The 139,740-nt window shown below is 42.4% G+C and overlaps 1 protein-coding gene and 1 long non-coding RNA gene across 3 annotated transcripts; one reads left to right on the top strand and one right to left on the bottom strand.

The window, feature by feature from the left end:
- Nucleotides 1-38,343: 38,343 nt before the first annotated feature.
- On the bottom strand, nucleotides 38,344-47,813 carry LOC141981777 (uncharacterized). Its single transcript, XR_012637912.1, has 3 exons — nucleotides 47,752-47,813; nucleotides 41,519-41,671; nucleotides 38,344-39,758 (listed from the first exon to the last, which is right to left on the bottom strand). It is a non-coding gene; the product is annotated as an uncharacterized LOC141981777 (long non-coding RNA).
- A 361-nt stretch (nucleotides 47,814-48,174) lies between these two features.
- ITGB1 (integrin subunit beta 1) lies at nucleotides 48,175-122,709 on the top strand. Of its 2 annotated transcripts, XM_074946192.1 has the most exons (17): nucleotides 48,175-48,381; nucleotides 78,780-78,849; nucleotides 79,165-79,250; nucleotides 81,177-81,399; nucleotides 84,683-84,853; nucleotides 85,156-85,394; nucleotides 87,488-87,643; nucleotides 91,134-91,229; nucleotides 92,519-92,608; nucleotides 93,365-93,505; nucleotides 93,660-93,862; nucleotides 97,426-97,664; nucleotides 98,869-99,091; nucleotides 105,171-105,403; nucleotides 108,129-108,295; nucleotides 110,305-110,385; nucleotides 122,016-122,709. In XM_074946192.1, the coding sequence occupies exons 1-16, from the start codon at nucleotides 48,373-48,375 to the stop codon at nucleotides 110,377-110,379; spliced, it is 2,421 nt and encodes an 806-aa protein (XP_074802293.1). In that variant the 5' UTR covers nucleotides 48,175-48,372; the 3' UTR covers nucleotides 110,380-110,385; nucleotides 122,016-122,709. The 2 variants fall into 2 exon arrangements, with proteins under 2 accessions (XP_074802293.1, XP_074802294.1); XM_074946193.1 differs by lacking the exon at nucleotides 110,305-110,385 and having other exon boundaries at nucleotides 48,176-48,381.
- Nucleotides 122,710-139,740: the final 17,031 nt, after the last annotated feature.

Raw genomic sequence — 139,740 nt, 5'->3', positions numbered from 1 at the left:
TCATTTTCTTCAGGGAATTCAAAAGTAAAAATCATATTAAATAGATCTAAATATTTCAGATCAGTTCTCAAGGCTGAATCTTGGCTCTATAGTAGTCAATGGTAACTATGTAACATATCACTTAAACCAGCTTCTGTACCAGATGGCTGGAGGGTGGCTAATGTGATGCCAATCTTTTTAAATGGCCCCAGAGGCAATCCTGGGAACTACAGGCTGGTAAACCTAACTTCATTACCAGGCAAATTGGTTGAAACGATAGTAAGAAACAGAATTATCAGACACAAATGAACACAATATGTCGGGGAACAGTCTACACTGCTTTCAGAAAGGAAAATCATGTATTAGAATCACCAGCCTATTAGTATTCTTTGAAGGTGTCAACAAACATGAGGACAAGAGTGATCCAGTGGATCTGGTGTACTTAGATTTTCAGAAAGCCTTTGACAAAGTCCCTCACCAAAGGCTCTTTTAAGCAAAGTAAACTGTCCTGGGATAAGAGGGAAGGTCCTCTTATGGATCAGCAACTGGTTAAAAGATAGGAAACAAAGGGTAGGATTAAATGGTCAGTTTTCAGAATGGAGAAGTAAATAGTGGTGTCCCTCAGGGGTCTGTACTGGGACTAGTACTGTTAACATGTTCATAAATGGTCTGGCAAAGGGGGTAAACAGTGAGGTGGCAACATTTGCAGATGATACAAAACTACGCAAGATAGTTAAGTCCAAAGCAGACTGCGATGAGTTACAAATGGAGCTCATAAAACAGGGTGACTGGGCAACAAAATGGCAGATGAAATTCAATGTTGATAAATGTAAAGTATTGCACATTGAAAAACATGATCCCAACTATACATATAAAATGGTGGGGTCTAAATTAGCTGTTACCTCTCAAGAAAGAGATCTTGGCATCATTGTGGATAGTTCTCTGAAAACATCCACTCAATGTGCACCAGCAGTCAAAAAAGCGAACAGAAGGTTGGGGATCATTCGGAAAGGGATAGATGGTAAGACAGAAAATAGCATATTGCCTCTATATCAATCCATGGTACACCCACATATTGAGTACTGTGTGCAGATGTGGTCACCCCATCTCAAAAAAGAGATGCTGGAATTGGAAAAGGTACAGAAAAGGGCAACAAAAATGATCTGGGGCATGGAACAGCTTTCGTATGAGGAGAGATGAAAGAGATTGGGAGCTTTCAGCTTGAAAAAGGGACAACTAAGAGGAGATATGATAGAAGTCTATAAAATCATGAATGGTGTGGAGAAAGTGAATAAGGAAGTGTTATTTACTCCTTCTCATAACACAAGAACCAGGGGTTCAATGAAATAAACAGGCAGTAAGTTTAAAACAAAAGAAAACACTTCACACAACGCACAGTCAGCCTGTGGAACTCGTTGCTAGGGGATGTTGTGAAGGCCAAAAGCATAACTGGGATCAAAAAAAGAATTAGCTGAGTTCATGGAGGATAGGTCCACCAATGGCTATTAGCCAAGAGGGTCAGGGATGCAATCCTATGCTCTGTAGTGTCCCTAGCCTCTGACTGCCAGAAGCTGGGAGTGGAGGACAGGGAATGGATCATTCTATAACTGCTCTGATCTGTTCATTCCCTCTGAAGCACCTAGCACTGGCCAGTGTCAGAGAACAGTATACTGGGCTAGATGGACCATTATTCTGACCCACTATGGCCATTCTTATATTCTTAGTTTTGTAACTTAAGTCCCTTGGCCCACAGTTATAAAGCTATTCATATTATAATGCAAGGCCCCTGCTAGCAGTCCTGTATCCTGGACAAACAAAGAGTTTAGCAGTCACCAACCCAGAGTACCTGGTGCCCAAAGGGTAGATATAAGGGCTGAGCTACACACCAGTTCTTTGTCCTGGTGTAACTAAATAAATGTAGATAAGCCTTTAGTATCTCTTTACTCATAATATCCCTATGCCTTTTGAGGGGTGTTTCTTAGGGAAACAAGAGGAAAGAAGATGGAGGATCTAATCTTTATAATTTGTTGACATCAAAATAAGACAAAATTCTCAGAAGTGAATTATGCATGGCATATACCTGCCTGCCTGCTGACTATACCCCCATTTTAAGGTATTCATTCATTAGAATTTATTAGCCATGAATATCTTTAGCTGCAGACACATTACAAAATATATAGAAAGTATTGAATATGATATCAAAAGTGTGTCCAGAGAAGGTCTACCATACACCTACATATTAGCTACTATGTTACCTACCATACACACATGTCACCACGTTAGTCACCATCTCTCCTGCCATATACCCATATTTCACACTACGTAGATATCCATGTTAGTATGTCTTGGCAATATGAACTGCAAGGAGTGCTGCAAAGCATAGTTGATGTTAGGGATGGAAGACAAGTGCAAGCTATTATCATGCAGTTAAGGTTAGAAAACATGGTTTTATTGCCCATTTTAATCTCTCTCTCTCTCTTTGTAATTTAAGGGCTAAACCTTTTAATTAATATTTTTCACATTAGGAAAAATATCCATGATTTTGAAGTGACTTTCCTTCTGGTTGCCTTAGCACAGGGGTGGGCAAACTACGGCCTGGGGGCTGGATCCGGCCTGCCAGCCATTTTAATCTGGCCCTCAAACTTCCGCTGGGGAGCAGGGTCTGGGGCTTGTCCCGCTCCAGCGCTACAGCCGGGGATCAGGGTCGGGGGCCGCTCCACATGACTCCCAGAAGTAGCGGCATGGCCCTACTCCAGCTCCTACGCGTAGGGGCAGCCAGGAGGCTCTACTCTCCACTCTGCACGCTGTCCCCTCCCCAAGTGCCGCCCCCGCAGCCCCACCCCAGAGCCCACACCCCCAGCCAGAGCCTGCATACCTTCCTGCCCCCCAAACCCCTGCCCCAGCCCTGATCCCATTCTTGCCCTCCAAACCCCGTGGTCCCCACCCAGAGCACCCTCCTACACCCCAAACGCCTCATCCCCAGCCCCACCCCAGAGCCTGCACCCCCAGCCAGAGCCCTTACCCCGCCCCACGCACCCCACTCCCCGCCCCAGCCTGGAGCCCCCTCCCGCACCCTGAACTCCTCATTTCTGGCACCGCCCAAGAGCCCACACCCCTAACCAGAGCCCTCACCCCCTCCCGCACCTCAACCCCAATTTTGTGAGCATTTATGGCCCACCATACAATTTCTATTCCCAGATGTGGCCCTTGGGCCAAAAAGTTTGCTCACCCCTGCCTTATCAGGTTTCTTGTCAGAAAATTTAAACCTGGACAGGTCTGCAGGTGGCCAGAAACACATTAGAGTAGTGGCTGTCTACTACAAGTGAAACTAATATATAAGAAAACAGAAAATCTCACAGGAATTTTGCCAGGCATTAACAGTTGACTGGATAGCAAGTGGTTGTAAGTATAAATTTCACTGAAACATATTTATTAGTGCTCCCTGCCCCTGTCTTTCTGGAATTATGAAGTGTTCTTGACATTAAACAACCCCTTCCAAGACTATATTTGAAAGAGGCAGAAAAAAAGAGCCCATATATATTACCCCTTTTTGACCTGAGCAGTTGGCCAATATTTGGGGTCCTATGGGTTATTTTTGTTAGGAGTAGAAATTGATGCTAGAATCAACATTTTTGAAGTAACTCTGTTTATTTACAAAGAATGTACAAAGTCCTGTTTCTCCAAACGCAATAGAAATAAAAACAACAGGAAATTGCTATTTGCTCACAGTTCCAAGCCTCTTTTCAGCTAGCATTGTACCTAAAAAGCTTTCTACATGGGCTTCTTCTCAGGACTATGCACTCAGTATTTCTTTTGTCTGTCTCCTTGGCTTTCTCTTCCTTCTCTGTGTCTGTTTCTGTGGTTTTTCACTACAGGTAGAGACACACACAGTTCCACCAATCAATGCCCTGTCCCCTAAGTTTGCTATAGTGGTCCTTATGGAAATCCCTTGGGCCACATGGTTCAACTTCTACTCAAGCCTTACCATGTGTCTGTTTTTGGTGGTACTCTTATTATTTCAGCTATCTGGTTCCATAAAAGGAGCACGATTGCTTTTTATACTTACCCTGAATGAAAGGCACCACCAGCTTCAAGGTTCAACCTAACCCATAACAATATAATAAAAGGAAAGAGCATTTACTAACTACTCATTTCCTTCTCTTCCCATTATAACACCTTATTGTTTAAGGAGCACAAGAGAGTTAGGGCTGATCTACACTAGAATGTTAGGTCAGCTTAACTACCTCTTTCAGGGCTGTGAAAAATGTCAAGCCCTGTGTGATGTAATTAAACTTACCTAAGCCCAGGTGTAGACGCCATTAGGTTAACAGAAGAATTCTTCCGTCAACCTATCTACCACCTCTCGGAGAGATGGATTTACTACAGCGATGGCAGAATCCCATCTGTTGCTGTAATGTTAGCACTACAATTGCACAGCTGCATCTTTCATGTGCTGCTGAAGCATTTCTAGTGTGGACATACCCTTAAGCACCCAACGTCTATGAATTTTAATGGGAATTGGGACATTCAAATCCCTTAGGAACCTTTGAAAATCTCAGTTGTAATTAATTCACTCTTAAAACTAATACAGTACCTACTCCTAGTACAGCAGTTTGTCAACCGGAGCTTATAGCATGCTCTTGAAACATACACATATACCTGACACTATTCAGTTTTCAAACTTAAAATATTTTTAAAAGAACAACGTTTGCAAATTTACCAAATATTTCTTCCCTACTCCGCAAACTACACACACTTTTTACTGGAATTTACAGTCTCCAAGTGAGTGTTAGATCCAGAAAGTTTACAAAGCTACTGTAAGTGGTTTTCAGAATGGATGTGTGTGTCTGATGTTTGCTTTTAAGAACTTTCATTAATAAATAAACATATCCATAAATGTGCTGAATAAAACAAAGGCAAGAGAGACATACATTTCAGCCATTCACTACCAGGAAAAACACGAAAGGATTTCTTTACACAGACTTTTCCTGTAAGTTACATGACAGAACTTCATAAATCTTCTCTTTGACCTAGTTTAGCCATATGCTGCATTTTCCTGTTAAAATATTCACGCACAATTAAATATCCACAGGCAGTCACAGAGGAACAGAGATCATGTAGAGCCAGGAGGAATCTGCTACAGGGAACGAGCAGTTTTTCTCTCATGATGTAAGTTACAGAGCACCCCTTAAATGGCCAATGCAAATTAAACCTGCTGAAAATCAGCTTTACCTTACTCTTTCCTCCCACCCTTTCTCCACCAATCATTCCTCCTCCTCCCCATAAATACCAAGAACAAATTGTTGGAGTCATGCAATCACAAACTCCATTGGAATACAACTTCAGATTTATGTTTTAGATTCTTTTTCATAATAGACTCTTGTACTGGATGAAGATGAGAGGAAAATAATTTAATTTAAATAAGAGACCGTCTTCAACAAACATCTATAACATTTAACTATCACAGTTGGAGGGGAGAGGGAAAGACCATTATAAACAAAACAGAAGAATCTCTATGAAATATTTTTATATGCCGCATATGGAAAAAAGCACTTCCATCTTTAATGTCATCTGTTCTGAATTATAGATATAATGCATGTTAAAATCTAGATCAAATGATATGTTCATCCTCTGGATGATAATATATTTATTAAAACTTTTAAGCATTTTTTGTTGACAGATTTATGTAGCCTTTATTTGTAAACCATATTCTGCTAGCCCTATATTCAGTGTGTTCAGCCAATCTTATGGCATACTAAAACGTCCTACCACATGGTAGAACAATCATAAATCTAAATTAGAATCTGGTTCTATACTTTCTTGGGTTTTTTTTCTTTAAAATCTTCTTGGCAGAGTTGTCCTAAAATATGAATTCCACTCACAGGTTAGAAAAGAGTTGCTGAGATGTTTAGATCCAGAAATATGTATTTTATTAATATGAAACATCTCATCTTGCCAACTGTTTCTGATTCTAAATCCAGGAGAAAAAGGAGACCCAGTATCTCTCCTATTCAGACTCTTTCTTGGCTTTTGCTTCCTCAAGGATTCTCTCTGACCAAATGGTTTGTTATGAGAATTCTAGTGTTGTCATGATTATTTCCCTTTTTCAAGAGATCAGAAAACTGTTCTGCACAGAGTGAATCATTATCCAAATCCTATATGGTGGGGATTATCGCATTTGCAAACCCGTTAAGATCTAGGTCTTCTGTGATGTTTGCCATAACTTTATTTTTCCGGGAACTTCACTTTTTGTTCTCCAATTTTTTTTATCTGCATATATTGACTTAAAGGTTTGACTTCTGCCCAGTCAATTTCCTGCACTTCAGTTTCACTGCTATGTATGCAGTCATCTTGATTGTTTTTACTCCCATTTACTGTCCGGATAAGTCAGTGTATTTTGAATGCCATCAGTTCCTTCATGTAAAGCCCCAAGTAATCCTCGGAGGGGAATATCCATTGAAATCAAGAGTTACACCAATTTATGCCAGCTAAGGCTCTGGCCCATGGTTTTTACTCCAGATTGTATTTGCTCCCAATCATTCAAAGCAAATAACTGTTAAGTATTAGTAATAATATGTTAATACACAGGAGCTCCTGAAGAAACTAAAACTACAGTTCAGCTCTACTCTCTTCATTCTCAAACTATTTTAATGCAATCCAGAGCAAGTCACTTAACCTCCCTGACTGTGAAATCCTGACTACATTGAAGTCAGTAACAAAACTTCCATTGACTTCAATGGGACCAGGATATCACCCTGGGTCTCGGTTTCCTTATCTGTAAAAGAGAGATAATTAACAGACAAAAATGCCATTACCTTTAAGTTAATACTGAGTTAACATTAAAGCTGAATCATGTGCCTCAAAGGGCATTCCAGTTTAAAAGACAATTGAAAGAAAAGGTAGATAAATATTCAAATATCCTTACAGTTGTGACTTTTGCAACCCACCTGATATGCACTTAGGTGATGAGACCAATATTCTAAGGAATAAGCTACCAGGAAGCAAGTCATCTCCTTTTATGTGTTCCAAAAATCTGCAAAGCAGTGAGTCATAACAGCTCTAGGCTCTGAGCTGGGCAGGGGGGCCAGGCACTCTTCAATGCTAGAAGGAAGGAGGCTGACATGAGTCAGACAGATTGAAACAGGTAACCCTTTGAACTTTGCCTCTCTTAGAAAAAGGTTTGTCAGTGTTTTACTGGTGTGCATTAAAAAATTTCTACAGCAAGTATTTTGTGTTCTCATTTTCTCTGTATTTTTATTCACTGCACCCGACTCAGGAGCTGTGCTTCAAGAGAACTATTTCCCTGCTCTACAGGGGCTTCCAAGTCTCACCCTCATGAGTGGAGGAAACTTTACACTATGAACATGACTTTCCTTCATGCTTTTTCCCTTCCTGTGTTTTTTTTCCCAGAAAGCAGAACATGTGATGCTTAGTCCCTAAGCAAGTATGACTGGTAATCAGGGAAGTAATGTAGCACTGTTTTGTAATTAACGCTGATTGTTATATCCGAGATATTTTCAAGATACCCTTTGAAAAGTTCTCCATTCTAAAATGTCATATCCTGCACTGTGGTATCATGCTCAGAATTCAATAAGGACACAAGTGACAGCTCATATAAGTGCAGCACAGACACTGATTCTAATTTCAGCATTATGGTCAGGTGGGTTGCTTGAGGTCAGGAAGGGAGAATTTGGAATGCCAGGCAAGTGGAGGGCAAGGAGCAATGGGTATCTCCTCCCTCAGTGACATTTGTCCTAAAGCTTTCCCTCCCGCCCACCCGGTAATTCCAAATCCCTAGCGTACCATGCCTCCAGCTAGAAAAACCTTCTACTCAACAAAGTTTATTTTTTCCCCTTCCTCCCCTGCTAATATTCTTAAGAAAATCTACCAGGTTTTTATTGAAAAATCTAGTCACCCTAGTTAAAAATCTTTGCTCAGACTGAAAAACAGAAGTCACTAATTTAACTTCCCTAGACTAAGGGCATGGTTACACTTGCAAATGTAGAGCGCTTTGAGTTAAACCAGCCTTCAGAGAGCGCAGCAGGGAAAGCGCTGCCGTCTGTCCACACTGACAGCTGCAAGCGCACTGGCCTGTCCACATTTGCAGCACTTGCAGCGGCATTGGGAGCAGTACATTGTGGGCAGCTATCCCACAGAACACCTCTTCCCATTCTGGTGCTGTGGCTTGTGGGAAGCGTGCGGGAGGTGCGGGACATTCTGGGTCCTGTCCCAATGCCCCGTGATGCATCGGTTTGCATCCCAGCAATCCCTCTGCTTCCATCCACAATTGGTGCCATCTTTCAATGTTTTTTGTACTGCACGCTCTGTCTTCCCTTTTGGTCTGCGGGAATGGAGCCCGAACTGCTGAGGAATATGCTGACGAGTCTCTCCAGCACATCACGTTTGGCAGTTGAGTTACTCCTTAAGGTCCAAAGTGACAGTGAGGACTCCAACGATATCGACGCGAGTAACACATGCGACATGAGATTGCTTGTGGCATTCACAAACATGCTCACCACCATGGAACGCCGCTTTTGGGCTCGGGAAACAAGCACTGAGTGGTGGGATCACTTCGTCATGCAAGTCTGGGATGATGAGCAGTGGCTGCAGAACTTTCAGATGAGAAAAGCCACTTTCATGGGACTGTGTGAGGAGCTCGCCCCCACCCTGCGGCACAAGGACGCGAGATTGAGAGCTGCCCTGACCATGGAGAAGCGGGTGGCTATTGCAATCTGGAAGCTGGCAACTCCAGACAGCTACCGATTGGTTGCTAACCAGTTTGGAGCGGGAAAGTCGACCGTTGGAATCGTATTGATGCAAGTTTGCAGGGCCATTAATCGCATCCTCCTCAGAAGAACTGTGACTCCGGGTAACGTGTATGACATTGTGGCTGGCTTTGCACAAATGGGTTTCCCTAACTGCAGAGGCGCAATAGATGGGACGCATATTCCAATTCTGGCATCAGCCCACCTAGCCTCCAAGTACGTTAATCGGAAGGGCTATTTCTCTGTGGTTCTCCAGGCGCTTGTGGATCTCCGTGGGCGTTTCATTGATATTAATGCAGGCTGGCCCGGAAAGGTACATGATGCACGCATCTTTTGGAACACTGGCCTGTTCAGGAAACTGCAAGCCAGGACTTTTTTCCCAGACCAGAAGATCACCGTAGGGGAAGTCAAAATGCCCATTGTGATCCTTGGAGACCCTGCTTACCTTTTAATGCCATGGCTCATGAAACCCTACACAGGGAGCCTTGACAGCAGCAAGGAGCAGTTCAACAACAGGCTGAGCCGGTGCAGAATGACTGTGGAGTGTGCTTTTGGCCTTTTAAAAGGCCGCTGGTGCTCTCTGTATGGGAAGCTGGACGTGGCCAATAACAGTATCCCCACGGTTATATCCGCGTGCTGTACCCTTCATAACATTTGTGACGGGAAGGGTAAAAGATTCACTCAGGCATGGAACTTGGAAGTTCAACACCTGGAGGCTGAATTTGAACAGCCAGAGAGCAGGGCTATTAGAGGGCCCAGCACGGGGCTGCAAGGATCAGGGATGCCTTGAGGGAGCAATCTGAGGCTGAAAGCCACCAGTAATGTCTGGTGCCCTGCATGGGAGTGAAGTGCAGTGGTTCCAATGTTAGTAGGAATCTGTGTTTGCTACATATGATACACTGACTTGCGGTGCGTGTTGCTTTCCTGGGCTAAGGTATCTTTTACGTTATGCAATAATAAAGGATGTTTCAAAGCAAAAAAATCCATTTAATGAAAAGAAAATGCATTTATGAAAAGAAATACAACTGCTTAGGAAACACAAAGGGCAAGGGGGTGGGGTGGGGTGGGGAACGGTACAATCACAGGTTTGCGTATGTCCTGTTATACTCAGCCTTGCTGTCTGGAGTGCTGTGCAATGAGTGCTGCACTTCAGGATGGCTATACTGCATGGTGATGGGGGTTGAGTGCAGAGGGTAAGGGTCATAGTTTTCAGGGCTGGGTGGTGAAGCTACAGGTGTTGGAGGCAGCTGATGGCAGTAAGAACCCGGATGTTGGGGAAAGTGAGTTGGAGGTGACATGGGGGCACAAGGGAAAGAGTTTTGGGACAAGGGCTGCGGGGGGTGGGGGTGGTTGGACACAGTAGTGTTCCACCTGCAAGGCTACGAGCACCTGGATCGAGTCTGCTTGGTGCTCCCATGATGCTTATGAGCCGCTCTGTGCTTTGGTGTGGGCAAGCCGCATTCTGCTGGTGGACCCTCCTTTCACACTCCTGCACTTTTTGATTTTCATTAAGGGAGTGCTGCATGACTTCATGCAGCATGTCCTCTTTGCTTCTACATGACCTCTTCCTGATCCTTTGCAGCCTCTCGGCCAGTGATAAAACAGACGGCTGAGATCTCAAGGTTGCATCTGTAAAGGCAAAATGCAGCACTTAACAGAGGAAGCATTGTTCACACCAGACAGAGCAATGATTCCCCCGTACTTAAGGAGGGCAAGCACAGTCTACACAATCGCATAATTTGCCTGTCCCAAAGTGAGCGCACATACCCCCGGGAACCCCAAAATGGTGAGTAAGCACAGGGTCAAAGGGGACTGATTCTTTCATGGCTGTACTGTCCTCTGGGTTTCTGTGCCTTGGGGAGAGCCAACAGCTGCAGAGGGCCCCTATACTGAACACTGTCCCCACATTTTCCACAGGAGTTTGTCCTGGAAGATATCTCGCTGCTGAGGGTGACCTGGGAAGCAAGGGAGGGTCTTCTACTACAATGCGGCTTCCACCCTGGCCCATATGCAGTTTGCCTGCATGCCGCTATGGTCCCCCCGCCCCCCATGGCACAGTGGCATGGACATGTTAGCCTGACTGGGACAAGGACCACAGTGGCTCTCCCATGAAACCTGCACAAGCGCATTGCCCAAGTTCTGGATGTGACCTTTGAAGAGATCACTGAGGCTGATTACCATGATGTGAGAGAGCACATCACACCCCATTCCGCATCTAGGCATGCATGCAGCCCTAACCCTCCTTACCCCAAGAGTCCGCACCAAATAACTTCCTTCCCAAAATAAAAGCCACTTACTGGGAGCCTCCTCTGGTGTTTGTCCTTCCCCAAGTACTGGCCGCTGCGACTGGCTACCTTCCTTCTGGCTTGAGAACAGCTCCTGGCTGCATGCATCTCGGGATTCTGGGGTGTCTTCCTCGACCTCAGCACCCTCACTCCCGCTTTGCTCCTCCTACTCTTCCTCCTGCCTTGTTGAACTGGGCTCTGAAGTGTCCATGGTGGTACTCGGAGTGGAGGTGGGGTCGCCCCAAAGTATCACGTCCAGCTCTTTATAAAAAAGGCAGGTAGCGGGAGCAGCACCGGAGCAGCGGTTTGCCTGGCACATTTGGCAGTAGGCATTCCGCAGCTCCTTCACTTTAATCCTGCACTGCAGAGCGTTCCGGTCATGGCCCCTTTCCATCATGTCCCTTGATATCTGCCTGAAGGTATCATAATTCCTACAGCTGGAACGCAGCTGGGACTGGACAGCTTCCTCCCCCCAAACACTGATGAGGTCCAGCACCTCACCATTGCTCCATATTGGGGATTGCCTGGCGCGTGGAGGCATGGTCACCTGGAAAGATTCGCTGACAGTACTCCATGCCTGGCTGAGTAAACAGGAAGGGGATTTTCAAAATTCCCAGAGAATTTAAAGGGCGGGTCTGATGGTTGGTCACCTGAGGGCAGGGCAGTAGAGTTCAAAGTGATGACCAGAGTGGCTAGAACAGACATTGTGGGACATGTCTGGAGGCCGATCAGGGCGCATTAACAGACCAGGGTGTCCACACTGGCACTGCGGCGCTCCAGCGGGGGCGCATCAAACATTATTCTACTCGCCGAGGTGAAGTACCAGGAGCACTCTAGCCGGGGAGTCAGAGTGCTCTACGTGCCTTGCCAGTGTGGATGCATTGTGAGTTAGAGCGCACTGGGCTGCTTTAATGCGCCCTAACTCACAAGTGTAGCCATGCCCTAAGGATATGTCTTCACTAGCAATGTTAAAGTGCTGCCATGGCTCTCCCAGCGCTGTAAAAAACCATCCCCACGAGGGGAGTAGCTACCAGCACTGGGAGTGCGGCTGCCAGCGCTGGTGCACTGCCTACACTGGCACTTTACAGCGCTGAAACTTGCAGTGCTCGGGGGTGTGTTTTTTCACACCCCTGAGAGAGAAAGTTGCAGCGCTGTAAAGTGGCAGTGTAGATAAAGCCTAATTATCTCCCTGCATTTGCAGCCTGTCACTTAGGATTAACATTCTAAACTATGTTTGATGAGAACAATGATTTATTTGCTGAGCAAGAGAGGTGTGCTTTCCCATCTTTCACTGAGGCAACTGACTGCTTTATCATTACAGGTTGCCATTTGCCATGTATATTTGTTCCCCTTTATTAGGTTGGGGAAAGGTGTGCTCAGTCTCATTTGCTGACTGAATTATACAGGACCACAAAATTAAAGCTAAGTTATATATACAATGCTGCACAATGCCTACTTTGCTTCAAAAAAATAACCTGTGACTGGACGACTAGTGAAGTTACCATAGACAAAAAAGGGGAAGGGATGCAGATCGGGATAAGTAAAGAACACGTTAGAGATCTTCTGACTAATTTGAATGAATTCAAGTCAGCGGGGCCTGATGCTATTCCCCCAGAGTACGGTAGCCCGTAGGGCTAGCTTGCCTTTATTATATTCACTGCCTTGCCTTCGTTGTAGTCTGCCTTTATTATATTTAGCAGTAATGCAAGGAACCTACATGTCTGTATCCTGTAAGACATTAGCTTTATCAGCTAGCATAGTTAGCATGAGGCTTGAGGACTATGAACTTTAAACAGATAAGCGGCCTAACGGAAAACCCCAAGTATTGGGGAGCTGCAAATAGAGTGTTTAAGAGAACTTTCTGACCACAGGAACAGAAGTTCAACCTTAAGAGTGTCATGGCAATGAACTGACATACATAACAGGTACATGGTTACATCTGCAGATACCTAACCACAAGAGGGCCAGAGCAACAAATTGATGTATATAATACAGTAAAAGCTGTTTTATCTGGCACTTCACCAACCAGAAAGCTCTATCAACTGGCATTTCTGATCTTCATTGAAAGTCCAGTTTATAGGCCGATTGGCATGGAGCTAGCAGGGGGCTGGGGCAGGGGGGTGCGGGCTCTGGGAGGGGGCACGGGGTGTGGGAGGAGGTGCAGCGTGCCTGATCCAGAAGGCGCTCACCTTGGGCGGCTCCCCGCAAGCAGCAACCTGTCCTGGCTGCTCCTAGGCAGAGGTGCGGCAGGCAGCTCTGCACGCTGCCCCCGCCTTGCCCGCAGGTGTCACGCACGCAACTCCCATTGGCTGCGGTTCTCGGCCAATGGGAGCTGCAGAGCTAGCACACAGGATGGGTGCAGCGCGCAGAGCTGCCTGCCACACCTCCGCCTAGGAGCAGCTGGGACAGGTCGCCGGGGATAGGGGGAATGCAGTGGACATAATATACCTGGAATTTAGCAAGGTTTTTGACACAGTCCCACATGACATTCTGATAAGTAAACTGAAGAAATGTGGGCTTGGCCGAACCACCATTAAGTGGATACATAATGCTTAAACAACTGCAAACAAAAAGTAGCTATTAATGGAATGATGTTAGATTGGATAGAGGTCTCAAGTGGGGTTCCACAGGGATCTGTTTTGGGTCCAGTATTATTTAACATCTTTATTAATGACCTGGATATAGGAGTAGAGAGCACACTGATCACATGTGCAGATGAGACAAAGCTGGAGAGGGCTGCAAAGACTTTTGGGGATAGAACTAAAATTCAAAGGGATCTTGATATATTGAAGAACTGGGCTATAGACAACAAAATGAAATTCAACAAAGACAAATGTAAGGTGCTACACTTAGGGAAGAAAAACCAAATTAAAACAGAATGGGGGATAACTGGCTTAGCAACTGCTGAGAAGCATCTGGGAGTTGTGGTGGATCACAACCTAAACATGACTCAATCATGCAATGCTGTTGCAAAACAGCATTTCTAGGTTGCGTTAACAGAGACATAGCATGCAAGTCACCAGCATATGAGTACCACTCTACTCGGCGCTGGTTAGCCCTCAGCTGGAGTACTGTGTCCAGTTTTGATCACCAATGAACAGAAAAGATGTAGAGAAACTAGAAAGGATACAGAGGCAAGCAACAAAGATGATGTAAGGGATGGAATGCAAGCCATATGAGTTAAGGGGGGATGTGATAGCAGTCTTCAAATACTTGAAAGGCCGACGTAAACAAGATGGAGACAAGTTGTTCTCTCTTGCCATAGAGGGCAGCACATGAGGCAATGGGTTCAAACTACAGCATAGCAGATTTATATTAAATCTCAGGAAAAACTTCTTAACTGTAAAAACAGTAGGATAATGGAACGGACTGCCTAGGGAGACTGTGGAAACTCCTTCACTGAAGGTTTTCAAAAGCAGTCTGGATAGGCATCTGTCTTGGATGGTTTAGACCAGGGGTGGGCAAACTTTTTGGCCCGAGGGCCACATCTGGGTATGGAAATTGTATGGCGGGCCATTAATTCTCATGAAATTGGGGGTTGGGGTGTGGGCTCCAGCAAGGGGTGCAGGCTCTGGGGTGTGGCCAGAAATGAGGAGTTCAGGGTGAAGGAGGGGGCTCTGGCTGGAGGTGCGGGCTCTGGGGTGAGGCTGGGGATGAAGGGTTGGGGGTGCAGGAGGGTTCTCCGGGCTGGGACCAAGGGGTTCGAAGGGTGGGAGGGGAATCAGGGCTGGGGCAGGGGCGTGGGAGGGAGGCAGGGGGGGCAGGCTCTGGGTGGCGCTTTCCTCAAGCAGCTCCCAGAAGCAGCGGCATGACCCCGCTCCGGCTCCTACGTGGAGACGTGGCCAGGCAGCTCTGCGCGCTGCCCTGTCCGCTGGCGCCGCCCCTTCAGCTCCCATTGGCCATGCTTCCCAGCCAATGGGAGCTGCGGGGGCAGCACTTGGGGTGGGGACAGCTTGTGGATCCCCCTGGCTGCGCCTACATGTAGAAGCTAAAGGGGGGACATGCTGCTGCTTCCAGGAGCCGCACGGAGTGGGGGAAGTCCCTGACCCCTCTCCCCAGCTAGAGTGCTGGAGCAGGGCAAGCCCTGGACCCCGCTCCCCAGTGGGAGCTTGAGGGCCAGATTAAAACATCTGGAGGGCTGGATGTGACCCCCGGGCCGTAGTTTGCCCACCCCTGGTTTAGACCCAACAAACCCTGCATCTTGGCAGGGGATAAGACTAGATGACCTTTGCGGTCCCTTCTAACCCTAAGGTTCTATGATTCTACATGGCAAGAAACCCTACCGCAATAGATCCACACATGGAGAGGACTATCTACTCAGGGATTTCCTTCTTACCACACTGGAGAAGGGCTTACACTGACTGAACCTCCTCTTGGTTCTGGGGAGGGAGTTCCGCTGGTCTAGAGATCTGCTTGGGGAAAGATGGCCAGAGGAGTGGGTGACCAGGGCAGGGTCCCAGAAAATGTACATCATACCCCCCATTGGTTTACTTGCCATTACAAGGAAAACACAATTACAGCCTGGGGCTGAAGTATCTTTCCCATTGCCTTTTCCCTTCCCTTCAGTCCATGATGGGACATACTCTAAGGACCTAAGGGGAATTCCTGATAACATGGCTTCATTGGGATACTTGCTTCCAGAGAGCTGGGGCACTGGAGGTGAAGAAACACAGGGCTTTTGTGTGGATGGCTCTAGCCCTCTTGCTGATCACCGTGTATCCACTGGGCTCAGGGATGGCTCCTGCAGCTCATTCAGTGTGGAGATAAACCTCATCCACCCCACTAGAATGATCAGGGAGCAGCTCCATGAGAGGTTCTGTGTGAAATTTCCTATCTGAGACCACATCCATGGGCTTTACTGCAGGAAGCACATTCCAGCCCACCAGAATAATGGATCAGGGATTGTTCCTGCTGTGTGATTGGGTTCCATAAGGCTCTATCATCACAATTTCCTGTCCATTGTGGCTGTATATCAAGTACAATGGATTTGGCTGCATCAACACAGTAAACTGTCATAGGACTCCAGAGAATTTTTTAAGGATGGAAATAAAATTATGACTATGTTATTGTTATTATTAATATATTATTTGTATTACTTTAGTGCCTAGAAGCCTTAGTCATGAATCAGGACCCATATGCTAGGTGCCATACAAACACAGAACACAAACATGGCCTGTGCCCCAAGGAACTTACAATTGAAGTATAATACAAGAGACAATGGAGGGATGGACAAGGGAGTACAAGAAAGCAATGAGACATCAGCCAGTTAAAGTTAGTTATAGTAATCCAGTCAAGTGCTGCACTTCGAATGACATTTTGTTTTTTAGAAAGAAGCATGTTTCCCCTGTGAATGCAATTCACTGTGAACAAGGAGTATTGACAAAAACATTTGATTTGATTTACCTTTTATTTCTATATTATATTTGTCCTTGCTTACTCTGACCTTTGTTTAGAAATACAGTCTATAAAAATAATTGATGTTTTGATAAATCAAAAGTAAAAAAAGACTAATGTATGTTCAATCTGCCAAAATCCAACTTTAACTTACACTTTGCTGTGTGATCTGCCTTTTGGGCTGTTTCTTCCCTTTTTCCCACTAATACTTCTTTCTCCTTCTCTAACACCAATGCTACCTCAATGATTGTTTTTATTTAATTTTCCTTTTCTCAACTCTTTAGTTCTGCACAACTACATAATACTATGTATACTTGATAACAAATGGTTATGAAGGCAGCTGTTTTGCCTATAGCCATCCCAGTAAAATCAGTATCAGACAGAGAAGTTCATCTGGTGATTAGGGTGTTAGCCTAGGACCCAGGAGACTCGGATTCTATTCTGTACTCTACCACACACTACCGGTGTGACCTTGGGCAAGTTCAATTCAGGAGGGTGGTATTATATCCATAGGCCCCTCATTTCCCAAACCTCTATTTAATATTTTTCAATTCCTGTCATCTATACCCAGCCAGTCAATAACTGAGTAACAGTCACCCAGCTCAGGATATTGGGTTTTTTAGTTAATTAAACAGAAAGTTAAACAGAAAGGTTAACTGCAGGTCATTTTCCTACATTAACTGTAAATAAGAAGGTTTATAAGATAAGAAAACAGCACAGTTGACGCAGGTAAATTATGGCTTACAGTAAATATATCTAGAGTCCATCTCTTCCTGCTGGGATGGCAGCAGCTCCTGCAGGGCCCCTGGACTTGTAGGTCCCCAAGCACTGCTTGGGTATGATTTACCCTCCTAGCTTCAGATCCTGAGCTGAAGTCAAGAAGTATTCAGTGCCGTTGATTTGAACCTCCTAATGTGCTCTCCTAATCCAGGGGCCTGACCTAGTGCCCATCACAATGCAGAGCTGCCTGCAGGTGTTTTAAATTGTGCCATCTGTCTATGGCCCCCACAAGACTGTTTTGGTGGCCAGTGCATAGGCACTAGGACTGGCCCTAGACCAAATACGCCCCAGCTGAGGACTGTCTTTGGCACCCTCCCTTCCATTTGTTAAACTTTTGAATACCTTATTTTAGTGCATTTGTACCTCATTTCACAACTTTGATGCACAATTTGCATGCATGATTTATCTCTGTCATATAAAACGATAAATTTGCACACTCAGATCTATAAATCTGTATTTATTCCTGCCATATATAAGCAAATAAAAAATTTGTTTCCTCTAAGCTTATAGAAACTTTTTAATTTAAGAATAACTGAAATGTACTAACATCAATACCTGAAACATTATACTTCAAACATTCTATATTCTGTTTTGTTGTCGCTAATAACAAAAACAGTATCCTGACCCTGGCACCCCCTAAACCCAACATCCCAGGTGGTTGCTGAGGTTGCCTGCCCTACATCTAGCCCTGATAGACACACCCTGGCTATATCCCTTGCACTGGCAAAGGAGTAATGCCACACCATGTAAAATATTCCTCTGCACAGGGGAAACAGAGGAAAGCTGGTTTTGTACATGGCAGGAGCTGAGACAGTAATCCCAGTGATAACGAAAACGAGCAGGCTTTAGACAATTTTTTTTTGCAAACTATATTTCCTAGGAAGAACAGTAGATGGCACACAATAACCACTGTATTGCTTTTTTACTTGGCTTAGAAACCAAGGATCAAAGCACCATCCAGAAACTGATAAAGTACAGGGCATAGAGTGACAGGTACAAGAAATGCTATAGAAACTCAGTGAAAATAATGTTTTCTTTAAAACCTAAGTCTCCCCTATCACTATTAAAATTTACTATTTATTTCAAATTTTGCTCAGTGGGACAACCTCATAAAGTAAATGCATATTTTATTTTTGGGATGGTCACAGGGGACAGCAATGTCAATACAATAAAAATCATAATGCAGGACACAATGTAAGGCCCAATCTATGTGACAACACCTGGAGTACAATGGCACACCTTGGTGGTGTAAGTGTCTGTCACCTGGATTCCCTTGCAGGAGCAGGGATTTGATCACTCACTTCAGTTCATTTTCCATTGACTATGTTTTCCTAAAATAAGAGCTCCAAAGACGGAGGGGGACAGATACAGTAGCTATTCCAGCCTCTCGAGGTAATTTTAGCTCTGGAAACTCTGGCCTAAACAGACTCCTTTAAGCAAAGGGCCTCTTTGCAATCTATAGCTCATTAAAAAGCTTAAAAGTCCAAAGTTCAAAAATAGCTTGTAATAATCAATAAAAAGTGTAAAGTGTTTGCTTTGAAATGGACTCTTTAAGTATATTTTCAAAAGACTGGGCCAAACCTTTTCCTGGTGCCGCTTCTTCACTGCAGTCATTGATGGAACATCAAGGATAAGTTTTGCCCACTATGTTGAAGATGAACACACAGTCACACTGAAGGTCACACACAAACTACATTTTTAAAATGTTTCTTCTGATGCCCTCTTGTCACACCACACTGAGTTAGCTTACAACTTAACACCATGTTCTAGGGTCGGGGCTACACAAACATTTAACACTAAAACTATTTTGGTTTTTAATTGCTTACAGTGAATCTTTCGTACTCAGAGTCTCAAAAACTAAACATGGAGCTGATCTTTTAGAAAAGATAAAAGAGCAATTGTGTCAAACAACCATCTGTGAAATCCAGCCCTGGCAAAATAATGGAACAGCTAATAAGAGCAAATAGATGTTAGCAGCCCAAGGATAAAAAAACCATAGCAAGAACCAGTATTGGTTTATAAAGAAACAACATCTGACAAACCAAACCACTTTATTTACTGATTCACAAAATTAGAGGATGAAAGGAACACACTAGATGCAATTTATAATAGGCCACAATTTAATCCAGGATTTACATAAATGAGACATAGGGACCTTTTAGTTCATGCCCACAGCGGTCACAGAGGGGAGTTACAGTGCAGCACACCACCATAGTCTCAAGGCAGGGCAGCGTAGACCTGCCACAAAATCCAGTGTGAGCTTGCAGTGTCATTGGGCTGTGCATGGTGGGGAGGCGGGGGGGGGGGGGAGCCAAACTGCCTTGAGGTTACAAAGGCAGCATATCAGAGCAATGAGGAGATAATCTCTTTTTATAGGACTCTATCAAGACTGCACCTAGACTGCACTTACTCTGTACAGTTCTAGGAGGTATTCAAAGAACAGCAACCAAAAGGATTAGGGAGCTGGGGCGGGGAGGGGAGATTAAAAGAACTTAATATGTATAGGTTGGCTAAAAAATTAAGGGGAGATTTGTTACCAAGTATCTGAAGAGTGCAGACATCAAGGAGGGAAAAGAATTCTTTAGGATGATCATCAAAGAATTCTTTAGGATGATCAAGGGAATATACTATAACTAGGTGTAACAGTAAACAGTATAAAATAAAGCAAAGGTATATTTTGGCCAAGTATCAGTGAAAAGTGTCCTAGGTTTACTAGACTATAACATATTCAAGAGATGTGATAAAACCTCATTATTTGCGTCATTTACAACCCTCTAGAGTGTTTTGTATGGAACAATTTTTCATGGGCAGAGGGATGGAAGAGATGAGCTAATATTTATGATTCATACAGCTTTGGAAAAAAAATTAATTATTATTGCTGTTTTCTATTTATATAATCCATAACTGTGCGTGACACTTTACAGACCAAAAAAGAAAGGCACTAATCCTGCCCCAAAGGGATTACAGTCCCAGGCTCTGATCCTGCAATCACACTCATGTGGATGATGCCTTGTGACTCTGCAGAACTCCACTGAAATCAGTGGAGCAAAGGGTCTGCCTACACAGATCACATTTCAGGATTAAGGCCTATGTTAAGACAGTTTTAAGACAGACCATTTGAATACATGCAGTTAGTGTGTAAAGAAGCACAGCAAATGATTACACAGAGCCTTCAAGTTCTTTTACTGAGACAGAGAATGTTGGTCTGGACATTAAGGGTGAAATCCTAGCCTCACTGAAGTCAAAGGCAAAATCCCATGGACTTCAATGATCCTAGGAGTTCATCCCATGATTATACCTGCTGCTTCTTTTTTTTAAAGTAGCAGAGATCTCATCTCTTAGGAGTACAGGTAACAGGGATCTTAGTTCATTGTCTCTAACAACGCTTATCAGTGCCAAATTCTGTACACAGATTATTAGTGCATGTTCAAACATTCTTATTTATTACTAGAATGGACTTGTTGGCCTGACTAACCTGATCTGTCAAGTGTGTCATTAACCTGAATAGAGGAGAAATGCCCTTCCCTTTTTCTGAGAGAAAGGTGATTGGAAAGCACTGACTTTTGAAGATATGGCTGTCTTGGCCCAATATTGCATTTGTGAAGAGTGGCCAGAATTAATTAAACCTGATCTCAGGATGATGAAAAGACAAAAACAACTTTGTCATGTTTCAGGCTTTAACTGAAAAAGAAAAAAAGAGTCCTATCATATAGTAAGTGTGATTGTACGTAGTGCAACTGAGAAGAAAGCTACTTTGGGGGGAATACAATTTTAATTTTGGATCTTTACTTTTATTTTATTTTTTACATTAAGAAATTGCTTCAGATTTCATGCACCTGAATAACACATATTCTGCTAGTGCCCAAGCAGTATTGCAGTTAAGATCTCTTCTAAATTTTCCGTTCAGACAAATTAACAGGATCATCCCAAATCAATATCTAATTTAGAGAATATATTCAAAAGTTACATAGGCTTGAAGTCTGGTACTAAGTTGAGGGAGTGAGGCCAAATCTCTATCCCGTATTCTATAACAGGGGTTCTCAAACTTCATTGCACCATGACCCCATTCTGACAACAAAAATTACTACAGGACCCCAGGAGTAGGACCGAAGCCTGAGCCCATCCAAGCCCCACCACCCCAGATGGGGGGGACCCAAAGCCAAAACCCGAGCCCCTGGCAGGAGCGGGGCAAAGCCAAAGCCCAAAGGCTTCAGCCTCAGGCAGGGGGCCTGTAACCTAAGCCCTGCTGCCCAGAGCTTGAGCTTCAGTCCCAGGCGGTGGGGCTCGGGTTTTGGCTTTAGCCCCAAACTCCAGCAAGTCTAAGCCAGCCCTGGCGACCCCATTAAAACAGGGTTGCGACCCACTTTGGGGTCCCAATCCACAGTTTGAGAACCCCTGTTCTATAACAACTTTACCTGGGTTACTAGTGTAGGGAGAAGCAGGAAGCTGATGCACAAGAATGGGCCAATATTTGAATACAAGTGTTTCTTATATTAAAGAGAATGGGGAAAATGTTAACAAGCTTTATTTAAATATTTTCCCTAAACATAACCCTAATTAACTCTATATAACAATAAAAATATACAAAGCATTATATGGCACTTTCCATCAGTAAGTAGATCTCAAAGCACTTTACAAAAGGGGCTGGTGTCATTACTCCCATTTTACAGATGGGGAAATTAAGGTATAGGGAGGTGAAATGATTCACCTAAGGCCACCTAGTAGGCCAGTGGTTGACCCAGGAATAGACCCTGGGCCCCCTGCACCCCAGTCCAGTGTTCTATCCACTAGGCATACTGCCTCCCCTACTATCTGTATTTTAGTATATTTAAATTCATAGTAGGATGACTAAGCTGTCTCTTCATTTCAATATTAATGTGTTGGTATATCCTTCAACTATAGGACTCAGTTGAATGAGGCAATAAACTGAGCTGATTGGGGTTTCTGAGCACACAGACTTCATAGGATCAAGCCCACATTTTGGATTTCTGTGAAGGCTCTTATGTGGGAAGACTATAGCAGGAGCATCTCTTGCCTTACTTTCATGGGAAAGAAAGAAACAGGTCAGAGGAGAAAGTGCTGCCACCAGAGGCACTCCTCCATTCTCTAGGAGGGGATTAAATGGGCTGTACACTGATCCCAGTCCTCTGTGGCTCTCTTCACACAGCTTCTAGCTTCTTTGCTATTATTAACTTATGTGCAAAGCCTTATGACTCATTTTGATTTAACCTAATTTTAAAAAAAAACTTTTTGGCAACATTTAATGAAACAAAACAAAAATCATAGCCTAACGACTCATATAACTGTGATAATGAGACAATCCCACATTCAGCAATGCTGCCCTGCCTGCTAGAAGTATTACACAGAGGAAAGGCAAACCACACCTATCATATAATTTATATTTTGAAAGCTTGTGCCAATACTTTCAGGCTGCTGTTTTCTTTTACTGTCAATCCAAGTGAGCTTTGCAAAACTCTATTTTCTTGTTTCTTTAAGTCATTAAAAAGAAAAGAGAAAAGAGAATGCATAAGAATCCCTCCAAAAACCTTAAAACACACAACAGCTATTAGAATCAATAGCAATTTTGTCTTTTGAAATATAGTTTTATAATTGCTGTATATTCTGAGCATTTTTGTTTTCAGTTCTTAAATTGAAAACAAACCCAAACTGGAACAATTTATCCAACCCCTTCCCAGTTGAACTTCGAGGAGAGGAGGAAATCTTAATAAAATGGGCTCCAGTTTTTGGCTTTTTTCAAACATTACTGATGATATTTTGCACACACAAAAACCAAACAAATTTCCCTTGGCTTTGACCAACTCAGTATTCATCATCGGTATTAGCAACTCTTGGAAAAGTCTCAAAGTCCTCATTGATAGAGTCTAATTAAGGTTCCATGTTTGTCACAGAGGTCACGGATTCCATGACTTTCCATGGCCTGTGCAGCTGGCCTGGGAGCCACCTGAGCAGCTCGGGCAGCCCCTGGGCCAGTCGCACCGGCTGCTGCTGGGGCAGTCTCAGGCCCCCCAGCAGCAGGAGTTTGGGTGTGGCAGGGCTCAGGACAGGGGACTGGCATGCGGAGTGGTACTTACCTGTGGGGGGCTCCCTGGAAGGGCGACAGGCACTCTCCTCCCAGCTCCATGTGCTGCCACTACCCGCAGGCACCGCCCCCACAGCTCCCATTGGCCATGGTTCCCAGACAATGGGAGCTGCAGAACAGGGGTTTGGGACAGAACAGAGGTAGCACATGGAGCTAAGAACTGGAAGTCATCGCTTCCCAGGAGCTGGGTAGGGAGCCTTCCCCAGCCCAGCCAACCCTCGCCTCCGCCAGCACCTGCGCAACCCTCAGGGTCACCCCCACCCCGCAAGTTTTAGTCAGGGGTATATAGTAAAAGTCATGGCTAGGTCACCGGCCGTGAATTTTTGTTTACTGCCTGTGACCTGTCCATGACTTTTACTAAAAATACCTGTGATTAAAACATAGCCTTATTTATAATGCCAGAAGGGATCACTAGGATCATCTACTCTGCCTTGCATAATACAGACCATAGAATTTCATTCAGTGATTTCTGCATCAAGCCCATAACTTCTGAAAGTTGTTGATAATGGGTGAAAATCATACACGTGTAAAGGGCCTAAGCAAGACCCTCTGTACTGCAGAACTGCAGAGGAAGGATTTGAAAGTGGGTCGGGGAGGAAAGCCACTGGAGTTACATTTGTATGGATCGCATGGCCCAAATCCCTATAGGGCAGTGGCAGCAGAAGGCATTCTAGCCCACTAACTGAAATCAGAGCTGATTTCCCCAATGCCTGTGGAGTTCCCCACACAAGCCCTATTATTCTGCTTTTTTCTGGGAAGAGGCCTGGTTAATTTCACCCTGTGGGCATATTTCTTTTTAAATCAGTTAGATGAAATTGTATGTTAAAGAGCAGAACAATTCTATATAGACTAAAAGTGGATGTTTTTAAAACATATCACTTTATGTTCAAATGTGTTGACAGAAATAGCATAGGGTTGGTTGAATAATTGTAAAAGAATCTCTTTCATGCATTGTGAGAAAAGGTCCTTGTGTTTCTCAAGTGATCCAAACCCCAACTAAATCCATTTTACTCTGTATAGAGCTTATACAGGGTAAACTCATAAATTGTCCATACTCTATAACACTGATAGAGATATATACAGCTGTTTGGGCCCCCAGGTATTAATCACTTACTCTGGGTTTATTAATAAACAAAAGTGGTTTTTATTAAGTATAAAAAGTAGCATTTAAGTGGTTTCAAGTAATAACAGCCAGAACAACGTAAGTCACAAAGCAAAATAAAACAAAACACGCAAGTCTAAGCCTAATACATTAAGAAACTGATTACAGGTAATATCTCAACCTCAAAGATGTTCCAATAAGTTTCTTTCACAGACTAGACTCGTTCCTAGTCCAGGCCCAAACCTTTCCCCTGGTAAAGTCCTTGGTAGTTCCAGCAGACATCTCAGGTGGTAAGCAGGGGTTTTCTCATGACTGGCAGCCCCCTTTGTCCTGCTCCACTCCCTTGTATAGCTTTGGCACAAGGCGGGAATCTTTTGTTTGTCTTGTCCCCACCCCCGCCTCATCAATGGAAAAGTACAAGGATTAAGATGGATTCCAACATCATGTGACATGGTCACATGTCACTGTGAGACCCGTAGTGTCCATTCTTCCTGGGTTGGCCCACATGTACACAGGAAGGTTTGTAAGTAAATAACCCATTTATAACCAATTGTCTGGGTCAATGGGAGCCATCAAGATTCCAAACCACCATTAATGGCCCACACTTTGCATAATTACAATAGGACCTCATAGTTATACTTCATATTTCTAGCTTCAGATTCAAGAATGATACATGCATACAAATAGGAGGAATATATTCAGTGGCTTATGACCTTTGTTATGATACTTTACAAGAGACCTTTTGCATAAAGCATATTCCAGTTACATCATATTCACACTCAAAAGCATATTTCCATAAAACATATGGAGTGCAACGTCACTCTATCCTCTTCTAATAAATAAATAAATAAATCCATAGCCACTTTGCTTTGCGTGAGACTCCTGTGCTTGGGTTTGGCAGAGCCAGTGTTATGGAGAAAGTGAAAATGCTTAACTTCTACAAAAAGATATGAGGTACCAGGCTGAAAACTGATAAATTTGGAACTTTCACAGTGACTCAGAACTGGGGGAAAGTTTAACGGATTGAGCATTCGAGTGGTAGTGAGAAGAATTGGATTCTTTTCATAGAATCATAGAATCGTAGGACTGGAAGGGATCTTGAGAAGTCATCTAGTCCAGTCCCTTGCACTCACTGAAGGACTAAGTATTATCTAGACCATCCCTGACAGGTGTTTGTGTAACCTGATCTTAAAAATCTCCAATGACGGAGATTCCACAACCTCCCTAGGAAATTCATTTCAGTGCTTAACCATCCTGACGGGAAGTTTTTCCTAATGTCCAACCTAAACCGCCCTTGCCGCAATTAAAGCCCATTGCTTCTTATCCTATCCTCAGAGGTTAAGGAGAACAATTATTCTCCCTCCTCCTTGTAACAACCTTTTATGTACTTGAAAACTATTATCATGTCCCCCTCAGTCTTCTCTTCTCCAGACTAAACAAACCCAGTTTTTTCAATCTTCCCCCATGGGTCATGTTTTCTAGGCCTTTAATCATGTTCTTTGCTCTTCTCTGGCCTTTCTCCAATTTGTCCACATCTTTTCTGATACGTGGCACCCAGAACTGTACACAATACTCCAGTTGAGTAACTTTTCCTAACTGTAATAGTTTTGCTGTGTGATTCTGGGCAAGTCGCTCTGCTTCTGCATCATTAACCTAATGTAAAAATGTTAATTTGTATCCACCTTTGTAAAAGGCTTTGAGATCCAGTTGAAAAGGGCTGCAAATTATTTTCTGAAGTATGTATGCATCTTCGGGTATCTCAGTGAATGATTGTTCCCTGAGGTTTTTGTTCAGTCTAGTTTTAAATGCCCCACTTTATTGAGCTTCAATCACTTCACTTGGGAAATGATCCCGCAGCTGAATACACCTCAATGTCTGGAAGCTTTTCCCGATGTTCAGAATAAGTCTTCTTATTCACAGTTTCATCCCTTTTCTCTTAGTTTTACTCCTCTTTACTACACTAAATAATTCCTGTATTACCTTTAGTATGATCACTCTTCAGATATTTGTAAACAGTTGTTATGTCTCCCTTCCTTCTATGTCCTGGCTGAGTAAAAGCTATGTGGTACATACTTAGTTCTTAAATCTTTCCTAATAAGTCAGTGTTTCTAGCACCATGATCAGACTTGTTGTTCTTCTCAACTCTGTAGCTGTCAATATCTTTTTGGTAACATGATATCTAGAATTGACATTTTCAGGTATAGTTGCACCAGAAACCCCATTAAGTGAGCTGTTAAATGTTTGCTCTGTGAGAGTTTGGTTTGTAATAAGAAGTCCAAAACATTGCAAAACTGGTACATAAACAGGAACAGTTCCTCACATTAGATAGATGGGTCTCTATCCTATTTATCATTACTCATGTGATACGTTAGCCAGCTTTTAATTTACACAGACATTCTTATCCACATGGCAGCAGGAGAAAATTACGCTTGAATCAGTCTGGCAGAAAGTGGAAAGTCTACAGGAGTGTAGTCTGGTCTTGGCACTGATAGTTTCTTGCACTAGACCCTTCAGATGAAAGGAACTGAGGGACCATTGGAAAGATGGGTTATTTATATCCTTTTTCTATAGAATATTGCACAACTACTTAACTTGATGGGTTCAGTCACAGAGACCCCCTTGGGACTGTCACTTGATGTGCTGAAATTACCTGTGAGCCCATTTTCCCTGCCATCTTGGGACTTCCAGAACCCTGTCTTGTTGAGCCAGACACACTAGCCTACTGCAACACAGACCCAGGGTCTGGTCCATGCCCCCAAAGCTGCAGACGTAGGTGACCTGCTGAGCTATTTTCAGTTATCTCCAGCAGCCAGACACCCAGTTCCCAATGAGATCTAAACCCCAAATAAATACATTTTACTCTGCATAGAGCTTATACAGGGTAAACTCATAAATTGTCCACCCTCTATAACACTGATAGAGAGATATGCACAGCTGTTTGCTCCCCCAGGTATTAATCACTTAGTCTTGGTTTATTAATAAACAAAAGTGATTTTATTAAGTATAAAAAGTAGACTATATGTGGTTTCAAGTAATAACAGCCAGAACAACATAAGTCACAAAGCAAAATAAAACGAAACACGCAAGTCTAAGCCTAATACATTAAGAAACTGATTACAGGTAATATCTCACCCTCAAAGATGTTCCAATAAGTTTCTTTCACAGAGTAGACTCCTTCCTAGTCCGGGCCCAATCCTTGTCCCTGGTAAAGTCCTTGTTAGTTCCAGCGGACATCTCAGGTGGTAAGTAGGGGTTTTCTCATGACTGGCAGCCCCCTTTGTCCTGCTCCACCCCCTTGTATAGCTTTGCCACAAGGCGGGAATCTTTTGTTTGTGCTTGTCCCCACCCCCGCCTCATCCATGGAAAAGTACAAGGATTAAGATGGATTCCAGCATCATGTGACATGGTCACATGTCACTGTGAGACCCGTAGTGTCCATTCTTCCTGGGTTGGCCCACACATACACAGGAGGGTTTGTAAGTAAATAACCAATTTATAACCAATTGTCTGGGTCAATGGGTGCCATCAAGATTCTAAATCACCATTAATGGCCCACACTTTGCATAATTACAATAGGACCTCATAGTTATACTTCATATTTCTAGCTTCAGATTCAAGAATGATACATGCATACAAATAGGAGGAATATATTCAGTGGCTTATAACCTTTGTTATGATACCTTACAAGAGACCTTTTGCATAAAGCATATTTCAGTTACATCATATTCACACTCATAAGCATATTTCCATAAAACACATAGAGTGCAACATCACACCCCGGAGGGAATGAATAGAAGAGGTAATCATCAAGTGATTCATCCCCTGTCACCCTTCCCAGCTTCTGGCAAACAGGCTAGGGACACCATCCCTGCTCATCCTGGCGAATAGCCATTGATGGACCTATCCTCCATGAATTTATGTACCTCTTTTTTTAACCCTTTTATAGAAATTATTAGGCCTACAGATAAATATCTGAAATCCTTTTTATCCCTAAAAAATAATGGGATTCTTACAGAGGTATGGAACTGGAAAGGAAAAATATAATTCACTTACATAATTCTTAGCAAATAAAATGCTGACATACCTGAAGGACCTTTAGCTTTTATTCAGGCTACTGAGGTCAACAACATGGTTGCCTGTATAACTCCTGAATTCGGCCCATAAAGTTTGAAGATATCAGGAAATATCTACCTCATTTAAAAGAGGTATTTAATGCCCTGAGCATTAGAAATTACAGATTGTTACCACTGTGATTTAACTAAAGATGATACACTTCTGGTACACAGGAAAAAGAGGGCCACTTCCAAACTGGTCACTTCCAGTGGAAAGAGAATGGCAGATATTTAGAAACTTATTTTGAAAAAAATATCATTTTATATATATAATTTGATCAAAACTCTGAATTGCAGCATTCTACAGGTGCTATAATTACATCATTTTTCATTCTTACTGTAAAGGTTCCTTTGAGAAATAGAAGAACAGAGTATTTTATATTTGTTTATCTATTTAATAATGTTGGAAAGAACATGAGGTTCGCCAGGTACCATAGAGGAAATTTAAACGGGACTAGTGCTAAAATTCATGCTCTGAACACAGGTAGGCACTGGAATGTACGTGTGGTGGTGGTTTTATTTTCTAACAGGAAGAGGGTTCATGCCATATTTATAACATTCCCTATCGTTTGTACATTGAGAGAGGAGTGGAGAAGTATGCCTTACATATCATGGATCACAAAAAGCCAATCAACAAGTGCAAAGGATTCTTGTAGGAAGTTAGATAGTTGTGCAGTCTCTGCTGTGATAAGGTTAAGCCTCCTTTTCACATAGTGTATAATTTTTAAAAGTGTCTTAGAACTTCCAAAGATAAGTGGGAAAAGTCAGACCAACTTACATCACTTTACACAGCACCTCTGAATTTGGTTCACCATGTCCAATTAAACTGAAATCTGTCCAAAAAATTCTTGTCTTACACATGAGAAATTTCAAATGATTTTGGTGAGCTATAGTAAAATACGAGGGGATTCAAATTTAGGTTTATAATAGAAAACGAGTTACAGTATTGACTATGGAGAGACTATCCTCTCTCAGTGATAAATCATCACAAGAGGTTTATGTGCATTAATTCAAAGCAAAACTGCTCTGCAAGAGCATCAAGTGAAAAGATGTGCACATTACAATCAAGATTTCACAGTATCTTTGGGCTGGATTCACAACAGGAATTAAGAACAGGAGTACTTGTGGCACCTTAGAGACTAACAAATTTATTTGAGCATAAGCTTTCGTGGGCTAAAACCCACTTCATCGGATGCATGCAGTGGAAAATACAGTAGGAAGATATATATATACACAGAGAACATGAAACAATTGGTGTTATCATACACACTATAATGAGAGTGATCAGTTAAGGTGAGCTATTACCAGCAGGAGAGAAAAAAAAACACCTTTTGTAGTGATAATCAAGATGGGCCATTTCCAGCAGTTGACAAGAACGTGTGAGGAACAGTAGGGGGGAAAAATAAACATGGGAAAATAGTTTTACTTTGTGTAATGACACATCCACTCCCATCTTTATTCAAGCCTAATTTAATGGTGTCCAGTTTGCAAATTAATTCCAATTCAGCAGTCTCTTGCTGGAGTCTGTTTTTGAAGTTTTTTTGGTGTAATATTGCGACTTTTAGGTCTGTAATCAAGTGACCAGGGAGATTGAAGTGTTCTCCGACTGCTTTTTGAATGTTATAATTCTTGACGTGATTTGTGTCCATTTATTCTTTTACGTAGAGACGTCCGGTTTGGCCAATATACATGGCAGAGGGGCACTGCTGGCACATGATGGCATATATCACATTGGTAGATGTGCAGGTGAACGAGCCTCTGACAGTGTGGCTGATGTGATTAGGTCCTATGATGGTGTCCCCTGAATAAATATGTGGACACAGTTGGCAAGGGGATTTGTTGCAAGGATAGGTTCCTGGGTTAGTGTTTTTGTTGTGTGGTGTGTGGTTGCTGGTATTTGCTAGAATCAGGCCCGATGGGGATTCACAAAACCCCACTCAACTATCCCAAAGTCCTGCAGGCATCTAAAATCACTTGGCACCTAAATATTTGCAGTAGAAGATCCCTAGGAGCCTATGTTTCTGCCTCTGTGCATGCAGGTTGCATTCCCATGCCAGGTGTCCGCACACCTAAGCCCCAGAGCAATGCATTAACTGGAAAATATAGGCATTCCTTCACCTATGTTGCCATGGGACCTGCTCCAATACGTTTGCTCAGATTAGGCCTGTACAGACAAGCTTACACAAAATGGCTTGGGAGTGAAAGGGGAGGAGGACCTTCCTCATAACTTTTACACCTGTGGTTAGCGTTCTCACTTCGGATGTGTGAGACCTCACATTTCTTTGGTCCAATGTTGAAGCTATTCCACAAGAAAGGTGGAAGACCAGGTTCCAGTCCCCCTGCTTCAATTGTTTTTTAATTATTTATCCACAGTGGAACAGCTTCAACAGGAGAGACTGATAGAGCCCCACAACAGAATATCCTATACCTCAGTGATGATAGCACTCACCTGAGATGTGGCAGATCCCTGTTCAAAACCATTCTCACCATGGGTGTCCCACATCCTAGTGAGTACCACGACAACTAGGCTAAATGTTATGAGGGAGGTGGTCCTCCTCCTTTCCGATCTCTCCCTTGCTTCTTGCTAAAACAACATAGGTGATGAATGCCAACAGAGCAGCTCAGAATCCCAAGCAGAGGAAGGCACTTCCCTGCATCCCAGACTTGATGCCTATCTCCATAAGAGGAGGGGGGCTTAGCACACATCTCTTGACTTGGCACCTCTCATAGGCTATTTTAGGTGAGGAGCTTCCTACCATATTGACTTCTGTGAATCCCATTCTAAGGCAGCTATCTCACCTCATTCATTGTCCAGGAAGACTTGGTACTGAATTTAGGCTTTGTGAATCTCAGCGATGTTCTAGGAGCCTAAAAGCTTGGTGTGGTGAGAAGGAGCATCACCACATTTACATTTCTTTTCTCTTTGTGAATCTTGCCTTTTGCTGCTTAAAGTGAGTAAATCATTCATTCTTTCAATACTCAAAAGTTTAAAACAAATCCCAGAGCATAGTACATGAGTCCACTTACAGTGAATGATAACTAATTTTCCATGTGCCAAAACAAAACACATACAATATTTTTAAATAAATCATAATAAAAGAAGTCTGTGAAAAGCATAACTTCTAATATACTAAAAATAAAATGCCCCAAAAATGACCTCCTGAAAGAAAGTCTCTTAAATTAATGCATTTACTGTGTTCCAATCCAGAGTATATTTCAATATTCCTTTTAAAGGAATAGATTTGTTACAAAAAGAGAGATGGTGCAATAGGTTTATGATGTATTTATCAGTACTGTATCATTTGTTCTTCTTCCAATAACCACAAAAGAGCAAAGGACAAACTGTTATTAACCATTCAAAGCTCTCATAATAGTGAGTCCTAATCTCCTTCCTCAGGTGAATTAATGTCCTCTTTCTGCTTTGATATCAAAGCCATTCCCAACAATAAGAAGATTGTCATTATTATTACTAATCTTCACTTCAGACTTTATCTGACCGTATAACTGGGTATCCCACAGCCTGTTCTTCTCAACTCACAGTATAAAAGAAGACAGCATACATATGGATAATACAGTATTTTATTTCCCAAAGGAAATTATATCTATAACAATTTTAATTAAAATTCGATTAAAAAAAAGAAGAGGTAAAATGGATGCAATGACTTGGTTAAAATGAAACATTTAAGTAAAGGAAGATGAACACGTCATTTTAAAGCCTCGGAATCTTCTTGCACAAACAACTTATGAGTCTATCCAGATCCAGCTGAACTGTAAGCATTATCTGCCCTATATATGAATCAGCCTGAGTCACTGCAGTGTACTTTTATGGTACAGTACTGGTATAGATTAGAGCAATGCAGTGCTGCTCAATGCACAGGAAATCCTATGAATGTATGTTTTGGGGACACTCTCCATTAAACATTTGCAATTAAATTAATAGAACAGGTAAAATCCCAGCATTTTTATCAATTCCATGTTTTGTATTATTTACATTATAGTATTTGTAGCCCAAATTGTGAATAATAGCTGAATGGAGTCCAGAAATAAGACTGTCTCCAAATCACCTGCTGTTGAGACAAATCAGTTTGAAAACTGTTAGTGAACTCTTCATTCCATTAAATTACAAGGCCGTTTTTAAAACGATGAAAAGTAAACTAGAAGTCATATAGTAATAAAGTTGCAATGAATATGGAATGCTTCCAACTATTCCCTTCCCCCCTCCCACAATATATATAACATCCTGGCTGATATAAGTTATATTTGTATTGAAGCATGATTAGACTGATTTACATTGCAGGAAGGTTTCTGATTAACCATCCCTGCTGACTGGCCAGAACACTAAGTGCAAACACTTCACTGAGAGTGTGGCTTAATAAGGACTGAATAAGAACTTAGTCAAGGCTTCAGGACTTGGCCAATAGTCTCTAATCTATTTAACAAATATTATATAGAGCATCCTGTTACACCTTAAATCAGACCTGGACTCATTTCTTGTTACTCAGAAACCTGTTGAATAATGTTTTATACAAGTTTAAACATTGACAATTGCTAGTATAAATGGGGCACAGACTGTGTGCTCAACATTTGACAAAGCATACAGGAAACACTAATGGGGCAGATCCCCACCGGCTGTTAACTGTCATTGCTCCATTGGCTATTGACTCCAGTGAAGCAATGACAATTTACAACAGCTCAAGACTTGCCCCTGGGTCCTTGGCAAAGACTTTACAGTCTGTTATCCTCAATACTGCCCATGAAGAATTCTTGCAGAGCAACAGTGTTTATATTTTATACAGCATCAAAAGTCGTAATCTTTGACAAAAAGTTGCATTTGTTGTGTAATCAGTTTAGTTATGTAGACTTTTATTTAACAAGTAGTGAAAACAGTGAGATATAAATTTAAAGTAAAATATTAAAGTTTTAGCTACTCTTTAATAAAATTAAGAACAAATTAAAGGGACACCATTAAGACAAATAATAATAACAAGCTTTTAAAAAATACTTGTGTTACCAATAATAGCTTAAATTATCAAAATAGAAAGAATGTTTTAAAATTCTAATTTAGATTTTATGATTTATAGAGGGTGTTTTTAACGTGCATTTTACTAAGCTCGAACAGTGAAACTACGCTAGTCAGTTCCACTTTTTGCTTCTCATGAATTAGTACAATAGTGAGGCACTTATGTTTCCCCCAGTGCAGGGAAATAAGTATATTAAATATTTTTTCTATTATTTTAAAATTATGCCATTATTTCTGTTAATTATTGGTCATGGGGGAGGGGGTTAAGTAGTAAAAGAATTTGGAGTCTAAACTACCTAGCAATCTCCATTTAAATCTTCCAAAACAGTACTATAGGTGGAACTGGATAGTATTGCCTGTAGTTAATGTTGCCTAATGCTTCTAATTATAAACCCTGGTCTACACTACATAGTTAGGTCTATATAAGGCAGCATATGTCGACCTAATTATGTCAATGTCTACACTATAGCCTTCCTCCAGCCAGTGTAAGTGCCCTACTACACAGACATAAAAACTCCACCTCCATGAGAGGCATAAGGCTCATGTTGGTATAGTTAGGGTGACACAGAGTCTGTGTAGACACTGCCTCCCTTACATCTGCTGTCTTGTCAATTTCATGGCAGCAACCATGAAATTGACAAGAAAGCCAGGGAACTAAAGCCCAGCTGCTCTCCCCCATCCCCTGGAGAGCTGGGCGGCTGCACCCTGTTCCCAGCTGGGATCCAGGCAGCGAGAAGCCGGGGTGGCTTCAGACCCCACTCCCAGCTGAGACTCAGGGTGAGAAGCCCAAGTGCTCCCCCTACCCTTCCAGAATGGGGAGACAAGGGGGGGCAGCCCTCCGGGAGCCTGTGGGGCAGCCAAGCCATTGGGAGGAAGTTGCCAGTGGAGCTGAGAGACTGGGGTCTCAGCTTCCCCCACTGCCCCTTTTAGGTCGTGGAAGCACTGCTGGTGAGAGTAGTGTGGACATGCACCATAAGTCGAACTAATATAGGTTTTGTAATGTAGACATACCCCTTGTTTTCATTTGTTTATATCTTTGCTAAACCTTAATCATTCGGGCTGAAATTTTCCAAGACGTGTCCGTCTGAGACTGACTTATTATTGAAAGTTTCAGCAAATATCATTTTGACATTTCCTAGAACAGGGGTCAGCAACCTATGGCACGCCTGCCAAACACGGCACACGAGCCAATTTTTAATGGCACGCTGCTGTCTGCTGGACTCGGGCAGACAAAGCAGCGTTCCACTAAAAATCCTCCTGGCCCAGCCCGCTCTTTTCCGATCCCACTCTCTCCTTGCAGGACAGGCAAGCTTGCCCCTCCCCCGACCTCTTCCCCCAGCATGCTGGGTTCCTGCCCCTCCTCCTCTCCCTCCCTGCAGCCGATCAGCTGACGGCCCTTGCTATGGAGGGGGAAGAGTTAAAAGCAGAGCCACAGCCGCTCTCTGTTCCAGGGACCTTGGGGAACGGGGTGGAATCAGGGCATATCCCCTCCAGCCCCCTGCCGTGAGCTGCCCAGGGCAGGGGGCTGGGAGCACCCCCACGACCCCAGCCCTCTGCCCTGACCCTTACATCCCTACACCCAAGCCCCCTGTCCTGACCCCTGCATCCCCATCACACACCCCCAGCCCTCTGCCCTGATCTCTGCACCCCCCAGCCCTCTGCCCTGACCCCTGAACCCTCCTCACACACACCCAGCTCTCTCCCTTACCCTAGCACCCCCTCACAGACCCCCAGCCCTCTGCCCTGACCCCTGCACCTCCCTCACACACACTCAGCCCTCTGCCCTCACCCCTGAACCCTCCTCACACACACCCAGCTCTCTGCCCTCACCCCTGCACCCCCCACACACCCCAGCCCTGTGCCCTGACCCCTGAACCCCCCCCCCACAACCCCAGCCCTGACTCAGGCACCCCCCACACATACCCAGCCCCCTGCCCTGACTCCTGCACCCCCCACACATACCCAGCCCCCCCCCACCCCATGCCCTGACTCTTGCACCCCCCACATGCCCCCTGAGCACCAAACAGGAGCTCCTGGACACACACACACACACATTCCCATCTGCACCCCTCGCACCAAATGGGAGCTGCCCAGGTCAGCGCTCCACACCCAAACCTTCTGCCCCAACCCTGAGCCCCCTCCCTCATTCTAGTTCCTGGCCAGACCCTGCACTCCAACCCCCAGCCTGCTCCTTCACCCCCAGCCATGTTCTCAGCACACTCCCACCCTCATCTCAGTGCAGAGAGAAGAAGAGAATGGCTAGAATCAGGGAGAAGGTAGGTACCTACTCTATGTGGACAGAGCCGGGACTCCAGACCGGCAGCGGGCTGAGTGGGGCCAGCAGCCGGGACCCTGGCTTGCAGGAACCGGCAGACAGAACCCCAGACTGACAAAAGCTGAGCGGCAGCAGGCTGAGCCGCTCAGCCCACTGCCGGTCTGGGGTCCCGGCCGACGGTCCCTTGCCAGCCGGGGTCCCAGCCGCAGGCCCTGCTCAGCCTGCTGCCGGCCGAGGTGAACGGAACCCCAGGCTGGCAACGGGCTGAGTGGGCTGGCGGCATAAGATCAGCATTTTAATTTAATTTTAAATGAAGCTTCTTAAACATTTTGAAAACCTTGTTTACAGACAATAGTTTATTTATATAATATATAGACTTATAGAGAGAGACCTTCTAAAAAATGTTAAAATGTATTATTGGCATGCGAAACCTTAAATTAAAGTGAATAAATGAAGACTCGGCACACCACTTCTGAAAGGTTGCCGACCCCTGTCCTAGAACAAGATTAGGGAAAAATACTGTGTTTTGCCCTTTTAAAAAATTCTTACAACTGTTTCACTGAGAAGCTCTAGGAGCACCATGCTTTGGGGCAGGGGCTCAAAATTTAGTAGGAGGGCTGCCTTTTTGACAGGGGCGTGATTTTTGCTATTCCCATTAAAATATGCCCAAATTCGGCCAAGTGCTAAGACTTCAAAAAAATCTCAGTTCAAATATGTTCAGTAGAGACCTGTTAGAATTTGGCAGCTAAATTTTCCAAAGATTCCATCTGCACTGAGCTTGCTCCAGCTCTACGTTGCAGGGGCTGAACAGGATTTTTCCCTTTATCTCCTGTTCCCATTTACTGAGGCCTGCTGTGGAACCAGTCACAGGAACTGAGGCCTGGTCCATATTTAATTTAGCACGACACAGCTGGCAGTCAAGAGTGTGAAAAACCACATCCTCAGCCTAGCTATGCTGACCTATCCCCCGGTGTGCATAGCTATGTTGATGGAAGAATGCTTCTATCAACTTAGCTACCATTGTCTGACGTTCCTGCACCAATGGCAAAGTCCCTTCCATTGGTGTAGGCTACAGCTACACTATGGGGTTATACAGCATAGCTATATCACCATACCTATGCCAGTACAGTCTCCATAGTGTAAACATACCCTGAGAAATAGATACCAGGTTTGTAACCGTTTTGATGCAGCCCAAGGGGCATGGCGCAGAACCCCCAGAGGGGTGTAATGGATTGAGTCCCCTATACTTTGGAGTATGGAGAATGACCAAGGCAGGAGAAAAATACCTGGCATACCTCCATCATACCTGGCACCTAGGGTCACACCATCACTCAAATTTGGGGAGATTGGGCAGGTAACTTGGGCCCCCTCTTCTGGTTGCACCACAGCTCAAACATCAGTCTCGGTCACATGTCCAGTCTACTGGTGGAGCCCAGGCCTCATGGGCCCATATAACCTAGCACCTATGACCCTGATATTAAGGAGACTGCCTCTCTTGTGCTCTCAATGCTTCCCCTGCTGGAACTCAAGCAGCATGAAGAAGGAGGAACAGCTCAGCCCGGAGGGCAGGAGGACCACAAGGAGTAGATTAGATCAAGGATCCATAGTGGGGAGCCAGGAATTGGGAGCCAGGGTAAGGGGAATACTTGGATTAGTTGGGTAAGAAGGCTGGGAGCTAGGGGAGGAAACTAGGACTGGGGAAGGTCTGGGACTAAGAGGAACTGGAGGTGAAAGAGCTTGTGTGGCAGAGAAATTGGGACTGGCTGGGCAAGGAGACACCAAACTCTCATTTACTTCAGCACGTACTTGTCTGAGGACAGACTATGGTCTACTTGGGTAATTTTAGTTTTAGCTAAACTTCAGCTACTGCATGAAAGCTGAAGTGTGTGGTTACACAAAACAGCCACAGACCTTGAGTATGTTTTGAGGCATAAGGCTGTCGGCCAAATGCTTTCCACCTGCTCAGAAATGCAGACATTTAATGTGGTTGTCCTATTTAAAGTAAGCTTTTGCTTTTAGAACAAGTATTTGCATTACATTTTTCTAACAAATGACTATACCGGATACCTTCACAGTTGGAATCTTTGAACTAACCAGCCTCCTGCTTTCATAGTTATTGGAGGAATTTGTGACAGGTTGGGTCACAGAAACCCCCTCGGGACTGCCAGCTGATGTGCTGAGACTACCTCTGAGCCTGTTTTCCCTGACAGCTTGGCTCTTCAGTACCCTGCTTGTTGAGCCAGACACACTAGCCTGCTGCAACACAGACCCAGGTCTGAACCACATCCCCCAAACTTAACTGAAAACAGCTTAAGAAGTGCTCCTGTCTCCAGCACCCAGATACCCAGTTCCCAATGGGGTCCAAACCCCAAATAAATCCGTTTTACTATGTATAAAGCTTATACAGAGTAAACTCATAAATTGTTCACCCTCTATAACACTGATTGAGAGATATGCACAGCTGTTTGCTCCCCCAGGTATTAGTCACTAACTCTGGTTTCAATAATAAGCAAAAGTGATTTTATTAAATATAAAAAGTAGGATTTAAGTGGTCCCAAGTAATAACAGACAGAACAACGTAAGTTACCAAGCAAAATAAAACAAAAACACGCAAGTCTAAACCTAATACATTAAGAAACTGATTATAGATGAAATCTCACCCCCAGAGATGTTCCAATAAGCTTCTTTCACAGACTGGACTCCTACCTAGTCTGGGTCCAACAATCACTCACATCCCTGTAGTTACTGTCCTTTGTTCAAGTTTCTTTCAGGCATCTCTTTGGGGTGAAGAGGCCATCTTTTAAGCCAGCTGAAGACCAAATGGTGAGGCTTCCAGGGTCTTTTATATTTTCCTCTCTTGTGGGCGGAAACCCCTTTGTTCTTTTGTGCAAAGTCACAGCAACAAGATGGAGTTTGTAGCCACCTGGGCAAGTCACATGTCTATGAATGATTCAGCTTTTTGCAGGCCGACGCCACTGTTTACACGTTGGTTTGAACATTCCTAGGAAAGCTCAGGTGTGGACTGGCGTCTCCCAAAGTCCATTGTCAGTTAAATGTTTCTTGATTGGGCACTTACTGAGAAAAGTCCTTTCTCAAAAAGCTGACCAAAGACTTCACCGAGGCTACTTAGAATCAAACACATTGAGATACAAGTACATAGCCAATATTCATAACTGCAAATACAAGAAATATACACACATACAGACAGCATAATCATAACCAGCAAACTACAAACTTTCCATAGACACCTTACTTGGCCTCCTATGTACAAGACCTGGTGCAACCATAGGACCCTGGTTGCAACAATGATTTATATGGTCACAGTTCATGTCAATAACGTCACAGAATTATTCCTGAACATTCTAATTATTATTAGTTCACTGACAACAATTCTTTTTGTCCTGGTCTGTTCATTCAACCTATCTGGCGTCAGAATGGAGTTTTGGATTTGGATTTTTATAAATGATAATATAATTTGGCAATAAAAGTTGTGATTGTGTGTTCAAAAGGTAAACTCATTAGATTTTTAAAAGATATTGAATATTTGTTTTGAGTGGTTCTGTGGGATATGCAAGTACTGCTACAAACTAAAGAGATGCCAGCTATAAAATGATAAGCGCTGCTGGCATGGAGAGGAAAAGAAACACCTGGTGTAAAACACAGAATGCAGCCAGAATAACCGTACAGGAAGTTGCTATGGAAGAGCCTCTTATGGAAATGAGATGAAAAGATAATGGAACAAATCTGTAGTCAGGCAAAACCACCATTAACTTCAGCCTTTAGATCCTAGTGAACAAAAAAACCCCTATGAGAACTATGTTGTTAGGTGGAAATTCCGTAATAGATCTTTGAAAGTAGGAGAGCAGTTGGCTGTGAATTGTTGGAATCCTAGTACAATCATCTCCTTCAGTATGAGCTGCTCTGCCAAAAGTTTTTGTGTAACAGTCTAGAAAAAAAGAGAGAGACAAAGAGAGAGGAAGAAACCGTTTTAAGGTGTTGGAGTGTGGAGAGCGACATTAGGTGTGTAAAAAAGGGGAGGCACTGCGTAACGGTGGGTAGAGCTATTTCAGAAATACACCTCTACCCCGATATAACGTGACCCGATATAACACAAATTCGGATATAACGCGGTAAAGCAGCGCTCCGGGGGGGCGGGGCTGCACGCTCCGGTGGATCAAAGCAAGTTCGATATAACGCAGTTTCACCAATAACTTGGTAAGATTTTTTGGCTCCCGAGGACAGCATTATATCGGGGTAGAGGTGTATGTCAAAGCAGGACAGTATCTCACCAATGACAAAGGAAGAGTCACTATTTTAAAAGTAATGGGACCTGCCCAATATTTAATGTGTGTAGTCATTTTCATACTTAGGTCAGGAGGATCTCCTAATTCCAAATGACTGAGTGGGTTTTCTGGAGGCAGGGCTTCTTGTCTGTCACTGACAGAAAGTGCTACTTCTTTCCTTTAGACTCTCCCCTTCTTGTTTCCTGACTTCTCTTCTTGCCTGTGATCACCTCATCTGTATATACCTCCTCTTCCTCTCACAGTGTGCAAAAGGACTGATTAGCATAAAATTGTCCTCTCCCCAGATTATCTCAGACCAATCAGAGACCAATTTCCTATTTCCTCCATATTCTTCAGCAGGTCAAAAGAAACCCCTTCCCCCACCCATCTCCCCCTCAAAAAAGCTTAACCTTTTTTTTTTTTTACACAAAAATAAATAATATTAAAGTTTAAGAGCTGGAGCACCCTCTCTATGGCAAAATCCAGAAGAAAAGAATCCGGGGGGGGGGGGGGAAAACTCTATGGGATGGTAATATTTACCTCTTCTTCAAATGAGCTTTGGGTCATGTTCCCAAGCTCTGTGGATTCCCTAGGGTCAAGGGCAATCTATACAAGGGCCTCAGTGAGTGTTTTGTGACCCTCAGAGCCTACCCCTCCTATACAAAAGTCAATGTAGCTCATAGTAAATGGATTAAAAACTGACTAATTGATGGATCTCAAACATTGCAAATGCAGACTCATCATCCATTGGGGATATTTCTTGTGAGACCCTACAGGGTTCTGTTCTTGGCTCAATATAATTCAATATTGTTAACAATAATCTGGAAGAAAATATAAAATAATTGCTAGTAAAGTTTGCAGAGGGCATAACAATTGGTGGAATGATACGCAAGTATAAGTTAGTTCTACAGAGCAATCTGGATCACTTGGAAAGCTGGGTTTGTTTGAACAGTATGTGTTTTAATATAACCAAATGCAATGTCACACATCTAGGTAAAAAAAAAATATAGGTCACACTTACAGGTTTGACTAGAAAACAGTTACTCTAGAAAGGACTTGGAATAACCAACTAAACACAAGATGCCAGTGTGATACTGTAGCTAAGAGACCCAGTGTAAGCCAATGTATATGTCGGGGACTATTGAGTAGAAGTGGGGAGATATTACCTCTTTCTACAGCATTAGTGAGGCCATTACTGTGTTCAGTTCTGGGTTCCACACTTTCAAAAGGATTTTGGTAAACTGGAAAGGGTTTAGAAAAGAATGATATGAGGGAGAAAACTTCTGATAGTAGAGGGCTCTTTAATTTAGCAGGCAAAGGCATAACAAAATCTAATGGCTAGAATCTGAAGCTAGATAGGTTCAGACTAGAAATAGGCACACCTTTTTAACAGTGAGGATAAGAAACCATTGGATCATCTTACTTGTTGATGTCATGGATCTCTGTCACTTGAAGTCTCCAAATCATAGAACTGGAAAATAAGAAGTGCTGATACCATAGGGGCAGTGTGGTCCAGTGATTTGCATTGGACTGACTCTCAAGAGACCTGGGCTCTATTTCTGGCTCTGTCACTGACCTGTTGAGTATTATTGGGAAAGTTACTTGGCTTCTCTCCTTCCTCTCATGCTCTTTGTCTTATCTATTTAGACTGTAAACCCTTCAGGGCAGGAACTGTCTCTTACTTTTGTACAGTACCTAGCACAATGGGATCTGGATCTCTATTAGGACCACTAGTCACTATTGTAATATAAATAATTATTAATAATACTTTATAGAACTTTACATCTTCAAAACAGTTTGCAAATATTAACTAATTATTCCTCAGTACAACCTAGTGAGGCAGGCAAGTATAATTATCTCATTTTACAGATGAAACCGAGACACAAAGAGTGTGTCTCCGCAGCAAAGGAAAAACCATGGCAGGGCTGTTCCATTGCTGTGTAGACTTCCTGGCTCAGGCTAGAGCCTGGGCTCTAGGACCCTGTGACATGGAGGGTCCCAGAGCGCCCAGAAGTCTACACAGCCATGAAGCAGCCTTGTAGCCCGAGCCCTGTGAGCCAAGTCGGCTGGCAAGGGCCAGTAGAGGGTTTGTCTTTGCTGTGTAGACTTACCCAAAGAGATTAGATCAGAGGTTTTCAAACTGTGGTCCACAGAGTATTGGTGATCCATGGGGTACTTGCTGGGGGTCCACAGTGCTGGCTCCTCCTTTTTATTGCCAGATGTTAAACTGCATTTAAGAATACCTTTAAAGAACTGAACACTTTCCTAAAATTACTCTTCATGTAAGCAATTACTGTAATTGCCACGTGAGTGTTATATAGTGACACACAGGAAGAAATGGTCTGCTCAGTCATCAGTGGGAAAATGGGTGGTCCATGAAACACTCTCTGTATTAAAATGTAGTCCATGAATGAAAAATTTTCAGAACCCCTGGGTTAGGTTCGAATCAGTGGCTAGGTCAGTCGTTAGCTGGAGTAATCTATTTCCAATGGCTAACTAAACTAGTTGTGCCTACTAAGCAATGCCATATTCAAAAGATACCATAAATATTTTAAAGAGAGTATCTAAGATGCTAACCTACACTCAGATCTGTTCTTGTTCTCACCATTAGCATCTGTTCACGGGATCTCTGAATTTCTACCTTAATTTGGTTATTGGATAAAAGGGGGCTCTATGGCATCTAATCCAAAAAAATTAAATATTATTAAATGAACAGATTACAAATATATACTGGAACACGTACTGCTTTGCCAATATTTCCAGTTGACCTGGTACATTCTACAGCTTGAGAATATATTCCTTAAACTGTTTATGCACACTTAATATATATTACAAAGAACTGACACAAAATGCAAGGCATCATTACCAATTCCTCCAATTAAAAATACCAATGAAAAGAGGGGGCAGGAGGACTATTTTAATTGAATTCAATAGTACTTTATTGGACCCATTACAATTCTTGTGAAATTTTGTTAGAAGCTGGGAATGAGTACCAGGGGTTGGATCACTTGACGATTACCTGTTCTGCTCACTCCCTCTGAAGCACCTGGCGTTGGCCACTGTCAGAAGACAGCTAAATGGGCTAAATGGACCTTTGGTCTGACCTAGTATGGCCATTCTTATGTTCTTATGTGTATAATGCTATAAGTAAACTTTGATCATGCTATTTACCTTATAACATGGTATCAAACTGTTTATTTTAAATAACCCTTTATTAAGATTTCTAACAACAAATAGCGCAAAATTCCTATAAAAACATATTAGCCTGACTAAAAATTAGTAGTCCAATGAAAGGCATCAGTTCTAACACGCACACATACCCCAGTCTATTCAGTTCTCAGCCTCTTCTCCCCAACCCAACCCATTTCTAGCTATCCCACTCACAATTCACCATTGGCATGCAGTCCAGTGGGTTTTCTTGCCTTCCTCACAGCCTCCTGGAAGCACAGGTGGGTTAGAAATACTAGGAATTGAGGTTCATATAATGCTGTTACAGTTACTGACTCATCAGTGCAGGTAAAGGCTAAAAAGGCCAGCTCCCAGAGGTAAATGAGACTCCTGCACAGGTGGACCTTGTGCTTATGTGGGAGGAGAAGCTTGAAGTTTTTGCAGAGTGAAGTTTCCCCCACTCAGCCTTCTGGCCTCTGCCAGGGGAAAAGTTGCACAACTGAACAGAGTCTGTAGTTTCATACATGGCCAAAGCCCTGTAACCTGCACTGGAACTAATTAAATGTCTGGTACATGACAGCTGGGAATGGACAATGTAGTGCCAGTCCCCAAAGTATATTTAATAAAGTTGCAGCCTGCTGCTTAAATCTATCCCATGTCAATCATTCACCTACTTGTACTAGTGAAAAGTAGAGCTGTGCAGAACCTGGACAGTTAATTTACAAATCCTCCACAAAACTCTGTCTTCCACATTTTGTGGACAGGACATGCTCAAAATTACTTCAACCTTCTCAGGATCTATTTTTAAACCCTCTACCATTAGAAGGTGTCCAATATACAGCAAAGCTGATAGGTGCAGCGTCTTTTTTCTTACTCAGTTTTAGATTCACTTAGCATGCTGTGTTGAGCAGCATAATCAGGCTATGATTGAGATTAGCATTAGCCTCTTTGAGGGAGTCTACACAACCAAACTAAGGCTACATCTTCATTACCCGCCGGATCAGCGGATAGTGATCGATTGATCCCCGAATCGACGCCTGTACTCCACCTCGGCAGGAGGAGTAAGAGGAGTTGACGGGGGAGCCGCCACGGTTGACTCGCTGCCGTGAGGACAGCCAGGTAAGTCGAACTAAGATACTTCGACTTCAGCTACGCGAATCTTAGTTCGAAACCGCCCCCCCCCCCCCGTGCAGCCCAGGCCAAAGGGTATATCTACACAGCTGACATTAAAGCGCTGCCGTGGCTGTGTAGTAGAGAGCTCTCCCAGTGCTGCAATAAAACCACCTCTGTAAGGGGAATAGCTCCCAGCGCTGTAGCACTATCTACACTGCCACTTTACAGTGCTGAAATTTGCGTTGCTCGGGAGGGGGGGTGTTTTTTCACACCCCCGAGCGAAGAAAGTTGCAGTGCTGAAAGTGGCAGTGTAGACAAGGCCTTAGACTAAGGGCCAGTCTACACTACTGCGCTACTTCAGCTCAGCTGCACCGATGCAGCTGGACCACTGTAGCGCGTATGGTGAAGATGCTGTAGGCCAACAGGAGAGCACTCTTCCATCAGCATAATTACTCCACCTCAACTAGAGGTGGAAGCTATGTCAATAGGAGAGCGTTTCCCGCCAGCATACATTGCTCAGGGGGTGGCTTTTTCACACCCGTTAGCAACATAACTTACATTGACTTAAGCGGTAGTGTAAACAAGCACTAAAATGTTATCTGCAATTGCCTCAGCCTCCTCAAACCTCTCAACCAAATTCCTATTTGGCATTTCTTTCACAGCTACCTATATCTGCTAGGAGTCCAGAAGGTAGCCAATTAAGAGCTTTCTGCATCAAGTTTTAGCTGCAAGGAGCCATCTATAACACCTAAACCAGAAAAGACCTTTGCCTTTTATTAAGTTATTGCAGGATCTGTTCAATTGTTGGTGAAGGATAACAGCATTATAGAGCTTTATTGAGATGTAAGGAATCAATACATATCTGGAGTTTGCCTGCTTGGTTTTTTTAAGCTATGTTGCTGATTCAGTCTGTCAGTTCCTTCAGAATCCCATCTTAGTCCTCATCCTCAAAAGAAACCTGCACAACACCTTGAAATGACAAACCCAGGAACTTACATTCATAACTTTGCTAGATACTAAAAATCGTGCACGGAATACAGACACTGGATTTATGGCTTATTGCAACAAGCTATATTCCACTTAAACCCCTCCCCCCCAGCTTTTTTCCCTTCCCCCTCCTCCCATGAATGGAGAGGTGTTAATGGGACACTTCACCTGGAATGGTCCCTTGAAATGTGTAGTAACTACTTATGCTAAACAATCTGTTCCACCTTGCATTTAGCTTGGCACTCTGAGGGCTAGTCTACGCTGGCAATGCTAAAGCGCTGTAAAAACCCACCTCCATGAGGGGCGTAGCTCCCATCACTGGTGCACTGTCTACACTGGCGCTTTACAGTGCTGAAACTTGTTGCGCTCAGGGGGGTGGTTTTTCACACCCCTGTGTGAAATTGCCAGTGTAGATAAGCTGCAAGTCTGAGTACATTTCTCAGACCTGAAGAAAGAGCTATATATAATCTTGAAAGTTTGTCTCTCACCAACAGCTGATGATGATCCAGTAAAAGATATTAACTCATCACCTTGTCTCTTCAAAATAAAGTTCACTTTTGGAAAATCTTTAAGGCAATCTTTATAAATCATAAAGGATCAGTCTAAGGTAAGGGCACAAATACATTTTCTTTTTCACCTTTGCTGTTCACCTTTAAAGCAGGATTACTGGGCCTAGAAATGGTGATGAGTCAGAAACCAGCAGCATCCAATTTATCAGCTGCTGCTTCAGGAACTTGGGAAAATGTGTCCCAGGATTTGGGGTACTCCCCGTGTCATATTGCCTAAAGAGGGGAGACTCACCAAATATATAATCAGTGACTTTAAATTAGAGGTGGAAAATGGAAGACACAAAGCACAGTCCAAATTCTGACTAGTGACTGAAATTAACATTACAAGGGAGAGCCTGAGATAAACATTTTCTACTGAAATTATAAGGAAGTGTAGAAAGACGGTTCCTCAAATTATCTGATATACTAAGATGCAATGTAGAAAAACTGCCCAACTTTAGGAGAAAGGAAAGAAACTTCAGAGAGAAGTGTCTTGTCAAACACAGTTTTACAACTTTGGGAGAGAGTTGAGAGAGTACAGAGAGAGCACCCACACCGGATCAGGGATAAACAATGATGACAAATAGCTGGAGGATAAAACTCCAAAGACAATGTGAAGCCTAGGCAGATTGTACTAACAGCAATAATGCCAACTGCAGGTATTCAAAAAATCATGTGTCAGGCCTTAAAAATCATGAGATTAATACATTTTGTGTTCTTTGCATTTATTTTCTGGGTTTTGAGCCTTTGGTGTGCAGCCAGGTCACATTTTCAAACTTCTCTCATAGGGTTGCAAACTTTCTAATTGCAGAAAACCAAACACCCTTTCCCCGCCCCCTGCTCACTCCATCCCCCCTCCTTCCATTGCTCACTCTCCCCCACCCTTGCTCACTTGCTCATTTTCACCACAAGGCCCAAGCAGGCATAGGTACCGACTCCATGGGTGCTCCAGCCCTGGAGCACCCATGGGGAAAAAATGGTGTGTGCTGAGCATCCACTAGCAGCTCCCCATTAGCTCCCCGCCACCTCCTAGTGCCTCCCGCCTGCTGGCAGGCCCAACGGATCAGCACCTCCCACCGCAATCAGCTGTTTCGCAGCGTGCAGGAGGCTGGGGGAGGAGCAAGGATGCAATGTGCTCAGAGGAGAGGGTGGAACTGGGTGGGAAGAGGCAGGGCAGAGGTGAGGCCTTGGGGGAAGGGGCGGAGTGTGGGGCAGAGCTGAGGGTTGAGCACTCCCCGGCACTTTGGAAAGTTGGCACCTGGGCAGAGGAGATGGAATGTGTGATTCAAATACCCTTCACCTCACCAGGGAGAGATTTTAAACACTATTGTAAAATGTCTACACAGTAATGTTACAGCCCCAGTCTGCTAAGCCAGGGCAGCAGGGCATTTAATTGCAGTGTAGACATATCCTAGAGAGCTCAGAGGGGCTGAAGTGGAGGCTCCTAGGTAGGGACTATGGGGGAAGAGAGCTGCAAATTCAGAGCATCTCCACCTGACCCCTCCTCCCCAAGCAGCCACCCGCTGCTTGTGGAGAGCAAAGCCACTGAGTTGAGGTGGCTGCTAGCTAGGAAGAGCGGGAGGGTGCTTGGGGATGTGGGGTTTTGGAGGGGGTTAGGGATGCGGGAGGGGGTATGGGCTCTGGGGTGGGGCCAGAAATGAGCAGTTCAGGGTGTGGGAGGAGGAGCCTGCCTTAGCCCTGCTGTGGCCAACTGGACTTTTAGTGGCCTTGTCAGCTGTGGCCAACCAGAGCTGCCAAGGCCCCTTTTCGACCGGCTGTTCCAGTCAAAAACCGGACACCTGGCAACCCTACTCCATAGCCCGGAAGGCTAGACACTTACTTTTTCTTTTAGCTGGAAGCTGAGAGCCTCATACAATCACTTGAAACCAGGTGGTGGGGCCTATAAATAAATAAACAAACAAATAAAACCCCACCACCAAAGACCGCCAGGCTTGTAATTAAAAGCAACACACACACTGCTGCAGCTTTGAGGGGGAGCAAGAGGCTCTTACACTTGGGCAGCGCCCGTGTAACTTGCCCTGGCGATACAGTGTTGGCGGCGGCGGGGGGGTCCCCTACACTGGGGACTGGGGGTGCCCCTAGGGGTAGGTGAGTCAGTCGGGCCGGGGCCCTATTCCCAGTTTCCGGGCCCCCGAGGAACCCCCGCCAAGCTGCTCCCCCGCCCAGGGGCCGGCCTGACGGCCGCGGGAAGGAATGCGCTTCCGGAGGCGAAGGAGGAGCGGCCGCTGGGCCCGGACCCAATTCCCACCCCCTGCGGCCCGCACACGGGGCTCCCAGCGAGCGAGGGAGCGAGCGGCGCCGGGCACAGAGACACCCAGGGAACAGCGCCAGGGGCTCCCGCTGCGCCGCGCCCAGAGTCGCTCCGGGGCCCCCGGGGGGACAGACCTGAGCCAGCCGGGCCCCGAGCGCGCCTCTGCCGCCGCCGCCGCCTTCTCGCGCCATGGCCAAGGTACGGGGCTGGGGGGCCGCGCTCGCTGCCGCTGCAGGTTTCCGCCCGTTCGGTCCGCGGCCCAACCCGGGCCCGTTGCGCGGGCAGCCCGCGCGGCAAGGACTGCGTGACCCGCTGCCCGGGACGGGGCTGGCCACCCCCGTGCCCAGCGGGATGGGGCAGGGCACCGGCCGCTGCTTCCCCGGGGGCTGAAGTGTGGGGCGCTGCCCGGCGGTGCTGGGTCTGCCCCCCGCACCCGCGGGGGCCGCGGGCGGCGTGCAGGGTAGGGAGCCAGCCCCGGCCGCCTCAGGGCAGTGCCAGCCCTGGCTCCCCGGCCCCCTGCAGGGCGGGGCTGCCCCCCACGGGCCCCGGTCAGTGTCAGCGTGGCCAGGGCTCCCGGCCCTAAAGCCAGACCGTGAAATGCCCGGGCCCTTTGTCCGCCTGCCGCCCAGCCCTTCAACGCCTTGGGGGCTCGGCCCAAGGGCCTGGCCGTGCAGAGCGGCCGCGAAATACCCCGTGGCACTTTCCATAAGGGTAGCGGCTTTATCCCCGTGCCTCCCTAAAGGATGGGAGCGCCCCTCATCTCCTCGGCTCCCTGCTTTGTGGAGGGTGCTGTACGCACCCCAAAGGTGCTGCTTTTCTGTGGCATTTGTGAAATGGGGTGGGAGTCTAGAGGCTGAACGGAGGCGCTTTGTGAATGTGCAGTATGAATCCTTGTTCAGCCCGGCACTACTAGCTAACTTCTTAACTCACTTGGGTACTAGCAACCGTGTTCTTAAAGTGCATTACAGAAACCAGTAAAAAGGCAAGGCCCTTACCCCCACCCCGAAAAGGTTTTAGACAGGAAGGCGACAGACAACAGGGAGGGAGGAAGGACAGAGCTACAGTAATAAGATCATATGTGACTCAGTTTAGGAGTTTGCAGATCTAGGAGGTTCCCTATTGCTTTTTAAAAAATTGTAACATGATTTCCTTGCATGTATTGAATAGATCAGTGAAAGCAAGCTTGTTTAACATTTAAATCTGATTTAATACATTGTGACTTTGCATGATGATGTGACATTCTGACTGCTTGATAGTTACGGATTTGTTGTTGTTTCTCTCATAAGTGATTGTTTTTCAGGGTTTTATAACTGCCATATAAACTTGTTGCAGTCTGAAAGAGAACAGGGAATGAATGCTAGGTCTCAGCATGTAATCTGTTGAATACATGGTTTTTGGAAAAATACTCTAGCTGCAGCAGTATGAAAGCAATGTAGTCTTTAAAGTATTAATTCTTTCCTCAGTATAGCCTGGTCCTTGGGATAAACAAGGGGGAGGGGAAACTTTTCCTCAGTCACTGTAGAGCTACTATATATTATGTCAATTTTTTGACTAATTCGGTGGGAAATGTCTAACAAAAAATCCACCCCGTGGTCGTTAAACATTTTTTAAAAATAAAATCTGAATGGTTCGTTTCATCTACTGTATCTGCCCTTAGTATGCCAGTAAGGCCCTGCTCATGCCAGTACTTAAGTGCATGAGTAATTCATTATGTGAGCTGGACTAGTTGCAGTGGGGGAGGTTTAGGTTGGATATTAGGAAAAACTTTTTCACTAGGAGGGTGGTGAAGCACTGGAACGGGTTACCTAGGGAGGTGGTGGAATCTCCTTCCTTAGAGGTTTTTAAGGCCCAGCTTGACAAAACCCTGGCTGGGATGATTTAGTTGGGATTAGTCCTGCTTTGAGCAGGGGGTTGGAGTAGATGACCTCCTGAGGTCCCTTCCAACCCTGATATTCTGACTGCTCATGTGCTTAAAATTAAGTAGCAGCTTACGTATTGGTGTGATTAGGGCTTTACTGGAATACAAATAGGTCCAGGCCATCTCTGGTGTTGATGCATTAGAAATTCAAGAGGAAATGCGATCACATGGGGGAGGAAATTATTCTGTGTTTTAAAAAAAAACAGAGAAAACTTGAGAGGGATTGAGGTTTTGGATTTTGTAATTTTCCTTAAGTACTTTGATTCATGCCACTACCAAGTAAATTCAGAAATATCTAAATTTAAATAAGCCTTTGAAACTCGTGAAGGCATGGTAGCAAAGACACAGTCTATACATCCGCCCTACTCATGACAAAACTGATGATTCACTCTCCTGTCACACACACAAATTACTTACCTCAGGCAAATGGTTAAGTAGCATTGTGCAAGGCTGCCTAAAGCCATAAGTAAAGCCTGTGAAAACAGTGAGCAACTAGCAATAGATAGCCAAGACCAAGTGAGTTAAGGATGACACATTGTTAACTTTAGGCTATGTCTACACTTGCAGAGTTTGTGCGCTGTCAGTTTCACTGGTGATAGTGAACCGGTGAAAGAAAAGCACTGGTTTGCGTACTCACTTCCACGGGTGTCAGAGTGTGTTTCCATTTGCAGCACTTCCATTGCGGCCGATGAGAGCAGTGCACTGAGGGCAGCTATCCCACAGTGCAGCTCTCAACATTTTGATGATAGGTCTTGTGGGTGCGGGGGGGGTCCCTGCACAGCCTCCTTTTCCCAAACGCTGATCAGCTCCAGTAGCTCAGCATTGCTCTAAACAGGGGATCCTTTGCTCTGTGGAGCAGGCATTGTCACCTGGCCAGATGATAAGTGAGCGTTTGCCAAGAAAACAGGAAGGGGAGTTTCAAAGTTCCTGGGGCTTTACGGGGGAAGGGCTGGATGTCTGTTTACCTGGCATCAGAGCAGCAGAGCTGCTGGCCAGAGTGATCACCTAGGTACTGTGGGATATCCTGTGGAGGCTAAAAGCTCTGTAAACAGGAAGAACGTGTCTTCACTTGCACATCACTACAACAGCATCACCGGTAAGAGCTGTATGCAAAAAGTCATTGACGCTCCCACGGTTTTTGCGCAAAAAAGGGACTTTTTTCCCCTTTAAATGGCAAGTGTAAACATGCCCATAGTCCTTTGAAATGTTTGCAATTAAATATATTGAGAAGTGCAAGATTGACAGCCATGGAGACTGGAATCCTGTCTTAATAAAATCTAGAGCTAGAAAACATCTTTAAGGTTTGTCAGCACTTCAGTACTGGAGCTCTGGTCTAGTGGATTGAGCATTTGAGTGGTAGTTAGAATTATAGAATCATAGGACTGGAAGGGATCTTGAGAAGTCAACTAGTCCAGTCCCTTCCACTCACTGCAGGACTAAGTATTATATAGAGCTAGACCACCCCTGACAGGTGTTTGTGTAACCTGCTCTTAAAAATCTGAGATTCCACAACGTCCCTAAGCAATTCATTTCAGTGCTTAACCATCCTGATGGGAAGTTTTTCCTAATGTCCAACCTAAACCGCCCTTGCCGCAATTAAAGCCCATTGCTTCTTATCCTATCCTCAGAGGTTAAGGAGAACAGTTATTCTCCCTCCTCCTTGTAACAACCTTTTTATGTACTTGAAAACTGTTATCATGTCCCCCTCAGTCTTCTCTTCTCCAGACTAAACAAACCCAGTTTTTTCAATCTTCCCCCATGGGTCATATTTTCTAGGCCTTTAATCATGTTCTTTGCTCTTCTCTGGCCTTTCTCCAATTTATCCACATCTTTTCTGAAATGTGGCACCCAGAACTGTACGCAATACTCCAGATGAGTAACTTTTCCTGACTGTAATGATTCTGGGCAAGTCGCTCTGCCTTTGCATCATTAACCTAATGTAAAAATGTTAATTTGTATCCAGCTTTGTAAAAGGCTTTGAGATCCAGTTGAAAAGGGCTGCAAGTTATTTTGTGAAATATGTATGCATCTTCAGGTATCCCAGTGAGTGATTGTTCCCTGAGGTTTTTGTTCAGTCTAGTTTTAAATGCCCCACTTTATTGAGCTTCAATCACTTCACTTGGGAAATGATCCCGCAGCTGAATACACCTCAATGTCTGGAAGCTTTTCCCGATGTTCAGAATAAGTCGTCTTATTCACAGTTTCATCCCTTTTCTCTTAGTTTTACTCCTCTTTACTACACTAAATAATTCCTGTATTACCTTTAGTAAGAACACTCTTCAGATATTTGTAAACAGTTATGTCACCCTTCCTTCTATGTCCTGGCTGAGTAAAAGCTATGTGGTACATACTTAGTTCTTAAATCTTTCCTAATAATTCAGTCTTTCTAGCACCATGATCAGACTTGTTGTTCTTCTCAACTCTGTAGCTGTCAATATCTTTCTGATAACATGATATCTAGAACTGACATTTTCAGGTGCAGTTGCACCAGAAACCCCATTAAGTGAGCTATTAAATGTTTGCTCTGTGAGATTTTGGTTTGTATAAGAAGTCCAAAACATTGCAAAACTGGTACATAAACAGGAACAGTTCATCACGTTAGATAGATGGGTCTCCATCCTATTTATCAGTACTCATGTGATAGGTTAGCCAGCTTTCAATTTACACACACATTCTTATCCACATGGCAGCAGGAGAAAATCACTCTTGAACCAGTCTGGCAGAAAGTGGAAAGTCTACAGGAGTGTAGTCTGGTCTTGACACTGATAGTTTCTTGCACTAGACCCTTCAATGAAAGGAACTGAGGGACCATTAGAGAGATGGGTTATTTATATCCTTTTTCTATAGAATATTGCACAACTACTTAGCTAGCTGTGACGGGTTCGGTCACAGAGACCCCCTTGGAACTGTCACCTGATGTGCTGAAATTACCTGTGAGCCCATTTTCCCTGCCATCTTGGGACTTGCAGAACCCTGTCTTGTTGAGCCAGACACACTAGCCTACTGCAACACAGACCCAGGGTCTGGTCCATGTCCCCAAAGCTGTAGACTTAGGTGACCTGCTGAGCTATTTTCAGTTATCTCCAGCACCCAGTTCCCAATGAGATCCAAACCCCAAATAAATACATTTTACTCTGTATAGAACTTATGTAGGGTAAACTCATAAATTGTCCGCCCTCTATAACACTGATAGAGAGAGATGCACAGCTGTTTGCTCCCCCCAGGTATTAATCACTTACTCTGGGTTTATTAATCAACAAAAGTGGTTTTATTAAGTATAAAAAGTAGTTTCAAGTAATAACAGCCAGAACAAAGTAAGTCACAAAGCAAAATAAAACAAAACACGCAAGTCTAAGCCTAATACATTAAGAAACTGATTACAGGTAATATCTCTCCCTCAAAGATGTTCCAATAAGTTTCTTTGCAGACTAGACTTCTTCCTAGTCTGGGCCTAATCCTTTCCCCGGTACAGTCTTTGTTAGATCCAGCAGACATCTCAGGTGGTAAGCAGGGGTTTTCTCATGACTGGCAGCCCCCTTTGTCCTGCTCCACTCCCTTGTATAGCTTTGGCACAAGGCGGGAATCTTTTGTTTGTGCTTGTCCCCACCCCCGCCTCATCAATGGAAAAGTACAAGGATTAAGATGGATTCCAGCATCATGTGACATGGTCACATGTCACTTTAAGACGCCTAGTCTCCATTCTTCCTGAGTTGGCCCACAGGTACACAGGAAGGCGTGCAGGTCAATAACCCATTTATAACCAATTGTCTGGGTCAATGGGAGCCATCAAGATTCCAAGCCACCATTAATGGCCCACACTTTGCATAATTACAGTAGGACCTCATAGTTATGCTTCATATTTCTAGCTTCAGATACAAGAACGTTACATGCATACAACTAGAAGGAATATATTCAGTAGCTTATAACCTTTGTTATGATACCTTACAAGAGACCTTTTGCATAAAGTATATTCCAGTTACATCATATTCACACTCATAAGCATATTTCCATAAAACATATGGAGCGCAACGTCACACTATCCTCTTCTTAAAAATAAAAATAAAAACATCCATAGCCACTTTGCTTTGCGCGAGACTCCTGTACCTGGGTTTGGAGGAGCCAGTGTTATGGAGAAAGTGAAAATGCTTAACTTCTACAAAAAGATATGAGGTACCAGGCTGAAAACTGATAAATTTGGAACTTTCACAGTGACTCAGAGCTGGGGGAGAGTTTAATCCTTTTTACAGAAACCTCCTAAATATTTACGGTTGTCAGTTACTCACAACTTTTCCCTAGTCTCCTGCATGCTGTGAAGAGGAATAGGGTATATTTGTTTCGATATGAGCAGTTTCATTCTCTTGACTGGATGGTGCTTGTTTTCTGAGCAGCAGTGAGATATAGTATTCTTCTAATGGGGTTCTGACTAGAAAAAGTGAAATTGACCAACATCTTAATTTTGTTCTGATGGTGCCAGGGAAAACTGACAGAAGTGCAAGCACAGAACTGAAAACCCAAGACAGTGACAACATGTAGAAATTGATGTCTTAATCATCTCATTCCCTCTTAAAAGAGAGCCTCCTGCTTGCCACTGATCAGCAAGTGGAGTTTCAAGCATGGTGAACAATGTTTTCTTTCTAAGTTTTAGTTCTTAATCTGTTGTGATACCTGCCATGGTTAACTTGTAGCCTTGCTTTTTCTTTTAAAAAGTGTACCACTTTTGTAAACTAAACCATAATCCTTATGCAGTACCAGCACTTTCCAAAATAGTAGGAGGAGACCAGGAGGCTACTTTGAGTACATGTCTTCCTTCTGGTTCACGTTTGGTGCATGGTTCTTTGTGGTTCACTTAGTTTGATTTTAAAATAAGTAGCTGTGACTTCTTCTCTAGAGAGAGCTTACTAATTTCCTGCACAGAGCATTGAGGAAGTGGAGTTAGGGGCAACATCTGGGTAGCGGCTTGAGTTAACTCTTCCATGAAGACTTAAAAATATGATATTTAGTATTGTGAGATAAAGAGAAAAGGAGTACTTGTGGCACCTTAGAGACTAACCAATTTATTTGAGCATGAGCTTTCGTGAGCTACAGCTCACTTCATCGGATGCATACTGTGGAAACTGCAGAAGACATTATATACACAGACACCATGAAACAATACCTCTTCCCACCCCACTCTCCTGCTGGTAATAGCTTATCTAAAGTGATCGTCAAGTTGGGCCATTTCCAGCACAAATCCAGGTTTTCTCACCCTCCGCCCCCCCACAGACAAACTCACTCTCTTGCTCGTAATAGCCCATCCAAAGTGACCATGGCCCACCTTGATTATCATACACATTGTGAAGAGAGTGGTCACTTTGGATGGGCTATTACCAGCAAGAGAGTGAGTTTGTCTGTGGGGGGGCGGAGGGTGAGAAAACCTGGATTTGTGCTGGAAATGGCCCAACTTGACGATCACTTTAGATAAGCTATTACCAGCAGGAGAGTGGGGTGGGAGGAGGTATTGTTTCATGGTGTCTGTGTATATAATGTCTTCTGCAATTTCCACAGTATGCATCTGATGAAGTGATCTGTAGCTCACGAAAGCTTATGCTCAAATAAATTGGTTAGTCTCTAAGGTGCCACAAGTCCTCCTTTTCTTTTTGCAAATACAGACTAACACGGCTGTTACTCTGAAACCTGAGATAAAGAGCACTCTCCCAAAGGATCAAAAGGTGGTGTATCTGCATACTTTGCAAGCACTAAACTGAGATTCCACATAAGGACAGGTTCTCTTAATTGGTGCATTAACCAGACCTTTGAAGAATCTCATGATGGTGGGATGGCTGAAGTAAGTGCCCAATGGACAGTGGTATGATGAGTTGTAACACAAGTATTCTTTCATTGATGAAAGGGTGAGGCTAAGAAAGAGACCACTGGGATGATAATTAGTCTGTACCAGATTCAGTTAGGGTAAAGCAATAGGTAGAGACATTATCTGACGCCCAAAGAATAGAGAAGACTTTTTTGCATGTTTTGCTGTTCTTTTTTTTTTTCAACCTGCAGCAAGTTACTCATAATTTTTAGCCTATCTTTTGGCTAGGTCAGTCATCTTTTCTGAAGTCCTTACTATATGAACATAGTCCCATTAAAATTTTGAACAAAAGAGGGATTGAACAATATTTGCAAAGTTTGGTTTTATACAAGTTTGATTTGGTGTTAACTGAGGTACTTTATTCCTGCAGTTGGTTCAAGGTTGTCCTGGTCCTGAGATAAATGTTGTATGATGCATGTTAGATCAACTCCATTAGTCATGGTAGGCAAGTGGTGTGTAAGCTGCATGCTTGAGGGGGAAATTTAGTCTTGGTTCGTTAAAGGTATGTTAAATATCTATCCATGTCTTGATTATTGTGTAAGGAGGCAATTTATGTGCATATGCAAAATGTCAGCAAATGCAGAACACCTTAAACACAGCATTTTTAAATACTTGCCCTTTGATTTTACCAAACAGTCCTGGAGCTAGTGTCTAATCATTTTAAAAATAGCCTCCACATGATCCATAATACACTGCAGTAACTCCTTGCTTAATGTTGTAGTATGTGCCTGAAAAATGCTACTTTGAGCAAAACGATGTTAAGCAAATCCAATTTCCCATAAGAACTAATGTAAATAAGGGAGGTTAGGTTCCAGGGAATTTTTTTTTTGCTAGACAAAAGACTGTTTTTTATATATGTGTGTGTGTGTGTGTACACACACACACACACACACACACACTATAAGTTTTAACAGACGATTTAATACTGTACACAGCAATGATGATTGTGAAGCTTGGTTGAGGTGGTGGAGTCAGAAGGTGGAAGAGGGTGGGATATTTCCCAGGGAATGCCTTATTGCTAAATGATGAACTAGCACTCGGCTGAGCCCTCAAGGGTTAAGACGTTGTTAATGTAGCCTCACACTCTACAAGACCGCACGAATGGAGGGAGGGAAGACAGCATGGCAGAGAGAAACAGACACACCGTGTGTGTGTGAGAGAGAGACACACACACACATTGCCCCTTTAAGTACACTGACCCCACTGTAAGTACACTGCCTTTTTAAGTAGATCAGCAAGTTGAGACAGCAGCTGCTGCCAGCAAGCTACCTCCCTCCTGAGCCCTGTCATGTGTTGTTCCCCTCCTATCGTCCCATCCCCCACCGAGCTCTGTGGAGATGGGGCAAAGGAGCGGGGGGCAGGAGCCTGGGTGAGGGGGACACCCTGACATTAGCACCTCTCTTCCCCCCGCTTCCCTCCCTGCACAGCAACCAGGAGGCTCCCAGGGGCAGAGGGCAGGAGCAGCACATAGCAGTGGGGGGAGGGATAGCTGAACTGCCCGGCAATTGGTAACCTGTTGGGCGGCTGCCACACAGGGAACTTAGGGGAGCAGGGAGCTGATGGGGGGCTGCCGGTCCACCCTGGTTCCAAGCCCCCACCAGCTATCTGCAACGGGCTGCTCTTTCTGAAAGCAGTGGACAAAGCAGGCGGCTGCCAAACAACGCTATAAGGGAGCATTGTGCAACTTCAAACGAACATGTTCCCTAATCGATCAGCAACGTAACAACATTAACCAGGACGACTTTAAGTGAGTTACTGTAATTGAATATCACAAAGGCAAGTCTACCACTGTGTGGAAAACAAGCAGGGATGTTGGTGTTACTTTTTCTTGGGTGGGGATATCACTCACTGATCAGTGTTTAAAAACACACACACACACACACACGGATATGACAAGTTTTATTTTTCTGAAGAACACACTGTGCAGGTTATTTGATGCAAATTGTTTAAATTGTATCTTAAAGCAATATGCTTCATAAACATAGCAATGCCAATGCAGAGAGTTATCTAAGGATGTGGTGGGCAGGCTGTGAATTTGCATGTTTGGATGCGATTGTTTGCATAACTTTTCAGAAAACAAACCAAAACAGGACTCAGCCATCTTGGCTTACTTAGTGTCTTGGGCTGTATTGATGCTAGCAATTTTGGTGGAATATTCCCATCCTTGTTCTAGCATTAGTGAGGATTTGAGTAGGTCAGCCACTGGCATGTTTATGGCCGAGGCTGCTTGGAGCTGGTATAGTTGGAGATAAAATGGCTTACATTAGAACTTACTGTTGCTAGCACTAGGGGCATGCACTGTTAGTGTAACAATTAGAATTGACTTAATTTCAAACGTAAGGAAGGTCTTAATTGTTTGAGTATGCATGTATTTTGGAATTTGCTTCCCAGGGGATGTCTGTTACAGCTGTCTGTCTTGAAGCAGCTTTTAATTACAAAGGCTTTTGTGCCCACTTCGTCATTTACTGTCCTGTCTACATAGGGGGTTTCAAATGAGGAACCTCCATCTTATGCATGGTTAAAATTTGGTTGTAGCTAAATCCAGTTCCAACTGTTGGGCTGGCTACCATAGATGGAGCCAACCTGAGTTTTAAAAAATGCTCTAGTTCACAAGAGACACCTTAAAACTATGCTCTAACCCAGAAGTCCCCAAACTGTAGTGTGTGCCCCCTGGGAGGGGGCACAGAGGAATGTTCAGGGGGACACAGCTGCGGCCTGGGCCAGCCCCCATGGGAGGTGGGAAGGGAGTGCTACCCAGCTACATTCCTGGCTCCGGCTGCTGTCCCAGTTCCCTGGCTGCCAGCCTTGCACCCGGGACCCCGACACCTGGGGCCCCAGCTGCCAGTCACCTTACACTGTCCGTGTACCCTCCTGGAGCTGCGGCTCTGCTCCCAGCCCCGGTGGGTAGGGGGGGAGAGGAGGGTGCAAATGGGCGGGAGGGGGGAGGTAAAGGTTACCTGTTGCATCTTGTTTCAGATTAGGTAAAACCACCTCTTGGAGAGTGACTGTCATTTTAAGTTTTGTAAAGAACCTAGCATATTGCGGCCCCAATCTTGATCTGGGCCTTTGGGTGTTGCCATAGCGCAAATAAATAACTTATTCACGTTTTCTGGTTTTCTATCAGATCAGGTGTTCTTTTGCAAATATTTATACAAGAATTGTGGGATTACATATTTGTAGGAATCTAGGGTGCAAGTGTTCTGACACTTAACAACCAGACAACTATCTCCACCATGGAACTAATATTCACTGTGAACAGGTAACTGGTGCTACAACGCGTGCATGTGAGACATTAGCTCATGGGGCCCTACAACCAGTGTAACTAAGATTAGGAAGCGGAGTGTTATTTGCCAGCCAGAATTTTAAGGTTAAATGTATACATTGGGGATGGGGCAGTCTGAGAGCTTTTTGTTACTTAATGCTCAAATTGCTGAGCATTTACTCAATGGTGTGTATAAATATTCTCAGTGTTTCCTGCAAATGCAATTCTAAATCATTTTAGAATAATGGATGATTAAGTTTGCAGTTGAAATCTGGGAAATAAATATCTAACCTTAGCCTTTGAACAATTAATTGGGAGCCTGAAAAGGAACTGGGAATAAATAATTTCAGCCTTGTATTCTGTTCAGTCTCTACCCTGAGCTAGATGGCATGTTGAACCTTTGTCCAAACTGAGTTAAACCCAGACTGGCGAACAACCAAGTGTAGTTTGTTAATGATAGTGCTTAAATTCTGTTGAAGGACATTGAGAAGGGGATTTATTTATTACATAGTGCTTGGATCCCCAGTCAGGATTAGTGCATACATGCTGTGCAAACATGCCTAAAGCACTCGTGCTAGCTTTGGTGTAGACAGGCTTCAGGCAATTCACTACCATATATACCGGTAATGAAAATCTACTTCAGCTCGGTTGTACCATTGCTGGGAAACAACTAAAAAACACTTATCCATAGAATCACCCTTGCTGCTGTTTTATTCTGCAAATTCTGTAAAGTAGATGTGCTTAAACTTGCAAATTAAGATTGTGAAGATATATATTAAAATAAGTTTGTGGCCTTTAAGTCTCTCTAGGCTAGTGTTTCTCAAATGCAGGCACCATGGCTGCATGTGGCCACCAGGGGCTTTTCTTGCCTCCAAAGCCTCCTGGGCAGTGATTGAGGGGTGAAGGGGGCAGCAAGGTGAGATTAGGCCCTGCCCCCCATCTTGAGCCACAAACATCGGAAGAGCAGTTCCCCCACCTTCCCGGGGGCGGTGGGGCTGTGGCTTCCGGGCTTCAGCGCTGCTGTGGCAGGCAGCAGGCTCTGGCCACATGGCAGCGGGCTCTGACTGTGGGAACTTCGGGATCTGGGCTTCGGCTGCACAGCGGCAGACTCTGTCCCATGTTTGCTGGACTTCAGGCTCGCACGCCCCCCCCATCACCCCTGGCCCCTCACCCATCCACCCCATCGCTCCTGGCCCCCACTGCCTCCCTACCCACCTCCCCATCCAAGGTTTAATTTGTCCCCCCGTTTGCCAGGGCTGAGTAAAGCTGCTGTGAAAAGTGATATTTGCATGTTTGTTAATATTGCTTTTCACTGCCTCCCAGCTAGCTAACAAGTCTTTGCTGTGAAAAGCGATATTAACAAACATCACTTTTCAAATATTACAAATATCACTTTTCACAGAAGCAGACTTACTAGCTAGCAGGTCTAATACCCCAACACCCCCACCACCACCAAAAAAGCAAAAGAAAGAACAAAAAAGACACGAATATGCAAAGCACCTTATTTGTGTTTCTATTCTGTTTAGGTCCAGTAAAAAATAGAGACAGCTGTATGTTGTTGTTGTTGAGTCTTCAAAAACACCCCATCATAAATAAATTACTGTGATTGCACATGCATATGTATTTGTTTTTCCTAAAGTTAATTAACTATTTTAGGAAAAATTGTCAAAGCGGCCACAAGCAAGAGCTGTTGAGAACCCCTGCTCTAGGCAATCCCACTAAAAGGAGATGTTTCATTGTTTCAGGGTTGTCTTGTAGCAGAAGAAACAGCAGTGAACAACCACTAAAATTAAAGAGCAGTTTTTGTTAACTGCAGCAGAACCCCATTGATTTAATCTGGGGATTTGGGTTGTACCTAAAATTATGGTTAAATGTAAGTCAGTTAAAATCTGGTACATTATATCTAGAAAAAAGAAGAGGTTACTTGATCATGTGTTTATGCCAGTCACTGAAAGGTGAACATTGCTATGTAAAACAAGATTTCCATTTAAATGTTGGGTTACTCTGTGGTCTACCAACTTCCTTCAAAATGTCACAGTAATATGCAGTGAAATGTTTCTAGACCTTTTTGTAAGAAGCAAGTAGCTAATAAACCTGCTTGCTTAAGCTTCTACAGTTTTTAAAAATAAAAATACATACTTTTGTCCTGCTATTTCTTTACAATGAAGGTAGGATAGATAGCTTGCCTTTGTGAAGAACAAGGTATAGTTCAAAGGCAGAACTGAGTCATGAGCACCAGTTCTGGTCAGTGTGTAAGAACTATATTTATATGCTGAACTAAATAGTGTATGTGGATAAATTCAGCCTGTAAGGTACACAAAACTAAAATAGCCTGGGAGGAGTGGAGGCTGGAAAACATAATAGGATTATTTTCTATTGGCACAAAGGACATTCATGTATGCTACCAGAAAAGCATAAATTGCTATGTGGGATTTTTATCTTCAATCCAATCCAGCTGAAGTGGAAGTGTTAAAATGGACTGTGTGTCTTGCAGGCTAACAAGGCCTTTACAGCCTGCACTTAAAGTGTTAAATACCCAACACAAGAGTCTCCAGAAAGTTATAGTGTCAAATTGCAAGTAAGACTTTAATTTACCATTCCTGGGCAACTTAAATAGAAAGACCTCCATAGGCAAATCCTTGCCCCTAATAGACACAGGTTCAGGATTATTTCTTTCCTGTGACTGGTTTATGTCAACCTGACTGAACAAAGCTTTAACATCATCCCCAATCAAAAGATCCTTAGGGAATAACTTCCTTACACCAGCTATAACTTCATGTTTAACACCATTCCATTCAAGATGGATTCTGGCTAAAGGCACACTTACAGTAAAATCATATTTCAGAGTGATAGCCGTGTTGGTCTGTATCAGCAAAAAGAACGAGGAGTACTTGTGGCACCTTAGAGACTAACAAATTTATTTGGGCATAAGCTTTTGTGGGCTAAAACCCACTTCATCAGAGGATTACAATATTCACACTCTCTTTTATTTACCAAATAAATCTTCCTCTTTGACAAGATCTGCTTTAACAAGAGTGATGTTAGAAGTTGTAATTTGCCCTAAACAGCTTTTACCATTGACTTTTACATTCTCTGCACAAGTTATGGGGTTACCTTCACCTGAGCTCACAGTAAAAGCACTTACATAAAAGGTGGCAGTGTTGGGGTAAATTTGGTTACACACAGGCAACTGCTTAGAGTCAAACAGCATACCAACATTGTTACAAACTGAATAGATTCTATCCCCATCTCTGTGTTTGAGAGAAGCTGGCTTTTCAGGATGATACAGTTCCTGTTGTTTCTTTATTCTCTTGAGTTGGAGCTTAAGTCTGTCCACTTTTGCCTTAGCAATCGAATATATGCCATTCTTTGTTCATGTTAAAAAGACAGGCGTTCTCTTTCAGCGGCTTCTCCTTCCATATCAACTATTTTTTGCTTTTGTTCAAGTTCTACCTTCTGGTTTCTCACTGCAAGCATTTTCGCTAGGTCTGCTTCCTTATCACTGGCAATTAACAGATTTCTCAGTTCCTGCTCTGGGGTCTTTTTCTTAAGACAACCCCCTCTGTGAGCACAATTCTTCCAGGCTTTTTCTGTCAGGATCTTGATCCTGCGCCACTCGCTGTAACTGATTTTTAACCCTTAAACTCTGCAATATCAAAATTAAATTTTGACAAGCATGTGGTTCTGATCCAAAAACCCAGTTAACCTGTGGTAATGTGTATCCAACCACGACTACGCCACTGTGACCAGTGTCCTAGTGGGGGCCAGCTATGGTCACTCAATTAGGGTGAACTGCAAAGAATGGGGCTGCTAAACCTCATAAAGCTGGTGGATATTCCAATACTTAGATTTACCAAGCCAGCATAAAACAGCTTCTTTATTACCTTACTGGTTACGAAGAAGTCCAAACACACAGTTTCCTTAAAGTGATCCAGCCTCAGGCCTCTATCCAGGTACCCACGTCAAATATGATGATTTCTGAAAATCTTATTTCATCATATAAAAGAAAAGGTTCTACCAATCCCAAAGGTTCGACACATCACCTCCCAGGTTAATGAATATTCCAGATCTTGCCCAAATACACAGCCAATTCTTATTAACTAAACTAAAATTTATTAAAAAACAAGAGAGAGAGTGTGGTTAAAAGATGAATTTACATACAGACATGAGTTCAATTCATTGAGGTTCAGATTCATAGCATAGATGGTGAGCTTTGTCATTGCAAAGAGTTCTTTCAGAAATAGTTCATAGTCCAATGTCCAAATATCATATTCAGGGTGTACCAGCATAACTGGGACCTCAGTCTTGCGACTCAAACTTCCCCTGATGAAGCCTAAGCAGATCTGAGATGACAGAATCAGGACCCAAGGATCTTTCAATTTCATGTCCTCTTTGATAAATTGGGATTCCTCAGGGAACAAAAGGTAATCAGGATGACTTTGAAGCAGGTCCCTCACCTGTACTTAGCTATAGGAATTAACCTAAGGCCATTTGCTTTTTCCTCCACCATTCACAGTACATTTCAAAGAGAGATGAATACCTTGATATCCCGTGTTTACAATTCATTTAAATTATATCAGAATACAAGCATAGACAGGGATTGTTGATTACATTGACCCTACTCATACATATGTAAATACACAAAAACACAAACATGATCTCCCCACATGTCTTCTGTGGGGTTATTTATTTTGCAGGATGTTTAACCCTTTCTAGCCATGCATCACATGAGGACTGACAATATTCTTGTAATAATCCCAGCCCCAAGGAAACTGCAGAGTAAGACAAGACAGGATACACTGGAGGAAGATGACAACAGCAGTGAGCTTCTCTCTCTTGTTTTCTCTCTAATATAGTGGTTGGCTATGTCATCTGGGTATTAGGATAGCAAGGACTTTGCATTTGTGAATTTGCAAAGCAGCTTTTGCAACAAAGGATGCAGATGCTGCAGTTGAGATTAGGCATAACCCACAAGTAAAATACTCAATGAATTTGTATCACTAGCAATTTAATCAGATATAACTGCCATGACCTCTGCCTGCCATGCTTTTGAACTGCATAGGCTAGGAAAAATATTCATCTTTTTATTTGTTCTTTCTTACATCAAAAGTACCTAAAATTCAGTTTTAAATGTTGATACATTAAGATTTTGATTGTTTAGAACACACAAACCCAGAACTTGTCAAAGGAGAAATGTAATAGAGTTAATAGTATAACTACAGCAAATGGCTAAACCCCTGGTTAAGATATGTGAATAGGAGTAGAAGAAATAAATAGGGCTGTCGATTAATCGCACCTTTAACTCACGCAATTTAACTGAAAAAATTCATCGCAATTAAAAAAATTAATTGGGATTAATCGCAGTTTTAATCACTGTTAAACAATACAATAACAATTGAAACGTACTAAATATTTTGGATGTTTTTTCTACATTTTCAAATATATTGTATTCTGTGTTGTAATTCAAAGTGTATTTTCACTTTATATTATTTTTATTACAGATATTTGCACTGCAAAAATAAGAACATATTTTTCAGTTCACCTCATACAAGTACCATAGTGCAATCTGTTTATCGTGAAAGTGAAACTTAAAAATGTAGATTTTTTTGTTGTGGTTACATAACTGCACTCAAAACCAAAACAATGTAAAATTTTAGAGCCTACATGTCCACTCAGTTCTACTTCTTGTGCAGCCAATTGCTAAGAGAAACAAATTTGTTTACATTTACAGGAGATAATGCTGCCTGCTTCTTATTTACAATGTCACCTGAAAGTGAGAACAGACATTTGCATGGCACTTTTGTAGCCGGCATTGTAAGATATTTACGTGCCAGATATGCTAAACATTCATGTTCCCCTTCATGCTTTGGCCACCATTCCAGAGGACATGCTTCCCTGCTGAGGATGCTCGTTTAAAAAAAAAAGTGTTAATTAAATTTTGTGACTGAACTCCTTGGGGGAGAATTGTATGTCTCCTGCTCTGTATTTTACCTGCATTCCGCCATATATTTCATGTTATAGCAGTCTCGGATGATGACGCAGCACATGTTCATTTTAAGAACACTTTCACTGCAGATTTGACAAAACGCAAAGAAGGTACCAATGTGAGATTTCTAAAGATAACTACAGCACTTGACCCAAGGCTTAAGAATCTGAAGTGCTGTCCAAAATCTGAGAGGGACAGGGTGTGGAGCATGCTTTCAGAAGTTTTAAAAGAGCAATACTCCGATGCGGAAACTACAGAACCTGAACCACCAAAAAAGAAAATCAACCTTCTGCTGGTGACATCTGACTCAAATGATGAAAATGAACATGCATGGGTCTGCATTGCTTTGGATTGTTATTGAGTAGAGCCCATCATCAGCATAGAAATGTCTTCTGGAATGGTGGTCAAAGCATAAAGGGGAATACAAATGTTTAGCATATCTGGCATGTAAATACCTTGCAACTCCCGCTATAACAGTGCCATGTGAACGCCTGTTGTCACTTTCAGGTGACATTGTAAACAGGAAGCGGGCAGCATTATCTCCTGCAAATGTAAACAAACTCGTTTGTCTGAGCGACTGGCTGAACAAGAAGTAGGACTGAGTGGACTTGTAGGCAATAAAGTTTTATATTGTTTTATTTTTGAATGCAGTTATTTTTTGTACATAACTCTACATTTGTACATTCAACTTTCTCGATAAAGAGATCACATTACAGTACTTGTATTAGGTGAATTGAAAAATACTATTTAATTTTTACAGTGCAAATATTTATAATAAATATAATGTGAGCACTGTACACTTTGTATTCTGTGTTGTAATTGAAATCAATGTATTTGAAAATGTGAAAAACATCCAAAAATATTTATATAAATGGTATTCTATTGTTTAACAGCGTGATTAATCACGATTAATTTTTTTAATTGCTTGACAGCCCTAGAAATAAAGTCTCAATTCGGTTCTAGTTAATTTATTTTTTGCAGTGTTTATGCATAGTTTATAAACTATAAAAATCCCACGTGTCTATAAGCAGTACTTGCCTTTCTAACATTGATAGGTTTGCCAGAATAACTTCTTAAACCATGGAATCTTGGCTTGGACACACGTTTAAACAAAGCAGTATGAAGAAAGCATAATATAAATAAGGCCTTGCCCACATTAGGACAAAAGTAAACTGTATAAACCAGGTTAACACTTCAAAAACCACTTAACATAATAGAATCTGCATAAGTGTGTTAAATTAAATGATTACTAGTATTATAGTAGCCCTTAAGAGCCCTAGTAATGAACCATTTCCCCATTGTGCTGGGCACTGTGCAACCATTAAAGACGGAAAAAAGGTTGTAAGGTCTTGAAGTAGGAACAGTGTAATCCACATTGCTCCTTCTAGGAAACCATTCCAGTGCACTGAATGATGGGGCATATACTGGGATGCAGCCAGTGTTTACTGGGCTCATAACAAAGAAACAGGCCTCTGCCAGTTGCAGCGTCCCCACATTGTCCCCTGCAGCCTGGTTCTTTCAAAGGACTATTGTTCCCAGCTTGTTTGTGGCCCATTTGAAGTTTTTTTCCCCTGCTCATTCTATTGCTGCCCTTCTCCCACCGTATGTTTGGTTTCAGAGTAGCAGCCATGTTAGTCTGTATCCACAAAAAGAACAGGAGTACTTGTGGTACCTTAGAGACTAACAAATTGGTTTCTCATCTTTCATACTATGCTAATTTTGTTCTCAACATTTTCTATGCCCTCCTTTCCTGTCACTCCATCCTCCCTACTTCTTCCTGCTTCTCTTGCACTCCTTCTTCTTTCTGCTTGTCATGTGCCAATGTTAAGTTAATTTCTTCTAACATGAAGTATCTCACAGCACACATTATTTCTATCAACATAAGGGATCTATTTAGAACACTTCACCAGCTGCAATCATGATAATAATGTATATGTGTCTCCTTCAAAGCTGTCTAGTTATTATAGCTTTTGAATTATGTGAATATTTCTTTGGACTCCTGAATTAGGTGAAGATTAGCATCTTCAATTCCATTAGTCAGTGAATTTCATAATTTGGGGGGTGGGGGGAAGAGTAGGTGGGGGTGGGTGAGGGAGATATGGAAATACATAGAAACAAAGTGCCCTGAGCCTAGTTTACAATTAAGGCAAAACAAATTAATTCTGACCATAATATTCAGCTGGAAAGACTGGCTGTGCCATATCCATTCAAGGATCTTGACTATGGATAGAACTACTTTGAAATCAATGACAGCAAGCCTACAGAGACTTTAACAGGAGTCTGATTATCAAGACATTATAGCCTGTAACGTGAGCTGCTGTATTTTGAACCAACTATATCCTACATATAAAAAGCAATACTCTAGAGACTTCATTTATGAGTCGTTCCAATTCAGTTTTATTGAGCCATGGTCTGAGCCTGGTGATGTTTTAGACTGATATTTGTTTATATATGAATCTTCAATTATGACTCCTGGGAATCAAGATTTAGAAAGCCTCTTAATCCCATTAGGTTCTTTAGTCCCATTGATTTTCAGTGAGACTAAATCACTCGGGCACTTTTAAAAACTTTACCCCCAACATTACTTATGTTTTATAGCAATACATGATACAACTGACAACATCACTAACTGTTCAGAAGCACAGATTATCACTTCTAATGATCAGTGCTTCTGATTAAGCTTCACAGTTATGGACATAATGCTTCCCTAGTAGAACCTACAGAACCATGGTATGATTCTGCATTGCTAGAAGACAAAGGTTAAACTTCCTATTTCTCCTTGTCTCCGATTCTACACAAGGTTTTCTAAACTAGGTACCGGTACATTGTAACTGTGCTGTCCAAACTGCACAGAAAGTTTTAGTTTCCTATTTAATTTTAACTTCCTTTATACAGAAATTTTTCTCGTGGAATAAAATTTAAACCTAGTTTCTTTCGTGGGTTTGTAATGGGGATACAGTCAAATACACAATATGTATTAAGAAACAGGGTCATTCAGTTACATTTCTAACTTTATCAAGCAGAGTTTGAGAAACCACATAGTTATATTTTTCACTTACAACAAGATAGGTAGAGGATAATGGGGGAAAAATAAGGTTCAATAAATGTTGTTGAATATTCTGGTTATAGCTTCACAGTGCATGCTTCAGTTGTCCCCTAAACAAACAACCCTGGCTTATAGCGTGTTTGAGTTAGCACCCTAGTGGTGATTAATCTAATGTAGTAAACTGTCTAGATTGAAACTTGTTTCCCAAATTAGTGGGAAAGCAATTTTTCCAGTTTTTCTATGTTAACAGGTGATAGTTCAGTTCTTGTCCCAGGGTTGGAATCCATTTTTATTTTGAAGTGTTTGTACTAACTGCTAAAAACAAGTTGGCACCATAATCTATAGGCAAATGTTACTCTATACAGATTTCACTTTCACATACTTTCCCTCTGGATCGTGATGCTGTGAAGAGAATACTTTCTGACAACACTCACTGTCAACTTTGGGTATCTTCACTGAACTAAGTCAATCGTTAATTGGTGTAAGGCAGAGGTAGTCAATTATTTTTTGTTAAGGTCCAGATTTCTTGGTCAAAGTATAGTCAAGGTCCAGACTTCAGAGAAAATAATAATTAAATAAATGATAAAAAGTAAATAAAAAAAGGATTTTGGGGTCCGTTCAAAAGTGTCTTGTGTTCCGGATTTGGCCTGCAATCTGCCTATTGATTACCCTGATGTAAGGTATTTATTTGTGCTACTGCAAGATCAGAATTGAGTCTTAATTTCAATGTATTTATGTCATAGGGATGTTCCATATAAAAGCTATACTGATATTTAGATACAAAAATGTAGGAAATGAAGTTCCCTGGCATAAGACAATTTAAGCCCCTTCATTTCATCAGCTTTATAAAGACTCCTTCATCAGGAGAACATTTGTTTGTATCAAGATTTCCTGCTTTTCAGCTCTCAGTACTCACTGTAAAATGCATGTCCCCTTTCCTGTAAAAAGGCCATTGTATAGTTATTTGGCCGAGTCATTTTAAAATTCAAATTCTGTGAATACGGAATAGTTCAGTGTTTGCCAGATACCTCTTCTCCCGTTAACCACCCAGAGAATTTGAACTTGGTGTGTCAATAGCATTATATTAGCAAAACCAAGAAAATGGCAGCTCAGCACTCAAGTGAATTATCCTTTGATTGGTGTAGCTGAGGCCTGTCCTGTCGTGAGTAATTAAGACATGGAGGGGCAAAATAAGTTAGGAATGTAGAGAGGAGGTAAAGAGGAAATCGAACTGTGGATAGCCTGTGAAATGTGATTGGTTCCTGCAAAGTAAACAAGCCAATCCAAGAATGTGTGATGCAATGTATAGCAAATAGCGATGAGATGCGTAATGTATATAAAGGGAGAGGGTTTCTGTGTAACTTTGGAGCTGTGATGTACCTTGCATCCACTCCCCGCTCCCCCTCCCCCCACATTTGAGCCTAATCAACTTAGTGTAGCATTGCTATATGCCAGATAAAGATACTTGAATGGCGAAGGCTGGAGTCGAACTGAGTTCTTGGGGAGCTGAGTGCAAAGAGGTCTTGGAGGGAATAATTCTTACCGTGTGAAGTGTTTTCCTTTCTGGTTGTGCTCCCTTCTGGTAATGTGTTAATTTGAAAAGGTAACAGGAGAATTTAAGTGTCAGTTCACATTTTTATTGGATTTCCTACCTAGCTCTCACGAAACAAAGGTGAGGGCAACTGTGGTTCTTGACACCCAATATCTATTCAGTCAAGCATACATCGTGTCATAGCATCCTAAACTGATATGGCAGTACTACTTGAACATCATAAAGAAGCCATTTGTTTTATCTGTAAGGCAACCTGTTTAATTTTATCACTACATATATTTCTACCAATGTAAATATCTGTATGTTGGGGATTTCCAGTGCATCTATCTGTAGCATATAGTACTAGTAACCGCATGAAAGACTGGTACTTCAGGGGCGGGCATAGGAATAAAAATTTGACCACTTTTGGAGGGGCACGTTCTGTGCTCCCTCCGCGGCCCTGGGGCTGGAGGAGCTGTGTGCCCCCACTGATCATTGTGGGGGGTCCGTGCCCCTGCTTGCCCATGCCCCTGGGTACTTCGTTAGTTTTCAGAAGTTTTGATTAAGGTTGTGCCTTTCAGGCAATCTTTATTATAATCATCTCAAACTGTCACATGAAATTGAGGTGACTTAGTGTAAGCCAGTTTTTATTTAAAATATTCCTTTTGTTTCAGGGCTGTCACAGTCAAAGGCAACAGTTTTGCATCAGTTAAATTGAGGTTACCATTTGAATTGGGGTACCATCTAAAGGCTCAGTAGAGGGAAAACGTTAGCTAATTGTATTTAGTGTTGATATTTAGTTCAACGCAATTTTTTTATTTTATTTTTTTTAAATTAGCTGAAACTGCTACAGACTCTCCAAATTGCTGCGCTGGCTTGCCACAGAATTAGAATAGGCACCTTATTGAAGAACTTGCATCAAGCTTGTTGCAGAGTAGAGGGGGCCTTGCATATAACCTACTCCTAGAAACCTGATTGAGAGTTTTGTGAAAAAATTTAAGTCATGTCAACTGCAGTCCTAAACAAAGAGAGAATATCCCATTTGGGTGGAAGGCGTAAGAAAGGGAGGGGAGACGGTTTGTAGAATACCGGAAATCTATTAGTTGGTGGTCTAGTGCTGCTATGGAACATAAAAAGTTGTTGCTTACAGAACTTGCATAACTTACGGATACCCACAGTTAGTGTCTAGGGTAGAATAAATTGCAACTGTGTTGTACTTAGGATGGGCAAAAGGTGTTGAACACCTCTCCCACCACCTCAAAAACAAACAAAAAAAACCCCAAAAAAACCCGCCAAAAAACCTCAGGAATATAAATCAATAAAACAAAAATTCTCTTCTGGGGATTGCCCTTCACCCAGTTCCAAATTTCCCTATCTCAGTATTTAGTAAACACAAATCTCTAGTTTTCGCTTTCTTTCGGAAAGATAAACAGAAATCCCGAATTACCTTTAAACTAGGCTTCAAAACAAATTCACTCATATTAGCTGGATCCTCTCTGAAGGTGGGTAGCCAACTTTGCTCCCTGTAGCTGTTCAGCTTTCCTAGTGGTGTCCGTAACTAACTTAATGGGCTTCACCTGCTTCTGGTGTCTGCCCCTTTAACCTTTGCCTCCCAGAATCCTGAAGCTTCCTGATCCACATCCCAGGCAAGTTGTGTACTGTATCACATATACATTGTGTAATACAAACTTTATATATGTTAAGACTACAATACTTCCAACAAGCTGAACATATGAGAAGGGACGAGGTGGCTTGGAAAGGTTCATATTTCCATTACTCTTATCCTCTGTATCAAGCACATTTATGCTACCACTAATTTAATAAATGATAGCTAACTGCTTATATAGTAAAGGGAAAAAAGTTTCAAGATGCCTGGGTTTTCTTGAGGGAGAACCTTGGCACCTACATACCACAGGAACTGGCACATTAAACAATATGCATATGTTTCATTCTCAGTTAAAAAATATTTACAAAGGAGACTTCATCCTTTTTTGTTCATTGACAACTGGAACCGTCCTTCTGAGTGATTACAAAGTAGTAGCCTCAAACTTTTTCACTGTTATATTTTATTTTAAAAAACCTTCCAAGTAAACACAATACAGATAAGTACAAATAGCAAGAACAACGAGGAGTCCTTGTGGCACCTTAGAGACTAACAAATTTATTTGGGCATAAGCTTTTGTGGGTTAGAACCCACTTCGTCAGATGCATGTGAAGTGGGTTCTAGCCCACGAAAGCTTATGCCCAAATAAATTTGGGAGTCTCTAAGGTGCCACAAGGACTCCTCGTTGTTTTTGCTGATACAGACTAACACGGCTACCACTCTGAAACAAATAGCAAGGAAACTCAGAGATCCACATGTGCAAAGGCCCAAGGCTATGTAGAAATCTTCCTCTGTAAAATAGGTACATACACAATCTTTGCTAAAATACCATTAGACAGATGTTCATGTGCAGAAATATTTTAAGTAGGGTTACCAGGCATCCGGTTTTTGACCAGAATGCCCGGTTGAAAAAGGACCCTGGCGGCTCTGGTAAGTACCGCCGACCAGGCCATTAAAAGTTTGGTCGGCGGTGCTGCGGGGCTAAAGCAGGCTAGTCCCTACCTGTCTTGGCTGTGCACTGTGTCCCAGAGGCAACCAGCAGGTCCGGTTCCTAGGCGGGGGCACCAAGGGGCTCCACGCACTGCCCCCATCCCGAGCACTGGGTCTGCACTCCCATTGGCTGGGAACTGCGGCCAATGGGAGCTGCAGGGACAATGCCGGTGGGCAAGAGCAGCACACAGAGCCTCCTGGCCCTCCTGCCTAGGAGAGAGACCTGCCGGCTGCTTCTGTGGTGCAGCGCAGAGCCAGGACAGGTAGGAACTAGCCTGCCTTAGCCCCGCTGCGCCGCTGCCTGGGAGCTGCCCGAGGTAAACCCGAGCCCCGAGCCCCGACCCCCTGCTCCAGCCCTGAGCCTCCCCCAAACCCGCAGCCCCCTCCTGCACCCCAAACCCCTCATCCCCCAGCCCCACCCCAGACCCTGTACTCCCAGCCGGAGCCCTTACCCCCCCCTACACACCTGCCCCAGCCCAGAGCCCCCTCCCAGACCCTGTGAACCCTTCATCCCCGGCCCCACCCCAGAGCCTGCACCCCCAGCTGGAGCCCTCACCCCCTCCTGCACTCCAACCCCCTGCCTCAACCCACAGCCCCCTCCCACACTCTGAATCCCTAATCCCAACCCTCAGCCTGGAGCCCTCTCCCACACCCTGAACCCCTAATTTCTGGCCCCACCCTGGAGCCCGGCCCCCCAGTTAGAGCCATCACCCTCTCCAGCACCCTAACCCCCTACCCCAGCCCAGTGAAAGTGAGTCAGGGTGGGGAAGAGAGAGCCACCTAGGGATGGGGAATGTACTGAGTGAGGGGCAGGGCCTCAGGGAAGGGGCAGGGCTAGGGTGTTGGGTTTTGTGCAAGTAGAAAGTTGGCAATTCTAATTTTAAATCATGTTCTCATGAGGTCATAGTTTAAGCTGTTTTTGTAGGAAAGAGCAAAACTGGATGATTTGATAGCTGGAAAAATTTCAGTAAATAGGAGTGAGGATTTAACCTTTTGCAGGTTTGGTCTTTTTAAACTTAAAATGGTTAAATCAGAAAAAAAAAATCATAGCATTTTAAGAAAAAGCAGATTTTTTTTGTAAAGTGGTTTATTTAAAATACCTAAACAATGCCCTCATGCATTTGCTGTAGCAATCAATTATATTCTGGTACAGTATCATGTGGTTTAGTGCTGCGAGGCGCTTGGAGCTTGAGGGTGCTTGTGACTTTGCTAGGAGTGTCTGGATCCATAATTAGCAGAGAAATAAAACATTTAAACAAAGATTTGTATAACAGCCCAGATGGAAAAACTATTAAGCAATACAGTTAAAGGAAGTGAAGTAGTATGTATAGGATGGGTAGGCCACTTGTTTCAGGAGAGGCATTGGCCTTCCCATATATGGAAAAAGACATTTTAGTTGTTAACTTCATGAGGAATCTGTGCCCAGAACTACATTCATCACAGGGCTGCATTTCCTCAGGAATGTTTCTGTTCCAAGCTGTCTTAGTCATAGCCTCAACAGTGTGTCACATCTTTATAGACTTATTTATATAGTCTGCATGGATTTGCTGTGCGTCCACAGTTAGGCTTCCCTAAAAAGGTGATCTGCTTATAATTTCTCTTTTCCTCTAACAGTAAAGGCTGTGTGGTGCCAGCAATTTAATTCTACTTACTGAATTTAATACAGTGAAAAGAAGCAGCATATATTATATTATATTTAAACTGAAGCTTTTTGTAAATTAATACACAAAAAATTTAATTATAAAACAGGATTGCTACATGCACAATATGTCTGCTACAAACCCACAAAAGCAAGGAAATGCAAAGTTACCTAACAATACATACCTTTCTCTATCCACAGGCACACTCATTACCATTACCACTACTACTGTACACCACAGACTGCATACTGCAACCTTAACTCTTCCCCTCTTTCACCCTCCGCACAGACCCCTTTATCCGATTATTTTCCCCAAACATTAAGAGTTGTGGATGTTAAGTGTGATAGTCGGTTTTTGAGAGGGTAATTTGGCAAAGGGTGCAAACATGCACATGGAAGTTAGAGGAAGGCTCAGACCCTTACTGGGGCAGAATTCAGGATGCAGTGCATGGTCTCTGGTGTACAGTAATTGGATATTGGTAAGGTGTGTGGGACTAAAAGGATTATGCACTGTTAGGTAGCTTAACTTTCCATTTTTTTTCGTGTGTGTGAACGAACCCTTACTGCTGCACAGTTATGTTTTTGTGTCTTAATTTCTTAGGTTGTTTTATTTATGTTTCAATTAGGGTTAGCAGTTTGATGGGGAAGGCAATTCTGTTGGGGACAGAAATGCAGCCTCTGTGGCTGCATGTGAAACCTTTTCCATTGTAGTATAAAACTGGATAAAAAAGTGTAGATCCTGATGGAGAAGATTTTCAGTCAGACTTTGGTGCACCTATCCCCTATCAATCAAGCTTGGGGACAGAGTATGTAAACTTTCACTAGCAACTAAAAATGCTCCTAAATCCTTTATGAAAAACAAAAAGCCTATCCCCACTGCCCCAGATCTACTAATAATTGTCTTCTCTTCCAATATTTTTGAAAAATCGACAATTTTTAAGAGAAATCTGTCAGCAAAGAAATGTAAGGCTGCCAAAGAAAAGTTGCAGCCAGAGCCCATTTTCAAATAATTTCTGTTAAAAATGTTATGAAGAGAAACCAGATAAGAATTACATAGAAAATGTAAAGTGCCTAAGAACTTAAATGTCACACTGATTGGCTGTATGCTTGTCGAGAAAAACAGGACCATATGCTTCATTTTAGAACACTATGGAATTACTACCAGGTATTTCCATAATAATAAGGGAAACTAACAGTCCAGTAATTTTCTGGGTACAGTGGTTTATAAGCATTCAAATCCTGTGTTTTTCATATAACATATGCATAATATGTAGCTTACTCATATTTTTTAGGGATATCTTTATTAAGATTTGTAGTGCGAACAAAACACTTAATCCTTTTTTGTCTTGCCTGATTCCTGACATTTTCAGATCCATTTTAAAGTCATTTTACACTCAGAATGAGACATTTCTTTTGTAAATAGTTATGTGAAAATTTTGTGTTTTTATTTCTAACTGATCACTGAGTCTTATTTTTAATAGTTTCTCTGAGTTTTTACATTTGCACAGTAAAATATCTTACTAAATTTGATTTCTTCCTGCCTAAATTCCATTACATCTAATTTTTGTATTTTCAAGATGTCCAGGAGAGCTTCAAATAACTACCTATGGTATGAAACCATGGAAATAAAAACATTTCATATCTATTTATATTCCAACAGACTATGGAGCATTATTGTACACACTAGAATCTGTACTCTAACCTGGGATTATCTATATTATGACCTCCACCAACCTTCATTCTGAGAACAGAAGGAGTAATTTATTTTGAAAATGGTGCATGTATTTAACTAACTTACGGCCATTTGGACTAAATGAAATGACAGGAAAAGAGTGGTTTCATCACTGTGGCATCTTCCTAAAATAGCAATTAACTGGAAGGTGAATAAGGAGGGAAAACCTGTTAGGTCATATCAAAATGCCTTTTTTTATTTATATCTTTAGTATATTATACAGTGCCTTTGTGCAGTCTCATTTTAAATAACTGAAAAATGATGCTTCCACAAATTTCCGTGAGAGACTATTAGTCAGTCCAACATATCACAAAATCAGGGCATTTTTCTAATGTTTAGTTTAAATTGGTGGGTCTGCTCGCTCACCAGGGATAAAGGGACCAATTAAGGATGTTTATAAAAAACTAAATGATTTGTGTATCAGTCATCATCACAGGGAGATAACCGCTCTTTTTTGGTAATAAAAATGAGGTACTATCAACGATTGAGGTGTCAGAAGAAAAATGTTGAAACAAAATGATAATCTAAACAGTATTAAGTGACCAGGCCCGAATGGTATGCATCCAGTAGATTTGATGGAGCTTAAGTATGAAGTGGTTGAAGCACAGTGGATTGATTTAAATCAAAGCCGTTTTAAATCACTGATTTTAATCATGATATAAATTGGCAAGCAGGGAACCTTGATTTAAATAATTGATTTTAATCTTGTTGTGGATATGTACTTTTTAATTCTTTACCTAAAGAAAGATTAATTCTCGTTGGCTTTTAGCCATTACATCATGTTTTCTACAGCTCAATATAGCGTTTACACTAAATTTAATGGTTCTTTTTGGTAACCAAGAGGATACACAATAACTATACATATTTATTTAAGCAATTGTGAAGCATAATTTGCATTTATTCAGATTCTTAATTTTTACATTCATTTTAATTATGGTAGAAAATACACTTATTTACTAGATTTTTTTTTTATTATTATTACTTATGATTTGTGTCAAGCTCTATTTGGATGGAAATTAAAATTCAATTAAAATGCACAAACAGCATTTTTAATTTTTTATTGATTTAAATAAAGCTACCTTAAATGAGCTGGATACATTAGAAAAAAAGCAAGTTAATCAAAACGTGTTTTGCATTTAAAATTAACCAATTTATTAAACAAATTAAGTATGATCTGTAATCGGCGAATTGAGTTGTTTGTTTGGTCAAGTCCTTCAAGTTTTTAGAACTAGTCGCTACTTTAGAACTAGTTACACCTAGTTTTTATTCATAAATTAGAAGAGGGAAAACAAGTCTTCCTGCTTTTTTAACTTCCAGTCGGTTTTTTAATTTTGAAGGAGCAAGTAATTGAACTGAACTAGCTGAATAAACTGAAATGAAGAAAATAGTCTCTGCACCTGCAGAAAAGGGTGCTGCTGTTAAAAGCTGGTTTATCATTTCTATAAACTCTGGTTCCAGGTGTTTAGCCAGTGACTTCTGCCAGCTCAGTGGTTTGATTTTCTTTAAAACTTAGCAGCAAACATGTACTGCATAATTTTATTTTTTACAATTAAATGATGTTAATAAATTATAGTAAGTTTACGTATTAACATAGGTTGACATAATATCAAAATAAATTTTAAATAGGTTTATTTAAAAAAAACCCTCTATTTGATTTAAATTTAAAAAATACAATTTTTTTTTTAAAAATATCATCTGCTTTTATCCACCCTGGGCTGAACTGCTATCAAAAATTTGCAGTCTCTCATTAAAAACAGCTACTATACCAGAAGATTGGAGGATAGTAGATATCGTCCTTATATTTAGAAAAAGACTTTAGGGGGGATCCAGAGAATTATAGACTAGTAAGCCTTACATCTATACTTGGGAAATTTGTCGAAACAATTAAAAACAGAAAAATAAAAATCTGGGAAGATCATGATAGGATAGGTTCTAAAGAATGCGGTTTCTGCAACGAAAAATCATGACTCACAAATCTGTTAGAATTCACTGAAAGTGTCAATAATAGAATATATGAAGGAGAACCAACTGACATAAATTATTTATGCTTTTGAAAAGCCTTGGATAAGATCTCTAACTAGAAGCCACTAAATTAATGAATCTGTCCTGGCATGAGAGGCAAAGTATTGTCATGGATCAAAACCTGACTAAGGGACAGGAAACAAAGAGTAGGGAATAAATTATCAGTTTTTATCATGGCAAAAGGTATATCTCCAGATTCTGTACTAGGTGCGGTGTTTAATATATTTATTGACAATCTGATGGAGGGGTGAGCAGTGAGGTAGCAAAATTTTGCAGATGACAGCGTTGATTAGGTTAGTCAGTTCAGAGAAGAATGTGAAGAACGTCCGAGGGACTAACCAAACAAAATGAATGGGCATCACAGTAGCAGATGAAGTTCAGTGTTGATAAATGCAAAGTAATACACATTGGAGGGGGAAAAATTGTGCTACTTATGGCTTGTCTACGTGAACATTTAGTTTGCAGCAAGCTAGAGTGTAAGTTTATCCCTCACTAGCCTGCTGTTCACTAACTGTCCATATAGACCCTGCTGCCTTGCACTAATGGTTAGTATGCTTTGATCTACTGCTGTTTCAAAGCAGGGTAGATCAGAGCATGTTGAGGAATTGTTAGTCCGCATCAGCAGGGTCTCCATGGACAGTTAGTACTCAGCAAGCTAGGGAGGGGCAGATTCACACCCTAGCTTGCTGCAAACTGAATGTTTATGTAGGAAAGCCCTCATATTCCTAACAGGGTTCAAACTTCACTGTATTAAGTCAAGAGAGTTTTTAAAAAAAATTTGAAAATAAACTCTCCACAGTGGTACCTTCCTAGTATGACGTCCAATCTGCATATACTAGAAGTACAATTATATTTTGTTTAACCAGGTCATAACACACTCTCACCTAACCTATTTGACAAGATTAATTGAGGCATGTTATCACAATAATGTCTGAATCACATTTCTATGTCCATATTACCATGCTGTCGTACTATGTTTGGTATATTAGTAGCTCAACTACTTACATTTTATTTTTCAGACAAATTTCAACTCACTCATCTGGGTTGTACTACTATGTTGCTCGATTTGGCATGGATTTGCCCAACCAGGTACATCTAAATGTTGTAAAAACCTTGAATTCAGCAATAGATTGATTTAAAGTAAACTTGAACTGTATATTTTTACCATGGTTTCATTTAATATAAATAGCACACTTTTGCCTTCATGTACTTCATGGTAACATGTCAGAGAAGCAGTAATAATAATAATAAAATAGCTCATATTTTGCTTTTTCTTGGTGGCCTGTTTGAACTGGATTAACTTTGAGTTACATGGCTAGTAGTGAGTAATTTATTTATTTTAAATTAAGTGTGTGATTACCAGCATATTTTAAGATAAAATAATTTATTTCTGTTCCCTGACAGGTGGAAGTGATTGTATAAAAGCTAATGCAAAATCATGTGGGGAATGTATACAAGCAGGACCAAACTGTGGCTGGTGCAAAGAGGAAGTGAGTATATTTGTGAAATGCTTTCTCTGATGTTTTGTCTTAGGTGTTTTAGTACCCTAAAAACTATCTATTCTTAACCCTATTTTAGGATTTTCAATAGTAGCTATTTATTTCAGTGTCTACAATGTCTAAATCAAAGCTGAAGAACAATTCAAGTATCTTATGCTAAATAACTGGATGAAATCTGGATTGGCTAGCTCTGCCCATCAGAAAGTGCCAGAGATTTTGATCTCTCTTTCATTGCCAAATGTTAAGGGCACATAGACTTTAGGAGATCTGTCTCATAGTTATTTAAAATCATTCCAGCCTGGAGTCTGTCTGGATGTGTTTAATTATATTCTCCCAGTGACATTAGAGGATTGGTAATTTTAGATACAGACGAAGTGGAAGAGGGAAGCTGGGAGTGGGAGGTTTGAGGAGTTTAGATAGGTTTTAAACCTGAAATGTTGAAGTTTCCGTATTTGATTCTTAGGGTGGATTGGTGTTTTAGTTTTATATTTCGTACAAAAAAAAGAGAATGCAAGGTTATGTAATTAAGCACTCAAGTCAGGAAGTGCAAAATTTAAGATTGAACGTACAGGGTCTGATCTTATGTATCAAATAATACAAGATAATACCATACAATTTATTCTACAGTCTTAGCCGCATATGTTGAACCTTTTGTTCCAACTTAAAAAAAAAAAAAAAAAAAAAAAAAACCTGAACAGGGATCAGGTATGGAAAATCTCAACCTGAAATGTGACTGTTTCAGACAACTATACAAAACTGAAGACAGGAATGTTAGTGGAGAATGTGTTACATACAACTTTAACTAGAGTGGTCGCTGCCAATTGCAAGTTATAATGTAAGTTAATAAGACAGTAAGCCTTACCTATTTACTGTTCCACACACACATACCCTCCGTAAATATTGGAATATATTTCGTAAACTTCAACTTTGTCGTTTTGGTTGCAGATTCATGTAGCTCCGGGCCACTGTCACATCAATAAATATGTCTGACACGTTTTACGAGCCGTGCATAAATATCTTCAATTTTTGTTTATGTATTGAAAAAACTTTGCCTTTCTTTCAGTGATTAAAAATGCCTCATACTAGAAGCCATATGAGTGCATGTATTCATACCGTATTTACAGGTCAAAATGCTTTTGTGGATTGTGGGATGGTAGCTTTTGTTCAAGACGAAGTTTTCCAAGACTGTTTAGTTCAGAAGTACGTTCCTCTCTTTCTCCTCCTCATTGAACTTTTTCCAAATGTGTCAGGAGTTGTATACATCAGAGCACTAAAGAGAGAAGGTGGGTGAGGTAATATCTTTTATTGGACCAACTTCTGTTGGTGAGAGAGACAAGCTCTTGAGTTACATAGAGCTCTTCTTCAGGTCATCAAGGCACTGTAATTCTGTTACAGTCTACCTAAATACTGTGACGTACTATTTAATTACAACGTTTCCAAAAAAAGCAAAACTAAAGTTCTGTTGCTGCACATATCAATTAAATATGTTCAGTCTCTTGTAGGCTAGTTGAGGAAAGACAGATTTTCCCATTTGCTAGTGGTGATTTTCGAGCATCTCAGTCAGAGTAGCTAATTGAATAGTGACTTCATGTTTCTCTTGGAAGAGTTAATTTGAACACTTTTTTTTTTACCTTGCCTCAGTCACATGCACAGATTGACTTTAGTAAAGTTAACCGTAAGCTGCTGCACTGGATAAATTTTTCACTATAGTCATTACTAAATTTAGTAAAACAATATATTTGAGTTTTATATTTTACAATTTAAAATACACTTTTAAAAATTTGCCAGTCTCTCTAGAGGTTCTTGGTGCATAAAAATAATGGGGTAAATACCAAAAGTAGTGTTATGTGCTCAAGCCATGTGTCAAAGATTGTAAATTGCTGTGAGTTTGATGATGTTCTTCCCCATATCTTCTAGAACTTTTTACAAGAAGGAGAGCCAACTTCTGCCCGATGTGATGACTTGGAAGCACTAAAGAGTAAGGGCTGCTCTCTAAATAAAACAGAAAATCCTAGAGGTACCAAAGAAATCCTCAAAAATAAAGAGGTAACAAATCGTAGCAAAAGTACTACAGAAAATCTCAGACCAGAGGACATTACCCAGATCCAGCCACAGCAATTGACACTGAAGCTGCGAACAGGTATGGAGATATTAATTCTCATCTTCATATAATTTTTTAGGCTTTCAGTATTATCTGTGACTTTGATGTGTTTAATGCTACATATATCTTTCTGCAATAATGATGATTGTTGCTAGGAAGCGCAGCGATTTGAAGAAGAGCAGTCCCATCCCTGTAACTCCAGGCGCTCGGATAACCTGGTGAATGAGAGAAAAGCTTAGGTAGATGGGCGTAATTGACACAGAACATTGAGATAAAAACAAAAGATGACAAAGAACATGTAGGGGGCTTGCATTAGTAAATATATTCCTACGAAAAGACTAGTTTACAAGTTAAGACAAAATTGTCCCATTTTGTAGTGCTTTTGACCTGTCATCCTGGAGCATGTCCATCTGGAAAATAGAGTAGTAGCCTGTCTTGAATTGGTTTTTTGACGAGCAGACTTGAAAGGCGGGATAAATATCAACAGTGAGTGGCTAAACAATCTCAGGTTCGCAGATGATATAGTGCTGATAGCCGAAAATACAGCTCAGCTTGAGAGAATGCTTAAAGAAGTGAATGTGAAAAGTAGTCAAGTCGGATTAAAAATGAACTGGTCGAAAAAGAAATACGTGAGATCAGATGTTCTGCCAAGAACCCAAATAACTCTTGGAGGAGAGCAGATCCAAGAGGTTGATAAATACATTTATTTGGACCAGGAAGTCAACATGTGCCACAATCAGAAAGGCGAACTGTTGCACAGAAAAAAAGCTGGATGGTGCGCATTCAGTGACATCAAGGACAATGTTCCAAGGAAAGATCAGCAAAACAACTCGTGCAAATCTTTTTAACTCGACCATGCTTCCAGCGGTGTTATATAGCAGAGAAACATGGTCGCTGACAAAGACTGAAGAAAATCAACTGTCACACAGAGGGTGATGTAACGAACATTTTCGGGCATTTCTCTCTGCAATCACATCCCCAACTAAATAATGTTGGAAGCAGGCTCAGCAAAATACGGTGGGCAGGACATGTGGCCCAACTCAGCAACAACAGATGGACCGCAGCGATATCCGAGTGGTATCCACGAGAACAGAAACAGCCATGCAGTCAGCCTCCAAAGAGGTGGGATGATTTCCTAACAAGGAGATATGGACAAGCCTGACAAAGGATGGCCAGCGCAAGAGAAGATGGGAAGACGTGTTGTGATCGGCTCAGTTTCAACTGATGAAGGACCAACAGTCTACGCAGATTAATAATAAAAGGGAGGGAAGATGAAAAACACACAGAATGAAAAGTTATAAGAGCACTGCTGTCTGCCAAAGCACTCTGTGCCCAAAGGCTGCACTAGTTGAGAATTAGTTTTTGAGGTTTGGTAACCATGAGAGCAGAATCCCAGCAGCCAGATTTGCAGGTTTCCATATAAGATACCTTGTTCTAGGAGGCCAAAGAAGTGGGTACAGACCTAGATGAATGAGCACAAACCACAAGATAATTGTGTAGCCATTTTCATCCCTGAAATAGAGACTTGGCTCCTTTTGAACAGGAAAACAGAGTTCTTACAAGAGAAAATTATAATAGTACTCCAGAGATCTAGGAATCTAGCAGGCTCAATGAAAAGTCTTGCCATCTTTTGGATAAAATGGAGAATTGATTTAGGTATCAGCTCATTCAAGAACTACTTTATCTGGGTTGAACTAAAGTTAGGATTCTAGTTGAGACAGTTGCAAACTAAGAAACTCTGCAAGACAAAGTAATGGCTGCCAAAATGAGACTTTAAAAGTCAGATGGAAGAGAGAAGCTTTGTGAGGGGTTGAATGGTGGCTTCATGGGGGTTTGTGAAACTAAAGTGACTTACCATTGCAGGTGGCACTTTGACTTGAAGCTTCACATTGGCAATAACTTTCAAGAAGTATGAAGGGAGACAGTCAGTGTGTCTGTCTTCCTGTGAGTTTCGGAGGCTCAAAGGCATGGCCTTGGCCTGTGAGTAATTTAAAATAGTCAAGAAGAAACTAAAACCGACTTGTATGGCTCATGAAGGGGAACTAGATTTCACTCTTAACACCATTAATAAAAGGTTTTCCAAATCCTTCTGTAGCATCTTAGGGTAGAATCTTCCCAAGACTTTAGAATATCAGTAAGGTCCTGAGTGTAGCCCTAAGTTCCAAGTGTCAGTTTCTGCACTTTCAGGCAGAAACCTTCACATTGGTAGGGTCTGGGTATACAGGGCCCTAATGAAGCCTATCCAGATCTAAGGGGGGGGACAATCTGCCATCTGTAATAATCTTGGAAACCATTGGTTACTTGGCCAGAGTTGGCAGTGGAATTTTAAGGATTAGTTTCACTGTGAGACACTCAGTCGACTATATTCATCCTGATTATCGCTACAAAAGGGTTTTTTTTTTTTTCTCCTGCAGATAATAGCTCATCTTAACTGATTATTCTAGTTATAGTTGGTATGGCAACACCCATTTTTTCATGTTGTGTGTGTGTGTGTGTGTGTGTGTGTGTGTGTCTATGTATATATCTTCCTACTGTATTTTCCACTGCATGCATCCGATGAAATGGGTTTTAGCCCACGAAAACTTATGCTCAAATACAGTTGTTAGTCTCTAAGGTGCTGCAAGTACTCCTCGTTAAATTCTTCAATGTTTCTGCAAAAAGGAATCTTGGAATAAGTCTTTCATCCTTGAATTTTTAATTTAAAGGGGATCTATCTTTGTTGGATTATTTTTATTGCATGTTATATAAACTCACTCCATGTTTTAAGGCTGTAATAAGTAATCACAACAGGGTGAGATAGGGATGAAAGGGTAAACCAACTCTTAATTTCCTTTTAAGTTTTTTTTACCTCCTTAATTTTACAATATGCATAGTCTTTTGTGTTTCTGTGTTTTAATGGCATAAAAGACAGGGGAAAAAAGCTGTGCTACTTACCTTGCAGGAACGTTATTTGTTGAAATTAATATGTAGGTCAAGATTTCAGAAGTGACTACTGATTTTTGGTGTCACAGATTTTCATGTATTCAACATAAAACAACCTATAGGGACCTGATCTCAAGAGTTGGCCTTCAGACCTTTCTGAAAATCAGGCTTCTTTAAGGTGTTTCATATGGGACATGCAAAATTGTTAGTCACTTTTGAAAATCCTGGATATATTAATTTGCAGTTGATCACTTCCAGTTATAGAAGTAACCTTATTCATGGTTGGGGTGAACCTTTTTTTAGGACATTGGTGAAAGACCTTCAATAAAGAATTTATATTTCTTGTCAGTTCAGTTACTCTTCATTTTGTAATGAATGGGGGTTATTTTTGTTGGTTTAGGGGAACCACAGACATTTTCATTAACATTTAAGAGAGCTGAAGACTACCCCATTGATCTTTATTACCTTATGGACCTCTCTTACTCCATGAAGGATGATTTAGAGAATGTGAAGAGTCTTGGTACTGCTCTAATGAGAGAAATGAAGAAAATAACTTCAGATTTTCGAATTGGTAAGAAAGGATTAATTAATTAATGGGCGTGGGAAAAGGGAAAAATCCCATTTGTAGATTTAAAAATAGTAAAGTTGAATTTACTGATGTGTTTTTTGATTGTCTGAAAAATAATAGAAGAAAAATGAGCAATATTCATATTATTGCTATTCTTCTAGTAAAGTACAGTTTAGAAACTGTTCCAAAAGAATATTTGGAATGTTGAGGGGGAAAATTGAAATTTTTTGAACTGTGCACTATTCCATCATGATTATATATATACTAGAATTACACTCTGACTGAGGGGTTTTGTTCTGTTTTAGGATTTGGCTCCTTTGTGGAGAAAACTGTGATGCCTTATATAAGTACCACACCAGCCAAACTCAGGAACCCTTGTACAGGGGACCAAAACTGTACGAGTCCATTTAGTTACAAAAACGTGCTCAACCTTACCAGTAACGGAAAGACGTTCAATGAACTTGTAGGTAAACAACACATATCTGGCAATTTGGATTCTCCTGAAGGTGGATTTGATGCAATAATGCAAGTTGCAGTTTGTGGAGTAAGTGTATATCAATTTTCATTACTACTATATTAGATCAAACTATTCTAATGCAATCTTAGTGTCTCACTGTTGTTGACCTGAAGTTTAAAAACAGATCTACATTTCACTTTACCAACCAAGACTGAGAGATTTATCCTTAGGGCAGCGGGTGGAGACAGAGCAAACAGAGCTGGAAGCATGCACTTACGTTATATAGTATGTACATTCCACTCACTGAAGGTCCCTACTGGGAAATTTGAAATTAGGAATATGAGCCCTCTTTGGAGTGGAGGGCAGTCCATGAACATTCTCTTCCCAGAAGTTTCTATAAAAGAAAAGTCAAAATCATGAAATCTTTGCGGCACATGGATGTTTTTAACAAGATCAAACAAGTGTTCTCAAATGACTTTTACATGTAATGTACCCTTCAGAATTTTCTTTTAAAATATATGCAAAACACTTCTGTGTATTGCACTTTTTTACAGGCTACTTATACTGAGTAGATAGAACTTAACTCTCCCCTTTTTAATTTTTGCTACTTTTGGGGGGACTTCTATGGACCAGTAGATTCCGAGTTCAAAACGTTCACAAAGGAGCTTACAAAACACTTGCTCACAAAACTTCCTTGGTTCCTCAGTAGTTTTTTCTGGTTCGAGTTTGGCCAGGGCACAACTTTCTACATTTTTTCCACCCCAGCCCACCCCCCTTTTTTTCTGTCATCCTTATTCAAGTAATTACAGCCTTAATGTCCCAGTAGAGATAACAAAAGGAAAGTGACATCTTAAGTGTATAATAACCTTCTCTTCCTTCCTACTCACAAAACAATAGGAAGACCTGTTACAAATAGACATATTCCAGAAACCTTTACTTAGAAGCTAATGTAACATGTCATGCCGCCCGCATTCCGGACATAGAAATGAAAATACTGTATGTCACACAATACTTCTCATTTAAAACACTTCTAAAACCACCAACAAAAAAACCTTCAGTACAGGCCATTTCAATAGTGACATGCCAGCACTTATTGATATGTACAACCATTGGGTCTACACTTGAAGCTCTAAGTTAAACGTAATACTATAGAATAAACCTGAGAGACTGTAATGTACCACCTTCTCATTCTGTTATTTCCCAAACAATTTTACCTACAGTCATTGGTACTGATACATACCTGCACAATGCAAAATTCCAGAACACAAGCACGAGCTATTGCTTTTTTACAATATCATTGTACTGTTAAACTATTAAGTCAGAGTTAAGGTTGCTGCTATTATTTAAAGGAGAAGCCAATGCATTATTTTAGAATTGCAGCTTTAACTATGAATTTTCTGAGATTCTAATGAGTATTTTGCCTTTTTCCTCCCTCTGTCTTAAATGAATTAGGACCCCAATCCTGTAATAACTTCTGTAGATGGCTGAGAAAGTTTACAGGATTGAGCCCCATATTTGTAGGCTCAGAACTCTGCTGCGCCCAGTTTGCAATGGGTGGAATAGAGATGAGAAGAGGGGATGTCAGGGATCTGGTATAGCTCCCCTGATTCTCTAGCCTGTTCTGTGCTGGCTGTGGAACTTGTGCAGTTTAGGACAACCTCGGGGATTCTTTAATGTCCACTAGTTGATAATGGTCCCCTTGGTACCATCTTACCGTACAGGCTTGCCAGAGCACACTGTGCACTTTTACCCCAAACGTGCTCTCTATCATTGGGCTACAGGGTAGTGGTATGGGAATTGGTTATGTCGGCATTATGTCTTACGGAAACTCCACAGTTGGGGTGATATGGGCAGTTTCTTCATCCTTTGTGCCACTCAGGTAGTGCTTAGAGAGCAGAACAGACAAGAGTCTAGGTCAGAGAGTGTTTTGTTCTCTGAAAGGTGCTATACAAGTGCTACTGTTGCTGATAATATTACAGGACAGACATGAGCAAAATATGTGCATAAACTAACTATAACTTTTTAAGGCTTATTTTAGGGTTTTTTTGAATATTTGTCATGTCTGCCTTCTTGTATTTAAATCTAAGTGTATGTTGCATTGCTTTAAACAAATTAGTGGGGGTGGGGGATTAGTTTTTAAAAGAATGAAATAAAAATCATAAAACTTTTTTTCCCCTAAGACACAAATTGGATGGAGAAATGTGACAAGACTGTTGGTATTTTCTACGGATGCTGGATTCCACTTTGCTGGAGATGGTAAACTTGGTGGAATTGTTTTACCAAATGATGGGAGGTGTCATCTGGAAAATAACATGTACACAATGAGTCATTATTATGTAAGTCTTCATGCCTAAACTAAAGTAAATTAATAAAGTTTAAGGTCAGAAAGGGATCATTAGATCATCTAGTCTGGCTGCCTGTGTATCACAGGCCATTAAATTTTACCCTGTTCCTCCGTATCGAGGCTAATAACTTGTGTTTGGCTAAAGCATATCTTCCAGAAAGGCATCCAGGTGTAACTTGAAAAGATAGAGATAGAGAATCCACTGTGTCCCTAAGTAGTTTGTTTCAATGCTTAATCACAGTCACTGGTTTTAAAAAAATTGTCTGATTTCTAATTTGAATTTGTCTGGCCATTGGTTCTTGTTATGCTAGATTTAAGAGCCTTTTAATAGCTGGTATATTCTCCCTGTGAAAGTACTGCCACACTGTAATTAAGTCACCTCTCAATTGTCTTTTTAATAAGCTAAACAGGTTGAGCTCTTTAAGTCTCACTGTAAAGCATTTTCTTCAGCCTTCAAATCTTTTTTGTGGTTCTTTTCTGTATCATCTCCAATTTTTCAAAAACCTTTTAAAATGTGGTCATCAGAACTGAATACAGTATTCCGGTATCTCTCTGACGCTATATACAGAGGTAAAATTGTCTCCCTAGTCACTTGTTTACATATCCAAAGCATCACACTAGAAGCTCATGTTCAGTTACTTGTTGACTGTAAACCCTAAATCCTTTTTAGAGTTGCTGCTTTCCAAGATACAGTCCCCCAAATCTGCAGGCATAGCCTGCATTCCTTGTTCTTAGATGTGTAACTTTTCATTTGACTATATTAAAATGTACTTTGTTTGATGGACCAATGACTTCCCTGTCCTCATCACTATTTACCATTCTTCTTTGCATAATTGCACATGCGCACACCACTTCAAATGTGCATGCACCTGGTGCACCAGCATCAGAGATCTTTCGTTTAGCCGTACTTCTCCCAGTGGCGCATGCATCCTCTGCTGCCATGTTCTGCTCTGCAATGCTATAAAGGATGGAGCCAACCCTTACTCCCCCTCAGTTTCTTGTTACTGCTCATACTTGGTAGCTGGAGTGTGTTAGCTTGTTTTGGCAATGTTTTTCCTTTCAGGAAAATTATTTCTAGAGTATATAGTTGGTACACGTTTTTTATAAAGTTATAGTTAGTTTAGTGTACGTTTCATTTTCTAAGAGTTTAGTAGATCTGTTAGTTCCTGCTTTTTCTGAGTACTGACACCTGGTACTGGGGAATGCCTCGTTCTCTGGGCTGTATACCTTGCACCAGCTGCAGGAAATCCATGTCAGTGAGTGACCCTCATTTTTGATGTGTGAAGTGCCTTGGTGAGGATCACGTCCAGGACAGGTGCCAGATGTGTAAGGAATTTAAGCCCCGAACCAAAAAAGATACAGAGGTGAAGCTTTGTCACTTCTTAAGGTGGCTGTACGTTCCAAGTGGGCAGCATGCACGTCTACTTCTGTCAAGAGTGCTCCATTGTGGTGTCTCGGCAGCACTCTCCTCCCCCAGGACCAAAAAAGAAATACTGGTGGGGTACTTTAAAGGACTCTTCCTCCAAAAGATCAAGATTCCCAGCACTGACATCCAGTAGGCATGCTGGGAAACAGGGTAGAGTGTCCTCGGAAAGGAGGCACTCCCCAGTGCCAGTAGTACCTCATGAAGGCTCGTGGATTCCAGCACTGGGGCCTGTGGCATTATGACTGACCGCTGCTGGAGCACTGTAGCAACCCCTTAGATGCAACAACAGCAGCATCAGGTCAGCCCTCTTGGTCCAGATCACACCAGAAGCATGTGATGTGGTGCGAGATCTCCAGTGCCTTTCAGTACCAGATTCTGTGGTGGTGCAGGAGTTGCTGATCCATTACCAGTTGATATGTAGTCTTTGTTGCACTTACCTACCACTGTTATTCAGATCCAGTACCTACTTCAGACCATCTGGCACCTCCTCGCCAGACACCATCAAAAGGCAAGCCCAGCATGCTGTCCCTGTTGCTTAAGTCTTTGGAGACGCACTGCCAGACCTTGTCACTTTATGGTACTGCACCTCCCTGGTCAGGAGACTCGGTGTCTTCCTTAGAGTCAGAAGTAGGTTCTTATGCCCCTCAATCTTGGGATCAAAGGCATTGTTCATCTTCATCAAGAGAGTTGCGCTCCTGGTATGCAATAGAGGGTCCACATTGGTCCAGAGACTTGGTTCCATGCGCTAGGAGGGGTTGGGGGCCCCATGCCTTACCAGTGGCCGTATTGGAATCCCTGGGGGTGTCCTCCCATGCTTCTCCCCAAGAGAAGAGACTCAGGACATTGTTCCCAGTGCTGATGTCAGTACCGAGTGAGATCAAATAACCCTCCTGGAGCCTCCTGTAAAAGAGGTTGAAGAGACTCCTTTTCAGCCATCTTTGTATGTAGCCACCTCATTACTGAATGATGCAGTGATGTCTGGGGTGTCCTCTCCTCTGCAGGATGACTACAGAGCATACGAGAGTGACCTCCTCTGTGGACATACAGGTGGAGATGGTGCAAGATTCCTCCCATAGACTGGTGGACATACTCGGGTCACCAGTACCTTCCCATGTAGCTCTATAAGTTTTCTATAAAACCATATTGACTGGTATTAGTATTCCTGTATCTGAATTATTTATTAATTGAATCCCGAATCAGCGTTTCTATTATTTTGTGTGGGATTGATGTCCAGCTGACTGGCCTACCATTACCCAGGTCATCCCATTGCCTTTTTTAAATGCTGGCACAATGTTAGTACTCTTGTGGAATTTCCTCATTATTCCAAGATTTATTACAAATTAATATCAGTGGGCCAGAGATCTCTTCAGCCAACTCTTTTAGGACTTTTTCAGGTGCAAGTTATTCAGGCCTGATGATATGTAGCATGTAATACGTTTAAGACAAGAGTGTGGTTAACAACTATGCTTTTGTGGCTTTTTGGTAAGTAGATAAAATAAAATGTGTGTAGATAATTAAGTACTCGATTGCTAAAGACAAGTAGCTGTAAAAAGTGTGTGCATGTACACGTTCCCAAACACATTTTATGTAGATTAAAATAAACGTTTTGTTTAATACAAGACTACATTTGAGTCACAATTTGTTTCGTCTTTAAATGGATAAAACACCACACAAGGCTAATCGTTTTGATTAAGTCAAAAGTATTATGAAACATGATAGGATATATGTTATCGATTAAATCAGACTTTATAGGAAGTGATTAAGAATGTGAAAATTTGATTTATTTTATATTATAGTCTTGTTTAAAATGTGTTTATACCATATTCACCTGCTGGTAGACAGTCCTGCCTTGAAGGGTTTTGTGGATTTTTTGGTTTTGGGGGAGTTTTTTGTTTGTGTTTTTAAAAAAGCTTGCCCTTTAACTAAACTATTGTTGTTTGGTTGGAAGCCTATGCTTTTAAAATTCAAAAAGCAATTTAATATTATGTAAGGTTAAAAAATCCAGATTGTTCTTTATCTGCTAAATTTGAATTAAGTTTCATGTCTAATTTTACAGGATTATCCCTCCATTGCTCACCTGGTACAGAAGCTTAGTGAGAACAACATTCAGACAATTTTTGCCGTTACTGAGGAGTTTCAGGCAGTTTACAAGGTAAAAAAAAAAAAAATCACGAGATAAGCTTCTGTTGCTTATATTTTTCCAGACAGTTGAGAGGCTGATTCTGATGATCCAGTATGCAATCATCAAAACTAATTTGATTTGAAATTAAAATGTGTATGAAAACGGGTGACCATGAAAGTGATTTTTGCCATTCCTGCTAATTACTAAGCACTCTTTTCTTGAGCAGTTGCCTGTCCCAATATAAAACCTACCAGTCTGCTTTTATTTTTCAAGCAGAAAGTGGGATTTAATCTTTCTTACTTTTAGGTTAGAAATAACAGTGCAGGACCTACTTTTTGCTTCAAAATACCTGAGGGGCATGGAGACGCGGAGTCAAAGGAGAATTGTGGGAGGGGCAGAGCTGAGCTTAAGGGGAAGGAGTTTTTGAAAAGCACATAACTCTTAAACATGTTTTAAAACTAGTCCTCTCAATACCTGATTTAGAGAACTTGAAAAGGTGGGTTTGCCATTATTTGTATTTTATGATTTTACCAACAGAACTAACTTGTTTTCTTTCACCTTCATTTGATGACTGTTGATCTCCCTCTCCCTGACTGTTTTAATGCAGCAGAAGCAAATATGGCTTATGGTTCTAAAACCTTTTATAGTTACAGAAGTATCTTCTTAATTAAATACTGTCTGAATATTTTTTTAACTTAAATGAGAGTTTTTTTAAAATAATTTTTAAGGAGAATACCTTCCTTTTTTATTCAATCAAAAGATATACGAGAATTTTAAAAGATTGCATAATTTTGTTTTCAATATTCCAGTCACTGTTTTTATTCCTTCACAAGTTACTGAAACTATTGGCAACATTTTTGTCTTGGTCTTGGGAGTTGTTCCTGACTGTATAAGGTGGAATCTCAGAGTTACGGACAGCCCGGGAATGGAAGCTGTTCAAACTCTGAAATGTTCATAACTGTGAACAAACATTATGGTGGTTCTTTCAAAAGTTTACAGCTGATCAGTGACTTAATACAGCTTTGAAACTTTACTATGCAGAAGAAAAATGCTGCCTTTCCTTTATTTTTTTAGTAGTTTAGGTTTAATACAATACTCTACTGTATTTGCTTTTTTTTTTTTTTTTTTTTTGGTCTCTGCTGCTGCCTGATTGCATACTTCCGGTTCCAAATGTGGTGTGTGGTTGACTGGTCAGTTCATAATTCTGGTGTTCATAACTCTGATCTACTGCATCTCAGTGTATATAATAAAGAAGCTTTTAGATTGGAATTTATATTTGTGTAAAAGTAATTTACACTTTCTACTTTTAATATTAAAAGGAACTGAAAAATCTGATCCCAAAGTCAGCAGTTGGAACTCTGTCTGCAAATTCCAGCAATGTGATTCAACTGATTATTGACGCCTACAATGTAAGTTTGTTTTTAATTCATGTATATTAGCATCAGTTTCTAGAGAAGCCCACTGAGGTATGCTCTTTTTTAAAAACATTGTGAATGGAGTAGAAGATGGAATGTTGATGATAATTGCATAATCTTGTCAAATTCTGATGAAAAGTGCACAGCTGTATGTAAAGATTAGCATTCTCTCTGCAAAAAAAAGACTTATCCTCTCTTTTCAAAACCCATCTAACATTAATTGTGTTTTCTTGCATCTGATGTGATCAAGAGGACATGCTTATTTTTCCCTGCATGATCTTTTCTTATTGTAAGGAGAGGAAAGAAGCTGTGCTTTTTCTTCACCGCAGCAACCTTTATGTTTAGTAGTCTTTGAGCCATGTTGTTAAGTTCTGGAGGGAAGCTACCTCTGGTCCTTAAATGATGATGGTAGTACTTCAAAGAATAGTGAAAGTGGGTTAAAACAGAAGTAATGAATCTTTGGAGAACTGTTAAGAAAACACCCTGGGGTGAGAAAGGACTGATAAAACCTAACGACCATCCACAGAACATTCTGAAAAGTGTCTTCTAATAAGGATAATGTATGTGCAATTTTATTCCTTTCCAGATTTTGTTCTCCTTTACTGTACTGAAGGCTGGTGTGTAGAGAATGTATTTTTGTGAAAGTCTCTCTTCAGGAAATGCCCATTTAATAGGCTCCACCTTTATTTGTCAACTCTTTTAAAGCTAGATGGTAGTTATTACTTAACTAATAACTAATTTTTGTTTTAGTCCTTGTCTTCAGAGGTTATCTTGGAAAACAGCAAGTTACCAAAAGGAGTAACAATCAATTATAAATCTTACTGCAAGAATGGAGTGAATGGCACAGGAGAAAATGGCAGAAAGTGTTCCAACATTTCAATTGGAGATGAGGTAATTTTTCTGTTCAGTACATAGCTGACAACATACATTTTTAATACCTAAAGAATTGAACAAGACTGCAGATCTCTGTGATATTTTACTTTTTAATAATTTAGACAGAGCGCCTTTTAGTACTGATGTAAGAATCCATTTATTTCGCTTACAGGTTAAATTTGAGATTAGTGTAACCGCTAACGAGTGTCCAAAGAAAGGACAAAATGAAACCATTAAAATTAAACCACTGGGTTTCACTGAAGAAGTGGAAATTAATCTTCAGTTCATCTGTGAATGTCAGTGTCAAAGTGAGGGAATTCCTCATAGTCCAGACTGCCATGAGGGAAATGGAACATTTGAGTGTGGTGCTTGCAGGTAAATAAATGGACCTTTTATTCTTTTTGGCAAACGGGAAATATGAGCACACAGTTTCTTTAATTAGGCTTGCTTTTTTTTATTTTGGGCAGGTTGGCTGGGAGAAACATTACAGTGCTTGGTCATCTTAGGGCCTTACCTGTGTTGAATACTAACTTGTCTCCAGAAATAGTCCCACTAAAATAAGGGGAATTATTCATGTAGTAAGGCACTGCCAAGCATGAGTCAAAGTATCAGAATCTGGCCCTTCATGAGTTGGTCCTTCAAAGAATATGGAGACCTTACTATTTTAAGACCCATTTATTATGAAAAATACTGCAAGGATCAAATGAAAATGGAGCGTAAATTATAATATTATTGTGAGCTTTAAGATTGACCTAATTTTTACCTTTGAGACATGAAGTCTGGATTTTCTTCCAAGGAGTTTTACAATGCATTTTGTAGCTTCTTGGCAGGAGTGCCTGGCAAGCTGGCACCAGTTGCTCAAGACCAGTGATGAATGAAAATTCAAGGCCAATCAGTATTAACAGACAAGGCTTTTAAGATGCTGTGATTTTCCTCATCGCTTTCTTTATTTTATTTATTCTTAATGTTTGGGGCTCTAATTACGTAGATATTTTCAATTTTTATATGTTTTAAAATCCCTTAGGCTATATAGAACTATGTGTTTATATGTATAATTGAAATTCCCTTTCATTAATTATATTTATTAGTGTTCAGCACAGGCTATGGAAAGTAAACTAGAAACCAAATTCTGCTTTATTACACCAGTGAAAGTCAGACTTAATTCTATTGGCTTTACTGGAGTTGTACTGGATTTTAAAAGATCTGAATTTGGCCCTAGAAGTGGGCTAGTTAGACATCAACCCGATAGTCCCAGTTTGGGCTCTTCATTTTCAAAGAAACCTACAGCTAAAATAAAGATGATTCCTTCTAGAAAACCAGGAAGACAACCTGAAAATGTGGCTCAACTCCTAAGAATTTCACCTTTAGGGAAGTAGGATCCAAGCTCTCAGAGAATAGTGAACAACACTGATATCTGGTTAATACATTCCAAACATTATTTATATGCAGTATTGTTCTAGCCAGGTTGGTCCCAGAATATTAGAGACACAAGGAGGGTGAGGTAATATCTTTTATTGGACCATCTTCTGTTAGTGAGAGAGACAAGCTTTCAAGCTTACACAGAGTGCTCCTTCGGGTCTGGGGAATTACTCAGAGGGTCTGTCTACACAGCAAAGAAAAACCCGCAGCTTGCCCCGTGCCAGCCAACTCAGGCTCGTGGGTCTCAGGCTGCAGGGCTGTTTCATTCTTGTGTGGACCTCTGGGTTTCGGCTGGAGCCCGGGCTCTAGGCTCGCACCCTGCAGGGTCCCAGAGCCCAGGCTCCAGCCTGAGCCCAGAAGTATACACAGCAATGAAATAGCCCTACAGTCTGAGCCCCGTGAATCCGAATTGGATGGCACAGGCAAGCCACAGATTTTCTTTGCTGTACTGACATACCTAGAGTGTCACAACTAAATACAAGGTGCAACAGATTGTGTTTAGCATAAGTAGTTAATTCATGTTTCAAGGAACCATTCAAGGTGACGTGGACCATTAACACCTATCCTGTCATGGGGTGGGGGAAAGCTGGATTAACCACTTTTGCTGGTCTATACAAGAAACTTAGGTCAATTTAACTGCATCACAGGGGTGTGAAAAATCCACATAGCCGAGTGGCATTGTTAAACTGACCTAAGTCCCTGTGTAGACACCAATAGTGCCACTGTAGCATTTTAAGTGTAGACATACCCTAGATCTGTGGTTCTCAAAGCCGGTCCGGCCCGCCGCTTGTTCAGGGAAAGCCCCTGGCGGGCCGGACTGGTTTATTTACCTACCACGTCCACTGGTTTGGCCGATTGCGGCTCCCGCTGGCCACGGCTCACCGCTCCAGGCCAATGGGGGCTGCGGGAAGTGGCGCGGGCCAAGGGATGTGCTGGCTGCCCTTCCCACAGCCCCCATTGGCCTGGAGTGGCAAACCGCGGCCACTGGGAGCCACGATCGGCCGAACCTGTGGATGCAGTAGGTGAACAAACTGGTCCGGCACGCCAGGGGCTTTCCCTGAACAAGCGGTGGACCGTCTTTGAGAAGCACTGCCCTAGAGTACGTATCTGAGGGCTGGTCTACACTAACGCTGTAAATTAACCTAAGTTACGCTACTTCAGTTACATAAATTGTGTAACTGAAGTCGACGTAACTTGGGTCGACTTAGTGCGGTGCAGACACCGCTGTATGTTGACAGGAGATGCTCTCCCACCAACTTATCTTCCGCCTCTCGGGAGGGTGGAGTACAGACATCGATGGGAGAGTGCTCTGCCATCAACTTAGTTTATCTTCACCAGACCCACTAAATCAATACCGCTGCATCGATTGCAGCAATGACAATTTAGCCAGAAGTATAGACAAGCCCTGAGGCCTGAAGAAGAGCTCTGCGTAAACTTGAAAGCATGTCTCTCTCACCAACAGAAGTTGGTCCAATAAAAGATATTATCTCACCCATCTTGTGTCTCTAAACATTATTTTTAAATTGAAGAAGTTTTCAACCCCTTTCCCAGCTCCCTCATATGCAGTTATTTATTAAAGACAAACAGCAATAGACATTGATTTAATGGAAAGATTTCAGGAGCATATTTAATGTAGGACCTAATTTTGCCAGGATACTTTATATGGAATTCCCTTTGAAGTCAGTGGAAGTGGTGTGTGCACTGAATGCTTGCAGATTGGGGCATGTTTCTCTAACTGGTAAGCATTTGGAAAGGGGGAGTCATCAAATATTACCTGCCTGAAGCACTACCTGCTTCACTTACTTTTACTTTTATACATCACTGCCACTGACATCTCTTGACTTCACATACAAAGACTAAAAGGATAATGGATTCAATATTAAGAATAGTTCCTTGCTCTTTTCTACACTTGAATGATTTCCTGATGAAAGCTTCATCTCTGGTTTAAGTGGCTCTCAGGTTTGTTTCTGGTAACCATAAGAAACCACCTTTTATTCATAAACACTTGTTCCTGATTTTCTGAAGTGCTGAAACCCCTTCACTGCAATTGAAGTCATTGGGAGCTGCAGGTGTTCGGTACCTCTGAGAATCCAGCCCTCGAATGCCCAGTGTCCAAGCGAGAAGGTTTCCTTGATAGAGATTAAGTGGGGTAAAGGGCAGTAGCCATAGTAAATAGCCACTGGCACTACTTTTATATTAAAATAATAAGTAATAATGATCTCATTTTACAGAAATAATGGCTACATAGCTGTGTTGTCATAGGTTGCAGCCCTCAGCTTTTCACCTGGAACAAGTAAACAGCTGAGAAACTGCTTAATGGCACAATTAGGTCCTAAGGATGGTTACACTTAAGTCTCAGCTGGTACCTTGTTTGAACCTCAAACCATTCCTTGCAGAAACAGTGACTACTGCCTTCTATCCTGTTGAATCTTTTTCTTGTATATATTATTGTATGTAAACATTTTCAGTTCACATGAGTTTTACCCAATTTAAATCTTAGGCATATATTTTTCCTCTAGGTGTAACGAAGGACGTATTGGAAAAGAGTGTGAATGCAGCACAGATGAAGTAAATAGTGAAGATATGGATGCTTACTGTAGAAGAGAGAACAGTACAGAAATATGCAGTAACAATGGAGAGTGTATTTGCGGACAATGTGTATGCAAAAAAAGGGAAAACACCAATGAAGTCTACTCTGGCAAATATTGTGAATGTGATAACTTCAACTGTGATAGATCTAATGGCTTAATTTGCGGAGGTGAGAAATATAGTTCATAGTTCTACAAAACTTTGCAAATATGTTACAGGGTGAGGCTGACAGATTTGAACAGTGGCTAGGTGACTTGGAGGATATGATAAATGACTATAGAGCCATTTGAATCTGGCCTGAGCAGATAGTGTCTGAAGATAGTTACCTAATAATATAATGGCCATCGGTCTATAGCCAAGGGTATGGTATGTGCTAGTAGAAATGCTAACACTTCAGATTAAATATCTTCCCTGCCATCACAGCTCCAGTCTGTGATGTAAAATGAATTTGACAAAAGCTGTAAAATGCTGTGAGACCTTCAAAAATTTAAATACTTTTGCCTTTTTTAAAAGGAGACCAGAATTTATTGTACATCTCATAAATCTGACACCAGGCAAATACCTACAGTATGTATTAATATAAAATGATAAAGTAAATTATAAATGATTAAAGGAGCTGAAATCATTTGAGGGAGAATTTTGCACTTGTTTTTACTACATGCCCCATCTAAGAAACGTTGGGTGGATCTGACAAGATAGGTGTAGTAAATGCTGAGTCAAGTGTCTTGAGACTGTACTACTACGCTGTCTTACTGTAACCTCTATTAGTACAAAATGAGCTGGTAATCTTAGCCCAGATACTAGTGGATATTGTTCACATTGTATAAACCACTGGTGACTATTTGGTATCCTTCCGAGCAGTCTCAGAAAAGGCCAAGGACTTAATCAACTGTGAAGAGTAACTGACCTTTTGTCATGAGACTTAAGCTCTTCTAAAACAAGGTTGAGGTGCAAATTATGTTGTTTGCCATATGTTTGTATAGTGCCGAGCAGAGTAGGGCCCCAACCTGATTGAGGCATCTAGGCTACTAGCATGATATAAATGTTAAATTATTATTAAAGAGAGGTTGCACTGATGCTGATTATCTATTGTGGGGAGAGGGCTTCATTTTATAATGGTCTCCATGAGTGACCTTTCACCAGCCTTTCCGGTTCTTTGGTTGTGGTTTTGTGAGGAGGGAAGAGAAATGTCTTTAACTATAAAAAAAACTCTCGAAGGAGGCAACATTAGTTCTACTTGTCATCTTTTTATCTTTGCATCAGTCAGTTTATACTTCTAATATTCCCTGATGGCAAACATTATTCAAAGTATTTCTCGGTGCCACAAAATGAATATTTACTTAAGTTTACTAAAATATCTTTTTAACATGCAGGAAATGGTGTCTGCAAGTGTAGAGTATGTGAATGTTACCCCAATTTCACTGGCAGTGCTTGTGATTGCTCTTTGGATAAGTCTTCATGTATGGCTTCCAATGGGCAAATCTGCAATGGAAGAGGAACCTGTGAGTGTGGAACCTGTAACTGCACAGATGCCAAATTCCAAGGCCCCACGTGTGAAATGTGTCAGACCTGCCTTGGTGTCTGTGCAGAGCACAAGTAAGTGTCAGTTCAACAAAGGCGAGGCTTTCAGAGATGCTGTGTGTATGTGCGTTTTTGGTATTTACATATTCTCAACTTTGAAAATGAGGCCCTTGATATTCATTGCTGCTTCATTCTCATATTCCGATCTGAAATATAGGGATATAATCCCCTGGGGCAGTAGGAGGAGATGAAATAAAGTTAAGAGTCACAAACACACACAAAAAGTACACAACTTTGACTGGTTACCTTAGCCAAGATCGTTTAGTCCTTAACTTTCTTCCCTTTATATCAGAATGTGATTTGTGATAAATAAAAATCAGTTCAGACTGGCTTTTTTTGGATAATACTCTGTTTATAGGACAGTGACTACTGCATCATAGTTAACCTTGCAACCTGGTTTCTATGTAAAGCCAAAGGTACCCTGGATTACATCCAGGAGACGGAGTTCAAATCTCCTCATCCAGTGACTGCAGTTAATATTTCTGTGTATTTCACAACCGTTAGTATTGACTAAGGACTCCTATGAGGAAGTTCTATGGCCTGTGCTATACAGGAGCTCAGACTAGATAGTCCCTTCTGGCCTGAGTATCTATAAATATTCCTACCCTAAGTGCAAGGGACCCTCATTTCATAGATAAGATGACAGAGATTCTTCTTTGCATCGTGTCTGACCTGGAGTGCATGCGCCTTTGATGGAAGATTTTCAATAAAAGTGCCCATTCAGCCAGCGCATGTGCTTTATGCCTCCTCATGCCCTGCACCGAAACTTTATCGGGCTGCACCAGCAGGCTGTGCTCAGTTCCTTGTCAACCGCCTCAGCCTGAGATGGAGCCTTTAGTGTGCCCATTTATAACTGTTCAGAGTTTATTCTTTAGACTAATTATTTTCTGTAATTTATTTTATATCTCTTATTTTGTAGAGGTTTGCTTTATAATCCCTTTTTCTTAAGAGGGTTTTTTTTCTTTTGGGATCTCTGTTGTCTTGGGATACAGCAGGATCTCCAGGATTCAAGTGTTGTCTTGCGTCACACGGAGAAGCCATCCCGGCTCGTGGCGGACACTCCCAGTATATTTACTGTTAGGGGGAGATGGATGTCCCTTAAAAGCAGAGCTATGAAGAATTGGGAGGTGAAACTTAAGCTCTTAATGATGGAGCATTCTCTCCATCCAGCATCGCATCCAAGCCCAGAGACCCCCAGTGGACATCAGCCTCTGAGTGAGCATAGTGCTGCATCATCATCTGCACGCTCTTCACAAACCTCTACAGACCTACACAAAAGAGATCCTCAGAGGACTCAGGGGAAAACCCTTAAAAAGAGGAGTCATTGTCTTCATAGTTTACTCCAGGAATGCCTCAATCTCCTCAAAATAAGACTACATTGGAGACCTCATATCCTCCACTGGGTATCGCTGAGGCTGCAGGCTCCATCAGTACTGACCTTGTGCCTAGTGCGCTGAGCTTCTGTAAGGCTAAAGGAACCAAACATGCTTTGGCAATGAGGTCCTCCATTGTACCACAGTAGCAAGACACTCCAGGGAAGAAGTCTAAGCACTCTTTTTCTTAAAAGATGGTATCTAGAACTCTCTTGGTATTCACCATGCTTAAGCTGGTCATCCAGAAGACAGGCTTCTCATATTATCTAGGCACCTACCAAGGATTCATCTTCTTTGGTACCGTTGAACTCCATCAGACAAGACTTAACCGGAACAGTCTATACCCTCATTACCAACTATGGAGCCTGGCTTCAACTCCACCCAGTGCCACAGCAATTTAGAAATTCCAAAGCCTTACTTGTCTCAGATATGTCTGAGCCTCCATTGCTAATGGGTACCTATCAGTACCACTTGATTCTCCAGCACACCATGACTTTGGCAGAGCTCCTCCTTTAGGTGAAAAGGAATTCCCATCCGATTCTCAAATCTCAGTGCAGGATTCCCCTGCTCACCAATGAAGGGAGCTTCCACCTGACACTTTTAGGGAAAGAGAGGAACTACAAAACTGTGCTCCTCCTTGCTAGTTCCAGCAGCATTGGATACCACCTTCTGTATCTCATGGACCTCCTCAGTGGCCAGACTGGGATCCTTGGGCTGCTTACTGACAACAGTTTTCATGAGCCCCTAGTCTTTCTCCTACTTCAGCTGTCCCTCTTCCATTACCGCAAGTTAAAGAATTGTTTGAGGAGCAGGAGGCCAGAGTAGATAAGGAGGCTACTCTGCAAATGAATATCTCCTCATCTTTTCCAGATGAGACTGTCAAGCCTCCCCCGCCTTCAAGATTTAGTAAAATATATTGTGAACTCCTTACAGATCCCCTTAGAGGATGTCAGAGAGTTGCAGTGGAAGTTACTAGGTATTCTACAGTGGTGACCCTCATCTAGAATTGCCTTACCTGTCAGTGAGGCCCTGTGGGATCCTGCCAAGACCATTTAGCAGACCCCAGCAACAATATCACCAACATGCAAGCGTGCTGACAAAAAAAAAAAAAAATTGTGTGGTCCATTCAAGAACTCTGAATTTTTATTTTCCCATCCTTCATGTAACTCCCTGGTTGTAGAAGTGTTGACTGAACGTGGCAGACAGCACCCCATCAAATCCACACCTTAGGATTAAAACTAAAAATGTCTTGATCTGTTCGGCCGTAAGACCTACTCGTCTGTTACAGTTCAGTTTAGGATTGCACATTACCAGACTCTTATGATGATATATGATGATAGAAATTATTCTAGGTTTACCACCTTTGAGTGCCTTCCGCCTGAATACTGCGAGCAATTCCAGTCCATTATTAATGAACATCAGCTACTAGCTAGGAGCTTGTTGCAAGCCTTGTTGGACGCAGTTGACACTGCAGCTTGTACTGTTTCATTAGCAGTGCTCCTGCATCAGGCACCCTGGTTCTAGCTTTCTGGGTTCTAAAGGGAGGTCCAAAATATGGTTGGGGACCTTCCCTTTGATGGAGTAAGCTTCTTTGCTGAATCCACCGATTAATCCTTACGTGCCTGAAGGATTCCAGAGCCACCTTGAGATCCCTTGGGATTTATACACGGTAGTGAGGCGGTGTGGCCTCCCTCTGACCCAGAGCGGGAGGAACTGGCCTTTGTGCACAAGTGGGCGGAGCCAAGCCTGCCTCGCCCCTCCCACCAGAAGTGGATAACAGGAACAGGAAGTATAAAAGGCGGAGCCTCTGGCTCAGTTGCAGCCAGAACGCCGAGGGAGACAGACATGTCCTATTCACCCCTGGCTGCTGACTCTGCTACCCAGCCCAGTGAGTCCCTTCCCTCCAGGGAACCTGTGCCTACTGCAGACCTACCAGGACTGCTGCTGGCCACCTACCCGGAGCAGATGGAAGATGTCTCTTGGTTGCAGGTACATCCTGAGGGGAGGGGAGGAAGTGGCCCAGGAACAGCCGACTTCAGTCTGGCTGTAGCGCTGCCGAAAGCATGGCCAGCGTGTTGCGGCTGGATTCCCCGCTGACCCAGTGGCGGATCACTCCGCCACTGTTAGGGCCCCGGGCCGGGGCCCGGTGGAGTAGGGTGGGCCCGGGCTCCACCGGCCACCCCACCTCTGGGTGGCAGCCTCCCCTCGCCAGGTCCAGAGGCCTGCATTTGTCAATCGTCCGCTAGAGCTAGGACACTGACCCCTGGGTTTCTGCTCTCTCCCTGCACCAAGGGCCCAGAGCTAATTGACTCCTGGGGTTTTTCTCTGCCCCAGCTTAAAGGGCTAAGAGCTTAATTGACTGTTGTGTCTGCTCTGGCCCCTGCAAAAAGGGCCCAGAGACAGACTAAGGTGTTTGCCTGGCCTCTGCTTAAAGGGTCAAGAGGCTATAAACAATTGGCTGCTCAGCCCCGTTAGACCAGGCGGGACGCTAACGCCTAATGCTAATTCCCCTGATACTAGGCGGCGGTCCCGATGGCATGGTGAGGCAGTGTGGCCTCCCTCCAACCCAAAGGGAGAGGGACGACCACCACACCACTACATACACCTACATGTAAAGAAACATTCAAACAGCACAAAGATCCTGTCCCATTCAATTTTCAGGATTTCAAAGTCACACAAAGCTGTCCAGAAAGAAGCCATGGTTTCAGAGAAAGATCTGTCTGTCACTCAACCATCTTTGTCATAAAAATGACAGTTTTGATGGATTGGTTGAGAGCCTGGAACCACCCCACATCACCAAGCTGCAACTACACCATTCTACCCCTCCCCCCACACACACCTTTGTAGACTGTTGCTCCCATTTTCAACTTGTGTGGGAGAAGATTACATCTGACATTATAAAATCACGTTACTCCATCCTTCCCCCTTCTCATGTCCCTTTTCAGCCACCCTTCTCATGAGCACTTGCTGAGACAGGAAATTTACTTCCTTCTATGCATAGGAGCCATAGAACCCCTTCTAGCTCAGCACAGAGGGAGGGAGTTTTACTCCAAGTATTTTTTTCATCCCAAAGGCAGACGAGAGAGAGATCAATTCTAGATTTAAGACTCCTAAACAACTTGGTGAAAAAACAAACATTCAGAATAGTGACTCTCACTGCTATAATTCCATCACTGGCATTAGCAGATTGGATCTCGACCTTCAGGACATGTACTTTCATGTCACAACATCCTTCTCATGAGAGATTCCTTTGGTTTCTGGTAAGTCTGCCCAAGAAGCATGTCCTCACATTAAGCTCCTAGAGTTGAGGGCAGTCAGAAATGCTTCTGTTCACTTCCTTCCATTAATCAGGGGTAAATCAATAAAATTCATGACAGACAATATAATCTGCATGTTCTACATCAATCATCAGGGTGCGTAGGTAAGATCCCCTTTCCTTTGTGCTGAAGCAGTAAAGCTATGGAACTAATATATAGCCAATCACATCCAATTACCTTCCAGGCCTATAGAACATCGATGATCTCAGTAAGCGCTTCTTCCAAGATTATGAATGGGGAGTTGGACTCGTGAACTCTCAATCACATTTTTCTGACCTGGTGATTTCCAGAAGTGGACCTCTTTGCCACCGCCACCACTAACAGAAAGTGCAAACAATTTTGCCTGAAAGGAGGGTTGGGGTCTCTCACTCTGGGAGATGCTTTCCTTGTTCTGTGGACGAGGGGCCTTCTTTATGCATTCTCTCCAATGCCTTTGGTATTGAAGGTGATAAAGAAGATCAAGCAAGACAAAGCCAAGATAAAAGGGCATTACACTTTCTTACACCTCTTATATTCATTTAGATAGAATATATGGGCCATAACCCATCTACTGTCCAACATTTCAACAGTTTTAAGCAAGGTTCGGAGTTTGGTATAGGGTGACCTCAGCCTGCTTAGTACCATGGCAGACCCTTTAAAAACATTTTTTAAAGATACAGACGATAAAGAAAAACAGTTGAAGCATTGTAAACTATTAAATAAGGATTTCATTTTAACAACATCCTTTGATCCCTTTCCCTTTAGATGGAGACAGGTTTTAGAATAAAAAACCCTTGTTTGACAGTCTTTTAGACGGTATTAAAGAGAGTAATAACTGTCCTTTTTTGAAGAAAAAAGTAATAGTTAGTTAAGATGGGCTGGAGCTGTCGTTCCTGTTTTCTTAAAATCGGATTCTTTTTCCTAGAAGACAAAAATAAGACACACATAAAATAAAACAGAAAAGAATAGCAAAGATAGAAAATGCAGCTTTTGTCTCACTTATAATCTCACTGCTGGAGAAACACTGGCAGAGCACACAGTTTTACCAGGACTCTAAGACCTGTCAAATTTGTACCAGCATCAGGCTGTTTAGGGCATCGCTTTTAATTTCCTCTTTATGGTCACAAGTTTACAGCAGTGTTGCAAAATATACAGTCTTGGTCAGCTAAGCCAGACTCTTATTGGACAGAAGTAAAAAGGAGAGCAATAAGAAAGAGAAGAAATGAGATGAGTAAGAAAAAGGACACGGGTGTGGGGGACGGGGTATAGAGGTAGGGGGAGATGATAGATGGCAGTCTCACATTCCAGGTGGTATTTCTGCCTTCTTTGCCAATTGATTTTTCAATGAGATGGAAATTAATATACTAGAAATCTCCCTTTCATGAACATGTTTAAAAGTGGTGTTACTAATTTGTATTTCCACAGGGACTGTGTTCAATGCAGAGCTTTCAAAAAGGGAGAAAAGAAGGACACATGTTCTCAGGGTTGTAAGAATTTCAGCATGACACTAGTGGAAAGTCGAGATAAGTTACCACAGCCTGGCCAGCCTGATCCACTGACTCACTGTAAAGAGAAGGATGTTGATGACTGCTGGTTCTACTTCACATACTCAGTCAATGCAAACAATGACGCCATTGTCCATGTAGTGGAGACACCAGGTACAAACCCCTTATTGCATGTTTCCTTCACCTTTGTGACCAACTCTCTGTTGTTCCTTCTGTACTCAACACAGTTATATTGACTGACCTTTCTGAACCTTCAGACTGTATCCAGAAGTAGTATCCCCGCTCCCTCCTCTGAAACTAGGGCTGCTTGAGACTGGTGTTTGTGTCTCAAATATTGACAGTGTTTACAGACTCCTACACTGACTGAAACAGATTTGCTCACATGACTTGGTGTATATTGTATTTAAAGTTTTTTTTCTTCCTGTTGACATATTTAATCGTGTTTCTATAATGTCTTTTAATCAAGTCCTAAATACATTGATACAAATCTTTCTGATTTAGCTCAGGTTTGAAACGTGTTACAGGTTAAAACAAAAAACACACGATTAAGTAAAATGTCACATTATATGTCCAGCTTTGTACCGAATAGCAAAAACCTCCTTTGTTTATGCTTGATTATTTCTCTTCTCAGTCCTTGCTTTACTCAGACCACTTACCTTCAAGGAATTAATCCATAATACTCAGAGTTCTTGGAGGTGTTTCCATCAAATATCTACTGGCAGAGGAAAAATTGATTCAACTGTGGTTTGTTATTTTCTGGGAAATTGGCTAGTTTAGATCAGTGTGCAGATGGCTTACTCTCTAATCAAGCTAACATCTCTTCTGAAAAGGACTTTTGCTTCCAACCATAGTAGTGGTTTCCTGACTGAGTTAGTGACTTAATATAAAATATACCTTTTATTAATTGTACACGATAGGTAGAAAGTTATGTCTCATTCTGCAGGATTATAGGAATTGATAAGTGGACAAGATGGATCGTCTGCTTAGTTCAGTGGCCAACACCCGCTGTTTCAGGCATAAATGTGTTAATGCCCATAATGCACATATTTGTACAATGCTGCAGCTTTGAATGACATCCCTTCCTCATTCCAGTTGGTGAAATTTATGCCCTGAAGTACGAGATTTGTTTATCTGGGTTTTTTTATTTAATTTTAAATGTTATTTCTGTTTTATGGGAAATTGATGCAGATATTTGCAATAATCTATCTGATCAGTGAAGGCCAGATTTTCCCCTAGTTGCACTAGTTTAGTATGATGCCAACCCAGAGAGCTGTATATGTTTTGCTTAGTACAGCATTTTAAAGATTCATGGAATAGCTTCTCTACAGTCGTGAACGTTGTATGGAAACTTGCATTAACTCACTATTTTTTGGTAATGTTCCCAAAATTTCATCTTTTACGGTTGAAATTTTCCATGGTGAGGAGCATAATTTTTATACGTTAAAGAGAGCTGTTTGCAAACTCAGCTGACTGAATTTAAAAGCCAACAGTCACTTAGCATGTTTGATTTTAAAAACTGAATTAGTGAGTGACATTACTCTGTTGAACATGTCATTTGACATGAAATGGAGGAAGGGCCACGCACAGCCTATAGCTGTTACTACAAAATATCTGACCTGGCCACTGAAGGCTCACATGAGTTCCCCTCATCTAGATGGGGAGCAAAAGGGATCATAGGGGATCAGGAGAGAATAGGGAAAGGAAGAGGAGGAGAGGCAGTCTATCACTCTGTGCTAGGTGCTGTGCCCATGTATAATGAAGGGAATCCTCGTCCCAAAGGGTTTACAATCTCAGTGGAATGTTCATTTGTCTCAGCTGACTTTCAAAATTTTGTAAAGTTCATTAATGGACTTTCTCATTTTATTTCCTTTAAAAAAAAATTAAAAATTGGTTAATGATGTTAGCATTCTGTAGGAATCTCAGCCCAACCAATAGGAGCAGGACTCAAAATCAGTGTCCCTTGGGGTGATTCGATACAGTAACTATTCACCTTGACAGATTCCAGCAGTTTACTTGGGGCTTGATCTTGCACAAGTAAAGTTAATGGGAGTTTTTCCATTGACTAGAAGGGGAGCAGGATCAATCCTTTAGTTTAGGTGACTATTCAGAATTCTGTATTTAGCAAAACAGGTAACTTTTTTACAAGAGTGCTGGTTACCCTTGCCTTGCCTTCTCCATATAAATAACTTCCTTTGTTTGGTTTTAGTTAATTTTACAAGTATCATTTTTGTTCTGCAATTATTCATCCTTATGAATGAAAATGTCAATCATTTTTGCATCTCCTAGTTCAACAAAGTACTGGATTTCCATGTTGGAAAAAGTCTTGTAAAAATCTGTTAAATCTTATCCCTCTGCCTCAGGGGATCATGCTATTACAATTTGGCTTTGTATAAATATTGTAACTTGAGGTAGAAACAAGGCCACACTTTTTTTCTATAAAGCGAGGGGTGTTTTGGGACTATCTGGTTAATCCATATTACACTCATAAAGTCAATTTTCCCCCTATCTTGTTATGTTCACAATTCATAATCAGCTTGTTCAAAAGTAGTCTAGAAGTCTAATCTTAAGACTTCAAGTGCTATGAAATTCTTAGCTCTGTGTGGTCTTAAAAGCTGATTTGGTCAACAAAAGTCATTTTTCCATGGCATCAAAACTTGCTTTCTCACTATCTGTGTGTCTCAAAACTAGAATAAGAATCTTTGTAGATCTCAGTAGCTCTAATTTAGATTATTATTCACAGATGCATTTTAAATGTGAGAAATCTTTGCTCTTGACAAGCTGGATGCTCTGAATATTGCACAGTATAATTTAAATTCTTCAGCAATTGTGCTTCTTTTACATTGTGCTAAAACTGTACTGTAATTATTCTATTCCCCAGAATGCCCCACTGGCCCGGATATCATTCCCATTGTAGCTGGTGTGGTTGCTGGAATTGTTCTGATTGGTCTTGCTTTATTACTGATTTGGAAACTACTTATGATCATTCATGACAGAAGAGAATTTGCTAAATTTGAAAAGGAGAAGATGAATGCGAAGTGGGACACAGTGAGTCATGAACCTTAAATTCAATAAAGCTAATGTTGTTACGGAAAGTACAAAAGGTTTTGCTTGTATGCCCCAAATATTTCAAGGTGCTCCTCTATAGGATTAAAAACTGGAATACAAAAAACCTTTGTTCAGAGTTGGTCTTGAACATATCTTGTACCATACTGTAAATAGCGATGAATTGTAAAAGAACATCTTTCGCCTAGGATTTATAACCTGACTAGATAAGCCACCATGTACTCAAAGGTTTAGGTTTTGAGTTCTAATTACTTAAATAATTTTGGCCGAGCTTGTAGAAAAGGAAACAGACTGAAGTGATAGTGCTAGACTAGCCCAACTTTGTTACTGTGACATCCGAGTATCACACCCTGTCTGTGGACCAAATTGTTACCTCAAATAATCAGACGGCTTCCATTAAAAGTTGATGGCAGTTGCATTTACAAAGTGTAGAAGAGCAAAAATCATCCTCCTTGTTTGAGTGCTTACACATGTTCATTCCACTGTAGGTGTATGCGCACCCTGAGCACACTCACCAGAAATTTTTCCTTCAGTGGTACTCATCGGGGCAGCTGAGCATCCTGTGGAACTGTGTGCTCATAGCACCATAAGGGCCAAGTCGACCCTGCACACCCTCAGTTTCTTCTTACCGACTCTGACGATCGCTGGAACTATTCTCCTTGCTACGTACGGCAGGCTTTCTCAGTAGAACGTCTGTACAGTCTTGTTTGGGGATAAAGTGCAGTTATGTCCTCACTTTAGCTTCCTCCCAAAGGTGGTTTCCCAATTTCATAGCAATCAGGCAATCTTTTTACCAGTTTTTTACCCAAAACCACATGCAAACAGTGAATAACAGCAGCTTCATTCATTGGACATAAGATGTGCCCTAGCATTCTATGTAGAAAGGACCAAACCATTTCGTAAATCCACCCAACTGTTCATAGCAATAGCTGACAGGATAAAAGGTCTCCCCATCTCTATGCAGAGAATTTCTTCTTGGATCACATCATGCATTCTCAGGTGTTATGAGCAGGTGGGTGTTCCACCGTCAGTTATCCTGACTGTCCACTCCATGAGAGCATACACATCTTCAGCGGCATTGCTAGCACAGATTCCTATTCAGGACATTTGCAGAGGAGTGACTTGGTCATCAGTACATACGTTCTCTGCTCATTGTGCCATCACTCAACAGTCTGGGTATGATTCCAGATTCAGTTAAGCTGTTTTGCAGTCAGCATGTCCATAAACTTTAATCCCACCTCCTATGCAACTGCTTGAGAGTCACCTACAGTGGAATGGACATGTGCAAGCATGTGAAGCAGAAAAAAGTGGTTTCTTACCTTTCCTGGACTGTTGTTCTTCAAGATGTGTTGCACGTTTTCATTCAGACTCGCCTTCCTACCCCTCTACATCAGAATTGGCCGGCAAGAAGGAACTGAGGGGGCGTGGAGTCGGCTGGACCCTTTATACCAGCACTATGAGTGCATGGCATCAGAGGGTGCCCAAGCCACCCCGACGGGAACAACTGAGGGGAAAATTTCCACTGACTATGCTCAGGGCATGCACACACCTACAGTCGAATGACATGTGCAACACATCTCAAAGAACAAGATATGGAAAGATAAGTAACCAGGTTTTTGTTTTTTGTTTTTGCAAGGAGACCTTAAATATATATACTCATTAAGGTCTGTGGGGAGGGTCAGTAATGGTTGAACATCGAACGTCAGTATTGATGTACAGAAATCTTGTGGGACTCAACACCCACGCATCCTTATAAGCAGAGTTATGCTTCGGTTATTCCCTTACAAGGGCTTTATCCTTGTTTATTGATCTGCCGAGGGTTTTTCAGATTTGTATTAGAGTTCTACTACTAAATAATTTTTAAAAGAAAATTACTAACATAATTTTCCTTTACATACAGCATGACCTTTCCTTTTTTTTATGATAGTTGAGAATGTTATTTTCTTTTGTTCTGTTGAATTATTCGACATTGACCATTTCTTTTACTTCAGCAAGAAAATCCAATATACAAGAGTCCTATTAATAATTTCAAGAATCCAAACTATGGACGTAAAGCTGGTCTCTAAGTCTCAGTTTGTATTTTCTTTTCAATTTCTTCTTTTTCTTTGCATGTCACTTTTAACTCATTTGAGACTCAGTGTCATTGCCAATTAATCACAGTTTGAGCCTTATTCTGTTGAACTGCTGCTGCTTAGGTTCTGAAATTGTACAGAGTGGAGCTTGAAAATCTTTAATCTGTATTAACAGCAACATTGCTTATTTATTAATATCAGTAGTACTTGCTTGAGAACTGAATTTATATGTGAAGTTGAAGAACAGTATTTTATATAAAGGAAAATAGAACAACAATTTAGATTGGTGATGGAGGAAGGAGAATCTCTTTGGGCTTTTCTACAGTAGGGGTTTTTTGACTGTCAGTTAACTCAAGGTAGTTTTTTAGGGACTGTCCAGACTAGCCTTTACAGTTTATCTGGGATACAATTGTTTGTGGCTTTACTGGAACAAACTTTTGGGGAGCATCCAGACTAGCTTTTACAAATGCATTAATTACCTCAATTAATGAGCAGTCAGTTAGCTCAAGGTAAAAAACAACAAAACCCTGTCTAAACATACCCTTGAAAGTGTGAAATATGTTCATTAATAATTTCATGATTAGATATGCAACCCATTCCTAATTTTCCCATCACAACTGGCAATGTCTTAATCCTTTGTCTCTCAGGTGTCATCTATGGTAGGGGTCGGCAACCTTCAGCACATGGCCCATCAGGGTAATCCGCTGGTGGGTCACAAGACGTTTTGTTTACATCGACCGTCCACAGGTACAGCCTCCCGCAGCTCCCAGTGGCTGCGGTTTGCCGTTCCCGGACAATGGGAGCCGCGGGAAGCAGCGGGCCACAGGGATGTGCTGGGAGCTGCGGGGGGCCGTGCCTGCGGACAGTCAACGTAAACAAAATGTCTCCCGGCCCGCCAGCAGATTACCCTGATGGGCCGCATGCCGAAGGTTGCAGACCCCTGATCTATGGGAATGAGGGAAGGTCATTTTCTTCCATAGCCAACTGTTAGTCTCCTTCTGCCTCCCTTTCCCTCCTGAAACTATGGCTGAACACTCCAACCTTCTGTCTTAAATTGTTGGCTTCAGCTCTGTGCTGCTGATTGGCCCTGCTCCGCTGTTATAACGGCCACCAGCCATGAGGCAGTGAAGCAGGAGCTGCATCCATCAGTTTGGCTCAGCATTAAGCCCATCACAAGGAAATTGTATTCTGAGATTCTTAGCTGGTAGTAGCTTAGATCTTCTCTCCTCCCATGTCAAATACTGAGGAGAAAGGCAGAAGGCAGTGAATGGCATCAGCCCAAAGATCTTACTATTTCAACCCTAAAGCACAAGAAGCAGGGACAGTGACAGCCAAATGCTGATGTACAGGTCAGGAAGCCAGAGAGGATGGGTTGTCTAAGGGAGATTAGAAGGAAGGGTTCTTAAGTGAAATTGCTCTCCTCCTTCCCCAGGGTCTCCAAAGAGGGGGATGAGAATAGAGAGGACAGGTAGGGAAACAGATGACAGGAGAAGGTTGGGGGCGGGGGTGAGAAAGATGGAAAATCTTGCAGGGGGGAAACAGAAGAGGGAGCTAATAAAGAAAATGGAAAAGGAAGAATTTGTCCCTCACAATAGAATCTAAGTGCTGCACCTATTATTTCAAAGTGGTGGGGGTTTTTTGTCAGGCAAGGCCCTGGACCCATAACTTGATTTTCTCCTACCTGGTCCCTTCTCATTTTTATGTGGTTATACCCTGGTATTATCATTAACTACTCATTCTCTCCCAGTTTTTCCTTTATATCTCCAAAATTCTTCCATTCTAACCATAAAAAACCTTTCCCAAGCCCTGATTATTTCTTCTCAACTATTGTAATCCTATTTTCCTAAACTCTCTCCTCATGAAACACACACTTTTTCAATCTATCCTAGCTGTAAAAATCATTTACCTTGTCCCTCATTCTGAACCATATCCAGCTCCGTTTCCAGTCCCTTCACAGGTCTCCTGACAAGTCCTGAACGATGTTTTAAGTTCCTTGTCCTCCCTTCTAAGACTCTACACAATCCAGCTCCTGCCTACTTCTTTATCATTCCTTTCCCCTTTCGTTGTGCACAAGCCAAACATCTGACTACCCCCTTGTTCCATGCCTCATTCCATGCATCTCCATATGGCTGGATCCCTCTTAGCCCTGCCATGCCTTTTTCTGATTTCTTTCAAAAGACGGCTACTCTTTAGTTTTCTCCTCAAGCAGGTGGTAAGAACCAAGATAAAAGTATCTTCACTCTTTTTTTAAAAGAAGTAAAATAAAAGTCTTGGTTGGCAGATCTCAGATGGTACTAAATGTCATCATTCAGTTTTATGGCTTGGGTCATTTCTCCCTCCTCCTTCCCCCCCCTTCTTTGTTGATGAGTTGTCTGTGTATATTTTACATTCTTTGAGGCAGAGGCCTTGTATTTCTACCAGCTTATTTTGGCTTGCACAGTGCTGGGGCTAAACAAATGATGATATTCTAAAAAAAAATTGTTTTAACTTCTAAAGAACAGAGACTTTATTGCAATTTTTAAACCATAAGTGTGTCTTAAATCTTGAGTAAGCTGCTGAAAGTTCTGTTAACTCCTTTTATTACATTTAGCTTATCTGCAATCATGTTATTGTGAGCAACTTGATTAGTTAGACAGACATCTAGGGTATAAAAAATGCGCCGAAAATGTTTATCTCCCAAGCAATTCAGAAACCTTTGACATAGCCTTCCTGTTGTTACCTAAGAGACCTATGGGGTTTTTTTAGATTGGCTTCTGCCTTTTTGCTGCTTTATTGGCATGAGGAGGCTTGTTTTTTTAAAGTTAACTTTTTGTCTTTTTCTTAACTTTAGAAATATCAGGAATGTCAAGGTCTTCTCTGGCTTTGCTGGATGGCCTCAGCTCTATTGCTGTGAATCTGTTCAGAGTGGGGGTCGAGGGTGCCATGGATAGACTGAGTGGGTTTTCGGGAAGGAAATGGAATGTAGAGAACCTCCCCAGTAATGGATTCTTCACTCGAGGTCACAGTAGCAGCAGGCTTCAATCAATAACTTTTAATTCATGCACATCGTAGTGGTTCCTCTCAAACACTTTGGAGAAGAGCCATATACTGGTGCCATGGCAGGGAAGCTGGCTATTGTGTCACCACAGGAAGAAGCCACTTCACTCTACTCCTAGGGTTTCCTTCTAGCAGGGCCCTGCGACACCTTCACTGTGATGCTCAATTTAGATCTGTGCCAGTGAATAGCATCCTACATTATCCAAGGGGTTAACTCCTGTCTAGCCTTCCAGCCATGCTTGGTGTGTCTCCTCCTTTCTGTATCCTCTGAAAAAGGGATACGTCTTTTTTGGGAGGGGTGCAGTTTCCAACATTGAAACTGGGCAGGGGATCCGCATAATGGTGGTGTTCAAAAAGACCTGATTATATTTGTGAAGTGGAGTAGATAGTGAGAACCAGTTCTTGAGCAAATGTCAAAAGATTCTAGAGATAAATTTTCCATGGTAACTTGGGTCGTAACTCAAACTAACTGCACATATCTTGCATATAGTTTTTGTGATTAGATGTTTTGTGATTTGTTTAAATTGAAACAATACATCAATGGAGAAAAAAGTAGTAAGAAGGCCAATGAAACATACTGTATACAGCAAGATACTTAACAAACAGTAATCTAGAATGCTACACACTGTGTAGTGTAGCAGAGAGAATATTGTTGCAGGAACTGTAATTATATATCTTGTGAGCTTTAAATGATCTATCCTAGGTTTTCTATATCGCCTTGATATCTAAGAGGTAGTTAATAGTTTCTTCCATGAACTACAAACCAGTGAAATGCTTAAAACAATATTGTTCAGAGGGTATGAATGGAAAAATTACTTCTAGTTATCTGCAGTGTTTTAACAGTGTTTGTCCTAGGACATTTGAGAGACAAAGTGGGTGAGGTAATACCTTTCATTGGACCAACTTCTGTTGGTGAGAGAGGCAAGCTTTCAAGCTTCACAAAGCTCCTTTTCAGGTCACCATGTGACAGCCCAAAAGCTTATCTTTCACCAACAGTGAAAGATGCAGTGAACGCTATTACCTCACTCACCTTGTTTCGCTTATACAGCTATGGCATTTGCAATGTCCTTTTAAGATTTTTAAGCAAAATGGTTGTGAATCCACAAAGATACTTAGGGATTGCAATGCTCGGCATCATGGCGCCTAGAAAATCTCAGGAACAACACTGAGCTTCACACAGCAGGCTCCCTGTACAATGTGAATGCGGGGAGAGAGACATCTAAGAATGCAATCCACAAAAGCAAGCATATTAGGCAGGGATATTAAGCTAACAAATGGCAGGTGCCAGCTGGGGAAGGGGCACTAAGTCCCACCCCGTCTTAGAGATAGGTGCTTAAGTCTAGGCTGCAGGGAGGATTTTAAATGCCTTCTTAGCACGGCTACCAGTTTGGACTTCACATGCAACTTAAGCGGCCAAATGCCTGTCTTCCACTGGTTCGTGAATCACTCTGGGGCTTAGGTGGGAAATAAGTGTCCAGATGCTTATAGGGAGGCAGCAGTGCACATAATCAGATGCAGAAACGTAAGCACCCAGGGAAACCTTAACCTGAAAAACTTAGGTGCTGAGTGAGTTTAGGCACCGATAGATTTGACAGGAGTTTTGTGGATTGCAGTGGAGCTAAAACTGGGATTTGGGCACCTAAGTCTGGAATGTAGGTGCCCAAATCTTTCCATGGATCCCTCCCAATGTGTTAGAGTTTTAATGAGAATATTTTTGACATAATTTGACTTAAATATATGGGGACAAGTTAATGCTAAAAAGTTCTATTTTAGCCAGCCAGCCAGAATACATGTGGGAGCTAGACTAATACAGTTTCAGAGTAACAGCCGTGTTAGTCTGTATTCGCAAAAAGAAAAGGAGTACTTGTGGCACCTTAGAGACTAACCAGTTTATTTGAGCATGAGCTTTCGTGAGCTACAGCTCACTTCATCGGATGCATACTGTGGAAACTGCAGAAGACATTATATATACAGAGACCATGAAACAATACCTCCTCCCACCCCACTCTCCTGCTGGTAATAGCTTATCTAAAGTGATCATCAAGTTGGGCCATTTCCAGCACAGTGTTAAATTTGTAAAGTTTCTTAACGTTTTAGTCTTAATGTATTAAAGATTCTATAATTTAGCAAACTTAAATTAATGAGGCAGATATGAATCTGAATTAGATGCATTTTTTTAATAATAGAGTATTTATAAATAGAAAGCAAAAGCTATCCTTATATAATCCTGCTAATCCTTATATAAAAGGAGCATTATTGGTGTGTTAGATATACCTAATCATTTTTTCTCAAACTTTTGTAATGGTGACCCCTTGTACACAGCAAGCCTCTGAGTGTGACCCCGTTTATAAATTAAAAACACTTTATATTTAACATTACAATAAATGCTGGAGGCAAAGCAGGGTTTGGGGGTGGAGTCTGATCCCCATGCAATAACCTTGCGACCCCCTGAGGGGTCACGACCCCCGGTTTGAGAACCCCTGGCCTAGATAGTGTTTCAACAGGTGTAGTGGCTCTTAACAAGGAAACTAGACCAAAGCCTCAATCTTGCACTAAAAAATATGGCCAGTCCCCTACATCTGCATGCAGCCCTTTTTGAAGCCATTGGGGGCTCTGCGACATCACAGGGGTCTGCCAGTCCAGTCCCATTTCAAATCGGACTACATGATCAGTACAGAACTTCTATTGCTCTTTTAGCGTGAGCAAGTTAATGCATGGCACTCTCGTGCACTCTAGAATTTACACCCCACCTGGTGCACACTAATGCACCATGTAGATAAGCCCTAAGAGTTCTTGGTCTCAAATGAAGTGTAATTAGTTCTACTGTATGAATACGGTGTGAACAGCTAATGTTTCCAGAATCATTTCAGTTAAACTGTGCATGACATTTAGGTGGGCATGTGATAGAAATGGTTTATCTGCTAAATTTGCATGTTAAATGTGTGCTCATTTTGATTTACACTATCTTATAAATGAAATATGTATCTTCCTTAAATAAAAACTGCAATACACTTATCTCAGAAGGTAAGATATTCTGTGAAACTCCATCACTAAGAGGTTAATAATGGAAAATAATCTTTCATATCTTAGTTATCAGTCAAAATTCAGTACAGATTGGTAATAACCAATGACTATTAGGTAGCCAATGTGAAATGAGTTTGGTCTAGTGAACAACTGTCCACTACTACATTGTTAGTCTTAGTAGAGAGGCTACAGATCAAGTGGGTCACAAGAGACTGAATTATTCTCACGTTCCCAGGAGTGGTTACTCCAGCTCAGATTTGAGACATCCAGGTTGGGTAGCATGAGGAAGTTTGCATTATTGTTGCCTATTATGTACTTAATAGAGGACATCAGTCTCTCACTGGCACTGCACATAAACACTAAATTCATACAAATGTAAGAAAAGCACAGATATTCTCTGACTTTTTTTCCCTGTGATTGGTCATGTGCTAAATTAAGGAGTTTATAAACTTCAAAGCCTCTGATCTGTCTTTTCACAGCATTGTATTTAATATATATCAGCTGATCATCTATTTCCAGAAGATAAATGTGGATCGAATATGAATTAGACCCTGGGAACTCTAGAGTTCTAATCCTAGCTCTTACACTGATTCCTACTGTGACCTGCTGCAAGTCATTTAACCTGTTTGCCTCCGTTTTCGTATTTGTAAAGTGGAGATAATGCTTGCTTACCTCCCTGTGGAGTGTTGAGGGTGACTTATCTGTAAAGTGTTTAGAAGATTTAAAAAGCTACATAAGGGCAAAGTTAAAATATGTATATTGCCTAAACAGCTTGAGGTTTTCTCTCCTTACTAAGGATTATTTGCATATCAAAATTGTTTGCCAGAGTCTGATATGAATGGAGACAGCTGCAAGACTTGCTTTGTTGTGTGCAAGTGCATCACTGTTGTTGAAGTGTGTATGTGTTATCCCCTACTCCATGTAGTATACACACACTGTACTATAGCCTTCCTTTGTTTAGTTAAATAAATATGAACCCAGACTTCTAGAAATCAATAAAATGACTTGGTCTTTATTGTACTAAGGTCCACAGATCCATTACAATGGGTTCTTCAGCTCTCTTAGTCACTGGCAGCAATGGAATGCCCCAACCCCTGAATTTTCTTCCAATTTTATCACTTCCACAGTATCTTAGCCAGACCTCTCTGCTGTAGAGCTTTTTATTTCAAATTTCCATCTAGCAGTTTGGCTGGCTAATGTCACAGGGCTGCATTTGCCTTTTGCAGAAATTACCCCTCAGCTCCACTTCAACTTCTGAAGTGTTTGCAGCAGCTGGTACTTCTGTGGGTTTTAGGGACAGAGCTAGGACAGAAAAGGCCAGAAGCAAAAGAAAGGGTCTATGTTGCCTGCTTTTACTGCCTATTAGGTGTCTCGTTGAGGAGCTCAGTCAACTCTGTTGGCAGTAAGCAGTTCCTCCCTCAGCCCAGACCAGGTGGGGTCACCAAGGGCCCCCCTTCCACAGGCAGGAAAAGAGCCAGATAGGATTGGAGACACTAACTCTACTGGGAAGGATGCAGAGAGCATCTCAGGAGCCCAGTTCAAGTTGCGTGGCCAGCAAAGGAGGCAGGCACGATTAGAAAATTTAGCTCCTGTGCAAGGCGCTTCCTCTCTCCATGAGACATTGTGGTCTGGAAGCCCTTGAAGACAAATAATGTGTCTTATCGTGAGTTGGCCAGTAACCTCAGTGGAGAGTAAGTGGCTGCAGGGGATGAAGTGGACCATTTAGGGAATTCCACAATGAAGTTTAGTGAAATGGATATCTAAGGCTTTGCAGGTATTTCTGTGGGGACCAAAGTATCAATGAGCTTGGTTCAAAGTGTCTTGGTGTGGACATAGAGTTCACATGAATCCATACAGGCCTGAATTTTGGCCCTCATACAGGGCCAGTAGAAAAAGTGGGAGACTGCAAAGGAGAGCTTACAATGACCAAAGTGTGCTACCAGTGGGATATCATGATAAAGATGTAGCATCTCAAAGCGGGGGGAGGCCCTCAGAGATACGTACATGCACCTGTTGAAACATGTTACTCCATCATGTTAAGAGTGGTGCATACGGGTCCCCAAACACTTGAGATGTGGTCCCCAGCAAGGGGTCCTCCTTAGAGGTGGATCAAACAAGGGAGATCAGATCTTTGTGAACTACCATGCTGAGAAAATTACTAGCTTTGAGGAGGTGTGCTGGCTCAGCAGTTGGCTCTTTGCCCTCCTGGTATTACTCTCCTTTTTGCAATAAGGTGTCGGCCTTCCCATTTTGAGACCCAGGCAGGTAGGTGATGGTTAACTCGAACTGAGAGAAAAACAGGACCCACCTTAGCTGCTTTTGGTTTGAAGCTTGGGCCTTGCAGAGATGCTTGAGGTTCTTATCGTCCTTGAATACCTGTCCAGGTGGCCAAGCCCTCTCAAGGTGGTGGCATCTCTCCTTGGACATGGTTTTAATTGCAGGCAGATACTTATCTAATATTGTCATTTCTTTCTGCTGGGGTGAGCTTGGGGAAGTAAACAGTACAAGGGTGCAAGACTTGCTGGGGTCTGGGCTTCTGCGAAAGTACTGCCCTGATGGCTACAGGCAGGTTGGGTTGGAATGCACTAGGATGGGGCCATTGTGAAGGTGGACTTGAGCTTGATGAAGGTATGGTAGGCTTCTGGTGACAAAGTGAACCAGACAGTCTTATGTAGGAGTTAGGGGAGCTATTTTTCCTGAGAAGTCAGAAATAAATTGCTGATAAAAATTGACACAGCCCAGTAAGTGTTGTAATTCACGGGGATTGTGGGTAGCTGACCAGTCACAGCTTTTTTGAATCTGAACACACCCTGGGAAGATGACATAGCCAAAAAATTTGATGGAGGACTGGTCAAAGAGGCATTTTTCCAGATTGGCATGCAAACCATGCTTCCACAGCAGATCAGATGTGGCAACAGTGTTGTTCTTGGTTCTCTGAGAACAGTAGGATATCACTGATATAAATGACGACATACTGTTCCCCTGTGTCCCTGAACACACAATTCATAAAGTGTTGGAAAGTTCCAGGGGCATTGGTTAGGCCAAATGGCATAACTAAATATTCAAAGTATCTGTATCGTGTATGAAAGATTGTTTTCCACTCATCCCTGACTTTTATGCACTATTTTGTAAGCTCCCTGACGGTCTAGCTTCATGAGGATTGTGGTTGTTCACACACAATCTAGAAATTCCAGGACAAAGAGGCAGAGAATACCGGTTGCAGATTTAGGGCTCAATAGTCCCTGCAAATGCACAGTGCCTCATCCTTCATACAAAAAGGACTAGAGCCCCTGCTGGGGGGGAAGAATAACAGATGAAGCCCTTCTTGAGATTTTCTTGGATATAGATGCATAGTGCTTCCAGACTCTGGTTTGGATATGGTGTATATTTGTCCATACAGGGCGTTCACCCCAAGCTGCAAGTCTATGGGACAGTTCTAGGCCTCCTGTAGGGGACAGGAGGGACGTGGGGTTTTTTCTCAAAAATGTTAGTGTGTTCCTGGTATTTCTTGGGGAGGTGGGATTCTGGGCTCAAGGCAATTTCGTTCTCACTAGCCCCCACTGTTTTTCCTTGGGTAGTAATATCTGTTCCAGGGGAACAGGCATTGGCTAACATGGAGGTTGCAGGCCTGCTTTTTTTCAATAATCGGAAGAAAAGTCAATGCTCTTCCCTCATCAGGAGATATGCGGGTAACGCTACTCCAAACAAAACACAGTATTCTAAGTATTATTGGGAAGTGCTGAGAGCTGATCACATTGAAGTATAGTAACATGCAGTGCTCTCCCACTCTGGCCTCTAAGGGAATGTCTACACTGCAATTAAAACCCTGTGGCTGGCCCAGGCTAGCTGACTCAGGCTAAAAACGCTGCAAGTGGGGAGGGTCCCAGAGCCCAGGCTTCAGCCCGAGCTAAAATGTCTACACTGAAATTAAACAGCCCCTTTAGCCCGAGCCCTGTGAACCTAAGTTAGCTGGCACACGCTAGCTGCAGGTTTTTAATTGCACTGTAGACATATCATAAGAGAACAATTTCCTGGGTTACTGGATCAGATGACAGGGGTGACCCATCAACTGTTTCTACCGGGTCTGATTAAGATTTGGGCCAAAGAGGAATTTGTAGGTTCTGGGCAGCCATTGCATCTATAAAACTATCAGTGGCATGAGAGTTGACCATGGCTAACTGCAGGGGAATCAACTTCAATCCTCCTAGGACACATAAGTGCAGTGTTTCAGAGTAGCAGCCATGTTAGTCTGTATCTACAAAAAGAAAAGGAGTACTTGTGGCACCTTAGAGACTAACAAATTTATTTGAGCATAAGCTTTTGTGCAGTGCAGGCATAAGTGCAGTGGTACCTGTAGGTGTGGTGAGGCTCCATGCGGTTTAGGTTTGGTTCTCTTTAAAGGTGGGGGAACTTAGGTCTTGGTGCTTGGTGACACCCAGGCTGTACCCCCTTACTGGGCCTGGGCCGGTCCATTTCCTGATTTCAGTCTGGATGGACAGGAATTGAGGGAATGTTCCGATATTCTGCAGTAGAAACAGGGGTTAAGTTGCCAGTGGTATTCCTTTTCCTCCAGGATCAAACATTTGCAACCCAGATCCACTTGCATCGGTTCCTGGCTTGATTCTAAAGATCTGGATGCAATGGGGGTGGGGGGTGGCATTGGGCCCCCTTTCTCTCTTCCTTTCACTCACACAGCGAGGTGTCAATACAAAAGACAAGATCAATGAAGGCGCTGAGTCAGGTGGGCTCTCTACCTGAGCTAGCTCATCTTTTACCTCTTCACTGCACTGGAACTGGTTCAGATATGTTCCAACGAGAATCTAGCTGTGTCATTTGTTCCAACATCAAGGATAATCAGTGGATTCTTTCCAGCTCCCATTAGTATGCTCTTCAGCCTCCTGTCCACATCTCATAGCTTAGCTCCTGGAAGACAGCACACCCTTCTGTTCTCCAAACTTTGTCACCTGGGAACAAAGTCAGTCAGAACTACAAATGCTCAGTAACTGAAATTCAGGCAACTTTTATTTAAGAGCCTAAATTCAAGCATTCCAGTTCAAAAAATGTTGAGTGAAATGCTCCCCCCAACTCCTTCACCAGTATGTCATGAGATCGAAGATGTAGAGCCTTCGCCTGATCATTCAGCCTGCAGATGAGCATGTGTGGTTCATAAATTATAAGGGAACCATGTGGCATATCCTAACATGAGAACAGCCATATTGGGTCAGACCAATGGCCCATCTAGCCCAGTATCCTGTCTTCCGACAGTAGCCAATGCCAGGTGCTTCAGAGGGAAAGAACAGAATAGGTAATCATTGAGTGACCCTAAAATAGAGATCTGTCCTAACACTTTAGCGTTTATTAGCTAAGCATGCCTTTTACTGAAGTTGATGGAGAAAATCTTGCTGTTCAGACAATTTAAGCTAGTATTTACTTACAGCATCTGGAAACACTACAGATCAATGGGTAATATCTTAAAATATGTCTTTTGTTTGCAAAGTTGTCATAAATGCAATGCTTGTTGTGTGTACTTTTAATACTAATGTAAACATTTCTCTCTCTTTTTTTTTTAGGGTGAAAATCCTATTTACAAGAGTGCAGTGACAACTGTGGTCAACCCTAAATATGAGGGAAAATGAACACTACTTGTATTACTTCACAACACTGTATGCAACGTAGCAATTTTTGTAGTCACAGTAAGATAGATTTAGGGCAATTCTGCAGTGATTTTACTAACTCATTACATGTAGGTTTGTTTCCTATGCAGGTTTTAAAAATGTACAATATGTAATTTTATTTTTTTTTTCCAAATTAAAATAATCAGTGCCAGGGGACTGACAGAAAACTTGAGACTGCATAGCCTAATCAGCTAAGGTCACATGGTGCCTTTTTGACCTTTTCCTTACTGTGCTGTTCAAATGTAGGTCTTCTGTGGGAAGTGTACGATACTGCTGTGATGTGACTGGGAGGGAAACGGTGAAATCAATCAGTATGAGGGCTCTGCCTAGCCACTGAGTATTAAAAATTAAGTTTTAGCTTTACAGGGTTATCAGGGCTTGAGTTTGCAGACATAGTTAAAATGTTAACTAAATATTTCCTTGCAAACTCACACATTTTTTTTTTAAAGTTAATCAATGACTGGGTAGCTGTTAGATATATCTGATTAGAAACAGTAAGGTGAATAGGATGGAAACAAATGGTGTAAAAGGCTGTGAAAAGTGTCTGCATAGCTATTATTAAATTGTCAAGTGCCAGGTTATGGACAAATTGAAGGGGTTAGGAAGAAAATTTTAGGAAGGAAAAGCTTTAAAATTTGTGCCATTTTTCAAGAAGTTGCTGCTTAGTATCTTGCATATTTTTTCTTTGTAAATTCAAGCCCTGGCCGGCCTGCAGTACCATGAAGCACTCACCAGGACATCCTCTAAATACATGAGGGCCTTAATTCATATAGTGTCCTTTATGATAATGTTTCCTTGCTTTAAAGCCTGGTGCCTTGTCACCTTTCTAATCTTTTAATGTATTTGGTTGCAATTTTTGTAATATTTTTGTATCAGCACAACTTTATTTTCTTTTGCAGTCTTGGCTGTACATTTGCCTTTAACCTGTAGCTGAGATTGCATAGTTTGTACTGTGACATGACTGTCACTGTCAGGTTTCATTTTTGACATGTGCCATGTATATTTGCCTGTGAACTTTAAGATTGCATCTGTTCCAAATTGGTTATGTTGTTTTAAGTGCCTTTTTATTTTAACAGATGTTCACTTTTTACAGTGCTATTACTGAAGTTATTTATTAATTAAAAGTACCTAAAAACACCTAAACCTCATCTTGTCTTTCTACAATGGGGATGTTAATACTGTTCAAGCAACCTGTACAATCTTTATAATGTACAAAATTGTATCAAAGTTAGGGTTCCTCAAAGATTATTTTTTTAAAAAATTCTTAAATCTAGCTGCCTACAATAGTCAATTTTAGAGTTTAGGGAGGAGGAAGAGAGGTTATATTTATACCAAATATGCTCTTTGGACCAAGTATCGGGAAAGTGAGTTAATTATACAAAAGTAAACTCAAAATTATTTGTTCAAACGTAAAAAGAATAGAATTCTTACACTGTGCACAAAATGAAAGTTGGTTTTGTGTAACCAGAGTTCTTTGAGGTGATTCTGCATGCTCCCACTTATGGGTATTGCACCGCCTGGTGCTACCTAACACTGTAACCTTTTCCAGGTTGTGCCGATGTGCCCCCTCTCCTCACTGTTTCTGAACTTTTTGAGGGAGAGGCTATGTAAGGGTGTACTGTGCCCTCTACTGCCTCAATTCTTTCCTCTTGCCTCTGCTGTCCCAGAGAAGCCATAATGGGACTCTGAAGAAGAGCAGAATGTGGATGGGAAGCACGACTATGTAGAATCATTTTGAAGAACTCCAGTTACAGATGAAGCAAGTAACCTTCACTACTTCTTTTGAGAGGGTCTGCATAGTCCCACTTATCGGTATTTTGACAAGCAGTGCAGAAAACTCAGGAGGTGGAAACAGTGCTTTAATTTAATAATAATTCAAGCATTGCTCTGCCTCATTTGGCATCTGCTCTTGAAGCCAAATCTAGACCATAATGTTTAGTGAATGGATTTACTGACTTCGGAGTAGCAGTCTTGTAAATTTGTAAAATAGGAACATATTAAGTGCTGCTACAGCTCTAGTAGAATGAGGACATACAATAGTAGGCACAGAAATATCTGCTAACTTGTAACATTCAGTGATATATTGTTTAACCCATCTAGAGCAGACACACTATGACTAGAGCCCTGTGCGGATACAAAACATGTATCTCTGCAATCCACAATCGTGGTCCGCGGATATCTGCATATTTGCAGGGCTCTAACTATGACCCCACATTATTCTTAGCATAAAAAACACCCTACATGATTTCGTAAAACTCTTAGTTCTATGTAAATAATAAGTAAGCTCCCTTCCAGTATCTAAAGTGTGTAACATATTCCCCTCTATGTGGCTTAGGGAAAAATATTGGTAAACTAATTGTCTGATTGTAAGAAACTCAAATACTTTATTTGGTAAAAACCTGGGGGATCAAGTCTAAGAACACACTCATTACAGCATGCAGTTCACCCTTCTGGATGATAGTATAGCAATAATGAATACAGTTTTAATAGATAAATAAAATAAGGAACATTCCACCAAGGTTTCAAACAGTGGTTTCATAAACATAGATAAGACCTGAGAAAGATCCGAAGAGGGAAGTGGATCCCTCAAAGGATACATCCCTTCATAACCTTTTAACTGTATCATCCACAAACAGCAATCTATCACTGCCAAAAAAATGGTAAGCTGAGATAGCTGCCAAGTGAACTTTAACAGGAACTAGATAACTCTTGAAATTTTAAGTAAGTTAAATACTCCAAAATGTAGAAGCTGAAACTGGAAAATCAAAGCAACACTTTCTAGTAGACAGCTTTCTAAAATGGAGCAGTCTATTCTGCACTAAGAAGGAACTGGACTGTTCAAGGTTAGTCCAAGTCCAATAGCTTAGGCAGTCAAATGAAGAGACTGAGGGACCTGCCTTGCTATTGTGGCAAGAAATCTGGAGACAGAAATGCATGCAAACTCTGTGTGACAGCTGAAGCAGGTCCAGATACTACTGCTGTCTTGGCCAAGCTGGGACAGTCAGTATCGTTCTTGCCCTGTCCTGATTAATCTTCTTCACCATTTTCTGAATTAATTGAAATGGAGGGAAAGCCCCTTTTCCACTGCCCAAGGATGGTGTCTGAGATGGACTGACTGCCCTTCCTGCTCATGAACAGAAGAGACTATGCTTTTTATTGAATCTTGTTGCAAATAGGTTTACAGCAGGCCAACCACAACTGAAGATGCCTTTTGCTACTTGACCTTTGAAGGACCACTCATGCCTCTGAAAATTGTCCCTACTGAAATGATCTGCTAGCACATTGCTCTCCCCTGTCAAATGCAAGCCCACCAGCTAGACCTTGTGAAGAATGCACCATAATTCCATAATCTGACCACTTCAGCATATAAGTGGAAAGAATGAACACCCCCCTCTTTGTTCACATAATATGTAGTGATTGTGTTGTCTGCTGCTACCTGAATAATCTTCCACTCTACAAAAGGAAGGAAAGATCTGAGCGTCAGAAGAGTGGCTCTTGACACCAACACATGTATATGCAAGCTCGTTTCCTGAAAAGCCCTTTGGCTTCTGATTATGATATGGCCTAAATGCACACCCCATCCTTGTTGGATGAATCTGAAGTTACTGTGACCGATGGTGAAAGGGGAATTGAACAGGATGCCTCTGAGAACATTTGGTCTGTCCATCTATCATCTCAACAAATTGAGGACATTCTGAGGCATGGCAACTGCTGCAGGGCAAGCGCGCCCCATCCCTTTTGGGTTGGGGTCAGGGTAGTTATTTCCCCGTGGCTGAGTCTATACGATCCCCCCCTTGCCTCAGGATAGCGTGGCCTAGGGGTAAAAGTCAATATGGCTGCCCTTTCTCAGGGCTTTGTGGCCCCATGGTCAGAGTCAGTACAACTGCCCTCCCCCTCAGGGCTGCGTGTCCCGTTGGTCAGAGTCAGTATGGCTGCCTTGTTCAACAGGGCTGTGTGGCCTCACAGAGAATCAGGGGTAGTAGGCTGCCAGCTAGGGGTGGGTGGCAGCTGAGTAGGAGGACCCAGGCCCTCCCTGCTCCACTGGGTCTCAACTCGGGGCCCTAGCAGTGGCAGGAGCGCTCACCACTGGGTCGGTGGGGCATCCATCCGAAACACGATGATGCCACCCAGCACACTGATTAAGTCCCCCGAACTACTTCCTACCCTGTCCCTGGTGTGGTAGTCCTGGTGTCTCCAAAGTCCATAGGCTCCTCAGCCTGTGTGGCTGTCAACATCTCCGTTGGCCCTTGGGTGTCCACAGGAGCTTGGGCATTCGCCTGCGTCTCAGTGTCTCTGGCCTCTGCCATCTGGTGCCTCAACAGTTCCTGGCCTGGAGCCTGCAGCAGGCACCCTCCTTCCTCAGCAGTCAGCCCCAAATGAGTTGGGCTGCTCCCTTTTATACTGGTCTCCAGACAGAGCATGTCCAGCAGGCCCAAGGGGGCATAGCCTCCTCAGCTGAGAGAGCAGAGTTGACCCTTGCCGTACCAGTGTGGGCAAGCACGTCTTGTCACAGCAACAAACATTTGAAGACTGTGACTTGAGACATCTGCATCAGCCTCATTCTGAGATGAGTAAATGGAGTTACATAAGTTGTAGCTGCCATCAAACTCATGAGATCCCGGAAGAGGCCCTCTTTCTGGGTTTGGCAGGTTCACCTTTGGAAAACAGATTGCTCTATTTTCATAAACCTGTCCTCTGAGACAAAGGCGTTCATGGTTATTGAGTCCAATATAAAACCTATAAGAAGAATTCTCTAGGTTGGGCATAGATCTTTTTTTTTGTGTGTGTGTGTTCAGAAGCAGACCCAAATCTGAAAGGAGAGAGGTTGTAAAACTGATGGGTCATAATAGTTCTTCTTTGCGTAATGTTTCCTATTGTATTCCACTGAGAGTTCAACGCACTCCATGCATCCAGAGCCAGAGGTTTTGAAAGCCGTAGTGTCTGTTGGTCCGCACATGCCCTTGCTCTACCTCATAGTTTTGCCGAGGCAATAAAGGGCAGGGTGGACCAACCACACTCTCAGTTCCTTCTTACTGCTGCATGGTCCAAGTCGGAGCCTCTACTGTTCTCTCGTCTCTTGTGACGCACTTTCTAAAACACAGAAAAAAGACTGTTTTACTCTTGTATATAGGTAATATTTTCGTTGTTTAGGTAATAGTTTTTAGTGTTCCAGTAGCTTTTAGGATTTGAGGACTTTGGACACTGTTTTTCCAGCCTCCCATTCCCCCCTCAGTGCCCACACCTAGTACTGGCTTATACCGAAGACAGCAGGGTTCAAGATCTGCACCTCCTGCTCTTGCTTATTCTCTGTCAGTGACGAGCACCAACACTGCCTTTTCTGCTTGGGGGAAGTCCACATTGCATCCAGGTGCAGTATCTACCTCCCAAGCCATACCCAGGAAGGCCAGGCCTCCGCCTCAAGGAGCACCTCATGGAAGTCGCAATGAGGCTGCAATTGGATCCTGGCCAGGGAACACCCCCCCATCCCATACATCAGCCTGAGGAATCGAAGCGCGAGCCTCCTATTGAGGCATTCAAGTCTGGTTCCACTGGAGTTATGGATCCCATGTCAGGGCCTAGTCATGAGGCAAGGAAGCATATGCGTAAACATGGCAGTAAGTCTTCCTCAAGGCCCAAGAAGGACACTGCATCTTCCAAGTTCCAGCCACGGAGACATGGCATGTTCCAAGGCTCACAAATATGACAAGAAGTCACACAGAATACTGGACCCACTGGTCCCAGTCATCAAGCGATGTACCCCTTCCAGATCAGCACCGTTGAAGTCAAGCGAACTCTCAGTTCTGAGACAGTCCTCTGTTCCAGCTCCTGTTCCAGTTTTGTTTCCGACTGCAGAGTGCATGCTGCTGGCACTGGGGAGGCTCAAGTCAGCACCCAGCCTTAATGAACTCTTTGTATTGGAAGAGGTGAGGTCTCCACGTCTTCAAGTGCATCAGCCACCTAAGAGAATACACTCCCCTGCTTTGGACTTACCTCCTTCGGGTCATATTCCTGACCCTCTCTTATGACTCCCAGGGTCCCAGTAGCACCACCATTTGAACAAGGCTCTGATTTCTCGGCATCGGAGGACTCTGATAGAAGGAAAGGTTCGCCTCTTCTGTAACATCAGCATAACTATCCAAAGGTCCCACCGGCTCAGTGGCAATACCCTCCCTTGTCTCATCTCAGGAGTCATTGGTACCCCTCTCTGTGGGGCCCTCTGCACCAACCGCCAGATCCTCCTAGTAGGTCGAACTGGGGGTCTTGACCCCAATATCTGCCTTTGGAACCTTCCCGATCAGCCCAAGAAGAATCCCTCATCTTGCACCTCCAGCCTTTGTCAAGTAGGCACTCAGAACTGGGGTTGGAGGATACACTGCTTAGCCCAACTCCGATGGTAGCACCGGAACCAGAGCAGTTCACGTCATCTTCTCCAGATGCAGCAGCAGCATTGTCTACTCGTTCCTCCCACCCCAGATGACTACCGTCAGTTCCAGGAAATAGTTACAAAGAGAATCTGATGTCCCCCACATTCCGCTGGAGGAAATGCAGGAGAGCCAACATCGGTTACTTGATATTGCATGCATTGGTACCTCCCCAAGTGGCACTACTGATCAACGATACCGTTCTCCAACCAGCCCAAACTGACTGGCATACTCTGACCACTTGCACACTGACCCCAAAGGGTGCGGAAAAGAGTTACTATGTACAAGCAAAGGGGTCTGAGTTCTGTTTTCTCACCTCCTGCCCAATTCTCTGGTTATACAAGCAGCAACAGAATGGGTCCAACAGCAACATCCGCATTCTGCTCCATCATACAAGGAGGGTAAGAGACTGGACATCCTAGGTTGCAAGGTCTTTTCTTCAACCAGCCTTCAGTTTCAGATCTCCAACTACCTGGTGGTATTAGCTAAATATGACTTCCTAAATTATGGTCAGTTAGTGGACAAGCTTCCCCAGCAGGATCAAGCTTTCTTCCAGATTATCTTAGAGGAAGACAAACTGGTCATCAGAATGACACTGCAGTCTCTGGTGGATTCGGCAGACACATCTTTGCGCACTATGACCACAGGAATTGTCATGAGAAGGGAATCCTGGTTGCATTCATCTGATTTCCCCAGGGAGGTACAATATACTATTGAGGACCTCCCTTTTTATGAATCTCACCTCTTCAACCAGAAGACTGATGATTCCCTGTAGTCCTTCAAAGACTCCAGAGCCGTTCTGCAATTGCTGGGTATCTATACACCAGCACCTATGCTCAGGTTTTACCACCTGCCTCCTGCACAATGGTTCAGAACTCCTCAATTCTTTCATCGGTGCCCTACGAGCCTCCTCGTAAGCATCACAAGACCTACTGATACCATCCTCCTGGTCCGTCCACACAGTTTTCAACACCACACAGTATTCACATAAGCAATATTTCTGAGTGCATCTGAGCCAGTAACCACGTTTCATCCTACCGTATGTATGACCCACCTCCTTTCCTTTTTGCAACATGTAGCTCTCTTTTTACGAGCTTGGAGTGTGATAACAATGGACAAGTATGTCCTGGATGTCCTTTGACATGGTTATACAATAGAGTTCATGACACTACCTCACCACATCCACATCCCCCATCCTCTGGGACCACTCTCACAACAGTATACTTGCCCTAGAGGTGGACGTCCTACTGCAAAAGGGAGTGTTAAAGCCTGGTCCTATGGCCTTTCAAGGCGCAGGATTCTATTCCAGCTATTTCCTGGTACCCAAGAAGAAGGAAGGATGGAGACCAATCTTAGATCTCTGTCATCTCAACTGCTTCATACACAAACCAAAATTTTGTATGGTTACCCTTGCAGCCTCACTAGAAAGGGGCATGTAGTTTACAGCTCTCTAGAAACAAGACACTTACTTCCACATAGATATCCATCCTACCCATAGGAGATTTATGGTAGACTCTCAACACTTCCAACACAGGGTTCGTTTCTCCCTTTGATGGTGGACGGACCCAGTTCAGGTTTGCACCAGGATACTCTTCCTTCCGTCTTCCCCAAGCATGGGGATCATCACAGATGTGTCACTCAATAGATGGGGTGCCCACATGGGTGAGCACGTGACGCAAGGAACTTGGACCGCTCGGGAATCCAGGATCAACAGCCTAGAACTTCGGGCAGTAAGGAAAGCATGTTGCACATTTCTCCCGTCCATTCACTCCCGTCATGTTCTCTTCATGTCAGATAACTCCACCACTGTTTACTGCATAAACAAACAAGGGGCCATGAAGTCACTTTGTGTGGAAGTGGTTTGTCTCTGGGACTGGTACATCACCCACAAGATCCTGTTGTCAGCAGCCTATCTTCCAGAGACTCAGAACCTAATTTGCAGACTCTCTCAGCAGGAAATTTGTGAACAACCACAAATGGGAGCTACACGATGCTGTGATCAGCAACATTTTCGACTGCTGGGGGACTCTAACCAGAGATCTCTTCACCTCCTCCACCAACAACAAATGCATCCAGTTTTGCTTGGTGCCCTTTCCCAAGGTGATGCCCTAGTCATCCACTGGTTGGAACAAATCAATTATGCCTTTCCTGCCCTACTGCATGTCCTACACAAGATCAGACTGGAGAGAGCTACAATCATCCTGATAACCCCATTTTGGCCTTGCCAATTCTGGTTTCCCCTCCTCTGCACGTCAGCACATCCCCTGCTTCTGCTGCCAGCTTCTCTGGAACTGCTCACAGAACACAATGGCAGGATCGGGCATCCTGACCCACAGATGCTTCACCTGGAAGCTTGGGTTTTAGATGGGGAAGTTTGCTAGAATGGGAATGTTTGTCTGCAGTAGAGAATGTCCTCTTGAGTAGCAGGAAACCGTCCATGAGGTGGTCCTGTCGGGCCAAGTGGAAGTGTTTCACCTCTTGGGCCCAGCAGAGGGGTCTTACCCTGAGGCTGTTGGCATTCCTCTTCTCTTGGACTATCTCCTGCCCCCAAAGGAGTCAGGACTCATTCTCAACCCCATCAAGGTGCATGTAGTGACTGTTAGTGGAGGGGCACTCTTTCTTTATACACCCCTTTACTACAAGGTTTTAGAAGGGCCTCATATGAACTTATCCTCCCATTCAACCCATCGCTCCCCAATGGGACTTCAACCTTGTCCTCACAGCATTGATGAAACTTCCCTGTGAACCTCTGGCCTCTTGCTCTCTTTCTCTCCTCTCCATGAACGTCGCCCTCCTGGTAGCTATTGCTTCTGCAAGAAGGGTAGGTGAATTGGGGGCCAGGATGGCAGCCCCCCCCCCACTCCCTTATGTTCCATAATGACAAAGTTTCCCTGAGCTTGCACCCCAAGTGTCTGTTGAAGGTTGTATCCCACTTTCATCTCAACCAACCCATGCACTTACCTGCTTTCTTTCTGAAGCCACATGCGTCAGCAGAGGAACAGTGCCTTCACTCCCTTGATGTCTACAGGGCCCTGGCCTTCTACCTGCAGAAGATGAGGTCATTCAGGAAGTCCCCTAGACTGTTTATAGCTATAGCAGAAAAGATTAAGGGTCAAGCGATCTCTACTCAGAGGATTTCTAAGTGGGTTTCAGGGTGCATTATACTCTGTCAATTATCACGACTGTATCCCTGCCTTAGGGTATGTGCCTGCTCCATAAGAGTGCAAGCATTGACTGCGATTGCACTTCATGACGTACCGCTTACCGATATGTAGGGCAGCCACGTGGACTTCAGTACATACCTTTTCTTCCCATTACACCTTGGTGCAAGATGGCAACGGATGCCTTGTTTGGCATGACTGTTCTCCATTCCACGGTTCCATCATCTTCCTTGCACTCCTCTTAAATAGGTACTGCATGTTAATCGCCCTCAGTGAAATACAGCAGGGGCCATCACTCCTGGCCCCTACTGTAGAAGAGGAAGTTACTTACCTGTAACTACTGCTTTCAAAATCTCTGGCTCCAGACGCATGGCATATAACCCTCAGCGGAATACAGATAGGGCCCATACTTCTCAAAAAACCTCCAATTACAGATAAGTAACCTCCTCATCTTTGTGTATGACAGCCTTTACCCATATTTGAATGATTGCTAAACAAAAATACCCTGTTTTCTCGGATGTGCCACTACCATAGAAAGGCATTTTATAAAAACTCTTGATGCTGTGGTCAGGCTAAGCAGGAGGACTTTCTACTGAAAATGCTGTTGGGTTATTACAAAATGAAGGTATTTTTGACTACTCTGTTGGATAGAAATATGAAAATATGCACCCTTTAAATCGAGAGTTGAGAACCAGTCCATAGTTGTAAGTGAGGGAATTGAGACTAAGGTTAACGTACATCTTGACATTCTGATTTTATATCTGTTCAGTTTTCTTAAATCTAAAACTGGATGAAAACCCCCATCTTTTTTCTGTCCTAGGAAGTACCTTGAATAAAAACCCTGACCCCATAGAAGTTTGGGTATCTCCTTGACAGCTCTTATCTGGAGCAATTTGTGTACTTCTGAAAGTAGAATAACCCCTGTGACGGGTTGGATCACAGAAACCTCCTTAGGGCTGCCAACTGATGTGCCAAGACTATTTTTGCCCCTGGTTTTCCTGTCAGCTTGGGACTCCAGAACCCTGCTTGGATATGCCAGACAGGCTTGTTGGCCACAAACACACACCCAGGTCTGAACCATGCCCCACAAACTGCAAGATTAACTGAAAGCAGCGTAAGAAGTATTCCTGTCTTTAACACTCAGCTGCCCAACTCCCAATGGGGTCCAAAACCCAAATAAATCCGTTTTACCCTGTATAAAGCTTATACAGGGTAAACGCATAAATTGTTCGCCCTCTATAACACTGATAGAGAGATATGCAAGTCTATGCCTAATGCAGTAAGAAAATTGAATACAGATAAAACCTCACCCTCAGAGGTGTTCCAGTAAGCTTCCTTTTGCAGACTAGTCTCCTAGTCTGGGTCCAGCAATCACTCACACCGCCTGTAGTTACCGTCCTTTGTCCCAGTTTCAGGTAACCTTTGGGGTGGAAAGGCTAACTCTTGAGCCAGCTGAAGACAAAATGGAAGGATTTCTTTCTCTTGTGGGTGGACACCCTTCCCTCCCCCGTGTAGAATCCAGCTACAAAATGGAGTTTTGGAGTCACATCGGCAAGTCACATGTCCATGCATGACTGGGTTCCTTATCAGCCAAGCCACATTCCTGGGAAAGCTCAGATGTGGATTGGCATCTCAAAGTTCATTGTTGGCTTAAGGCACTTCTTGATTGGGCACTTACTGAGAATAGTCTTTTCTCAGGAAGCTGGCCAACTGCTTCACTGAGTCGATTTAAAATTAAACAGGTATACAGCCAGTATTTATAACTTCGAGTACAAAAATGACACATGCATACAAATAGGATGAATATATTCAGAAGATCATAACCTTTGCAGAGAGATGTTACATGGCATATGTAGCTGTCAAGGTTCCTTCCCCACTCTGAACTCTAGGGTACAGATGTGGGGACCTGCATGAAAACCTCCTAAGCTTACTTTTACCAGTTTAAGTTAAAACTTCCCCAAGGTACAAACTATTTTACCCTTTGCCCTTGGACTTTCGCTGCCACCACCAAACATTTAACCGGTTACTGGGAAAGAGTTGTTTGGAAACGTCTTTCCCCCCAAAATCCTCCCAACACTTGCACCCCACTTCCTGGGGAAGGTTTGGTAAAAATCCTCACCAATTTGCATAGGTGAACACAGACCCAAACCCTTGAATCTTAAGAACAATGAAAAAGCATTCAGTTTCTGAAAAGAAGAATTTTAATAGAAGTAAAGAGAATCACCTCTGTAAAATCAGGATGGTAAATACCTTACAGGGTAATTAGATTCAAAACAGAGAATCCCTCTAGGCAAAACCTTAAGTTACAAAAAGACACAAAGACAGGAATATCCATTCCTTTCTGCATAGCTTATTTCCTCAGCCATTTAAAGAAATCATAATCTAACGCATATGTAGCTAGATTACTTACTAAGTTCTAAGACTCCATTCCTGTTCTATCCCCGGCAAAAGCATCACCCAGACAGACGGAGACACTTTGTTTCTCCCTCCCCCCAGCTTTTGAAAGTATCTTGTCTCCTCCAAGAGACAATTGGTCATTTTGGTCAGGTGCCAGCGAGGTTATCCTAGCTTCTTAACCCTTTACAGGTGAAAGGGTTTTTGCTCTGACCAGGAGGGATTTTAAAGGTGTTTACCCTTCCCTTTATATTTATTACAGTAGCATAAAACATATTCCGGTTATGTTACATATACATTCATAAGTATATTTCCATAAAGCCTTATGGGGCTGCAATGTCACAACCCCATGAGAAGGTTCCCTAAAAAGGGAAGCATAGGGGGAATTGAAAGAGGGTTGATTTTTTGAACTGAAAGGCATAGCTCTTCTCTTTAATTTCAAGGACCAATCAATTCAGTGTAATCAGCCTCTATTTATTGATGAATTGGGCTAGCCTGTCTCCAAATAAAAGATGGGTTAGGTCCTCACTAATTGGCCATGAGTCTCAATCCTCACCTCACATCTGAGGCTTCAGTGAAGTATTCAATGAAGATGAAGAAGGAAGAGCAGGCTGTTTCATTTTAAGTCTAGAGACAGACCTCTTTTTGTGCTGGCTCTGGAAAGAAGACATAGGTGGCTGATGCTGTTGCCCAATATCTCTGATTTGAGAAGAAATAATTACAACTGAGAGTAAAATTGTCTCTGTCAAAAAGTAGTAGAAGACCTCCTTTTGGTTGAGGGATAAAGACCCACTAAATGAGCAGTGGGTCTAGTTTCCTTTAATTTTTCCAACAGTTCATCAGTCTTATTGCTGAAAAGACCACCCCCCTTTTAAGGAGAGCTCTTCCACTTTAATTCTAGTGTCTTCAGCCATGGAAGATGAACAGAGTGAAGCATCTCTATTCAAAGTAACAGAAGATTCTGAAGCCTTAATTGATGTTCTGTGGGTATGCTTTGCCACATTCTGTCCTTCTGTCAAAATAGCATTCGCCAGTCTTTTATCATCTCACAAATCTTGGGCAAACACAGCCATCCTTTCCCATAGATGGAACTTATAATACACCTGCACTGCTTGATAATTAGCCACCCTAATAACAAGAGAAGCAGAAGAAGTTGCACCAGTGTGCAACTTGCCACCATCTAGCACAAGGTGTTTTTGGAAGGGTTTGCAATGCCTCATTGGGGCAAATGAGTCATGCTGGGATGACTGTGAACATAGTTTCACCATCCCATAATTTTATCTGCATCCCAGAATGTTTTGCGCCTCTTTTCAAAAGCCCTGTAAACCCGCGTGTCCACGCTCTCTGTGAGAAGCATAGATCCTGCACAGCTCTGCACTACTGTGATAAGCATTGCAAGCGCAACGTGCCGGATCCTGAAGCATTTGCAGAGCTGCCAGAGGAGCCGCAGGGAACATGACGATTCCTTGAAGGCTAGCTTGCGGGGGGACACAGAAAGAAACAATTAAAGATTGTGGGCATTCATGGAGCAGCTGCAGACACTGCAGCACCAGTTCTAGGCCAGAGAAACAAACACTGAGTGGTGGGATCATCGTTATGCAGGTATGGAATGACAAGCAGTGGCTGCGGAACTTTCAGATGTGCAAGGCAACAGTCCTGGAAGTATGTGTGGAGCTTTCCCCCACCCTCCAGTGTAGCAACACCACAATGAGAGCTGCATTGACAGGGGAGAAGCAAGTGGCAATCGCTGTGTGGAAGCTTGCAACGCCAGATTGCTACTGATCTGTTGGGAATCAATTTGGAGTTGGGAAATCCACCCTAGGGGTTGCTGTGATGCAAGTGTCCAGGGCCATTAATTGTGTCCTGCTATGAACTTAGGAAGGAAGAACCCCATGCACCACTACAGGCTGGGGACCGACTGGCTAAGCAGCAGTTCTGCAGAAAAGGACCTGGGGATTAAAGTGGATGAAAAGCTGGATATGAGTCAGCAGTGTGCCCTTGTTGCCAAGAAGGCCTACGGCATATTGGGCTGTAATAGTAGGAGCAATGCCAGCCGATCGAGGGAAGTGATTATTCCCCTCTATTCGGCACTGGTGAGGCCACACTTGGAGTATTGCATCCAGTTTTGGTCCCCCCACTATATAAGGGATGTGGACAAATGGGAGAGAGTCCAGCGGAGGGCAACAAAAATTATTAGGGGGCTGGTTTCAGAGTAGCAGCCATGTTAGTCTGTATTCGCAAAAAGAATAGGAGTACTTGTGGCACCTTAGAGACTAACAAATTATTTGAGCATAAGCTTTCGTGAGCTACAGCTCACTTACAAGGAGAGGCTGAGGGAACTTGGGTTATTTAGTCTGCAGAAGAGAAGAGTGAGGGGGGATTTGATAGCAGCCTTCAACTGCCTGAAGGGGGGTTTCAAAGAGGGTGGAGCTCCGCTGTTCTCAGTGGTGGCAGATGACGGAACATGAAGCAATGGTCTCAAGTTGCAGTGGGGAGGTTTAGGTTGGATATTAGGAAACACTATTTCACTAGGAGGTGGTGAAGCACTGGAATGGGCTACCTAGGGAGGGAGGTGGTGGAATCTCCATCCTTAGAGGTTTTTAAGGCCTGGCTTGACAAAGCCTTGGCTGCAATGATTTAGTTGGTGTTGGTCCTGCTTTGAGCAGGGGATTGGACTAGATGACCTCCTGAGGTCTCTTCCAACCCTAATCTTCTATGATTCTGTGAAGGACTGTGATTCTGGGCAATGTGCAGGACATAGTAGATGGTTTGCAACAATGTTTCTGAAATGTAGTGGGGCAATAGATGGCACGCATATCCCTATTTTGGTACCAGACCACAAGGACTCAGAGTATGTCAAGAGAAAAGGCTACTTTTTTATGGTAATGCAAGCACGGGTGAATCACTGGGGATGTTTTACCGACATCAGTGTGGGATGGTCAGGGAAGTGTGGGATGGTCACATGTGTGACGCATGCATCTTTAAGAACACAGGACTGTTCAGAAAGCTGCAAGCAGGGACTTTCTTTCCAGACCAGAGGATTACCATTGGGGATGTTTAAATGCCAGTAGTGATCCTGGGAGACCCAGTTTACCCCTTGCTCCCCTGGCTCATGAAGTCATACATTTTGCACCTTGACAGCAGCAAGAAGCACTTCAACTACAGGCTGAGCAGGTGCAGAATGACAGTTGAATGTGAAGCGATTTGGCCATCTGAAAGGCCTCTAGCACTGTCTACTCACAAGTTTAGATCCTCCTCTTCTTCGGCCAACACCTTCTCCTCACTGTTCACTCCAGGGGTGACTCCAACTCACCCAAAGTATTCAGGGGGGCTTGTAGCAGGGGTGGTGGGGTCTCCACTGAGGAAGGCATGCAGCTCTTTGTAAAAAAGCATCATGTCTGCAGCTCGACACCAGAGCAACTGTTAGCCTCCCTTGCCTTCTGGTAAGTCTGCCCACAGCTCCTTGGCTTTCACATGGCACTACTGTGGGTTCCTTTTGTAGCCCTGCTCCTCCATGCCCTGAGCGATCTGCTCCTCGATATCGACATTTCTACAGCTGGACCGGAGCAGTGCCTGCACAGCCTCTTTTCCCCACAGACCCAGGAGATCCAACACCTCCCGTGTACTCCAGGCAGGAGTGCGTCTGCAGCAGGGAGCCGGCATGGTCATCTAGGTAGCTGCTAGGTGAGTTCTCTGCACTGAGCAAACAGGAAATGGAATTTCAAAAATTTGCGGAGCTTTATAAGGGGAGGGGCATGTACCTGGCTGCCCGGTAGTGGAGTTCAAAATGGTGACCAGAGCGGTCAGTGTGGGACACCTCCTGGAGGCCTCTAAAATGGACATAAGTAACACAGTGTCTACACTGACACTGTATCTACCTAACTATATCAACCTAAGTGCTACGCCTCTCACAGAGGTGGAGTTAAGTCAGAGTAGCAGGCGAGTTATATCATATATGTATATATATATTATATGCATCCGATGAAGTGATCTGTAGCTCACGAAAGCTTATGCTCAAATAAATTTGTTAGTCTCTAAGGTGCCACAAGTACTCCTTTTCTTTTTGCGAATACAGACTAACATGGCTGCTACTCTGAAACCTATTAGCGGGAGTGACATTTTAGTGTAGACGCTTATAGAGTTAGGTCGACATAAACTGCCTTGTGTCGATTTAACTCTGTAGTGTAGTCCAGGGCTAAGCCTGATACTGGCTGTAGCCACAGCCAGGGAATTAATCACAGAATGGGTATGAAAACCCTTCGTGGGGTATCTGATACAGTTTCTTCACTTTTTTGGAAATAAGATGGCAGGAAGCAGGAGTTGACCAAACAGTCATAGCAGGCTACAAAAGACCATCCAGAATCTACATCCTATTTGTGGCGGTAGCCCCAAGGATGTCAAATAGTAGGTGGGAGGTTTCCTCCATAGCTACTGAAATTAAGTTCAGTGGGGATACCATGCAGTCCACCAAGTCATGGAACTGCAAAGCATCCTTAGAAGTGGAAGAAGCAGAAGCTATGCCACATGCTGATCAGGTGATAAATCAGGAACTCATCAATGATGATCCCAACTTCCTGGAACCTTTAGACAGCTTAGCCTTACTGGAGGAAGCCACCAGAGCTGAAACAGGCTTCTTAGTTTTTGGATCCAATGATCTTCGGAAACACGATGGCTTAGAAGCAAAAGCCCCCTTAAGCAGAAGCACCTGCAGTCTGTTCTTCCTCCTTGTGCACTCTGAGCATGAAAGTCTGGCAAATAGAACACCCCGAAGGAGAGTGGCCTTCCCTGAGGCACATAAGGCACCTAATGTGGTTGTCACTGCCAGGGAGATAACAGGGCATGAAGCACATCTCTTAAAACCTGGTTTCTTCCTCTATTCTGGTTCTGCCATTATGTGGAACTGACTTTACAAACTATACTAAACTATCTTATACTAAAAAGAAAGAACAACTATAAACCATCAAAGGCACTTATAAATCCGGGGGAGAGGGGGAACCTTGATCCGAATGGCTCACTTCCATCTGATGCAGAGGTTGGAAGCAACTGAGGCCATACAGGGCGCAGTGCCACTTTATATAGCCTTATCCACAGAATGTTGAGAGATGCTGATGAGAGGGGTAGGAGGGAGTGCATGTGCGCACTAAAAGTACTGCTTGGAAGGCTCTACCATGAGGTGCCACCATGCGACGCAGTATCCATAAGTGGGAATATGCAGAACCACTTGAAGATGATGATTAGAGTCTAGCATAGCAGTGTTTATGCAGTATTCTGTAGTAATAACTTGTGTAATGTGACCACCTTTTGTTTCATTTACTTCAATCTTAAATTAGTCCTTTAAAGTCTATTCTAGTGATTATACCATTCTTTTCTGTTTGTGAACTGGTAGTCTTGATTATAGGGAAATATATGAATTATAGTGGTGACAAAAAAAACAGAATAATGCAACATGAAGAGTATTGTGGATTAAAATGTGGTGACTATTGGAAAAAAAGAAGTATTCAATATTATACTATAAGGCTTTGTATATCCAATTTGTGCTGTTTACAAACCCAGATTTTTCTAACTGCTAGTACTGCAAGCTTCTCATGATCCCTGAAAGTGAGATTCGTGAAATCCCTTCTATGCATTTATTCAGCAGTAATA

Source organism: Natator depressus, chromosome 2, assembly GCF_965152275.1.
Source record: "Natator depressus isolate rNatDep1 chromosome 2, rNatDep2.hap1, whole genome shotgun sequence".
Lineage (NCBI taxonomy): Eukaryota > Metazoa > Chordata > Testudines > Cheloniidae > Natator > Natator depressus.
The sequence above is the reverse complement of the archived record's forward strand: the minus strand, read 5'-3'. Positions and strand labels throughout refer to the sequence as shown.

Coding starts and splice junctions, on each gene's coding strand:
- ITGB1 (XM_074946192.1), top strand. Junction 84,854..85,155: donor AACTTCAGATTTTCGAATTG/GTAAGAAAGGAT, acceptor GTTCTGTTTTAG/GATTTGGCTCCTTTGTGGAG. Junction 99,092..105,170: donor GGTGTCTGTGCAGAGCACAA/GTAAGTGTCAGT, acceptor GTATTTCCACAG/GGACTGTGTTCAATGCAGAG.